The sequence below is a fragment of the Ranitomeya imitator genome, chromosome 1 (assembly GCF_032444005.1).
Source record: "Ranitomeya imitator isolate aRanImi1 chromosome 1, aRanImi1.pri, whole genome shotgun sequence".
NCBI lineage: Eukaryota > Metazoa > Chordata > Amphibia > Anura > Dendrobatidae > Ranitomeya > Ranitomeya imitator.
Genome location: NC_091282.1, coordinates 1,195,799,425 through 1,195,938,166, shown reverse-complemented (window position 1 = coordinate 1,195,938,166; position 138,742 = coordinate 1,195,799,425). Strand labels below are relative to the sequence as shown.

Genomic DNA, 138,742 nt, shown 5'->3' with positions numbered 1-138,742 from the left:
TCTATCTGGGGCCCCCACACACATTAGACTGACTAGGACTAGCAAACCTGTCTATAACGTGTTTAGCCAATGGAAATGCCACAATACACATTACTGTCTCTCGTGGAGCTAATTTTCTATGCCATCCAAAGGGTTTTTCCGTCCTGCGTTCAGGACTATTCGGGAGGTAGTTTTTTAGGAGAATTCTTCTACTTCTGTTTCTCAGACTTTGAGGACACTACAGTAGATCTGGCCCTTTCCCTCTCCAGATCCCTCAGTCATTGGAGCACTCTTCCCATTTATTTAATAAGACGTATTGATCAGATGGCCCCCTACGTACGGTGGTGTAATAACACATTTGCTTAAAGTATCAAATCCCATGGGTGAGGAGTCAGTTAGCTGGTGACTTTGGCTGGCTTTTCTGCTTGCTGTAATAGACTCGATAAGCCAGACACTAATTTCGATGCCCATAACTTTTGTGTGTGTTTGGAAAGTTTACGAAAAAGTGATATCTTTCCAATATTTTTTAAATTAAAAATGATGCCCACTTTCATATATGTATGTATAATTTTGCTAAAAAAAAACAGAGGGAACACTGGAATACCACAACCTAGATATCACTCAATTATTCCAGTTGTAAATATTCATTACATAGTGGAATGCATTGAGAATAATAAAACATAAAATTGATAAATGTGATCTAAATGAATTTTCCATGGAGGTCTGGATTGGAATGATACTCAAAAGTGTAAAATCAAAATATAAGCTGATCCAACTTCAGTGAAAATGCCTCAAGACAAGGAGATAATGCTCAGTAGTGTGTGTGGCCTTCACGTGCCTGTATGACTTCAAATGCCTGGGCATGCTCCTGATGAGGCGGCGGATGTTCTCCTGAGAGATCTCCTTCCAGACCTAAATTAAAGCATCAATCCATTCCTGGATGGTCTGTAGTGCAATGTGGCGTTGGTGCATGGAATGAGACATGATGTCCCCGATGTGCTTGATTGGGTTCAGGTTTGGGGAACAGACAGGCCAGTCCGTGGCATCAATGCCTTTATCATGCAGGAACTGCTGACACACTTTAGCCACACGAGACCTAGCATTGTCATGCATCAAAAAGAACCCAGAGCCCGCTGAACCTGCAAATGGTCCCACAATGGCTCTGAGGATCTTATCCCGGTACCTCTGGCTAGCACATGTAGGGCTGAGTGGCCCTAAAAAGAAGTGCCTCACCACACCATTACAGACCCACAGCCAAACTAGAATGCTAGAAGATATTGCAGGTAGCAAAACGTTCTCCATGGCATTTCCAAACATATGCTCAGTGTAAACCTGCTTTCATCCATGAAGAGCACAGGTCACCAATGTTGAATGTGCCAGTCTTGGTGTTCTCTGGCAAATACCAATCACCCTGCACGCTGTCTGGGTGTAAGCACAACACGCTTGTGGACGTCGGGCCCTCATACCACCCTCATGGAGTTTGCTTCTGTCCGTTTGAGCAGACACATGGATGTTCGTGGCCTGCTGGAGGTTATTTTGCAGGTCTCTGGCACTGCTCCTCCTTGCACAAAGGAGGAGGTAGTGGTCATATTGTTGGGTTGCCCTCCTATGGCCCCCTCCATGTCTCCTGGTGTACTGGTCTGTCTCCTGGTATCTGCTCCATGCTCTGGACACTTTGCTGACAGACACATCTACCCTTCTTGCCACAGCTCGCATTGATGTGCCATCCTGGATGAGCTGCACTAACTGAGCAAACTTCTGTGGGTTCTAGACACCGATTCATGCTACTGTACAGTATCTCTAGGTGTGAGAGCAGTGGCAAAATGCAAAAGTAACCAAAACAGCCAGAAAAGTTGAGAACAGAGAAATAGTCTGTGGTCACCCCCTGCAGAACCACTCCGTTATAGGGGTTGTCTGTTCCATTTGCACAACAGCAGGAGAAATTGATTCGCAATCGGTGTTGCTTCATAACTGGACAGGTTGATTTCACAGACGTTTGATTGAATTTGAGTTACATTGCGTTGTTTACATGTTCCCTTTATTTTTTGAACAGTGTGTGTGTATATAACATAATATTTTCACATCACTCCTTGCTGCTACTACAAGTTAACATTGCTGGTAAGGGTAATTGCACATGTATAACCCATTAATGACTGCCGATAAGCATTAAAATTGCGGATGTTAAGGGTACTTATTCCATCATTGCCATTTTAAAACGGTGATTTGGAATAAGGGAATAGCTCTGCCCAGCGGCTGCGTTTCCCACTGGCGTCGGCAGTACATGACAGCTGACACCCTGCAGTATCGGCCCCAGATGGTTCTTGCACCCAAGACCTATTACGGTAATTAACCCCTTAATAAAGTTGTTACCCCTTTAGTAACAATCGGACCCCTGCAGAGAGAATCATGGGTCCCGATGGTTACCATGGTACCCTGAAGTCGTGATGACCTCAGGGTACGGTGGCCTGTGAGATCCAGCTGTAAGTGGAGTTTCACAGGCACAGTCAGTGAGACACTGACAGTCTCATACACTGCTTTACATGAATACAGCACTGTATGAGACAAGTGATCAAAGTAAAAATTGGACATGTCCCACAGTCAAAAGTGAAAAAAAGGAAAAAAAGAAATGCACACAAATCACAAAAATCAGTTTCGCCATTCAAAACGTAGCATTTCTGAGAAGAGAAAAATAAACAGAAAACGTACACATAATTGGTATAGCTGTGTCCGGAATGACCCGCTCTATAACACTGGCATGCTATTTCTTCCATTTGATGTATGTCGTAAAAAAAGAAAAAAAAATCCCAAAATGTCGTTTTTTTTTTATCATGCTGACAAAGTGAATACAAAGTGAGCAAAAAATCATGTAAAAAAAAAAAAAGATATACATGAAAACGCCAATTCGTCTCGCAAAAAAAATTATGCTTATTCGGCAAAAAAATAACCGAGTTACAGCTCTCAGAATATGATGATGCAAAAACATTCATTTTGATAAAATATTGTTTTTAGTGTGTAAAACTAGCAAAGCCTAAAAAATATAAATCTGGCATCACTGTAATTGTACCGACCTGGTGAACAAATTGGTCTGATCAATTTTTTCCGCACAGTGAACAGTGCAAAAAAAAAAACAACTGAATTGCTGGGTTTTGTTCATTCTGTGCTTGACAAATCTGAGTAAAAAGCAAGCCTAAAATATTATGTTCCCCAAAATGGTACCAAAGAAAGTCAGCAACTTGTCTCGCAAAAAACAAGCCCTCATACAGCTCTGCTCGCTAAAAAAAAAGTTACAGCTCTCAGAATATGGCGACTAGTGATAAGCGAGTGTACCTGTTGTTCGGGTGGTCTCCCGAGTATTTATGACTGCTCGGAGATTTTTTCCTTTCCGCAGCTGGATGATTTACAGCTACGAGCCTGCTTGATTACATGTGGGGATTTCCTAGCAACCAGGCAACCCCCACATGTACTTAGCCTGGCTAGTAGCTGTGAATCATTCAGCTGCAGCGATGAAAACTAAATCTCCGAACACTAACAAATACTCGGAGACCACCCGAGCGTCAAAAAACCCTACTTTTTATTAAAAAAAAAAGCATTTTTACTGTGTGATAGCAAAAACCTTAAAAAAAATATAAATCTGGTATTGCTGTATTTACACCGACCCTAAGGATAAATCCACCTTATCAGTTATACCGTGCAGTCAACTGTGCAAAAAAAAAACTATTCTTGTACTGCTGCCTATTTGTTCATTCCATCTCCCAAAAATCTGAGTAAGGCTTAGTTCAAATTTATCCTGCACTCTCCGGTGAGCGCTTATGTTGGAGTTTCCATGTAAATTCCCCAAAACCACAGACAAAGCCGTGGATGGAACCACTCGCTTATGAGGCATATAGAGTCACTTTGGACTGGTCTCTGTTACGGGGATGTCACTTTTTTTTAGGCATCCTTTTAGCACACAAGTGTGGGTGACCACAGATCTGTACACGCCTGAACTGATGGAGAGCACTGCAGCAGATGCCAAACGGAGTATGAAGGGTCTCCATGTGCCTCATGGTGGGTGCTTCCATTGGGGGTTTTGTCTAAATCTAATTTTTGTGAGATTTACACAAACCCCCACGTAAGTGCTCAACATTGAACACAAGAATGTATTCCAGCCTTATTCTGGAAGCGATCGGAAAATATTATGTGCCCCAAAATGTTACCAGTAAAAACCTCAATTTATCCTGCACAAAACCAGCCCCTACTCGGGTCCATCATCTGTCATTGTAACTAAAGGGGGTTCCCACGTTACTGGTACAGCAAAGACTCTGGAAAAGTGGCATGTCTCCCACCCCCTCAAATAAAATTTGGTGAATTCTGTGCTCCCAAATACAAGTGCCATTTCCTTCTGTGCCCCACTAAGTGGCCACATGTTTGGCATTATTGTAGTGGGGAGAGAGCACTTAACAATTTGCAGGGCACAATTTTAGAAGCACAAGCAGGGCACAATGTATAGGGGCTCTACACTGGCAGATTTGCAATTCTCTAGAAAAAAATCATGGCCTGGATGCTGCAAAATAGTCACTGCAGCCTTAGATGAATTCATTGAGAGGTGCTGTTTCTACAATGAGGTCACTTTCTGCTGTTCTGGCACTTTAGGGGCTTCACAAATGTCACCTGCAAACTATACTAGCAAAATCTGTCCTCCAAAATCCAATTAGCACTCCTTCCTTCTCAGCTCTGACTTGTGGTCAGTAATATCTGATTACATATGAGGCAGCAACGCATTCTGGAGAAATTGAGCTCTCCTGTTAGCCTTGTGAAAATAAAAACAAAATTGATGTTAAAAGTACATTTTTGTGGGTAAAGGGTAAATGTGATTTTGTATTTTCATAGCTCTACTTTACAAACTTCTGTGAAACACCTGGGGATTCAAGGTGCTGATGACACATCTAGATAAGTTCGTTGAAGGGTCTAGTTTGCAAAATAGGGTCACTTATGGGGCGTTTACACTGTTTAGGTACATTAGGGGCTCTCCAAACACGACATTGCATCCACTCTTGATTCCAGATGTTTTTGCGTTCAAAAAGTCAAACTGTACTCCTTTCCTTTCGAGCCCTGCCATGCTCAGAAATAGTAGTATTTCCCCACATATGGGGTATTTGCGTACTCAGTAGAAAGACGTTATAACACATTTTGGGGTCCATTTTCTGCTGTTACCCTTGTGAAAATAAAAAATTGGGGAAAAAAGTACATTTTTTTGTGGCTAAAATGTGACTGTATTTTCACAGCTCTACGTTATAAGTTTATGTGAAGCACCTTGGGAGTTCATGGAGCTCACCACACATCTAGATACATTGCTTACAGGGTCTAGTTTCCAAAATTGGGTCATTTGTGGGGGGTTTCCATAGTTTAGTCACATCATGGGCTCTCCAAACGCATCACGATGTCCACTCTCAATTACAGACATTTTTGTTTTCAAAAAGTAAAACAAAAGTGCTACTTCCCTTCCGAGACCTGCCTTGCCCCCAAACATTGGTTTCCCCCCACATATGGAGTATCAGCATAGAGAAATTGCAAAACAAATTTTAGGGTCCATTTCCTCCTGTTACCCTTATGAAAATAACAAATTTGGAGCTAAATAACATTTTTGTGAAGAAAAAAAAAAAAAGTAAAATGTTCATTTTTTTTTCTTCCACATTGCTTTAGTTTCTGTGAAGCAACTGAAGGGTTAATAAACTTTTTGAATGTGGTTTTGAGGACTATTAAGGGAACGTTTTTTAGAATGGTGTCACTTTTGGGTATTTTCTGTCATGTAGGCCCCCAAAGTCACTTCAAATGTGATGTGGTTCCTAAAAAACATGGTTTTGTAAATTTTGTTGAAAAAATGAGAAATTGATGATCAATTTTTAACCCTTATAACTTCATAACAAAAAATATGATTGAAAATTATGCAGATATTAAGTATGGGAATTGTTATTTATTAACTATTTTGTGTAACATAACTTTCTGATTTAAGGGTATAAGAATTAAAAGTTTGAAAATTGCGAAATATTATTTTTTTTTCTAAATTTCCAATATTTTCACAAATAAACGCAAGTCATATCAGACAAATGGTACCACTACTGTATTATGAAGTACAATATGTTAAGAAAAAACTATCTCAGAATCAGTGGGGTCCATTGAAATGTTTCCGAGTTATTACCACATAAAGTGATACTGGTCAGATTTAAAAAATTTGCCCTGGTCATTAAGGTAAAAATTGGCTCGGTCAATAAGGGCTTCGTAAAATGTGTTTCACTATTACTTCATTGGGAGACTCAGGAAACCATGGGAGTATGCTGCAAAAAACTGGGAGGCTGGCACTATACACAAAAAAAAATTAGCTCCTCCCAAGCAGTGTACACACACCAATTGGCACTAAGTTAATAAGTTTTATCTTGGTGTCAATAGGAGGTGGACATGGATCTTTCACTAGAGACTAGACTCATATCTACCTCAGCTTTCAGCATTATTCATTAATCTTTTCCCTTTTTTTCTTTTCTGAATGGTTCATCTTCTACCCCTGGAAGAAAACAGTGTGCACAGTCACACTGTGATCCAACTTAGAGTATGGTGTGAACTACCACCCCATATCCTGATTTATCTATTTGTCAGGACCCAAGCCCCAAACACATCAAGAGTGTTCAGGTGAACCGAAGAATGGTCCTGTCCCCCCACTCTTTCCCTCTTGCCCACGGTCTCAGGAGGTACAGACGTCTTACAGTCAGAGCTCCCCCTTTGACAGCGAGGACTGGACTTGTGATCCTATTTCTGAATCATCTCCAGGACAAAGATGTAACCCCTTCTTCCTCACAGATTTTTCCCCCAGACCTGACAAGATCTGCAATCAACACCTAGCTGGAATCATCTAAGGGGCATATTTGCAAGTTGTGTGTGTGCTTTGTGTAACTAGTCCGGGCCTTAAAGCCTCGTTCTTCACCTCCATTTTAGTACTCTGCGCTGCACCCCCCTCTTGCGCCAGCCTCTCAAATTACTCTGCCCCAGCTTTTGTGTAAATCAAGTTTATTAAATGAAATCACTTATACAGATACCATCAAAGTGAAATAGATTGATACAACTTAGGATGACATTTGGATTGTTAACACTGTAACCAACCCTACAATCCCATACAATGACTCCATTGTCTTCTTTTGGAAAAAAGGGCTATTCTAGTAACACTTTAAAGAGAACCATAAATCAGTGGGTTAATTCTAGAGTGGGCACCCAAGGACACCCACCCTTTAACTGTGTATTAAGTTATTACCAATGGCGATGAAATACATTTATAGTATGGATCCATATCTCCGGAACCCATATTAGTGACTAGATTCGGGTATATTGCCGGAGTAGGTTATCCGAATTGGTTCCTAATCATAGCCATAACACATTTATAACCAATACAACAATTAACGGACAAAGAGAAGAAAGTGAGGAGAAACAGAGAGAGAAGAAGAAACAAGTTGGGGGGGGGGGAATCCAGTTTCCGCTATCCTGTCCAACTCAACCTGGAATTAATTTTAATGCATATATTAGTTCACAGACCATATCCGAAGAAATTAATGGTTTGGGCCAGAGACTCCACTGAGCCATATGGTCAGCCCTGCAGACTCTCTAAACATTAACCAAGGGGCCCATATGCTTAGGACCTTCTCCAAAGTCCCGGTGTCCTGACCAACTAGTTGCTCCATTCTAAAGAGGTGGTTCAATTCTGCCACAAGCTCGGATCTTGAAGGGAAATTAATCTGCATCCAGTAACGGGGTATTAAATTGCGTGCAGCTGTCAAAAAATGTCTAAGGAGGCATTTCTTAAATTTGGCTATGGAAAGATCACAAATAGATAGCAGGGCCACCTCTATTGTGGGTCGAGCTTTGTGCATAGATAACTTATTATGAAGGTCAAAAACATCCTCCCAGAAACTTTTAAAGGGACACTGTCACCTGGATTTGGAGGGAACAATCTTCAGCCATGGAGGCGGGGTTTTGGGGTGTTTGATTCACCCTTTCCTTACCCGCTGGCTGCATGCTGGCTGCAATATTGGATTGAAGTTCATTCTCTGTCCTCCGTAGTACATGCCTGCACATTGCAATCTTGCCTTGCGCAGGCGTGTACTATGGAGGACAGAGAATGAACTTCAATCCAATATTGCAGCCAGCATGCAGCCATCGGGTAAGGAAAGGGTGAATCAAAAACCCCAAAACCCCGCCTCCATGGCTGAAGATTGTTCCCTCCAAATCCAGGTGACAGTGTCCCTTTAATGGATGGGCAAGACCACCAAATGTGTGTGTATGATCCCCTCTCCTTCCAACATCTCCAGCATGTATCTGGAGTATTTGGGAACATAGTATGAATGTTGTCTGGGCATCTGTACCACCGAGCCAAAAGTCTATAACCTCTCTCTTGATAGTCCGCACATAATGAGGATCTGAGTGTATAGAGAAGACTCTTATTCCTGTCATTTGGCACTAACGATTTATTCAAGTCGATTTCCCATTTCTGAAAGAAAGCTGGAGGATCTAGTGTGGATATCTGGTACCCCTGGAACATTTTATATAAGAGTGATACTGTGTGTGATGGAGGGTCCCCACCCAGGCAAGCTGACTCGAAAGAAGTAAGCGGTCGGAATAGATCAACCTGTTTGGATATCTTGAGAACATAGCTTTTGATTTGTTCATAAAGTAGCCATACCCCAGGCGGAGTTTCTGATCCCTCGAAAAGGGAGTGCAGAGGTTTACTGATGAAGGGGTAATGTAATCATAGACTATTGGATGGCTATCCTTATGTTTATGAAGGAATATGATTTTATCTAGGCCCACAGGGAAGTCCGGATTGTCAGAGATTGGGGTCAAGTGACCTGGTATAGATGACATATTAAGCTTTAGATTATTGCGTTTAACAAAGAGAGTCAGATTTCTAGTAAGAAAGGGAAGGCTCCCCCCCTGAGCCCCTGCACACCCACCCTGCCAGATGTTAACTCTGGGATTGGCCACTGAAATCTTTGTCTCCAAGTCCACCCACTTTTTTTCAAGTTTATTATGATATAGATCTAGTAAGCAGGTTCCGATGGAGGCATGATTATAGAGCAGGAAATTAGGCAGGCTCAGACCTCCCTCTTGTTTAGTATGCCCCAGCTTTTGTGCGGCTTTTGTGCCGCAGTGCTTGGCTCTGTCCACTCTTTTTCTTCTTATCGCGTGGGCTTTTCTCTGCTTGGTGTGTACATGCCCCATCTTCTCAGAGCCGCTGGAATCTGCTCACCCTTTTATCACTCAAGAGTTCCACCTCCTCCCGCGATCGCCATTTGCCAGCATCCATACATCCTGCAAGACAGGAACCTTTCCTGCTATCCTTCCTGAGCCCTCGGCACCACAAACTCTGGATCAGCCTGCGGTTCTTTAACTCTCCTGTGGGTAAGCTCTGCTCTGAAGACTCCTCAGCAAAACTCCTTTTTCTGCACCCTAATCTCTGGCATTAGTTAGTGAGTCTGCCTTCTGTCCTGTCTAATTCTAAAGGAGAGAGCTTGAGCTCTCTGACCCCTACTACTGTTATCAAGCACTTTGTTTGCTCTTCTTGTAAGTGCAAACTCTCTTCAGGTTAGTCCTCTTCCCTCTGTCAAGACTGCAGCAATCCCATGTCCTCCCAGGAGTCCTCCACCACTTTCGAAGAGAATGTCCCTCTTATCCCAGTGTGGGCGACTTCTCTGTCCCAATCCATTGCTGATCTTATCAAGGTGTGTCAGACCCATATATTCATGCATGACAGGCTACCTATCCCTCCCACTGCTGCTGGCATATCCCATGATCCATCTTTACCTCCTTCCACAGTTATCAGCAATAGCCTCAAGAGAGCTAGGCAGGAGAGTCACTCCAGGTTCCATTCTCGCTCCCTGTTCCCTCCCACCCCCTCTTGGCGGGCGGCTTCCTCCTTTTCATCCTCCCCAGACTCGCAAGTTGAACCGGATCTGGGTTCCGAGGCTGATTCTCATCTTGACTCTTATCAGGCATCCAGCATGAGAGATAAGGTTGAGAATCTTATTGTGGCAGTCAACCAAATCTTTAATATTAAGGATACACCTACGGAGCCCGCGGAACATGCGGTGACATTCAGACGGTAAAGATGAACTCCTAAAGTTTTTGCCCGTCCATAAGGAATTTCAGGAGGTCCTCACCAGAGAGCAGGAAAACCCTACCAGTTGCTTCCTGAGAGTGAAACAGCTTGATATTTTTTATCCCTTTACCTCAGATCTCAGCAAAAGTTGAACTACTCCTCTGGCCATAGAGTCTCCAGGCTGTCCACCAATACGGTCCTTCCTCTTACAGACTAGGCATCTCTCAAGGACCCTAATGGCAGGCTCATGGAATCCTTTGCCAAGTCTGTCTTTGAAGCAGCAGTTTCGTCCTGATGCCCTTCCTTTGTCACCACATGGGTGTCAAAGTTTATCTACATGTAACTGTCAGAGCATCCTTACGGGAGCTACAGAAAACAAGTTAGCTGACTTAGCGGACCAGATCTCACAAGCAGGAAAATATTTAGTGACTGCCTCCCTGGACGCTGCCTCCTGTGCAGCTAAAGTGTCCAGTAATATAGTGGCCATGCACCGAATCATCTGACTAAAGGCATGGCAGGCGCAATCCTCCTCCAAGGGGTCCCTATCCAGTTTGCCCTTCCAGGGATCAAGTCTGTTTAAAACCAGACTGGTCCAGATCATAGTGGAAGCCAATGGGGGAAAAGTTTTCTTCTTCCTCAGGCCAAGTCTCGGCGTCCCTCCCCCCCCAAGCAAAGATTTTGGGCCTTTCGTCACTTTTGATGCTTCTCGTCTGTGGAGAACTTCGCGCCAAGAGAGACCGCAGCCACAACAAGAAAGGAGATGGCTCTCCTTCAAACCAACTCCCTCCTGGCGCCCTCGCAATACGCAAGGCTAATCCTCCAGGACCAAACCTAGCAGATTCTCCACTGCATGGCTCCTTTCCGCCACCCAGGAAATTCCCCAGGGTGGGCGGCGATCCCCTGTCCTTCAGGGAAGCTTGGCTTACCTCTGTCAACAACGCCTAGGTAAGGGATTCAGTATTTTCAGATTTCAAACTAGAGTTCACTTGTCGACCCCGAGACCATTTTTTTAAATTTTTCTTGGTCCTGGGTTTCTTCACAGCCATTGCTTCTTTCCTCCAAACAGTCATCATCGTTCCCGTCCCACCTCAGAAACACTTCACAGGTTTCTATTCAAACCTCATTGTTGTTCCAAAGAAGGACGGGTCAGTTTGACTCATCCTGGATCTCAAGTTGCAAAACAAGAGAGTCCATCTACAGGTCCTTCTCAAAAAATTAGCATATAGTGTTAAATTTCATTATTTACCATAATGTAATGATTACAATTAAACTTTCATATATTATAGATTCATTATCCACCAACTGAAATTTGTCAGGTCTTTTATTGTTTTAATACTGATGATTTTGGCATACAACTCCTGATAACCCAAAAAACCTGTCTCAATAAATTAGCATATTTCACCCATCCAATCAAATAAAAGTGTTTTTTAATAACAAACAAAAAAACAATCAAATAATAATGTTCAGTTATGCACTCAATACTTTGGTCGGGAATCCTTTGGCAGAAATGACTGCTTCAATGCGGCGTGGCATGGAGGCAATCAGCCTGTGACACTGCTGAGATGTTATGGAGGCCCAGGATGCTTCAATAGCGGCCTTAAGCTCATCCAGAGTGTTGGGTCTTGCGTCTCTCAACTTTCTCTTCACAATATCCCACAGATTCTCTATGGGGATCAGGTCAGGAGAGTTGGCAGGCCAATTGAGCACAGTAATACCATGGTCAGTAAACCATTTACCAGTGGTTTTGGCACTGTGAGCAGGTGCCAGGTCGTGCTGAAAAATGAAATCTTCATCTCCATAAAGCATTTCAGCCGATGGAAGCATGAAGTGCTCCAAAATCTCCTGATAGCTAGCTGCATTGACCCTGCCCTTGATGAAACACAGTGGACCAACACCAGCAGCTGACATGGCACCCCACACCATCACTGACTGTGGGTACTTGACACTGGACTTCAGGCATTTTGGCATTTCCTTCTCCCCAGTCTTCCTCCAGACTCTGGCACCTTGATTTCCGAATGACATGCAAAATTTGCTTTCATCAGAAAAAAGTACTTGGGACCACTTAGCAACAGTCCAGTGCTGCTTCTCTGTAGCCCAGGTCAGGCGCCTCTGCTGCTGTTTATGGTTCAAAAGTGGCTTTACCTGGGGAATGCGGCACCTGTAGCCCATTTCCTGCACACGCCTGTGCACGGTGGCTCTGGATGTTTCCACACCAGACTCAGTCCACTGCTTCCTCAGGTTCCCCAAGGTCTGGAATCGGTCCTTCTCCACAATCTTCCTCAGGGTCCGGTCTCCTCTTCTCGTTGTACAGCGTTTTCTGCCACATTGTTTCCTTCCAACAGACTTACCATTGAGGTGCCTTGATACAGCACTCTGGGAACAGCCTATTTGTTGAGAAATTTCTTTCTGGGTCTTACCCTCTTGCTTGAGGGTGTCAATGATGGCCTTCTTGACATCTGTCAGGTCGCTAGTCTTACCCATGATGGGGGTTTTGAGTAATGAACCAGGCAGGGAGTTTATAAAAGCCTCAGGTATCTTTTGCATGTGTTTAGAGTTAATTAGTTGATTCAGAAGATTAGGGTAATAGGTCGTTTAGAGAACCTTTTCTTGATATGCTAATTTATTGAGACAGGTTTTTTGGGTTATCAGGAGTTGTATGCCAAAATCATCAGTATTAAAACAATAAAAGACCTGACAAATTTCAGTTGGTGGATAATGAATCTATAATATATGAAAGTTTAATTGTAATCATTACATTATGGTAAATAATGAAATTTAACACTATATGCTAATTTTTTGAGAAGGACCTGTATGTCTCTTCAGGATGGAATCTCTTTGTTCAGTAACAGCTTCCATGGAATCACAGGAGTTCCTGTGATCAGTGGATATGAAAGACGCCCATCTTAATGTCCAGCTCTTCCAGGGTTACCAGAGATTCCAACAGTTCTCGGTATGACAGAACCACTTTCAGTTCATAGCTCTTTTCGGCCTGGCTACCTTGCCCAGAGTCTTTATGAAGATAATGACAGCAGTGATGGCCATCTTACGGACCAGGGGCCTAATGGTCATTCCTTACCTGGAAGACATTCTCATCAAGGCTCCATCCTTCTCCTTAGCTCACGAAAGCCTGTCTAACACTATCAACTCCGTCTTGTCTTGGTTTGGTTGCCAACAGGTCAAAATTTTGTCTAGTTCCAACACAGCACCTGATTTTCCTGGGCATGCTTTTCAACACTCTACACACGAGGGTCTTTCTCCCAGTGGGACAAGAGAACACTCTCCAACACGGAGTTCACTCGCGGTCTCCATCCCTTTGCTCGTCCATGGCGTTTCTTGGCAAGATTGTAGCGGCCGCAGAGGCAATTCCCTTGGCCAGTTTCATACCAGGCCGCTTCAACAGACCTTTCTGTCTCAATTGATCAGGTCTATTCTCTCTCGGGGTCATCCAAAGAGACTTCTCTTCCAATAAACGTCTTCGAGATCAGAGCTATTCTTAATAATAATAATAATAATAATTTTATTTATATAGCGTCAACATATTCCGCAGCACTTTACAAATTATAGAGGGGATTTGTGCAGACAATAGACATTACAGCATAACAGAAATCACAGTTCAAAATAGATACCAAGAGGAGTGAGGGCCCTGCTCGCAAGCTTACAAACTATTCTTCTGTTCCTTCTCAACTGGTGGGATCTTCTTAGGTGCCTTCCAGGTCGAGTCCATGGCGGACACAGCACCAATCCAAGCTTAACAGCAGTTGGTGTTTGCTATTGTTACATTTTTCTTTATTTTGTGTACTCTCTTCTATGTTATGCTTTATATGTAGCTTGTCCTACTGCTTAAATGATGAGCTTTGTGCCAGTCGGGTGTACACTGCTGGGGAGGAGCTAATTTTTTGTGCATAGTGTCAGTCCCCTAGTAGCAGCAACATACGCCCATGGTTTCCTGTGTCCCCCAATAAAAGCTACAAGAAACAGATTTCATGGTGAGTAACCAAAAATCCTGTTTTTGCCTTTTTTATGCTTTTTTGGTGCATTTTTCCCTGAAAGAATTGACACATTGTAAACGTGAAACTGCTTAAAATCTGCAAAGAAAAAACAATCAACGTGCGCATGAGACTTCAGAAATACTGTGCACTGATGGTACTGTAAAATGCTGCACTTTTTTAGTGGGTGTGAAGAAACCAGATTGTATCTTAATTACCCAGACAGCTACCTTTTTGCAAACTAACTTTTCATTTGTATATTGGCTTGTGCATTTAAAGGTACCGTCACACTGAACGATATCGTTAACGATATCGTTGCTTTTTGTGACGTAGCAACGATATCGTTAACTAAATCGTTATGTGTGACAGCGACCAACGATCAGGCCCCTTCTGGGAGATCGTTGGTCGCTGGGGAAAGTCCAGCACTTTATTTCGTCGCTGGATCTCCCGCTAACATCGCTGAATCGGCGTGTGTGACGCCGATTCAGCGATGTCTTCACTGGTAACCAGGGTAAACATCGGGTTACTAAGCGCAGGGCCCGCTTAGTAACCCGATGTTTACCCTGGTTACCGTTGTAAATGTAAAAAAACAAACACTACATACTCACATTCCCGGTGTCTGGTCAGGTCCCTCGCCTTCAGCTTCCCGCACTGACTGGTGAGCGCCGGCCAGCCGTAAAGCAAAGAACAGCGGTGACGTCACCGCTGTACTTTACGGCCGGCGCTCAGTCAGTGCTGGAAGCTGAAGGCGAGGGACCTGACCAGACACCGGGAATGTAAGTATGTAGTGTTTGTTTTTTTACATTTAGGACGGTAACCAGGGTAAACATCGGGTTACTAAGCGCGGCCCTGCGCTTAGTAACCCGATGTTTACCCTGGTTACCCGGGGACTTCGGGATCGTTGGTCGCTGGAGAGCTGTCTGTGTGACAGCTCTCCAGCGACCAAATAGCGACGCTGCAGCGATCGACATCGTTGTCGGTATCGCTGCAGCGTCGCTTAGTGTGACGGTACCTTAAAGGACACTGGGTAATTCTAAAAATATCTTACATGCCTTGGGTATAAAAAGACTCAGAGATCACATCCTGGGGGAGACTGAAGTACACAGAGCTACCAGCCAGACATTCTACAAACCACCCAACAGACAAGAGAAAGGACTGCAGCCAATTCATCATGGCACCATCACGAGGGACACTGGTCTAGGATTCTACAGGAAACCACCTAGGGGTTTTCGGCTCCGGTTGAAAGGACACAGATCTGATCCAGTGACCATCTCTGAACCATGGATATGTTTGGAGAAAGCCAGGTTTGGGACCCGCTGGTCGCCTGGTTCCATGGAGATGGTCAGACAAGCCAGGTGGTGACTCTCGTGTCAACTGGCTTTGGACCTTGTATGGACTCTGGACAGTTCTTGGTCATCTCCCTATGCTTGTCGTTACCTCTTCTCTGTGCGTTCATCCACAGATGGAGTAGCGACCCTTGGAGCTCTGACATCATTTCATACTGGAAATACGTGGAGACGCAGTGATATTTTATAAGAGCCCATGTAATCAAGCAATTGCAGCCATGTTGGGATTGTTCTGTTTACTATTGTGTGCTGTGGTTCAATAAAGTATTGCCACACTGTTTTACCTTAACCCTGTGTTGTCTGTGTAGTGTATTGCCCACTGGGAGATAGAGCGGGCGTTCAGTGGTATGAGCCGTGGTCCATGCAGTCTTGCTAAAGACAGCCGGGCCAGCGGACGAGAGCACCCACTGACCCCGTTTCTCCGTTACAGTGGGAAACCACAACATGTGCACATACCCTAAGTCTCAGTAGACACATGGCATTTCTCATATGTGTTGGATATGGTGGCCATTTGGATCCCGGATACTACCTTTAACTTATCTGAATTACTTGATCCACACTTATGTTATATGTTTATGTTCCAAATAATATGAACCCACATGTTAAAGGAGTTGTCAAGGATTACAAAAACATGGATTGCTTTCCTCCTCCCCTGACCACAGGTTATGTCCGGTATTGCAACTTGGCCCCTTTGAAGTAAATGTAGTTGTACTCAAAGTTTGTAAATGGATAAAAAAGATATCCTATAGACAGGGCCGGCGTCAGCACCCGGCGCACCTGGGCAAGTGCCGGGGCCCTGGCGAGACGGGGGGCCCACTCACGCTGTCATAGATACATCTGGCCGCTTGTCCGCTGATTTTCCTGCCGCCGACCCTTTAAATCTGCGGGCACTGCGGTTTTACAGGTGCGGACAGCAGGAGCTGGCACAAGCATCTTCTCACTCAGTCAGTGCAGGCAGGCAGACACATAGGGGTTAAGAACGCAGCCGGCGTGACTGTTTGTGGGTGGAGAGAGCATGTTCTCCTGCTCTGCTCTCCCACCCCTGGCTGCACTGCTGAACTTATCAAGCAGATTCTGGAGGAGCGCCTACCCCATCCTGAGTGATTGCAATGATATCGCTGTATTTTGGGGTTCTGGGTTAGCTGGGCGGCTGCAGGTTGCAGCTGAGCTGCTGAAGTATATACACTGTACCGTACCTCTCCCCCTGTATATATACACTGTACAGTACCTCTCCCCCTGTATATATACACTGTACAGTACCTCTCCCCCTGTATATATACACTGCGCAGCACCTCTCCCCCTGTATATACAGTTAGGTCCATATATATTTGGACAGAGACAACATTTTTTCTAATTTTGGTTATAGACATCACCACAATGAATTTTAAACAAAACAATTCAGATGCAGTTGAAGTTCAGACTTTCAGCTTTCATTTGAGAGTATCCACATTAAAATTGGATGCAGGGTTTAGGAGTTTTAGCTCCTTAACATGTGCAACCCTGTTAGTAAAGGGACCAAAAGTAATTGGACAGATTCAATAATTGTAAATAAAATGTTCATTTCTAGTACTTGGTTGAAAACCCTTTGTTGGCAATGACTGGCTGAAGTCTTGAACTCATGGACATCACCAGATGCTGTGGTTCCTCCTTTTTGATGCTCTGCCAGGCCTTCACTTCGGTAGTTTTCAGTTGCTGTTTGTTTGTGGGCCTTTCTGTCTGAAGTTTAGTCTTTAACAAGTGAAATGCATGCTCAATTGGGTTGAGATCAGGTGATTGACTTGGCCATTCAAGAATATTCCACTTCTTTGCTTTAATAAACTCCTGGGTTGCTTTGTCTTTATGTTTTGGGTCATTGTCCATCTGTAGTAGGAAACGACGACCAATCAGTTTGGCTGCATTTGGCTGGATCTGAGCACACAGTATGTCTCTGAATACCTCAGAATTCATTTGGCTGCTTCTGTCATGTGTCACAACATCAATAAACACTAGTGACCCAGTGCCACCAGCAGCCATGCATGCCCAAGCCATCACACTGCCTCCGCCGGGTATTACAGATGATGTGGTATGCTTTGGATCATGAGCTGTACCACGCCTTCGCCATACTTTTCTCTTTCCATCATTCTGGTAGAGGTTGATCTTGGTTACATCTGTCCAAAGAATGTTATTCCAGAACTGTGCTGGCTTTTTTATATGTTTTTTAGCAAAGTCCAGTCTAGCCTTCTTATTCTTGATGGTTATGAGTTGCTTGCACCGTGCAGTGAACCCTCTGTATTTACTTTCATGCAGTCTTCTCGATATGGTAGATTTGGGTATTGATACGCCGACCTCCTGGAGAGTTTTGGTCACTTGGTTGGCTGTTATGAAGGGGTTTCTCTTCACCATGGAGATTATTCTGCGATCATCCACCACTGTTGTCTTCCATGGGCGCCCAGGTCTTTTTGCATTGATGAGTTCACCAGTGCTTTCTTTCTTTCTCAGGATGTACCAAACTGTAGATTTTGCCACTCCTAGTATTGCAGCAATTTCTCGGATGGGTTTTTTCTGTTTTCGCAGCTTAAGGATGGCTTGTTTCACCTGCATGGAGAGCTCCTTTGACTGCATGTTTACTTCACAGCAAAACCTTCCAAATGCAAACACCACACCTCAAATCAACTCCAGGCCTTTTATCTGCTTAATTGAGAATGAAATAAGGGAGGGATTGCCCACACCTGTCCATGAAAAGCCTTGGAGTCAATTGTCCAATTACTTTTGGTCCCTTTAAAAACAGGATGGCACATGTTAAGGAGCTGAAACTCTTAAACCTTTCATCCAATTTTAATGTGGATCCCCTCAAATGAAAAGTGAAAGTCTGAACTTCAACTGCATCTGAATTGTTTTGTTTAAAATTCATTTTGGTAATTTCTATAACCAAAATTAGAAAAATGTTGTCTCTGTCCAAATATATATGGACCTAACTGTATACACTGCACAGTACCTCTCCCCCTGTAAATATACACTGTACAGTACCACTCCCCCTGTATATATACACTGTACAGTACCTCTCCCCCTGTATATATACACAGCACAATACCACTCCCCCTGTATATATACACTGCACTGTACCACTCCTCCTGTCCTGTATATATACACTGCACTGTACCACTCCTCCTGTCCTGTATATATACACTGCACTATAAACATAAGGATGAATGACCTCGGGGAGATCAAAACATCCAACACCGCGAAGACACCATCACGTGTTTCTCAACGCAAGCAATAAATAGCCAGGTCTTTCACCGGGAAGGAACAACCACGGGAAGGGCAGCATCCAAAAAGAAAACTGCCTATGCCAAAACATGGTATCCATCCACAGACAGCTGTTTTGGGGTATTTGCCCCTCATCAGTGTGGAGTAGGAAACTGGCTATTAGGAGCAGTGCCTAGTAAAAGGACTATAAACATAAGGATGAATGACCTCGGGGAGATCAAAACATCCAACACCGCAGAGACACCATCACGTGTTTCTCAACGCAGTGATCCAGAACACTGCCCCCATCCCTTATCCATCCACAGACAGCTGTTTCGGGGTATTTGCCCCTCATAGCCAGTTTCCTACTCCACACTGATGAGGGGCAAATAGCCCGGTGGCTATTTATTGCTTGCGTTGAGAAACACATGATGATGTCTCCGCGGCTTTTCTACATGTATATACACTGCACAGTACACTGAACAGTACCACTCCTTCTGTATATATACTCTGCACAGTACCACTCCTCCTGTCCTATATATATATATATATATATATATATGCTGCACAGTACCACTCCTCCTGTCCTGCATATATACACTGCACTGTACCACTCCTCCTGTCCTGTATATATACACTGCACAGTACCACTCCTTCTGTCCTGTATATATACACTGCACAGTACCATCACTCCCCTGTATATATACACTGCACAGTACCACTCCTTCTGTCCTGTATATATACACTGCACAGTACCACTCCTCCTGTTCTGTATATATACACTGCACAGTACCACTCCTCCTGTTCTGTATATATACACTGCACAGCACCACTCCTCCTGTCCTGTATATATACACTGCACAGCACCACTCCTCCTGTCCTGTATATATACACTGCACAGCACCACTCCTCCTGTCCTGTATATATACACTGCACAGCACCATTCCTCCTGTCCTGTATATATACTCTGCACAGTACCACTCCTCCTGTCCTGTATATATACACTGCACAGTACCACTCCTCCTGTCCTGTATATACACACTGCACAGTACCACTCCTCCTGTTCTGTATATATACACTGCACAGTACCACTCTTCCTGTTCTGTATATATACACTGCACAGCACCACTCCTCCTGTCCTTTATATATACACTGCACAGCACCACTCCTCCTGTCCTGTATATATACACTGCACAGCACCACTCCTCCTGTCCTGTATATATACACTGCACAGCACCATTCCTCCTGTCCTGTATATATACACTGCACAGCGCCGCTCCTCCTGTCCTGTATATATACACTGCACAGCACCGCTCCTCCTGTCCTGTATATATACACTGCACAGCAACGCTCCTCCTGTCCTGTATATATACACTACACAGTACCACTTCCCCTGTATATATATACTGCACAGTACCGGTCCTCCTTACCTGTATATATACACTGCAGAATTTACAATAGCTGTCACTCATGTAAGAAGTGAAATCTTTGGCATTGTACTATACCTATATTTCTCTGCCATATCTGTGCATCATAAATCGTGGTATGTGTTAAAGGGACCCACTGAGACTCTTTCGCCCGGGGCCCTCAAAAACCTGGAGCCGCCCTTGCCTATTGATATATGTCTACAGCTCCCACACAAACCTATGTGTCACCATGGTTACAGACCACAAACAAACCTGTGCAGTCTGATCCTGCAGACATATTCTCTTGCTACTGCCACATTTAATGGGTAAGCAAGAAGTAGGGGACAGATGGCAGATTATACAGGGGTTGTTTGTAACCATGAGAAAATATACGTCTGCCTATGTACAAAATAGGATATTTTTAAAGAGTTGTCCATTACAGATAAAGGTCAAGATCCTGAGACCTCTAACAATGTTTTAAGCCATGACCATCAAAAAAAACCCGCTAAAGCGATTTTCTTTTTAGTTTACGAGGTGCACCTCTGTGACTCCTGTATGCCTTAGTAGGATTGGTATCTGGCAGCCCCTTTAATGTATTTCTGTCCCTTTTGCACAGAACAACTCTGCCTAGGATCTTGCCGAATATATAAAAGCATAAAGAATTACAATATAATTCATTTATTATAAATATATACTGTACATTTTACATGGTAAATACATAAATTTATACAAAGTATACATAAAACATTTGGGTGGTACTATCTTCTTAAAATACTGGGACTGTACAGTACTTTCACATTTTAGGGAAACAGACGTGTGCATATACAAGCCCTGAGATATTACAAATATATGAAATAGGAATATGATCTCGGATCTTAAGTAGAGACATGAGTTTGCCCTGTCTATATTCTGATCGTAACCCTTATAACTAGAAATGTGCAGACAAATTGTAAGCATGGTAAATTTGTTACACCAGTTTTCCCCAAAATTTGGATTCAAACAAATTGAAATTTTTGAGAACTCGATTGATGTTAATCCAGCAAAATTGCAGCCAGCTGCTCGCTCACCGGTCCTCTTCTTCAGGTGTCTCCTCCCTCTCTTCTGGTGGGTGCCGCCAATGGCCAGGTTTTGCATGTGCACATATTTCCTATCCCCTCACCACTTTCCCCCAGGATTGAGCATATCTGCCTAAAATCACATTTTAGGAGAATCCATCAATTCTACCCTCCTCCCCAAGGTTGGAAACTACATAATGATCAAGAAATACCATGTACTACATGTACATGTAAGTTTGACTTATGTGGCTCCATCAGGTACATAAGTGCCAAAAAATGTCTTTGTTTACGCAAAGTAAGCCAAAACTTCATGTGAAATAACAGGGATTCATCAGACGGTGGTGTAGATTGAAAAAGTTGGAAACCTGGCCGACTAACATCGACCTATGAATATAGAGGAACTTCTGATCCCCAGAGGTGGCCACACTGATGGCGAAACCTGTAAGTATAGAAAGTTATTGCAGAAGTTAGTGTAAGCTATAAAAGAGCTGCTTTTTTTTTAAACAGCACCAATCTTATCAGTATGCAGTGTAGGATAAAATATCAATTTATTTTAATAGAGCTCAGCTGCAGTACCAGACACGGTATATGGACAAGAGTGGCGCTGTTTAGAGTCTGTTGTGGAAAAAAAGCAACTTTTGTGTCTAATTTTTATACTGTATTAGTTTAGTTACAGATGCTAAATGTAAAAGTTAAAACTGCTTTATGATTTGCATGACATAATTTTTTTCAGTGGTTAGCACAGCAGCCTTGCAGCGCTGGAGTCCTGGGTTCAAACCCCACCAAGGACAACATCTGCAAAGAGTTTGGAAGTTCTCTCCGTGTTTGCGTGGGTTTCCTCCGGGTTCTCCGGTTTCCTCCCACATTCCAAAGACATACTGATAGGGAATTTAGATTGTGAGCCCCATCGGGGACAGTGATGATAATGTGCGCAAAATGTAAAGCGCTGTGGAATATGTTAGCGCTATATAAAAATAAAGATTAAACTTATAGAAAATCAGTTGTATCACATATGTAAATGAGGGGGGCTTTGGTGCATCCTTCTGCCCCTTCAATACTACGCCCCTCCCCTCATGGTGATTGGCAGCGTTTGCTTTAGAGCATTGTACTGAACAAATTTCTCTGCCCCACACATTCTGACATGGAGAGGCCAGGGGCCTGCATACAGTGTCAGTGTGCGCGTGGGCAGAGTTATCAACCCCCATCCTATCTGTGTAGCAAACAATACAATGGCGGCTAAGGGTGACTGGAGAGGGATGAGAAGGAGCACCGTCTCATCTCCTTTTCTGTTTGTAATGGCTGCACGAGAACATGCGCACACTGACATGCCGGGGGGGGGGGGGGGGGGGGGGCGGATGAGTGCACACAGGGTTGGTGGGTGCACATAGTTATACCTGTCTTGTGTACAGTGGCCGCTCATCACACGCCGGATTTTTAAGCAGCAGCCAATGCTGACAGGAGAGAGATGAACTCGGCACACACCAATTTGCTTGCAGTGAACAAGGGGGGGTGTTTATCAAATGAGGTCAAGTACATACAGTAGACGTTTCGGTCTAATCAATAGACCTTCATCAATGTACTGTTATGAACAGGTGATTCAGAACCACAATGGACCTTGTAGTTCAGAGCACACAAAGTGACCTGACAATTACCAAAAACATAGGACGAGCTCTGAGACGTGGGAACTTTGCTGACCGCAATCCCTAATCCTATCCAACCACACTAAAGGTAGCCGTGGAGCGCTCCTGACCAGTCCTATGCGCCTCGAGCACAGCCTGAGAAACTAGCTAGCCCTAAGAAAGAAAAATAAGCCTACCTTGCCTCAGAGAAATACCCCAAAGGAAAAGGCAGCCCCCCACATATAATGACTGTGAGTTGAGATGAAAATACAAACGCAGAGATGAAATAGATTTAGCAACGTGAGGCCCAACTTACTGAACAGACCGAAGATAGGAAAGATTGCTTTGCGGTCAACACAAAACCCTACAAACAACCACGCAGAGGGGGCAAAAAGATCCTCCGCACCGACTAACGGTACGGAGGTGCTCCCTCTGCATCCCAGAGCTTCCAGCAAGCAAGAAAAACCAATATAGCAAGCTGGACAGAAAAAATAGCAAAGAAAAATAACACAAGCAAAACTTAGCTTATGCAGGATAGACAGGCCACAGGAACGATCCAGGAGAAAGCAAGACCAATACTGGAACATTGACTGGAGGCCAGGATCAAAGCACTAGGTGGAGTTAAATAGAGCAGCACCTAACGACTTAACCTCATCACCTGAGGAAGGAAACTCAGAAGCCGCAGTACCACTCTCATCCACCAAAGGAAGCTCATAGACAGAACCAGCCGAAGTACCACTCACGACCACAGGAGGGAGCTTGGCCACAGAATTCACAACAGTACCCCCACCCCCTTGAGGAGGGCTCACCGAACCCTCACCAGAGCTCCCAGGCCGACCAGGATGAGCCACATGAAAGGCACGAACCAGATCGGCAGCATGGACATCAGAGGCAAAGACCCAGGAATTATCTTCCTGACCATAACCTTTCCACTTAACCAGATACTGGAGTTTCCGTCTCGAAACAAGAGAATCCAAAATCTTCTCCACTATATACTCCAACTCCCCTTCAACCAAAACCGGAGCAGGAGGATCAATAGATGGAACCACAGGTGCCACGTATCTCCGCAACAAGGACCTATGGAACACGTTATGGATGGAAAAAGAAGCTGGAAGAGTCAAACGAAAAGACACAGGATTAAGAACCTCAGAAATCCTATACGGACCAATGAAACGAGGCTTAAACTTAGGAGAGGAAACCTTCATAGTAATATAACGAGATGACAACCAAACCAAATCCCCAACACGAAGTCGGGGACCCACACAGCGCCTGCGATTAGCGAAACGTTGAGCCTTCTCCTGGGACAAGGTCAAATTGTCCACTACATGAGTCCAAATCTGCTGCAACCTATCCACCACAGTATCCACACCAGGACAGTCCGAAGACTCAACCTGCCCTGAAGAGAAACGAGGGTGGAACCCAGAATTGCAGAAAAACGGTGAAACCAAAGTAGCCGAGCTGGCCTGATTATTAAGGGCGAACTCAGCCAAAGGCAAAAAGGACACCCAATCATCCTGATCAGCAGAAACAAAACATCTCAGATATGTTTCCAAGGTCTGATTGGTTCGTTCAGTCTGGCCATTTGTCTGAGGATGGAAAGCTGAGGAAAAAGACAAATCAATGCCCATCCTAGCACAAAAGGCTCGCCAAAACCTCGAAACAAACTGGGAACCTCTGTCAGAAACGATGTTCTCTGGAATGCCATGTAAACGAACCACATGCTGGAAAAACAATGGCACCAAATCAGAGGAGGAAGACAATTTAGACAAGGGCACCAAATGGACCATCTTAGAGAAGCGATCACAAACCACCCAAATGACCGACATTCTTTGAGAGACGGGGAGATCCGAAATAAAATCCATAGAGATATGTGTCCAAGGCCTCTTCGGGACCGGCAAGGGCAAAAGCAACCCACTGGCACGAGAACAGCAGGGCTTAGCCCGAGCACAAATCCCACAGGACTGCACAAAAGAACACACATCCCGCGACAGAGACGGCCACCAAAAGGATCTAGCCACCAAATCTCTGGTACCAAAGATTCCAGGATGACCAGCCAACACCGAACAATGAACCTCAGAGATAACTTTATTCGTCCACCTATCAGGGACAAACAGTTTCTCCGCTGGGCAACGGTCAGGTCTATTAGCCTGAAATTTTTGCAGCAGCCGCCGCAAATCAGGGGAGATGGCAGACAAAATTACCCCCTCTTTGAGAATACCCGCCTGCTCAGGCAAACCCGGAGAATCGGGCACAAAACTCCTAGACAGGGCATCCGCCTTCACATTTTTAGAGCCCGGAAGGTACGAAACCACAAAGTCAAAACGGGAGAAAAACAGCAACCAACGAGCCTGTCTAGGATTCAACCGTTTGGCAGACTCGAGATAAGTCAAGTTCTTGTGATCAGTCAAGACCACCACGCGATGCTTAGCTCCTTCAAGCCAATGACGCCACTCCTCGAATGCCCACTTCATGGCTAGCAACTCTCGATTGCCAACATCATAATTTCGCTCAGCAGGCGAAAATTTCCTGGAAAAGAAGGCGCATGGTTTCATCACCGAGCAATCAGAACTTCTCTGCGACAAAACAGCCCCTGCTCCAATTTCAGAAGCATCAACCTCGACCTGGAACGGAAGCGAAACATCTGGTTGGCACAACACAGGGGCAGAAGAAAAATGACGCTTCAACTCCTGAAAACCTTCCACAGCAGCAGAAGAGCAATTGACCACATCAGCACCCTTCTTGGTTAAATCAGTCAACGGTTTAGCAATACTAGAAAAATTATTGATGAAGCGACGATAAAAATTAGCAAAGCCCAGGAACTTCTGCAGACTCTTCAGAGATGTTGGCTGAGTCCAATCATAAATGGCCTGAACTTTAACAGGGTCCATCTCGATAGTAGAAGGAGAAGAAATGAACCACAAAAATGAAACCTTCTGAACACCAAAGAGACACTTTGACCCCTTCACAAACAAAGAATTCGCACGCAGGACCTGGAACACCATTCTGACCTGCTTCACATGAGACTCCCAATCATCCGAGAAGACCAAAATATCATCCAAGTATACAATCAGGAATTTATCCAGGTACTCTCGGAAGATGTCATGCATAAAGGACTGAAACACCGATGGAGCATTAGAAAGCCCGAATGGCATAACCAGGTACTCAAAATGGCCTTCGGGCATATTAAATGCTGTTTTCCATTCATCGCCCCGTTTAATACGCACAAGATTATATGCACCACGAAGATCTATCTTGGTGAACCAACTAGCCCCCTTAATCCGAGCAAACAAATCAGACAGCAGCGGCAAGGGGTACTGAAATTTGACCGTAATTTTATTTAGAAGGCGGTAATCAATACAAGGTCTGTTATGTCTGCTAATGAAAGGTGTAATGAAGGCAATCCAGAGACACAGTGTGCCTAGCGATCAGAGCGCACACAGTGATCTGACAAATACCCAAAAACAAAAGAACGAGCTCTGAGACGTGGAAACTCTGTAGACTGCACACCTGATCCTATCCTAAACACAACTAAAAGTGGCTGTGGATTGCGCCTAACCACTACCTATGCAACTCGGCACAGCCTAAGAAACTAGCTAGCCTGAAGATAGAAAAATAGGCCTGACTTGCCCCCAGAGAAATACCCCAAAGGAAAAGGCAGCCCCCCACATATAATGACTGTGAGTAAGATGAAAAGACAAAACGTAGGGATGAAATAGATTCAGCAAAGTGGGGCCCGATAATCTTAGACAGAGCGAGGACAGTAAAGCGAACTTTGCAGTCTACAAAAAACCCTAAAGCAAAACCCACGCAAAGGGGGCAAAAAAGACCCACCGTGCCGGACTAACGGCACGGCGGTACACCCTTTGCGTCTCAGAGCTTCCAGCAAAACAAAAGACAAGCTGGACAGAAAAAAGGCAACAAAATAGCAAAAAAGCACTTAGCTATACAGAGCAGCAGGTCACAGGAACAATCAGGAGAAGCTCAGATCCAACACTGGAACATTGACTAGGAGCAAGGATAGCAGCATCAGGTGGAGTTAAGTAACGAAGCAGCTAATGAGCTCACCAGAACACCTGAGGAAGGAAGCTCAGAAGCTGCAGTACCACTTGTGACCACAGGAGTGAATTCAGCCACAGAATTCACAACAGTACCCCCCCCTTGAGGAGGGGTCACCGAACCCTCACCAGAGCCCCCAGGCCTACCAGGATGAGCCGCATGAAAGGCACGAACAAGATCGGGAGCATGAACATCAGAGGCAAAAACCCAGGAATTATCTTCCTGAGCATAACCCTTCCATTTAACCAGATACTGGAGTTTCCGTCTAGAAACACGAGAATCCAAAATCTTCTCCACAATATACTCCAATTCCCCCTCCACCAAAACCGGGGCAGGAGGCTCAACAGATGGAACCATAGGTGCCACGTATCTCCGCAACAACGACCTATGGAATACATTATGTATGGAAAAGGAGTCTGGGAGGGTCAGACGAAAAGACACAGGATTGAGAACCTCAGAAATCCTATACGGACCAATAAAACGAGGTTTAAATTTAGGAGAGGAAACCTTCATAGGAATATGACGAGAAGATAACCAAACCAGATCCCCAACACGAAGTCGGGGACCCACACGGCGTCTGCGATTAGCGAAAAGTTGAGCCTTCTCCTGGGACAAGGTCAAATTGTCCACTACCTGAGTCCAGATCTGCTGCAACCTGTCCACCACAGAATCCACACCAGGACAGTCCGAAGACTCAACCTGTCCTGAAGAGAAACGAGGATGGAACCCAGAATTGCAGAAAAATGGAGAAACCAAGGTAGCCGAGCTGGCCCGATTATTAAGGGCGAACTCAGTCAACGGCAAAAAGGACACCCAATCATCCTGGTCTGCAGAAACAAAACATCTCAGATATGTTTCCAAGGTAAACAATCAGGAATTTATCCAGGTACTCACAGAAGATGTCATGCATAAAGGATTGAAACACTGATGGAGCATTGGCAAGTCCGAACGGCATCACTAGATACTCAAAATGACCCTCGGGCGTATTGAATGCAGTTTTCCATTCATCTCCTTGCCTGATTCTCACCAGATTATACGCACCACGAAGATCTATCTTAGTGAACCAACTAGCCCCCTTAATCCGAGCAAACAAGTCAGATAACAATGGCAAGGGATACTGAAATTTAACAGTGATCTTATTAAGAAGGCGGTAATCAATACACGGTCTCAGCGAACCATCCTTCTTAGCTACAAAGAAGAACCCTGCTCCCAGTGGTGATGACGATGGGCGAATATGTCCCTTCTCTAGGGATTCCTTCACATAACTGCGCATAGCGGCGTGTTCGGGCACGGATAAATTAAATAATCGACCTTTAGGGAATTTACTACCAGGAATCAAATTGATAGCACAATCACAATCCCTATGCGGAGGTAGGGCATCGGACTTGGGCTCTTCAAATACATCCTGATAATCAGACAAGAACTCTGGGACCTCAGAAGGGGTGGATGACGAAATCGACAAAAATGGAACATCACCATGTACCCCCTGACAACCCCAGCTGGATACCGACATGGAATTCCAATCCAATACTGGATTATGGGTTTGTAGCCATGGCAACCCCAACACGACCACATCATTCAGATTATGCAACACCAGAAAGCGAATAACTTCCTGATGTGCAGGAGCCATGCACATGGTCAGCTGGGCCCAGTACTGAGGTTTATTCTTGGCCAAAGGTGTAGCATCAATTCCTCTCAATGGAATAGGACACCGCAAAGGCTCCAAGAAAAACCCACAACGTTTAGCATAATCCAAATCCATCAGATTCAGGGCAGCGCCTGAATCCACAAACGCCATGACAGAAAACGACGACAAAGAGCATATCAAGGTAATGGACAGAAGGAATTTGGACTGTACAGTACCAATGACGGCAGACCTAGCGGACCGCTTAGTGCACTTAGGACAATCGGAAATAGCATGAGTGGAATCACCACAGTAGAAACATAGCCCATTCAGACGTCTGTATTCCTGCCGTTCAACTCTGGTCATAGTCCTATCGCACTGCATAGGCTCAGGTTTAACCTCAGGCAATACCGCCAAATGGTGCACAGATTTACGCTCGCGCAAGCGTCTACCGATCTGAATGGCTAAAGACAAAGACTCATTCAAACCAGCAGGCATAGGAAATCCCACCATGACATCCTTAAGAGCCTCAGAGAGACCCTTTCTGAACAAAGCTGCCAGCGCAGATTCATTCCACTGAGTGAGTACTGACCATTTCCTAAATTTCTGACAATATACTTCTATATCATCCTGACCCTGGCACAAAGCCAGCAAATTTTTCTCAGCCTGATCCACTGAATTAGGCTCATCGTACAGTAATCCGAGTGCCAGGAAAAACGCATCGACACTACTCAATGCAGGGTCTCCTGGCGCAAGAGAAAATGCCCAGTCTTGAGGGTCGCCGCGCAAAAAAGAAATAATAATCAAAACCTGTTGAATAGGATTACCAGAAGAATGAGGTTTCAAGGCCAGAAATAGCTTACAATTATTTTTGAAACTTAGAAACTTAGTTCTATCTCCAAAAAACAAATCAGGAATAGGAATTCTTGGTTCTAACATAGATTTCTGATCAATAGTATCTTGAATCCTTTGTACATTTGTAACGAGATTATCCATTGAAGAGCACAGACTCTGAAAATCCATGTCCACACCTGTGTCCAGAAACACCCAAATGTCTAGGGGAAAAAAAAAAGTGAACACAGAGCAGAGAAAAAAAAAATGATGTCAGAACTTTTTCTTTCCCTCTATTGAGAATCATTAGAGGGCTCCTAGTACTGTTATGTCTGCTAATGAAAGGTGTAATGAAGGCAATCCAGAGACACAGTGTGCCTAGCGATCAGAGCGCACACAGTGATCTGACAAATACCCAAAAACAAAAGAACGAGCTCTGAGACGTGGAAACTCTGTAGACTGCACACCTGATCCTATCCTAAACACAACTAAAAGTGGCTGTGGATTGCGCCTAACCACTACCTATGCAACTCGGCACAGCCTAAGAAACTAGCTAGCCTGAAGATAGAAAAATAGGCCTGACTTGCCCCCAGAGAAATACCCCAAAGGAAAAGGCAGCCCCCCACATATAATGACTGTGAGTAAGATGAAAAGACAAAACGTAGGGATGAAATATATTCAGCAAAGTGGGGCCCGATAATCATAGACAGAGCGAGGACAGTAAAGCGAACTTTGCAGTCTACAAAAAACCCTAAAGCAAAACCCACGCAAAGGGGGCAAAAAAGACCCACCGTGCCGGACTAACGGCACGGTGGTACACCCTTTGCGTCTCAGAGCTTCCAACAAAACAAAAGACAAGCTGGACAGAAAAAAGGCAACAAAATAGCAAAAAAGCACTTAGCTATACAGAGCAGCAGGTCACAGGAACAATCAGGAGAAGCTCAGATCCAACACTGGAACATTGACAAGGAGCAAGGATAGCAGCATCAGGTGGAGTTAAGTAACGAAGCAGCTAATGAGCTCACCAGAACACCTGAGGAAGGAAGCTCAGAAGCTGCAGTACCACTTGTGACCACAGGAGTGAATTCAGCCACAGAATTCACAACAAAGGTCTCAGCGAACCATCCTTCTTGGCCACAAAAAAGAACCCTGCTCCCAATGGCGACGATGACGGGCGAATATGACCCTTCTCCAAGGACTCCTTCACGTAACTCCGCATAGCGGCGTGCTCAGGTACAGACAAATTAAACAGTCGACCCTTAGGAAACTTACTACCAGGAATCAAATCGATAGCACAATCACAATCCCTATAAGGAGGTAGGGCATTGGACTTGGGCTCATCGAATAAATCCCGGTAATCAGACAAGAACTCTGGGACCTCAGAAGGGGTGGATGATGAGATAGACAGAAATGGAACATCACCATGTACCCCCTGACAATCCCAGCTGGACACAGACATTGATTTCCAATCTAATACTGGGTTATGGACTTGTAGCCATGGCAACCCCAACACGACCACATCATGCAGATTATGCAACACCAGAAAGCGAATATCCTCCTGGTGCGCAAGAGCCATGCACATGGTCAGCTGGGTCCAATACTGAGGCTTATTCTTGGCCAAAGGCGTAGCATCAATTCCTCTCAATGGAATAGGACACTGCAAGGGCTCCAAGACAAACCCACAGCGCCTAGCAAACTCCAAGTCCATCAAATTCAGGGCAGCGCCTGAATCCACAAATGCCATGACAGAATAGGAAGACAAAGAGCAGATCAAAGTAACGGACAAAAGAAATTTCGACTGTACCGTACTGTTGTGAATTCTGTGGCAGAGTTCACTCCTGTGGTCACAAGTGGTACTTCGGCTGATTCTCTCTGGGAGCTTTCGTTTGTGGAGGAAAGTGGTACTGCAGCTTCTGAGTTTCCTCCCTCAGGTGATCTGGTGAGGTCGTTAGCTGCTTCTCTACTTAACTCCACCTAATGCTTTGATCCATGCTTCCTGTCAATGTTCCAGTGTTGGACTTGTGTTTCTCTGGATCATTCCTGTGGCCTGCTGCTCTGCATAGCTAAGTGCTTCTTTGCTATTTGTTGCTATTTTTTCTGTCCAGCTTGTCTATTTGTTTTGCTGGAAGCTCTGGGACGCAAAGGGTGTACCTCCGTGCCGTTAGTTCGGTACGGAGGGTCTTTTTGCCCCCTTTGCGTGATTTTCTTTAGGGTTTTGTGTAGACCGCAAAGTTATCTTTTCTATCCTCGTTCTGTCTAGAATATCGGACCTCACTTTGCTGAATCTATTTCATCCCTACGTTTGTCTTTTCATCTTACTCACAGTCATTATATGTGGGGGGCTGCCTTTTCCTTTTGGGTATTTCTCTGAGGCAAGGTAGGCTTATTTTTCTATCTTCAGGCTAGTTAGTTTCTCAGGCTGTGCCGAGTTGCATAGGGAGCGTTAGGCGCAATCCACGGCTGCCTCTAGTTGTGTTTGGAGAGGATTAGGGATTGCGGTCTACAGAGTTCCCACGTCTCAGAGCTCGTTCTATTATTTTGCGTTATTGTCAGATCACTGTATGTGCTCTGATCGCTATGTACATTGTGTTACTGAATTGCCTATCATAACACCGTACCAATGGTGGCAGACCTAGCGAACCGCTTAGTGCGCTTAGGACAATCGGAGATAGCATGAGTGGAATCACCACAGTAGAAACACAGCCCATTCTGACGTCTGTGTTCTTGCCTTTCAGCTCTGGTCAAAGTCCACTGCATAGGCTCAGGTTTATGCTCAGATAATACCGCCAAATGGTGCACAGATTTACGCTCACGCAAGCATCGATGGATCTGAATGGCCAAAGACATAGACTCATTCAGACCAGCAGGCATAGGAAATCCCACCATGACATCCTTAAGGGCTTCAGAGAGACCCTTTCTGAAAATAGCTGCCAGCGCACATTCATTCCATTGAGTGAGCACGGACCACTTTCTAAACTTCTGACAATAAATCTCTATCTCATCCTGACCCTGACACAGAGCCAGCAAATTTTTCTCTGCCTGATCCACTGAATTAGGTTCATCATACAGCAATCCGAGCGCCAGAAAAAATGCATCAATATTACATAATGCAGGATCTCCTGGCGCAAGGGAAAATGCCCAGTCTTGAGGGTCGCCACGTAACAAAGAAATAATGATCTTAACTTGTTGAACTGGGTCACCAGAGGAGCGGGGTTTCAAAGCCAGAAATAGTTTACAATTATTTTTAAAATTCAAAAACTTAGCTCTATCTCCAGAAAATAACTCAGGAAAAGGAATTTTAGGTTCTAACATAGGATTCTGAACCACTAAATCTTGAATGTTCTGTACATTTATAGCGAGATTATCCATCAAAGAGAACAGACCCTGAATGTCCATGTCCACACCTGTGTTCTGAACCACCCTGATGTAAAGGGGAAAAGAAAGACAAAACACAGTGCAAAGAAAAAAAAATGGTCTCAGAACTTCTCTTTTCCATCTATTGAGAAGCATTAGTACTTTGGGCCTCCAGTACTGTTATGAACAGGTGATTCAGAACCACAATGGACCTTGTAGTTCAGAGCACACAAAGTGACCTGACAATTACCAAAAACATAGGACGAGCTCTGAGACGTGGGAACTTTGCTGACCGCAATCCCTAATCCTATCCAACCACACTAAAGGTAGCCGTGGAGCGCTCCTGACCAGTCCTATGCGCCTCGAGCACAGCCTGAGAAACTAGCTAGCCCTAAGAAAGAAAAATAAGCCTACCTTGCCTCAGAGAAATACCCCAAAGGAAAAGGCAGCCCCCACATATAATGACTGTGAGTTGAGATGAAAATACAAACGCAGAGATGAAATAGATTTAGCAAAGTGAGGCCCAACTTACTGAACAGACCGAAGATAGGAAAGATTGCCTTGCGGTCAACACAAAACCCTACAAACAACCACGCAGAGGGGGCAAAAAGACCCTCCGCACTGACTAACGGTACGGAGGTGCTCCCTCTGCGTCCCAGAGCTTCCAGCAAGCAAGAAAAACCAATATAGCAAGCTGGACAGAAAAAATAGCAAACAAAAATAACACAAGCAAAACTTAGCTTATGCAGGATAGACAGGCCACAGGAATGATCCAGGAGAAAGCAAGACCAATACTGGAACATTGACTGGAGGCCAGGATCAAAGCACTAGGTGGAGTTAAATAGAGCAGCACCTAACGACTTAACCTCATCACCTGAGGAAGGAAACACAGAAGCCGCAGTACCACTCTCATCCACCAAAGGAAGCTCATAGACAGAACCAGCCGAAGTACCACTCACGACCACAGGAGGGAGCTTGGCAACAGAATTCACAACAATGTACCTCACTTAGTTAAATACTAGGGTGCCCCAATGTATGTGGTGGACAAACAGTCCCTGTTACAGAGGAATGGCTCCTATGAGTAGAGGAGGAGCAGACCGCACAGTGGGAGAAGGCCAGTGCGCGCACACCGTGGACGCAGTATCCACCGCTTGTCCCGTGTCACACTGGACAAGCGGTGGGTACTGCGTCCACGGTGTGCGCGCACCCCCCTTTGTTCACTGCAAGCAAATTGGTGTGTGCCGAGTTTATCACTATATTCAATACGGCTTGGGCCCCTACTTGTGCACCACCCCTTCTAGTAGTGCCTACGTTTACACTTAGGAGAGAGATGAAAACATGCACACACGGACACTATGTGCATGTGCCGTCATGTATAGCATGTGTGTGCATGTGCCGTGTGCATGTGCCGTTCCTTTGTATAGCAGCCACTCGCACAAAAGATCACACAGCAGCGTGCGGCCTCTACACACAGGAGGAGATGACAGCGTGCCTACACTGATATTGTACTTGTTCTCCCTTTCCTTTCAACATGGAGTCACTGCTGCTTTGTAATCCTGTGTTTTGTGAATTCTGCTTTTGGGTTCCCTCCAGTGGTTGCAGGTGGTAATGCAGTTGTCCCTGAGTTGCAGTCCTAGTCAGGTGTTTCTGCTGATTGCAGTTCTGACTGGGGTATTTAGGTGTGCAGGATTCATTAGTCCTTGCCAGTTGTCCATGGTTCTGGGAGGTTTTAGATCTTTGTCTGGTTCCTCCTGCCTTGCTGCCATTTCAGCAAAGATAAGGGTCTGGTTTTTGTTTCTGTGGCACACATGCTGTGTGCTTAATAATTCTGTGCTATTCATTTGTTTTCTCTTGTCCAGCTTAGACTGTGTCAGTGTTTTCTCAGTCTTGTTGGATTCTCTGGAGTTGCAGATATACGCTCCACATCTTTAGTTAGATGGTGGAATTTTTTGTATTTTCTGCTGTGGATATTTTTGGAAGGATTTTAATACTGACCGCTTAGTATTCTGTCCTATCCTTTCCTATTTTAGCTAGAGTGGCCTATTTTGCTAAATCTTGTTTCCTGCCTGCGTGTGTCTTTTCCTCTACTACTCACAGTCAATATTTGTGGGGGGCTGCCTATCCTTTGGGGTTCTGCTCTGAGGCAAGGTAGAATTCCTATTTCCATCTATAGGGGTATTTAGTCCTCCGGCTGTGTCGAGGTGTCAAGGATTTGTTAGGCACACCCCTCGGCTACTTCTAGTTGCGGTGTTAAGTTCAGGATTTGCGGTCAGTACAGTTTACACCAACTCCAGAGAAAGTTCCATGCGGCTCCAAGGTCACCGGATCATAACACCTGTGTGCAGCGAGCGGCTGCTAAACATAGGAGGAGATAAGAAGTCTGTATTCAAGTCTTGGATCAAATTCAGCAATGCAATTCTATGGGTCCATGATAAAAAAAAACGGACCAAAGTCGAATGACATCCGAATGTGGTCCAATTTTCACGGACTATCAGGAGAATGTGGAGAAACTTTTTGTTTGTTTGTTTCCACGTACGAGAAAAAACAATGACACTCGGACCACACTCTTGATTAAAGTGTAATCAAAATAATTGGTTCGTTTTCCTTGTATGTGAGAAAATTTGACTTATGACCACCAGTGACTGTCTTTGGTGGGGGGGGCCACTTTTCACCTGCGCACATATATTACACTATCTCGTTCACAAATTTACCTATATCTCTATATAAAAATAAACTGGGTAGTTTGGCTACTGAATGATGAGATGCTGCATTTTTCTGTACAGAGGGAATCAAGTGAATTATGCCAAGTATTGCCCATACAGTGGCATCGGGAGCCCAGATCTTCACAAAGGCCCACCTGGGGATTCCCCTCTTACCCTATGGGCCAGTCCGAGCCTTTCTAAGGATGACTGCTGATGTTTTTTCATTCCCACTGTGATAAATTGATGACATGGCCTGTGTGTTCTTGCGCACACTTGTATCTAAGTGCATCAAGATATCTTTCTTGTTACCAATAGAAATATGTGTGAAATTTGGACTGGCCCACAGGAGAACTGGAGAATCCTCCGGTAGGCCACTGTGAAGGACAGCTAATGAGTAGTACTATTACGCTTGTTTCACAATTAGCAGAGAAAGGTATAATCTAGTCATTGATTAAAGGAGCTAGCCGAATTAATATTATATAGAAGCAAAAATAAATTTGTGTACCAGTGTCCGGTTATTTTTGCATGTAGCTGAACAGTGGGCCCCAAGAATCAATGTTACTGGTGGGACTTTACCATCCAAGTCTGACACTATGTGAAAATGACAATGGTAACTTCATATACTTTTTAGTTTGTACTTACTGTAGTGATCCTATTATCTTAATTGAGGAGCTGTGAAGAAAATGGAAATAAAATATAGTAAGAATTCATCACTCGCTGCATTTAAAAACTAGTTTATTTTTTATTTCTTTCAATCCATATTTTCGAATTGTCTTTCAGGAAGCCTGCATGCATCTTCACTTTTAGCTTTATAAATATAAATCAAGAGTATACTTTTTACAGTCTATGTATATATTTGCACAGATTATTTTTTTTTTATTGTTCATTTCTTTCCTAAATGCAAAGTGAAAAAAGCACTCACATTATAACTTTCTAACCTGCGTAAATCTATGTGCTGTAAGAGCAATCAAATGCTTACCGATTCCTGGTTTATAGCACCTCTCCAGTCCTCTTCTCACTAGGATCATTGTGTGAGATGGAAGATTCTTTTACAACGTAAGCCTGTGGAGCGTCAGAACAAGGGTCCGCAGAATTACATCGTAAAAGCGACTTCTGGCTCTCATATAAAACCCAGTGTCAGCCAGCAGTCCTGTGAGTGAGAAAAGGATTGGCGCAGCGCTAGAAGCTGGGCAAGGCGGCAATCAGTAAGTACCGCATTTTTCGGACTATAAGACGCACTTTATTCCTCCCAAAATGTGGAGGAAAATGGTGGGGGGGTGCGTCTTATAGTCCGGATGTACCAGCTCTGGCTGTGGTGTGGAGGTGGGGATGCAGCTAACTCCTGTGCCTACTGCTCAAGAGAAATGAATATTCACTGCATACCACGCCCATGGGCGTGGAGGGCAATGAATATTCATTTCTTTCTGGCATCCTGGTATGATTGGCCCAATCCCAGTCCTGGTATGCATGGCCCCATCCATTGCATATTAAAAGTCCAAAATGGTCATGACACCCTTCAAAAACCTATGACTGATCAAAATCCCTCATGTACAGGTCCTTCTCAAAAAATTAGCATATAGTGTTAAATTTCATTATTTACCATAATGTAATGATTACAATTAAACTTTCATATATTATAGATTCATTATCCACCAACTGAAATTTGTCAGGTCTTTTATTGTTTTAATACTGATGATTTTGGCATACAACTCCTGATAACCCAAAAAACCTGTCTCAATAAATTAGCATATCAAGAAAAGGTTCTCTAAACGACCTATTACCCTAATCTTCTGAATCAACTAATTAACTCTAAACACATGCAAAAGATACCTGAGGCTTTTATAAACTCCCTGCCTGGTTCATTACTCAAAACCCCCATCATGGGTAAGACTAGCGACCTGACAGATGTCAAGAAGGCCATCATTGACACCCTCAAGCAAGAGGGTAAGACCCAGAAAGAAATTTCTCAACAAATAGGCTGTTCCCAGAGTGCTGTATCAAGGCACCTCAATGGTAAGTCTGTTGGAAGGAAACAATGTGGCAGAAAACGCTGTACAACGAGAAGAGGAGACCGGACCCTGAGGAAGATTGTGGAGAAGGACCGATTCCAGACCTTGGGGAACCTGAGGAAGCAGTGGACTGAGTCTGGTGTGGAAACATCCAGAGCCACCGTGCACAGGCGTGTGCAGGAAATGGGCTACAGGTGCCGCATTCCCCAGGTAAAGCCACTTTTGAGCTACAGAGAAGCAGCACTGGACTGTTGCTAAGTAGTCCCAAGTACTTTTTTCTGATGAAAGCAAATTTTGCATGTCATTCGGAAATCAAGGTGCCAGAGTCTGGAGGAAGACTGGGGAGAAGGAAATGCCAAAATGCCTGAAGTCCAGTGTCAAGTACCCACAGTCAGTGATGGTGTGGGGTGCCATGTCAGCTGCTGGTGTTGGTCCACTGTGTTTCATCAAGGGCAGGGTCAATGCAGCTAGCTATCAGGAGATTTTGGAGCACTTCATGCTTCCATCGGCTGAAATGCTTTATGGAGATGAAGATTTCATTTTTCAGCACGACCTGGCACCTGCTCACAGTGCCAAAACCACTGGTAAATGGTTTACTGACCATGGTATTACTGTGCTCAATTGGCCTGCCAACTCTCCTGACCTGAACCCCATAGAGAATCTGTGGGATATTGTGAAGAGAAAGTTGAGAGACGCAAGACCCAACACTCTGGATGAGCTTAAGGCCGCTATTGAAGCATCCTGGGCCTCCATAACATCTCAGCAGTGTCACAGGCTGATTGCCTCCATGCCACGCCGCATTGAAGCAGTCATTTCTGCCAAAGGATTCCCGACCAAGTATTGAGTGCATAACTGAACATTATTATTTGATGTTTTTTTTGTTTGTTATTAAAAAACACTTTTATTTGATTGGATGGGTGAAATATGCTAATTTATTGAGACAGGTTTTTTGGGTTATCAGGAGTTGTATGCCAAAATCATCAGTATTAAAACAATAAAAGACCTGACAAATTTCAGTTGGTGGATAATGAATCTATAATATATGAAAGTTTAATTGTAATCATTACATTATGGTAAATAATGAAATTTAACACTATATGCTAATTTTTTGAGAAGGACCTGTATACATCAGAGAAAATTAGAGGAAAAATTTATTCCAATAGCATGTATTTATTTAAAATTCAATAATTTATTTCACATTAAATACTACAAAAACTAAAACAAGGGAACATCACAAAATAAAATAGATGAGGGACATGAAAACCAGTAATAATTAATACTCGGACATGCACAATATTGGTAAATACCAAAGAATCTTAATACATGTTAAATATATCACCAACAACACTTATGCTTAGTGCAAAAATCCTTGTTGCGGTGTCTAAATACTAAGAGCCCATACTATGTGCAAATGGGTGCACCTATAGCGGTTCTTGTCCATATGTAATTTATATCATGTTACTTGCATAATCTGTTGATCCTGATAATTATGCCCTCAAATACCCCAACAGCGCCGTTTCGCCATATTGGCTTCCTCAAAAAGGAATTTTCTCTGATGTATACATGAGGGATTTTGATCAGTCATGGCCCCATCCATGCCAGGACTGGGATGGGGCCAATCATACCAGGATAAGGATGGGGCCATGGATACCAGGATAAGGATGGGGCCATGGATACTTAGATGAGATGGGGACCCTGCATCCCAGTATAGGGATGAGGGTGATCATTCCTGCCAGGATGGGGATGAGGGAGTCATGCAGAGCAGGATAGGGATGAGGGTGCCAAGCATACCAGGATGGGGATGAGGGAGCCATGCATAGCAAGATTGGGGTGAGGGACCATGCATACCAGGATATGGATGAAGGGCCATGTGTATCAGGATGGGGATGAGGGGACCATATTTACCAGGATAGGGGACATTAAGTACAAAATTGACCACATTTTTTGCTTCATTTTTCCCCCCTAATTTCCTCCTCTAAAACCTAGGCGCGTCTTATGGTCCGGTGCATCTTATAGTCCGAAAAATACGGTAATTAATGGCACTTACAGCACACAACACACATATTTACACAGCTTTAGGAAATTAAAAAAAATAACGACTGCTTTTCAAAGCAACTTTCTAAAATGTCTTCATTACCATTTTTCACCATTTTGTTGCTGTAGAATATCTTTGTATGTCTTTTATGTAGTTCTGTGCTTTTGCAAAAATGTTTCTGTTGCTGTTTCTGTTAACAGCAGGGAGAGCGTCCGTGTGAGTCTGAATAAAATGTGGGTCTGAATAAAATCCACATTTTTTCACTTTAAAAGTCTATGGAGTGCTGCCTTTCTTTTTCTCTTTATCTGGATTGGGGAAAGTATTGGATGCTTTGCTGAGAAGGCCTGTGCACTCGCTTAGTGATATTGTGCTGTTCCATTTTTTTGTTATATATTTTAATATAGCGATAACAGGACATTTGACAAACACAATGCTCAGGAAAGTGAGTGCCCTCATTAGGAGACCTGCACTGAAAGCTGACTATGCTGAGCTGGTGATTTTGCAAGATCTGTAACAGCAGCTTGTCAGGAGCTGACAGGGAGGGAGATAAGTTGAGCAGCTAACTGCTGTATAAAAACGAATGGGCTGGAGAGAGAAGATTGAGATGTTTGGAGTTAAGTTCTCTCCTAAGTTCTCTCCTGTAAAGTAACTACTGCGTACACTTGGCCAGGGTCTGGGTAGGCACTAGTCTTCGAGCTCCATGGAAACCATATGAACACTATGTAAGACAAAGGTCTTACAGGAAAATGATAACAGCTAGAAACAGTAAGGCATTTCTAAACTTGTTCATTTTCAAGGTTTCTATATAGGCTTTGATATAACTGTACCAGGATTATCGCTATGATACTGGTTGGGGTTTATTTGCAATATCCTCTGCAATGTATGTAATATATGAGATGACAGAAAAAGTGAAAAAGTCAACAAAGTTATCCCCATTTTTTTTTATTACACGCATCTAACATCACCCCAAATCAGAAAATCACTCCGTTGTAACAATAAGAGTCAATAGATAAGTTGCAGAGAGTTATTTTTTCTTACCGGATCTGATAGACCCATTCTTAAACATTGAAGCAAGGTATTCATATCCGATGACCATTAATACATCTACCAGCTGTTCTCTATGGGTCTTCATTCCTTCTTGAGGCCTATTTAGCCAGATCTGTAGCATTTGGTATTTTTGCTCTAGTCTATTACTATAGAGAGTACAACATGTCTTCATATGTTCTTCAATGCCGAGTGGCCTCATTAGATGAATCCAGTCATCATCTTTGATTTGAGACATCAAAAAGTAGATGTCGTATTCAGAAAATGCTAGAAAAAAAAATTCATTATTAATTTCTGTCAATGAGCTGCAATACCAGACATGACCTATAGACCGATGTGGCACTGTTTCTGGGGAGAAGAACAAAATGTGCAGGAGGTATTAAGGAGGAGCAGTAAAATAGGATTTTTGATTACTTACGGTTTGAGGGTCTCGTGGACGAAAGGGCTAAAAAAGATAAAAGCAAAAAATAAATAATAAAAATGAATAGAAGAGTTTAGAGTGTACATTATAGGAAGACATTTATGACAGACTAGATGGAGGCCCAATGCTATTGCATCAGGAGGGCGGTAATGTCTCGATGGGGGCAGGCTTTGCAGCATTGAGAATCTCTCCCCCATGTGCACACCCATCTATCCACTCTATCTTTCCCCATGTGCTGACTTCTCCCCTCTGTGCTCTCTTCTTTGACCTGTCTGCCCCATGTGCTATCCCCTTGTCAGCTGTCTCTCTCCTTTCTGTGCTGTGTTCTTCCCTCACGTGCGGTCGCGTTTGAGCTGTCTCCCTCCTGTGCTCTGTCTCTTGTTAAGACTGCAGATTTCTGTTTGCGGCGCTGTTGTTGCCTTATGGCATCCTGTGATAATCTAATGACTTTTGCATCAGGGGACTCATGTGCTTGACGCCTACGCTTATATGCATTGTTTTTGTCCCAGCAATGCTGTTGCTGATCAAGAGTCTCATTTGCCCTTTGTTGTCTTCGACGTTGTGCCTTTGCTTCTTTTCTTTCATTGTCATTAGCGTACTTTTTAGGAGGAGCCATGTTGGCATTGATATCTGCTTTTTAAAGGGGTTTTCCCACAAATGAAAGTTCATTTTAAAAATTGTCTGTGTCTGACTGTGTACCGAACATATCACAGCTCCTGGGCAGGGGAGGAAGCAAAAGACAATACTGACATTACAGTAGGAGATCGCAGAGGATACATTTTGTGAGGTAAAATATTGTTTAAAAACAGTCAGTGAAATATTTTACCTGACAAAAGAAATACTCTGGGATCCCCTGCTGTAACGTCAGTATTGTCTTTTGCTTCCTCCCCTGCCCAGGAGATGTGGTATGCTCCGTACACGGTCACACACAGACAATTTTTAAAATGAACTTTAATTTGTGGGAAAACCCCTTAAATGTGTCCGGCTTCCTCTGCCTGTAGACACGTCGCGCATCTACTGCCATGATCAGCCGAATGATTCACTGCGCCTGCGTGGAATTCACGCAAACGCAGTAAATCAGACTGCTGCCATTTTTGTGCAGACATAGCGGCGGTCACAAAAAACTGGGCATGCGCTCCTCCTGTACAAAGGTGTTCCGCTGGTGGTACCGCGCAAGAGGCTGCGTACGGCGTAATGCCCCTTTGTAGGGGGCATTCAGAGTAGAATTTCAATATTTGCAGATGACACTAAACTCTGCAGGGTAATCAATACAGAGGAGGACAATTTTATATTACAGGATGATTTATGTAAACTAGAAGCTTGGGCTGATAAATGGCAAATGAGCTTTAATGGGGATAAATGTAAGGTCATGCACTTGGGTAGGAGTAATAAGATGTATAACTATGTGCTTAATTCTAAAACTCTGGGCAACACCGTCAATGAAAAAGACCTGGGTGTATGGGTGGATGACAAACTCATATTCAGTGGCCAGTGTCAGGCAGCTGCTACAAAGGCAAATAAAATAATGGGATGCATTAAAAGAGGCATAGATGCTCATGAGGAGAACATAATTTTACCTCTATACAAGTCACTAGTTCGACCACACTTAGAATACTGTGCACAGTTCTGGTCTCCGGTGTATAAGAAAGACATAGCTGAACTGGAGCGGGTGCAGAGAAGAGCGACCAAGGTTATTAGAGGACTGGGGGGTCTGCAATACCAAGATAGGTTATTACACTTGGGGCTATTTAGTTTGGAAAAACGAAGACTAAGGGGTGATCTTATTTTAATGTATAAATATATGAGGGGACAGTACAAAGACCTTTCTGATGATCTTTTTAATCATAGACCTGAGACAGGGACAAGGGGGCATCCTCTACGTCTGGAGGAAAGAAGGTTTAAGCATAATAACAGACGCGGATTCTTTACTGTAAGAGCAGTGAGACTATGGAACTCTCTGCCGTATGATGTTGTAATGAGTGATTCATTACTTAAATTTAAGAGGGGACTGGATACCTTTCTGGAAAAGTATAATGTTACAGGGTATATACACTAGATTCCTTGAGAGGGCGTTGATCCAGGGAACTAGTCTGATTGCCGTATGTGGAGTCGGGAAGGAATTTTTTTCCCCAAGGTGAAGCTTACTCTATGCCACAGGGTTTTTTTTTGCCTTCCTCTGGATCAACATGTTAGGTTAGGCTATGGGTTGAACTAGATGGACTTAAAGTCTTCCTTCAACCTTAATAACTATCTAACTATGTAACTATGTATACAGTGTCTGTGTGGTGCGAATGTCGCATACAGTGTGTGTGTGGTGCGACGGTGTTCCGCTGGTGGTTCCATGCAAGAGGCTGGTACCACCAGCAGTTTCCATATTGAGACGTCCATCACTTGAGTGTCCAAATATGGAGGTCGGTGATCTTCCTCCGCTTGGAATTCTGGGATCCGGACACATCTGGATGGAACAGGATGTGAAGACATTACAAGGTAAGTATATATTAAGATACCTCCCACTGCTTTCTCAAGTTGGTCCATTTTAGACCGGAAATCAGCTTGAAGTGCTATAAAACTTCTATTCCTTCTTGCAGGACATGAAGCTGAAAAAGTAGACAAAAAACAAAAAAGTATATGCATAAAATACACTTTCATACAATCATAGCTTGATGGCTCAAACATGAACCATGACACTCTGGGTATGCAAACATTGAGTGCATGAATGTTGGAATGCATTACTGCTATATAGACTTTACTTGAGGTCGTTGATCAAATCATGTGTGCCCATCTGCCACTGACCTCTTCAGATGGGAACCTACACTTTTCTGGGCCTAGCCTACAAATTTAAATAGTGAGTCGGATCCAGCTTTAGTTAAAATCAGACTTTAACAAATGGAAGGAATGTTCTGCCAATATGGAGGCAGTTACTTACCCCACTGTAAAAAGCTAAATTGACAAGCTTCTCCTAGCAAAATGAAATAAACAGGTGCAGAAAGTAATTTCTCCATCTCCTACATTGCCAGCATCTGTAGTAATCGCACTGCAGTCGGATGACATCCGAGTGCAGCCCGATGTTTCATACACACCCATAGACTTGTATGGGTGAGTTCGATTTGATTCTCGGATGCACTCGCAGCATGCTGTGATTGTTCTCTCATGCTGAAGTGGCATGAGAAAATAATCACAGATCTGAACAGCCTCATAGAATAACACACAAAGAAAAAAAAATCCAACGTGATGGCTGGTAAGTGCATATAAAATCCAATGTTCATTGAAGAATCAAGTGGATAAAAATCATGGTGTTATGCGACTCTGGCCAATGTGAATGCAACCGATGCGTTTCAGCTCTGAGGAGCCTTATTCATGGTTGTTAGTCAGTGTGAATTGGCATTGCTCGTGTATAAATAACTGTCAAGCCACACTGCCACCTCATTCAATCCTGTGGCTTGGTTAATTCCACATTCAGGCTGCTGTCACACTATCAGTATTTGGTCAGTATTTTACATCAGTATTTGTAAGCCAAAACCAGGAGTGGGTGATAAATGCAGAAGTGGTGCATATGTTTCTATTATACTTTTCCTCTGATTGTTCCACTCCTGGTTTTAGCTTACAAATACTGATGTAAAATACTGACCAAATACTGAGCGTGTGACGTCAGCCCCAAAGTGAATTCACCCGTTGTAATATTAACCCTTTACACACATGGAAAGCTTCATAAAAAAACAACAGATGTGTGTTACTTCTTACTTATTATACTAACCTATACACCTAATCCATTGAAGCCCATGTCCCCTGTAAAAAAAACCCCTAAAATAATAAACAACCTTATCCCTCACCTGTCCGACGTCGTCATTTTCTCACAGAGCTCTAGAGGTGATCTCTTTGAGGTTACTGCAGTTCATCGGGTCACTTACAGTGAACTGCCGGTGGGAACCACACCTTCAGTAGCTTTATAGAATCCCAATTTATAATACTGGTGTCTTATGTGGCAGAAGAGGTCATCAGAGACCCGATGCCACCATTACCCCTGCACCTCCGATAGCTTCACCCCTGTGTACATTCCAGATCATTCAGTAATATAGTTATGATACCAAGGACTTTGTAGATAACAAATAAGAAATCCATTGAAGCCCATGTCCCCTGTAAAAAAAAACCTAAAATAATAAACAACCGTATCCTTCACCTGTCCGACGTTGTCATTTTCTCACAGAGCTCTAGAGGTGATCTCTTTGAGGTCACCGCAGTTCATCGGGTCACTTACAGTGAACTGCTGGTGAGAACCATACCTTCAGTAACTTTATAGAATCCCAATTTATAATACTGGTGTCTTATGTGGCAGAAGAGGTCGTCAGAGACCCTATGCCACCATTACCCCTGCACCTACGATAGCTTCACCCTTGTGTACATTCCAGATCATTCAGTAATATATTTATGATACAAAGGACTTTGTAGATAACAAATAAGAAGCAAATTATTTTTTTCATCACTACAGTTGAAACCAGAAGTTTCCATCCACAGTATAAAAAGAAACATACTGTATGCATGTTTTTCTCAATATTGGACTTGAAACCAGAATAAACCTTTCCCATTTTAGGCCAATTAGGATTACCATAATTATTAATATTTGCTAAATGCCAGAATAATGAGAGAGAATCTTTTAAGGCATTTTTATTACTTACTGCAAAGTCAAAAGTTACATCCATTTCAATAGTATTTGGTACTATTGCCCTTCAACTGAATGACTTGGGTCAAACATTATAGATATCCTTCCACAAGCTTCTCACAATAGTTAGTCGAAATTTGGGCCCATTCCTCCTGACATTGGTGTGATCCAGGTTTGTAGGTCGCCATGCTGGCACCAGCCTTTTCAGCTTTGCCCATACATTTTCAATAGGATTGAGCTCAGGGCTTTGTGATGGCCGCTCCAAAAATTGACTTTGTTATCCTTAAGCCACTTTATTACCATTTTGGCAGTATGCTTCGGGTCATTGTCCATTTGGAAGACCCATTTCCGCCCAAATACTAAATATCACCAAATACTAATGAAATGTATGTTGCTATTACTGTAGTATTTTGCCGTCACCCGGACAGATGAGCTGATTGCTCATTTTCCACATTTCATTACCATGTATGTAGACAATGGATGAATTAATAATGTGATTTACCATCTTGCACCGGCCGGTTGGAGAACTGAAGCACCTTCACTATAAGGCGTCCGAGTTCCTCAATGTTGGTGTCCATGAGGTTTTTCATTATATCTACTGTAAAGGAAGCAAAACCAACAATTAATAGTACATACCTATATAATTTAACATTCACACAATTAGGCATTATGAAACCATAAGATGAAAAATAATCATTTGTGAAATTCAGAAAAAAACATTTAGACATTGTGGAGCAGGATACAGAGGCGGACATATAATATGTGTAACCGATACAGCTGCACGAGAAGAGCATGGACAAAATCACAAAATAAATCACAGATGTCTAATCTCGTCCAATCTTTTTAAAGGAAATATGTCTGCAGAAGACGATGTATTATTTAGACCTTTAATAACGGGAACAATTTAAATTTTTAAATTTTTGGTTTTCCATCCTCTTCTTCCAAGATCCATAGCTATTTTTTTCCAGCCTTATAATCATATGAGGGACGGCGTGTTTTGCAAAAGGATTTGTAACTTTGAAAGACACTATGATAATCAGTGATAATAGAAACATGTTAGTATGTTGATAACTTACTCTTTTAAGCTCATTTACGTCAAATTGAATTTATCTACTAGATGACCCCTTTAATTTATAATTTGAAATTAAATTACTTTTCTTGAAAGTAACATTCAATACTTACTTTCTTCTTCTGGATTTCTTAAGGAACCTAAAAATGCAATAAACACAATAGATAAAATAATACAAAAAAACAGTGATAATAAAAATAGTGAAATACAATGTATACTTTTTTTTTAGTCCTCCTTATTAACTTGAACTTGCAGTTGTTTGATCGCAGTGTACTGAAATATTTATCCATTGCAGTGCTAAAACTCAAGGTCTTCTATGAAGCTCAGCATGTAGCTGGGCTTCATGGGAAGACAACGATGACGGTGATAGGGGCTTTTAGCAGATCCTCAATTGCCATTAAAACCCTTTGACACATCAAAGTAAGGGAGGTAATGAGTTTCCAGCTGCATAGTTGAGTGTTTTCACAAACATTAAAGGATTTGTACCTAGATTGGATCACCTGATCGCTTAGGGTCCACCAGTCCCAAGAACTAAATTGAGTGGAGGTCGAGAATGTGCTCTCCGCCACACAGGTATGGACTGGGACTGAAATTCAGCCCTGGCATTTGAAATTACACAGGCCCTTTGCTGTCCCCATCCCCAAGCACCAGATGGGATATATTACTAATATTACCATTCATGGAGGAAAGCAGGATTTACTACAAGACCAATATTTCTAATGATTCCTCCGTCACAACTCTTGACAGTATGGGTGTCTTGAGAACATCGATTCTGTTAACAACGTAGCAGACAAAGTGGCCCATGACCAGACAGGCCCTTCTGGCATTTGCCAGAATTGCCAGATGACCAGTCCCGCCCTGCCGACACGTAAATTGATAATGAATGGAGCAGAGGTGTGCATGCTCCAGCTATGCTCCATTCATAGAGGCTTGGGATCAGCGATAAGCGGGTTATCCTCTGTTCTATGGATATGCGATACATTCCATTCTTCGTATAAACTCTTTAAATGACATGATTTTGACTTCTTTAAGGTTCGATTTGCTCTGCAGCTAATAATATTACTGTATACATCTTGTATTGTTTAAGATTACTTTACTCGTTTTTATTATGTATACCCCTTTTCACATTTAAAGCGCCATGGAATAAATGGCGCTATAATAATAAATAATAATACATCAAAGAGGCAGACGGTCCTCGGAGTCTATTAAATTTCATCGTTGTTCTCTGATATCTTACCTGGTGGAGTCTGTGATCGGTGATCGCCATTGTGGATGTTCTGCTCTTCTTCATATCTGCAGTTCACCTCTGTGAGAGTTGACCTCAGTGTGCTCACTGCCACAATATAGAGTAGATTCCATTAATACTCAGTTTACAGATGTTTTGTTGGCATCACATCAATATATACAGGGTATCTGCTGCTGCCCACCATAAAAAGTAGAGTTGTGGGGATTGTGTAGAGAAGTAATTAAAAATGTACAGTACATGACAAATCTTGAATATTGGTGTTTTCACAGTTTTTCTTCCTCTATTATTTGCACATGTTTGGCTGCTAGGGTCTACCAGTCTTGGGAAACCCATGTCAATCTAGGTGAATGTTCCTTGTAAGCCCAGATTGAGATAGACAAACAGCCCACGGGATTATTGCTGTCACTAGGTTCACATATTTCTTAATACAGGCATTACCATGAATAACATTAGTGTCTCTATAAGTTGTCGTTGTGCCTTTGGGTTCGCCACAGGATCCAGGACATGGAAGCAACGAGCATTTTGGTAGCCCTTATAGTCACACTCACCAAGTTTTAGGGTATGTTCACATGTTGTGTTTTTGCAGCTTTTTTTTTCTTCTGCACCAACAATCAGAACGGTGGTAGGAAAAACGTGAGCTGGGAGTGCCGACACTGGTGGAATGGCTCAGGCGCCAGAGTAAGTATAATTGTTTTTATTTTAACGGGGGCAAACATTCAGAATGAGAAGGGGTTGTCCTAGTAGGGGACAACCTCTTTAAGGTCCACATTCCTTACCCGCCTCTGTTATCCATCCGTAAATGAGCACTTAGACACCAAAGTGCCAGCTGATGACAGAGTCTAATCGAGGAGGTCTCCTCTTTTTCCAGGATCCTCCTGGGAGAGTTAGCAAGTATGCATACCTATGCCCCAGCTAATTACATTTAATTACAAGCTTGTGTTTAAGATTCTGCTCTTAGAAGAGTTGTCCATTACTTGAGTAACCATTAATTAAATACTGTATTCCCCAGTTCAAAATAAAAATAACAGATACTCACCTCCTGCACCATCCTAACAATGTTGGTGTTGGGTATCTCGGTGCTGGTGTAACACTGTTATGACACTCAATCAGCGGCTTCGGCATTCTCACTTCTCTTAGGATGTCCAAGTTTCATCCAAGGGAAGTTGAATGAAGCAACCCATTTGTGGCCAGTGATTGGCTGCTGTTCTCATGTGGCATAACAATTGTAGTGTAGCGGTAGCACCCTGTGCAGTGATGAGGCAGTGAACCAGCAAAGTTCAAACACAAAATCTCTTTAATCTTCTATTCACATCAATACACAGTACACGATATCCTCTGGATCGCAGCCGGGAACCATATCCTCCAGTTTCCAGCCAATAAACACTCCAGTCCACCTCCTGAGCACAGTTGCTGTTGCTGCCAGGCCTTCCAGCTGCCTTGGCTGTTTGGCTCCACTTGCCTGTGCTGCCTCACCAAACTAACATTGATTTTGACCCTGACTTACCCAAACTATCATGCCGTTAACGGCGATAAAGAGGCAGGACGGCGTACTAGGACCCGCACCTATCCCTGCCACTATAATGGGGTCCTGGCTTTCCCTTATCTCAGGGATTCCTATAATGGTTAGGAGGCCTGAGCCGCCAGCATATCCCTGTCTCCTGTGCAGACCCTATCAGTGGCCCCCTCTCCACCCAAGGGAGGTGGACTGCACCAGTGTATGAATATGACAATTAAACAAGGTATACAGACAAGGTAACTAAAAGTCTCAAACTCACCAAATGCTCACACAACCACAGAGGAAACACAGAGAAGGGAAGAGAAGGAAAAAACTAGGAAGGAAAACAGGTTTAACATGCAACCAAAACAGCAGACACCAATCTCTGTAAATTTATCTCCAAGCTCCTAATGCCACGCTCCTTCTCACTTCAAGCCAGGCAGCAGAACTGATCACTGACAACAGTTGTAGACAAAGCTGAGTCTATATAGGAGCGGAGATTACCAAAACCAAATCAGCTGAGAGACATAGCTCTCAGCAACTTCAGTAACAAGGTTTAACTCATGCCCTGCTGGCACAAGACAGCCAGGTCAGAATTCAGGAGAAGAGCTTCTGTTCATCGTGTGTGAATGAGGCCCAGAGCGCTGCGTGTTGTGAATTCTGTCGCTGAATTCACTCCTGTGGTCACAAGTGGTACTGCAGCTTCTGAGCTTCCTCCCTCAGGTGTTCTGGTGAGCTCGTTGACTGCTTCGTTACTTAACTCCGCCTGATGCTGCTATCCTTGCTCCTTGTCAATGTTTCAGTGTTGGATCTGAGCTTCTCCTGATTGTTCCTGTGACCTGCTGCTCTGTATAGCTAAGTGCCTTTTGCTATTTTGTAGCTTTTTTTCTGTCCAGCTTGTCTTTTGTTTTGCTGGAAGCTCTGAGACGCAAAGGGTGTACCGCCGTGCCGTTAGTTCGGCACGGTGGGTCTTTTTTGCCCCCTTTGCGTGGTTTTTGCTTTAGGGTTTTTTGTAGACTGCAAAGTTCGCTTTACTGTCCTCGCTCTGTCCTAGAATATCGGGCCCCACTTTGCTGAATCTATTTCATCCCTACGTTTTGTCTTTTCATCTTACTCACAGTCATTATATGTGGGGGGCTGCCTTTTCCTTTGGGGAATTTCTCTGGGGCAAGTCAGGCCTATTTTTCTATCTTCAGGCTAGCTAGTTTCTTAGGCTGTGCCGAGTTGCCTAGGTAGTTGTTAGGCGCAATCCACAGCCGCTTTTAGTTGTGTTTAGGATAGGATCAGGTGTGCAGTCTACAGAGTTTCCACGTCTCAGAGCTCGTTCTTGTGTTTTTGGGTATTTGTCAGATCACTGTGTGCGCTCTGATCGCTAAGCACACTGTGTCTCTGGATTGCCTTCATAACACCTGTCATTAGCAAACATAACAGCTGCGGTTCTCTGGAACCTCTCTGTCGCGGAAGCCCCGTGACACAAACCCTTTACCGCAGGATTTTTAACTAGAATCTGTGGCCTTAGACCACATGGAAAACCCGGCCAGGAATGAAATGGACTACAACACTACCATCTTGTAGTCCGTTTGAAAACGCAAAAGCCCAGAGCAGATTTTCTTAAATCTGCCTTGGACAAATAATTTACCCAGGACTAACACTTATTTTTATTCCACATTGCAATCACAGCTACACCTGTGACTGCAATGCACTCCCATGGCCTCAATATGCCTCTGTGCGCATCCTGGGGGGAACACACAGCGACCCTCACATATAACACCAGTCACTGCCTCACACAATGTAATGAGAGTGCCAAGAAACCCAGCACCAACATCACCGGAACGGTGCCGGAGCGGCAGTGAGTATCTTATCTCTATTTTGCACTGTGGAATACAATATTTAAGAAGGGGTTGTCCAAGTAATGGACAACCCCTTTTAACAAGATCAGTCTATTATACAAAAGAAAATCAATTTTATCAGTAATGTCTATTGTAGCAAAACCACCACCGTACTTACAGTTCTCTAGTTCATGGGTATCTGAAAGAGACACAGATTACTATAGATGAGGGCATTACTATAATTATCGAAAAATCAGTGAACAATTTTTACAGATTAAATGTATTTAGTCTGTTATATAAAGGTATTCCATACTGTATTAGTGGGAAATAATTTATTAGTGGTGATTCCTTTCCAGGTTAACATGTCAAAAAAAGATCAAAAACACAGCGCCTTACAAAATGGTGAAAGATCAATCTTACATTTTATTCTGCCCCTTGTGGCGACGTTTTTTTCTGCTTGAAAAAGGTTTCCTGACCGAAACGTCGCCACAAGGGCAGAATAAAATAAGATTGATCTTTCACCATTTTGTGAGGCGGTGTCTTTTTTATCTTCTTTTGATATGGAATACGCTCTGGGATGGACTCCCTGGTTTTGACGTGCGCTTTTTGTCCTTAAAGGATATGGCTTTATTGTGGGGTTTAACTGTTTTTGTTTGGACATTCCTTTCCAGTAGAAGTCAAACCTTGCTCCACACTAATGAGTGGCAAGTACCCTGAAACAGCCGTCTATAGAGGGGTCAGGAAAATAATGATCGACATTCATTAACATCCTTTGTAATAAGATTATTTTTTGCCAAAAGTGTACTAGGATCTTGGACGCTTGTTATAAAGATTTACATTTGTTTTCCCTGTTGCAAATGCTGCTGTTCTTCTGAATCTGGGGTTGATTTTATTGTGCTCCTGAACCTCTCCATTCCTGGAGATATGGACCCCTCTCCTCTATCTGTAAATCTAATATTATTGTCAAGAGGGCGGGATACATTAGAAGACTCATATTAAAAAAGTGGAACACGCCCCTTGCCTAACAAGGCAAGATTCATGTGCAGGGAACAGGGGGAGCATATTTCAGGCATAGAGAGGCGAAAGAACAAAAAAACAACCAGATTCTGGAGAACATCTGTATTTAAACAAGGAGAAAAAAATTATTGTTTAAGAAAATAATGAATTGACTATATCTAAGGGTGGTCATGTGATCTCACCTGGAGCATTTTGAGATGAATTGTTCCATTCAGCCATTTAGAGTGATCCACCTGAAGTAGACATCATAATGCATAAGACAAACGACCTCATCATTTCATGAAGAAGACAGTCAATATACAGTTACGTCCATATATACAGTTAGGGCCAGAAATATTTGGACAGTGACACAAGTTTTGTTATTTTAGCTGTTTACAAAAACATGTTCAGAAATACAATTATATATATAATATGGGCTGAAAGTGCACACTCCCAGCTGCAATATGATAGTTTCCACATCCAAATCGGAGAAAGGGTTTAGGAATCATAGCTCTGTAATGCATAGCGTCCTCTTTTTCAAGGGACCAAAAGTAATTGGACAATGGACTCTAAGGGCTGCAATTAACTCTGAAGGCGTCTCCCTCGTTAACCTGTAATCAATGAAGTAGTTAAAAGGTCAGGGGTGGATTCCAGATGTGTGGTTTTGCATTTGGAAGCTGTTGCTGTGAGCAGACAACATGCGGTCAAAGGAACTCTCAATTGAGGCGAAGCAGAACATCCTGAGGCTGAAAAAAAAGAAAAAATCCATCAGAGAGATAGCAGACATGCTTGGAGTAGCAAAATCAACAGTTGGGTACATTCTGAGAAAAAAGGAATTGACTGGTGAGCTTGGGAACTCAAAAAGACCTGGGCATCCACGGATGACAACAGTGGTGGATGATCGCCGCATACTTAATTTGGTGAAGAAGAACCCGTTCACAACATCAACTGAAGTCCAGAACACTCTCAGGGAAGTAGGTGTATCTGTCTCTAAGTCAACAGTAAAGAGAAGACTCCATGACAGTAAATACAAAGGGTTCACATCTAGATGCAAACCATTCATCAATGCCAAAAATAGACAGGCCAGAGTTAAATTTGCAGAAAAACACCTCAAGAAGCCAGCTCAGTTCTGGAAAAGTATTCTATGGACAGATGAGACAAAGATCAACCTGTACCAGAATGATGGGAACAAAAAAGTTTGGAGAAGAAAGGAAACGGCACATGATCCAAGGCACACCACATCCTCTGTAAAACATGGTGGAGGCAACGTGATGGCATGGGCATGCATGGCTTTCAATGGCACTGGGTCACTTGTGTTTATTGATGACATAAGAGCAGACAAGAGTAGCCGGATGAATTCTGAAGTGTACCGGGATATACTTTCAGCCCAGATTCAGCCAAATGCTGCAAAGTTGATTGGACGGCGCTTCATAGTACAGATGGACAATGACCCCAAGCATACAGCCAAAGCTACCCAGGAGTTCATGAGTGCCAAAAAGTGGAACATTCTGCAATGGCCAAGTCAATCTCCAGATCTAAACCCAATTGAGCATGCATTTCACTTGCTGAAATCCAGACTTAAGACGGAAAGACCCACAAACAAGCAAGACCTGAAGGCTGCGGCTGTAAAGGCCTGGCAAAGCATTAAGAATGAGGAAACCCAGCGTTTGGTGATGTCCATGGGTTCCAGACTTAAGGCAGTGATTGCCTCCAAAGGATTTGCAACAAAATATTGAAAATAAAAATATTTTGTTTGGGTTATGTTTATTTGTCCAATTACTTTTGACCTCCTAAAATGTGGAGTGTTTGTAAAGAAATGTGTACAATTCCTACATTTTCTATCAGATATTTTTGTTCAACCCTTCATATTAAACGTTACAATCTGCACTTGAATTCTGTTGTAGAGGTTTCATTTCAAATCCAATGTGGTGGCATGCAGAGCCCAACTCGCGAAAATTGTGTCACTGTCCAAATATTTCTGGCCCTAACTGTATTTGGACAGAGACAACATTTTTCTAATTTTGGTTATAGACATTACCACAATTAATAAAAAAAAAAACAATTCAGATCCAGTTGAAGTTCAGACTTTCAGCTTTCATTTGAGGGTATCCACATTAATATTGGATGAAGGGTTTAGGAGTTTCAGCTCCTTAACATGTGCCACCCTGTTTTTAAAGGGACCAAAAGTAATTGGACAATTGACTCCAAGGCTATTTCATGGACAGGTGTGGGCAATCCCTTCATTATGTCATTCTCAATTAAGCAGATAAAAGGCCTGGAGTTGATTTGAGGAGTGGTGCTTGCATTTGGAAGGTTTTGTGTTGTGAATTCCGCTCTTGGGCTCCCTCCGGTGGTTGTAAGTGGCACTTTTGTGAGTTCTGCTCTTGGGCTCCCTCTTGTGGTTTCTAGTGGTATGGCTGCTCCTTAGAGCAGAGTTAGCTGTCTTCAGCTGCTTCCACCTGATCGTCGTTTCTGCTCGGCTATTTAAGCCTGGCTTTTCCTTCAGCTTGTGCCACTTGTAAATGGTTTCTGGTTGGATTCACATCTCTTTGGATTTCCCTGTTATCTTGACCAGTTCAGCTAAGCTAAGTTCTTGCTTGCGCTTTTCTGTCCACAGATTGTGGACTTATCCGTTCTGTGTTTTCTATGTTTGTCCAGCTTATCAGTATGAATTAATTCTGTCTTGCTGGAAGCTCTGGGAAGCAGATTTACCCTCCACACCTTTAGTCAGGTGTGGAGTTTTTAGTAAACTCTGCGTGGATTTTTGTAGTGTTTTATACTGACCGCACAGTATTCCATCCTGTCCTATCTATTTAGCTAGACTGGCCTCCTGTGCTCATTCTGGTTTCATTCTGTGTATGTCTTTTCCCTCTCCACCCACAGTTATTATTTGTGGGGGGCTAATCTATCCTTTGGGGATTTTCTCTGAGGCAAGATAGTTTTCCTGCTTCTATCTTTAGGGGTAGTTAGCTCTTAGGCTGTGTCGAGATGTCTAGGGAGTGACAGGTACATCCCACGGATACTTCTAGTGTGGTGTTGAGCTTAGGGACTGCGGTCAGTATAGATACCACTTCCTTCAGAGCTCGTTCCATGTTGCTCCTAAACCACCGCATCATAACAGTTTTGCTGTGAAGTAAACATGCAGTCAAATGAGCTCTCCATGCAGGTGAAACAAGCCACCCTTAAGCTGCGAAAACAGAAAAAACCCATCCGAGAAGTTTCTACAATATTAGGAGTGGCAAAATCTACAGTTTGGTACATCCTGACAAAGAAAGAAAGCACTGGTGAACTCATCAATGCAAAAAGACCTGGGCGCCCACAGAAGGCAACAGTGGTGGATGATCGCAGAATAATCTCCATGGTGAAGAGAAAGCCCTTCACAACAGCCGACCAAGTGACCAACACTCTCTAGGAGATAGGCGTATCAATATCCAAATCTACCATAAAGAGAAGACTGCATGAAAGTAAATACAGAGGGTTCACTGCACGGTGCAAGCCACTCATAAGCATCAAGAATAAAAAGGCTAGACTGGACTTTGCTAAAAAACATCTAAAAAAGCCAACACAGTTCTGGAAGAACATTCTTTGGACAGATGAAACCAAGATCAACCTCTACCAGAATGATGGAAAGAGAAAAGTATGGCGAAGGCGTGATACAGCTCCTGATCCAAAGCATACCACATCATCTGTAAAACATGGCGGAGGCAGTGTGATGGCGCGGGCATGCATGGCTGCCAGTGGCACTGGGTCACTAGTGTTTATTGATGATGTGACACAGGACAGAAGCAGCCGAATGAATTCTGAGGTATTCAGAGCCGCCATACTGTGTGCTCAGATCCAGCCAAATGCAGCCAAACTGATTGGTCGTCGTTTCATGCTACAGATGGACAATGAACCAAAACATAAAGCCAAAGCAATTCAGGGTTTTATTAAAGCAAAGAAGTGGAATATTCTTGAATGGCCAAGTCAGTCACCTGATCTCAACCCAATTGAGCAGCATTTCACTTGTTAAAGACTAAACTTCAGACAGAAAGGCCCACAAACAAACAGCAACTGAAATCCACTGCAGTGAAGGCCTGGCAGAGCATCAAAAATGAGGAATTACAGCGTCTGGTGATGTCAATGAGTTCAAGACTTCAGGCAGTCATTGCCAACAAAGGGTTTTCAACCAAGTACTAAAAATGAACATTTTATTTAAAATTATTTAATCTGCCCAATTACTTTTGGTCTCTTTAAAAACAAGGTGGCACATGTTAAGGAGCTGAAACTCCTAAACCCTTCATCCAATTTTAATGTAGATACCCTCAAATGAAAGCTGAAAGTCTGAACTTCAACTGCAACTGAATTGTTTTGTTTACAATTCATTGTGGCAATGCCTATAGCCAAAATTAGAAAAATGTTGTCTCTGTCCAAATATATATGGACGTAACTGTAAGTTGGTTTCACAGTCAGTTGATCTCCATGGGTTTGGGTTTTACCAACCATTGGAGATCAGTGTTATTACTAGAGTCTGACCTGGACAAAGCATTTCATTTAGAAACACGCGTCGGGTGTGGCGGGTCCCTGGTTTCATACACTGGATGTAATGTTACCTTTGCTATCTACTATATAAAGCTGAATGTGTGTGTGTGTGTGTGTGTGTGTGTATGTATGTATGTATGTCCAGGATTGGCATCTGCACCGTCGCAGCTACAGCCACAAAATTTTGCACAGTCACACGTCTGGACCCCGAGAGCGTCATAGGCTATGTTGTGAGGCGAAATTTTAACCCCACGCGTTCCAATTCACCAAACAATTTTGCCCCTATCTGCATAATGGGGAAAAAAGTGAAAGGAAAAGTGTTGGAGGCGTCGCAGCTACAGCAACAAAATTTTGCACAGTCACACGTCTGGACCCTGAGAGCGTCATACGCTACGTTGTGAGGTGAAATTTTAACCCCGCGCTTTCCAATTCACCAAACAATTTTGCCTCTATCTACATAATGGGGAAAAAGTGAAATGAAAAGTGTTGGAGGCGTCGCAGATACAGCCACAAAATTTTGCACAGTCACACGTCTGGACCCTGAGAGCGTCATAGGCTATGTTGTGAGGTGAAATTTTAACTCCGCGCTTTCCAATTCACCAAACTATTTTTCCCCTATCTACATAATGGGGAAAAGTGAAAGAAAAAGTGTTGGAGGCAAATTGACAGCTGCCAGATGTGAACAAGGGGGACTTAAAGAATGAGAGCGATGGCGCAAAAGAGTATATACCGTACAGTTGCTAAGGTGGGGCCCCGACATGAGATACTCACCACACACGGGGATATGAACACACACACAAAATGCGCCACACACTACCACGTGCTTGAACACATATACCACCCTCAGCACACATTTCACCACACATACACCAACCTCGCCACATAAAAGTCGAAACCCAAAAGTCGCCGCTCAAAACTCGCCACATGCAAAAACTAGGCTCACGCAAAACTCGACACAAGTGCAAAACTCACCCCATGGAAAACTCGCCACACGCAAAACTTGCACACGCGGAAAAATTGCCACATGCACAAAATTTGCAACACATGCAAAAGTTGCCTCACACAAAACTTGCACATACTCAAAAGGCACCACACATAAAACTCGCCACGCGCAAAACTCGCCATGCGCAAAACTTGCTGCACACAACTTGCTACACTAACCTGTCACATGCAACTCGACACACAAAAAGTTGCTACACGCATGTTGCCACACAAATCTCATCTCACAAAAGTCGCTACATGCATGTCGCCACACACAACTCAACACACACAACTTGACAAACGAAACTCGCCCTAAAACACACACAAGTCTGGTATTAGCCTTCAAAAAAAAAAATCTGATTAATAAGCAGACAAACTACAAGAGCAACAAATGTACCATATAGGAAATACAGCAGCTGTCAGTCACATGACCTGTCTATTATGTGTATGTGTGAGCTAATATATACTGCCAGGGGGAGGGCTTCCTGTTGGCTGGGGATTTATCAGGCTGCCAATTTATCTTATAAATACTGAGTTAAAAATACTGAGCAAATAACGTGTGAACAAGGTCTAATACAGGAGATCACACAGGCATATACTATATACAGGGGAGATGACACACATATATATACTATATACAGGAGAGATGACACACAGGTATATACTATATAGAGGAGGAGATGACATACAGGTACATACTATATACAGGAGGAGATTACATACAGGTATATACTATATACAGGAGGAGATGACACACAGGTATATACTATATACAGGAGCAGATTACCTACAGGTATATACTATATACAGGAGGAGATGACATACAGGTATATGCTATATATAGAAGATGACACACAGATATATACTATATACAGGGGAGATGACACACAGGTATATACTATATATAGAAGGAGATGACATACAGGTATATACTATATTTAGGAGGAGATGACATACAGGTATATACTATGTATAGGAGGAGATGACATACAGGTATATACTATATACAGGGGAGATGACACACAACAGGTAAATACTATATACAGGGGAGATGACATACAGGTATATACTATATACAGGAGATGACATACAGGTGTATACTATATATAAGGGAGATGACAAACATGTATATACTGAGGTGAAAATGAGAGGTGTGAGGTGAAAATGAAAAGGTGTGAGTGCAAAATGAGAGGAGTGAGGGAAAATAGTGGAGTGATCGGAAAATGACAGATGTGAGGTCGAAATGACAAGTGTTAGGGGGGAATGAGAGGAGTGAGGGAGAAAATGAGAGGTGTGAGGGAGAAAATGAGAGATGTGAGGGGGAAAATTAAAGATGTGATTGGGAAAATGAGATGCGTGATGGGAAAATAAGAGAAGTGACGTGCTATAACTAACCACAGATATTTACTATGCCCAGGCAACGCCGGGCTCTTCAGCTAGTTAGTCTTATATGTGTAGTCTATAGGATGTTTGCTGTAGAATTGTCACTGTGACTTATACATGTGGTCAAAATTGTTGGTACTCCTCGTTTAATGACAGAAAAAAACCCAATAGTCACTGAAATAACTTGAATCTGACAAAAGAAATAATAGATAAAAGATCTATGAAAATGATCAAATGAAAATCAGACATTGCTTTTTAACCATGCTTCCACAGAATTAAAAAAAACAACAATTCATAAAATAGGCCTGGACAGAAATGATGGTACCCCTGAAAATAATGTGACAAAAGGGACATGCTAAATCACGGTGTGTCCACTAACTAGCATCACAGGTGTCTACAATCTTGGAATCAGTGAGTGGCCTATATACTGGCTGTACTGTTTGGTGACATCATGGTGTGTATCACACTCAACATGGACCAGAGGAAGCGAAGGAAAGTTGTCTCAGGAGGTTAGAAAGAAAGTTATAGACAAACATGTTAAAGGTAAAAGTTATAAGATCATCTCCAAGCAGCTTGATGTTCCTGTAACTACAGTTGCACATATTATTCAGAAATGTAAGATCCATAGAACTGTAGCCAACCTCCCTGGACATGGCCGCAGGAGGAAAATTGATGACAAATCAAAAAGACAGATAATACGAATGGTAACAAAAGAGCCCAGAAAAACTTCTAAACAGATTAAAGGTGAACTTCAAGCTCAAGGAACAACAGTGTCCGATCGCACCATCCGTCATTGTATGAGCCAAAGTGGACTTCATGGGAGACGACCAAGGAGGAAACCATTGTTGAAAATAAATCATAAAAAAGCCAGACTGGAATTTGCCAAACTATATGTTGACAAGCCACAAAGCTTCTGGGAGAATGTCCTATGGACAGATGGGACAAAATGGAACTTTTTGGCAAGTCACATCAGCTCTATGTTCACAGATGGAAAAATGAAGCATATCAAGAAAAGAACACTGTCCCTACAGTGAAACATGGAGGAGGCTCTGTTATGTTCTGGGGCTGCTTTGCTGCATTTGGCACAGGGTGTCTAGGATCTGTGCATGGTACAATTACATCTCAAGACTATCAAGGGTTTCTAGAGAGAAATGTGCTGCCCAGTGTCAGAAAGCTTGGTTTCAGTCGCAGGTCATGGGTCTTGCAACAGGATAATGACCCAAAATACACAGCTAAAAACACCCAAGAATGGCTAAGAAGAAAACATTGGCCTATTCTGAGGTGACCTTCTATGAGCCCTGACCTAAATCCTATTGAGCATATTTGGAAAGAGCTGAAACATGCCGTCTGGAAATGGCAAGTATAACGGTCAGAGCAGGGAGAAGAGAGTGGACCCTCTGGACCATGGAAAGACCAGCCCCTGGGCGAGCGGACCTAGTGATGAACCGACCCCTATACAGGGACCGTCAGGGGCAGGCCCAGAGGTCACTTACCCACGGTAGAAGTACCAAGAGGGACGACTCCAAGAAGGAAGGAAGGAGAGACAGAAGGCTTTGAGAGTAGGCTCCAACGAGGGACCCGGGTAGACTGAGGACTGACCGGAGAGCAGGAAAGCCGGAACGGAGTGAGGCTGTGGAAAACAAATAGTGACATTAGCAACAAGAAAAAGGGAATAACAGGAAACTAGAGAGGGATCCTAAAGGGAACAAAAACGGAGGAAGCAAAGCCAAGCACAGAACCAGATAGAACTGAGTACAAAGCACTAGCACAGGAAGGAATGGCCAGAAGCACTAGCAAAGCTATGACAATCAGGCAACTAGATGCAGGGGAGACTGCCTCTTATAGTAGAGGCAGAAGCGGGATTGGCTGCTGGAATTACTGACCTTGGTGACCCCAGGAAGAAGAAACAGGAAATATGCACCTGCGTCTTCTGAAGAATCCAGAGCGCCTGCGCAGACACAGCATTCCCCCAGGGGAGCAAGGCACCGGAAGTGAAGAGGAGGCATTGGCGCACCCGGACCCGGAAGTAAAAGCCGGGAGCATGCCGCTGCAGGGAAGGAGAGAGCGGCACACAGAGACCCAGCAACAAAGCGGCTGGAGCCCGCAGCAGTGGCAGCAGACACCACAGCAGGGAAGGAAGAGCTGACGCGCCCGGGCCCAGCAGCAGGAAAGCAGCGACAAGCAGCAGCGGTAACAGCAACCTTCAAACACGAGAAAACTGGAGTGTTACCTGTAGTTGATTTAGAAAATCTAACTCTGGTAACTCTGCTTTTTGCCACCAGCAATCATCCCAGGCATATTATTGATAACATCCCAACTGGGGAATACATTAGGGCAAAGCGTTGTTGTTCATCAGAGGAACTTTATGACATGGAATGTAAGAAAATTCAAAAAAGTTTTTTTTAACAGGGGTTATAAAAACTCCACCCTGATTTCAGCAAAGAAAAAAGCTGATAAAAAAAGCAGAGAGGAATACTTTTTACAAAGCAATAGATCTAGTGTAGAGTCCTTTAGTTCCCAGATTGTTTTCTCTACTGCTTCTAAGAATCAATATGGTCAAATTATTTCTATCGTAAAAAAGTACTTTTAAACACTGACCCTGTAGTGAAAAAAATATTGGAAAATGGGGTAAAATTTGTTTTAAAAAGGGGTCTGACTATTGGGAATGTACTGTCTCCAAGTGACCACATGAATAGGGTTAATTTTAGTGCAGAAGATCAAAAAGTTGGTTGGCAACAAAAGGCTCCTGTCGGTGTAGCCACAAAACATGTGGAACTTGCAGGCATATGAGCAATTCCAAACAGTTTGTTTCTTATCAGACAGGAGAAACTTTCAATATAAAATGGATGATGAATTGTGGGAGCACATACAGGTCCTTCTCAAAAAATTAGCATATAGTGTTAAATTTCATTATTTACCATAATGTAATGATTACAATTAAACTTTCATATATTATAGATTCATTATCCACCAACTGAAATTTGTCAGGTCTTTTATTGTTTTAATACTGATGATTTTGGCATACAACTCCTGATAACCCAAAAAACCTGTCTCAATAAATTAGCATATTTCACCCATCCAATCAAATAAAAGTGTTTTTTAATAACAAACAAAAAAACCATCAAATAATAATGTTCAGTTATGCACTCAATACTTGGTCGGGAATCCTTTGGCAGAAATGACTGCTTCAATGCGGCGTGGCATGGAGGCAATCAGCCTGTGACACTGCTGAGATGTTATGGAGGCCCAGGATGCTTCAATAGCGGCCTTAAGCTCATCCAGAGTGTTGGGTCTTGCGTCTCTCAACTTTCTCTTCACAATATCCCACAGATTCTCTATGGGGTTCAGGTCAGGAGAGTTGGCAGGCCAATTGAGCACAGTAATACCATGGTCAGTAAACCATTTACCAGTGGTTTTGGCACTGTGAGCAGGTGCCAGGTCATGCTGAAAAAATGAAATCTTCATCACCATAAAACATTGACCCTGTCCTTGATGAAACACAGTGGACCAACACCAGCAACTGACATGGCACCCCACACCATCACTGACTGTGGGTACTTGACACTGGACTTCAGGCATTTTGGCATTTCCTTCTCCCAAGTCTTCCTCCAGACTCTGGCACCTTGATTTCCGAATGACATGCAAAATTTGCTTTCATCAGAAAAAAGTACTTGGGACCACTTAGCAACAGTCCAGTGCTGCTTCTCTGTAGCCCAGGTCAGGCGCCTCTGCCGCTGTTTATGGTTCAAAAGTGGCTTTACCTGGGGAATGCGGCACCTGTAGCCCATTTCCTGCACACGCCTGTGCACGGTGGCTCTGGATGTTTCCACACCAGACTCAGTCCACTGCTTCCTCAGGTTCCCCAAGGTCTGGAATCGGTCCTTCTCCACAATCTTCCTCAGGGTCCGGTCTCCTCTTCTCGTTGTACAGCTTTTTCTGCCAAATTGTTTCCTTCCAACAGACTTACCATTGAGGTGCCTTGATACAGCACTCTGGGAACAGCCTATTTGTTGAGAAATTTCTTTCTGGGTCTTACCCTCTTGCTTGAGGGTGTCAATGATGGCCTTCTTGACATCTGTCAGGTCGCTAGTCTTACCCATGATGGGGGTTTTGAGTAATGAACCCGGCAGGGAGTTTATATAAGCCTCAGGTATCTTTTGCATGTGTTTAGAGTTAATTAGTTGATTCAGAAGATTAGGGTAATAGGTCGTTTAGAGAACCTTTTCTTGATATGCTAATTTATTGAGACAGGTTTTTTGGGTTATCAGGAGTTGTATGCCAAAATCATCAGTATTAAAACAATAAAAGACCTGACAAATTTCAGTTGGTGGATAATGAATCTATAATATATGAAAGTTTAATTGTAATCATTACATTATGGTAAATAATGAAATTTAACACTATATGCTAATTTTTTGAGAAGGACCTGTACTTAGTGTACCTTATCTCATGTGAGAAACGCAGAGTGCAATATGTTGGGTGCACCACGAGAACACTGCGCAAACGGTCATCAGAACATATGTATGATGCACAAAACCTTACAACGCTCAGTTTGTCTGGCGTTTCAAAGCATTTTCTGCATGTTCACTCCAGCAATGTGTCTGATTTAAAAATCACTGCAATCGAAAAAATAAATATGAGACACTGTGGAGGGGACATAGGGCATGAAATGCATAAAAAAGAAGCGCTCCCTTAGGTTTGAAACAGAAAACAGATTTGTTATTTTTATTTAAAAAAAAATAGATTTAACTTTTTTTTTTTTAATACAGTAATACATCTTTGGGATGTTGCTCCATAGCTTTTGATTTACATGTGATATGTGGTTTCTTATGTGTGGAGTGTACCTTATTGATTGGTATGTGTTCTAACATTGATTACTCATCAGTAGTGTTGAGCATTCTGATACTGCAAATATCGGATATCGGCCGATATTCGCTTTTAGCGGAATTCCCATGCAATGATGCACTATAATGGAGTGTGGGCTGTGCGTGGGCGGAGACTGCGTTTGTGTGTGTGTGCGGGCGGGGTCTGTGCGTGACCGTGGGGGGTATGTGCGGGCCTGACCGGGGTCTGTGCGTGCCTGCCGGGGCTCTGTTCAGGCTGCTGGGGGTCTGTGAGTGCCTGCCGGGGGTCTGTGCGGGCCTGCCGGGACACTGTGCGGGCTGCCGGGGCTCTGTGCGGGCTGCCTGGGCTCTGTGCAGGCCTGCCGGGGCTCTGTGCGGCCTGCCGGGGGTCTGTGCAGGCCTGCCGGGGGTCTGTACGGGCCTGCCGGGGGTCTGTACGGGCCTGCCGGGGGTCTGTGCGGGCTGCCGGGGCTCTGTGCGGGCTGCCTGGGCTCTGTGCAGGCCTGCCGGGGCTCTGTGCAGGCTGCCAGGGGTCTGTACGGGCCTGCCGGAGGTCTGTGCGGGCTGCCGGGGGTCTGGCACGAGCCCCAGCAGGCCCGCACAGACCCCCGGCAACCCGCACAGACCCCCAGCAGCCCGCACAGAGCCTTGGCAGGTCCGCCCACGCACCGCCCACACTCTTCCCCCCTCCAGAGCAGGGTGTAGAAGGACAGAAAGGGCTTATTTACATTCCGATATTTGTGTCCCATTGACTTGCATGGGCGATATCCGATATTTTTTGGATATCGGCCGATCCAATCGATACCAATACTTCTGGATATCGGAAGGTATCGCTCAACACTACTCATCAGCTGTTTCACAAATGTAATTTCCTCTCTTGAGCAGGATATCAAGTCAGGAGTTTTGTTTTTTTACTCATTATGATTAAGACCCACACATGGTTCGAAACGCGTAAAGTTTTATTCTCATGTGGGACTAGCTATCCCTTTCTAGTGATAAAGTAACAGCGCTCCATCCAGGTGTATAGTTCAAAAGGATAAGTTTATTTTGCCATATAGTAGCGACGTTTCGACCATATAGGTCTTTATCAAGCATACAATAAAGTGCACAGGTCCAGCTTTAAATAGTGTATGTGCCACACAGGGCACCAATCACCATCCAGCCGCCCACCACCCATCAATAAATACAATCTAATACAAAAAACAGACATCTAACATAACATGAAGTTCCTGAGGATGGTACGGGTCAGTTTATAGGGTAAACGGGGATTTCTTTATGTTTGGGAGGCATGGATTGGCGGTAGGAAGAGTCTTGGCGCCGTCCGAAGATTGAAATCCATTGGCTCCGCTTTGTTTACATATTCCACATGGATCTACACGGATTGGTGATGTTTCCATGACAACCCCTATGCTTGAAACCGATTGCTTGAGATGCCGATAATGTATTATGCGAATTATCAAATTGTGAGGATTATCTATTGGGGATATATAGTGATATATTGGCGGTTGGGGATTTTTTATTATAGATACAGTTAAGTCCATATATATTTGGACAGAGACAACATTTTTCTAATTTTGGTTATAGACATTACCACAATGAATTTTAAACAAAACAATTCAGATGTAGTTGAAGTTCAGGCTTTCCGCTTTCATTGGAGGGTATCCACATTCAAATTGGATGAAGGGTTTAGGAGTTTCAGCTCCTTAACATGTGCCACCCTGTTTTTAAAGGGGCCAAAAGTAATTGGACAGATTAAATAATTTTAACCCCTTTACCCCCAAGGGTGGTTTGCACGTCAATGACCAGGCCAATTTTTACAATTCTGACCACTGTCCCTTTATGAGGTTATAACTCTGGAACGCTTCAACGGATCCTGGTGATTCTGACATTGTTTTCTCGTGACATATTGTACTTCATGATAGTGGTAAAATTTCTTTGATAGTACCTGCGTTTATTTGTGAAAAAAATGAAAATTTGGCGAAAATTTTGAAAATTTCGCAATTTTCAAACTTTGAATTTTTATGCAATTAAATCACAGAGATATGTCACACAAAATACTTAATAAGTAAAATTTCCCACATGTCTACTTTACATCAGCATAATTTTGGAACCAAAATTTTTTTTTGTTAGGGAGTTATAAGGGTTAAAAGTTGACCAGCAATTTCTCATTTTTACAACACCATTTTTTTTTTAGGGACCACGTCTCATTTGAAGTCATTTTGAGGGGTCTATATGATAGAAAATACCCAAGTGTGACACCATTCTAAAAACTACACCCCTCACGGTGCTCAAAACCACATTCAAGAAGTTTATTAACCCTTCAGGTGTTTCATAGGAATTTTTGGAATGTTTAAATAAAAATGAACATTTAACTTTTTTTCACAAAAAATTTACTTTAGCTCCAATTTGTTTTATTTTACCAAGGGTAACAGGAGAAAATGGACCACAAAAGTTGTTGTACAATTTGTCCTGAGTACGCCGATACCCCGTATGTGGGGGTAAACCACTGTTTGGGCGCATGACAGAGCTTGGAAGCGAAGGAGGGCAATTTGACTTTTCAATGCAAAATTGACAGGAATTGAGATGGGACGCCATGTTGCGTTTGGAGAGCCACTGATGTGCCTAAACATTGAAACCCCCCAAAAGTGACACCATTTTGGAAAGTAGACCCCCTAAGGAACTTATCTAGAGGTGTGGTGAGCACTTTGACCCACGAAGTGCTTCACAGAAGTTTATAATGCAGAACCGTAAAAATAAAAAATCATATTTTTTCACAAAAATTATCTTTTCGCCCCCAATTTTTTATTTTCCGAAGGATAAGATAAGAAATTGGACCCCATAAGTTGTTGTCCAATTTGTCCTGAGTACGCTGATACCCCATATGTGGAAGTAAACCACTGTTTGGGCGCATGGGAGAGCTCGGAAGGGAAGGAGCGCCGTTTGACTTTTCAATGCAAAATTGACAGGAATTGAGATGGGACGCCATGTTGCGTTTGGAGAGCCACTGATGTGCCTAAACATTGAAACCCCCCTCAAGTGACACCATTTTGGAAAGTAGACCCCCTAAGGAACTTATCTGGATGTGTGGTGAGCACTTTGACCCACCAAGGGCTTCACAGAAGTTTATAATGCAGAGCCATAAAAATAAAACAAAATTTTTTTTCCCACAAAAATTATTTTTTAGCCCCCAGTTTTGTATTTTCTCTAGGGTAACAGGAGAAATTGGACCCAAAAAGTTGTTGTCCAATTTGTCCTGAGTACGCTGATATGTGGGGGGGGAACCACCGTTTGGGCGCATGGGAGGGCTCGGAAGGGAAGGAGCGCCATTTGGAATGCAGACTTAGATGGAATGGTCTGCAGGCGTCACATTGCGTTTGCAGAGCCCCTAATGTACCTAAACAGTAGAAACCCCCCACAAGTGACACCATTTTGGAAAGTAGACCCCCTAAGGAACTCATCTAGATGTGTTGTGAGAGCTTTGAACCCCCAAGTATTTCACTACAGTTTATAACGCAGAGCCGTGCAAATAAAAAATATTTTTTTCCACAAAAATTATATTTTAGCCCCCAGTTTTGTATTTTTCCAAGGGTAGCAGGAGAAATTGGACCCTAAATATTGTTGTCCAATTTGTCCTGAGTACGATGATACCCGATATGTGGGGGGGAACCACCGTTTGGGCGCATGGGAGGGCTCGGAAGGGAAGGAGCATCATTTGGAATGCAGACTTGGATGGATTGGTCTGCAGGCGTCACATTGCGTTTGCAGAGCCCCTAATGTACCTAAACAGTAGAAACCCCCCACAAGTGACCCCATATTGGAAACTAGACCCCTCAATGAACTTATCTAGATGTGTTGTGAGAACTTTGAACCCCTAAGTGTTTCACTACAGTTTATAACGCAGAGCCGTGAAAATAAAAAATCTTTTTGTTTTCCCACAAAAATTATTTTTTAGCCCCCTGTTTTGTATTTTCCCAAGGGCAACAGGAGAAATTGGACCCCAAAAGTTGTTGTCCTATTTGTCCTGAGTACGCTGATACCCCATATGTTGGGGTAAACCCCTGTTTGGGCACACGGAAGAGTGTTGTGAATTCTGTGGTCAGGCTCCCTCCTGTGGTCATGAGTGGTACTGCGGCTTCTGGGTTTCCTTCCTCAGGTGTTGAGGTGATGTCGTTAGGTGCGGCTCTATTTAACTCCACCTAGTGCCTTGCTTGTTGCCTCCAGTCAATGTTCCTGTGTTGGTCTTGTTCCCTCCTGGATCGTTCCTGTGCCTGTATTACCTGCATGAGCTAAGTTTGCTGGTTTCACTTTGGTTTCTATATTTTCTGTCCAGCTAGCGTTTTGTTTATTTTTTGCTTGCTGGAAGCTCTGGGACGCAGAGGGGGTACCTCCGTACCGTTAGTCGGTACGGAGGGTCTTTTTCCTCCCTCTGCGTGGTTGTTTGTAGGGTTTTGTGTTGACCGCAAAGCTACCTTTCCTATATTCGGTCTGTCCAGTCAGTCGGGCCTCACTTTGCTAAAATCTATTTCATCTCTGTGTTTGTTGTTTCATCTTAACTAACAGTCATTATATGTGGGGGGCTGCCTTTTCCTTTGGGGAATTTCTCTGAGGCAAGGTAGGCTTATTTTCCTCTCCTAAGACTAGCTAGTTTCTCAGGCCGTGCTCGAGGCGCCTAGGCCTTGGATAGGAGAGCTCCACGGCTGCCTCTAGTGTGGTATGATAGGATTAGGGATTGCGGTCAGCAGAGTTCCCACGTCTCAGAGCTCGTCCTATGTCTTTGCTAACTGTCAGGTCACTTAGTGTGCTCTTAACCACTAGACCCATTGTGGTTCTGAATTACCAGATTATAACAGTACTGGAGGCCCAAAGTACTAATGCTTCTCAATAGAGGGAAAAAAGAAGTTCTGAGACCATTTTTTTTTCTTTGCACTTTGTTCTGCCTTTTTTTCCCCCTAGACATTTGGGTGGTTCAGGACACAGGTGTGGTGATGGACATTCAGGGTCTGTCCTCTTTGATGGATAATCTCGCTATAAATGTACAAGACATTCAAGATTTAGTGGTTCAGAAACCTATGTTAGAACCTACAATTCCTATTCCTGATTTGTTTTCTGGAGATAGAACTAAGTTTCTAAGTTTCAAAAATAATTGTAAACTGTTTCTGGCTTTGAAACCTCGCTCCTCTGGTGACCCAGCTCAACAAGTTAAGATCATTATTTCTTATTTACGTGGCGACCCTCAGGACTGGGCATTCTCTCTTGCGCCAGGAGATCCTGCATTATGTAATATTGATGCGTTTTTTCTGGCTCTCGGTTTGCTCTATGATGAACCTAATTCAATTGATCAGGCAGAGAAAAATTTGCTGGCTCTGTGTCAGGGTCAGGATGAGGTAGAGGTATATTGTCAGAGGTTTAGAAAGTGGTCTGTGCTCACTCAGTGGAATGAATGTGCGCTGGCAGCGATTTTCAGGAAGGGTCTCTCTGAAGCCCTTAAAGATGTCATGGTGGGATTTCTTATGCCTGCTGGTTTGAATGAGTCTATGTCTTTGGCCATTCAGATCGGTCGACGCTTGCGTGAGCGTAAAACGGTGCACCATTTGGCGGTATCATCTGAGTATAAACCTGAGCCTATGCAGTGCGATAGGACGTCAGAATGGGCTGTGTTTCTACTGTGGTGATTCCACTCATGCTATCTCTGATTGTCCTAAACGCACTAAGCGGTTCGCTAGGTCTGCCACCATTGGTATGGTACAGTCGAAATTTCTTTTGTCCGTTACTTTGATCTGCTCTTTGTCATCTTATTCTGTCATGGCATTTGTGGATTCTGGCGCTGCCCTGAATTTGATGGACTTGGAGTATGCTAAGCGTTGTGGGTTTTTCTTGGAGCCCTTGCAGTGTCCTATTCCGTTGAGAGGAATTGATGCCACGCCTTTGGCCAAGAATAAGCCTCAGTATTGGACCCAGCTGACCATGTGCATGGCTCCTGCACATCAGGAGGATATTCGCTTTCTGGTGTTGCATAATCTGCATGATGTGGTCGTGTTGGGGTTGCCATGGCTACAAGTCCATAACCCAGTATTGGATTGGAAATCTATGTCTGTGTCCAGCTGGGGTTGTCTGGGGGTACATAGTGATGTTCCATTTCTGTCTATTACGTCATCCACCTCTTCTGAGGTTCCAGAATTCTTGTCAGATTACCAGGATGTATTTGATGAGCCCAAGTCCAATGCCCTACCTCCGCATAGGGATTGTGATTGTGCTATCGATTTGATTCCGGGTAGTAAGTTTCCTAAGGGCCGTCTGTTTAATTTGTCTGTACCTGAGCACGCCGCTATGCGGAGTTACGTTAAGGAATCCTTGGAGAGGGGTCATATTCGGCCGTCATCATCGCCATTGGGAGCAGTGTTCTTTTTTGTGGCCAAGAAGGATGGTTCACTGAGACCTTGTATTGATTACCGCCTTCTAAATAAAATCACGGTCAAATTTCAGTACCCCTTGCCGCTGTTATCTGATTTGTTTGCTTGGATTAAGGGGGCTAGTTGGTTCACCAAGATAGATCTTCGTGGTGCGTATAATCTTGTGTGTATTAAACGGGGCGATGAATGGAAAACAGCATTTAATACGCCCGAGGGCCATTTTGAGTACCTGGTTATGCTATTTGGGCTTGCCAATGCTCCATCAGAATTTCAGTCATTTATGCATGACATCTTCCGAGAGTACCTGGATAAATTCCTGATTGTATACTTGGATGATATTTTGGTCTTCTCGGATGATTGGGAGTCTCATGTGAAGCAGGTCAGAATGGTGTTCCAGGTTCTGCGTGCTTAATCTCTGTTTGTGAAAGGGTCAAAGTGTCTCTTTGGTGTTCAGAAGGTTTCATTTTTGGGGTTTATTTTTTCCCCTTCTACTATCGAGATGGACCCTATTAAGGTCCAGGCCATTTATGATTGGACTCATTCGACATCTTTGAAGAGTCTGCAAAAGTTCCTGGGCTTTGCTAATTTTTATCGTCGCTTCATCAGTAATTTTTCTAGTATTGCTAAACCATTGACTGATTTGACTAAGAAGGGTGCTGATGTGGTCAATTGGTCTTCTGCTGCTGTGGAAGCTTTTCAAGAGTTAAAGCGTCGTTTTTCTTCTGCCCCTGTGTTGTGCCAACCAGATGTTTCGCTTCCGTTCCAGGTCGAGGTAGATGCTTCTGAAATTGGAGCAGGGGCTGTTTTGTCGCAAAGAAGTTCTGATAGCTCAGTGATGAAACCATGCGCCTTCTTTTCCAGGAAGTTTTCGCCTGCTGAGCGAAATTATGATGTGGGCAACCGAGAGTTGCTGGCCATGAAGTGGGCATTCGAGGAGTGGCGTCATTGGCTTGAAGGAGCTAAGCATCGCGTGGTGGTCTTGACTGATCACAAGAACTTGACCTATCTCGAGTCTGCCAAGCGGTTGAATCCTAGACAGGCTCGTTGGTCGCTGTTTTTCTCCCGTTTTGACTTTGTGGTTTCGTACCTTCCGGGCTCTAAAAATGTGAAGGCGGATGCCCTGTCTAGGAGTTTTGTGGCCGACTCTCCGGGTTTGCCTGAGCCGGAGGGTATTCTCAAAGAGGGGGTAATTTTATCTGCCATCTCCCCTGATTTGCAGCGGGTGCTGCAAAAATTTCAGGCTAATAGACCTGACTGTTGCCCAGCGGAGAGACTGTTTGTCCCTGATAGGTGGACGAATAGAGTTATCTCTGAGGTTCATGGGTCGGTCTTGGCTGGTCATCCTGGAATCTTTGGTACCAGAGATTTGGTGGCTAGATCCTTTTGGTGGCCGTCTCTGTCGCGGGATGTGCGTTCTTTTGTGCAGTCCTGTGGGATTTGTGCTCGGGCTAAGCCCTGCTGTTCTCGTGCCAGTGGGTTGCTTTTGCCCTTGCCAGTCCCGAAGAGGCCTTGGACACATATCTCTATGGATTTTATTTCGGATCTCCCCGTCTCTCAAAAGATGTCGGTCATTTGGGTAGTTTGTGATCGCTTCTCTAAGATGGTCCATTTGGTACCCTTGTCTAAATTGCCTTCCTCCTCTGATTTGGTGCCATTGTTCGTCCAGCATTTGGTTCGTTTGCATGGCATTCCAGAGAACATCGTTTCTGACAGAGGTTCCCAGTTTGTTTCGAGGTTTTGGCGAGCCTTTTGTGCTAGGATGGGCATTGATTTGTCTTTTTCCTCGGCTTTCCATCCTCAGACAAATGGCCAGACTGAACGGACCAATCAGACCCTGGAAACATATCTGAGATGTTTTGTTTCTGCAGATCAGGATGATTGGGTGTCCTTTTTGCCTTTGGCTGAGTTCGCCCTTAATAATAGGGCCAGCTCGGCTACTTTAGTTTCGCCATTTTTCTGCAATTCCGGGTTCCATCCTCGTTTCTCTTCAGGGCAGGTTGAATCTTCGGACTGTCCTGGTGTGGATACTGTGGTGGACAGGTTGCAGCAAATTTGGACCCATGTAGTGGACAATTTGACATTGTCCCAGGAGAAGGCTCAACGTTTCGCTAACCGCAGGCGCTGTGTGGGTCCCCGACTTCGTGTTGGGGATTTGGTTTGGTTGTCATCTCGTTATATTCCTATGAAGGTCTCCTCTCCTAAGTTTAAACCCCGTTTCATTGGTCCGTATAGGATTTCTGAGGTTCTTAATCCTGTGTCTTTTCGTTTAACCCTTCCAGATTCTTTTTCCTTCCATAACGTATTCCATAGGTCATTGTTGCGGAGATACGTAGCACCTATGGTTCCTTCTGTTGATCCTCCTGCCCCGGTTTTGGTTGAGGGGGAGTTGGAGTATATTGTGGAGAAGATTTTGGATTCTCGTGTTTCGAGACGGAAACTCCAGTATCTGGTTAAGTGGAAGGGTTATGGTCAAGAAGATAATTCCTGGGTCTTTGCCTCTGATGTCCATGCGGCCGATCTGGTTCGTGCCTTTCATGTGGCTCATCCTGGTCGGCCTGGGGGCTCTGGTGAGGGTTCGGTGACCCCTCCTCAAGGGGGGGTACTGTTGTGAATTCTGTGGTCAGGCTCCCTCCTGTGGTCATGAGTGGTACTGCGGCTTCTGGGTTTCCTTCCTCAGGTGTTGAGGTGATGTCGTTAGGTGCGGCCCTATTTAACTCCACCTAGTGCCTTGCTTGTTGCCTCCAGTCAATGTTCCTGTGTTGGTCTTGTTCCCTCCTGGATCGTTCCTGTGCCTGTATTATCTGCATGAGCTAAGTTTGCTGGTTTCACTTTTGTTTCTATATTTTCTGTCCAGCTAGCGTTTTGTTTATTTTTTGCTTGCTGGAAGCTCTGGGACGCAGAGGGGGTACCTCCGTACCGTTAGTCGGTACGGAGGGTCTTTTTCCTCCCTCTGCGTGGTTGTTTGTAGGGTTTTGTGTTGACCGCAAAGCTACCTTTCCTATATTCGGTCTGTCCAGTCAGTCGGGCCTCACTTTGCTAAAATCTATTTCATCTCTGTGTTTGTTGTTTCATCTTAACTCACAGTCATTATATGTGGGGGGCTGCCTTTTCCTTTGGGGAATTTCTCTGAGGCAAGGTAGGCTTATTTTCCTCTCCTAAGACTAGCTAGTTTCTCAGGCCGTGCTCGAGGCGCCTAGGCCTTGGATAGGAGCGCTCCACGGCTGCCTCTAGTGTGGTACGATAGGATTAGGGATTGCGGTCAGCAGAGTTCCCACGTCTCAGAGCTCGTCCTATGTCTTTGCTAACTGTCAGGTCACTTAGTGTGCTCTTAACCACTAGACCCATTGTGGTTCTGAATCACCAGATCATAACAGGAGAGCTCGGAAGGGAAGGAGCACTGTTTTACTTTTTCAACGCAGAATTGGCTGGAATTGAGATCGGACGCCATGTCGTGTTTGGAGAGCCCCTGATGTGCCTAAACAGTGGAAACCCCCCAATTATAACTGAAACCCTAATCTAAACACACCCCTAACCCTAATTCCAACGGTAACCCTAACCACACCTCTAACCCTGACACACCCCTAACCCTAATCCCAACCCTATTCCCAACTGTAAATGTAATCTAAACCCTAACCCTAACTTTAGCCCCAACCCTAACTGTAGCCCCAACCCTATCCCTAACCCTAGCCCTAACCCTAGCCCTAACCCTAGCCCTAACCCTAACCCTAACCCTAGCCCTAACCCTAGCCCTAATCCTAGCCCTAGCCCTAACCCTAGCCCTAACCCTAGCCCTAATGGGAAAATGGAAATAAATACATTTTTTTTTATTTTTCCCTAACTAAGGGGGTGATGAAGGGGGGTTTGATTTACTTTTATAGCGAGTTTTTTAGCGGGTTTTTATGATTGGCAGCCGTCACACACTGAAAGACGCTTTTTATTGCAAAAAATATTTTTTGCGTTACCACATTTTGAGAGCTATAATTTTTCCATATTTTGGTCCACAGAGTCATGTGAGGTCTTGTTTTTTGCGGGACGAGTTGAAGTTTTTATTGGTAACATTTTCGGGCATGTGACATTTTTTGATCGCTTTTTATTCCGATTTTTGTGAGGAAGAATGACCAAAAACCAGCTATTCATGAATTTCTTTTGGGGGAGGCGTTTATACCGTTCCGCGTTTGGTAAAATTGATAAAGCGGTTTTATTCTTCGGTTCAGTACGATTACAGCGACACCTCATTTATATCATTTTTTTATGTTTTGGCGCTTTTATACGATAAAAACTATTTTACAGAAAAAATAATTATTTTTGCATCGCTTTATTCTCAGGACTATAACTTTTTTATTTTTTTGCTGATGATGCTATATCGTGCTTCGCTTTTTGCGGGACAAGATGACGTTTTCAGCGGTACCATGGTTATTTATATCCGTCTTTTTGATCGCGTGTTATTCCACTTTTTGTTCGGCGGTATGATAATAAAGGGTTGTTTTTTGCCTCGTTTTTTTTTTTTTTTTTCTTACGGTGTTTACTGAAGGGGTTACCTAGTGGGCCAGTTTTATAGGTCGGGTCGTTACGGACGCAGCGATACTAAATATGTGCACTTTTATTGTTTGTTTTTTTTATTTAGATGAAGAAATGTATTTATGGGAATAATATTTATTTATTTTTTTCATTATTTAGGAATATTTTTTTTTATTTTTTTTTACACATTTAGAAATTTTTTTTTTTACTTTTTTACTTTGTCCCAGGGGGGGACATCATAGATCAGTGATCTGACAGTTTGCATAGCACTCTGTCAGATCACTGATCTGACTTGCAGCACTGCAGGCTTCACAGTGCCTGCTCTGAGCAGGCTCTGAGAAGCCACCTCCCTCCCTGCAGGACCTGGATCCGCGGCCATCTTGGATCCGGGGCTGGAGCAGGCAGGGAGGGAGGTAAGACCCTCGCAGCAACGCGATCACATCGCGTTGCTGCGGGGGGCTCAGGGAAGCCCGCAGGGAGCCCCCTCCCTGCGCGGTGCTTCCCTGTGCCGCCGGGGGTTAATGTGTCGGGAGCGGTCCGTGACCGCTCCTGGCACATAGTGCCGGATGTCAGCTGCGATAAGCAGCTGACACCCGGCCGCGATCGGCGGCGCTCCCCCCGTGAGCGCTGCCGATCGCTATGACGTACTATCCCGTCCAGGGTCAGATAGGCCCAGGGCACCTCGACGGGATAGTACGTCTAAGGTCACAGAGGGGTTAAATAAAATGTTAATTTCTAATACTTGGTTGAAAACCCTTTGTTGGCAATGACTGCCTGAAGTCTTGAACTCATGGACATCACCAGACGCTGTGTTTCCTCCTTTTTGATGCTCTGCCAGGCCTTCACTGCGGTGGTTTTCAGTTGCTGGTTGTTTGTGGGCCTTTCTGTCTGAAGTTTAGTCTTTAACAAGTGAAATGCTGCTCAATTGGGTTGAGATCAGGTGACTGACTTGGCCATTCAAGAATATTCCACTTCTTTGCTTTAATAAACTCCTGGGTTGCTTTGGCTTTATGTTTTGGGTCATTGTCCATCTGTAGTATGAAACAACGACCAATCAGTTTGGCTGCATTTGGCTGGATCTGAGCACACAGTATGGCGGCTCTGAAGACCTCAGAATTAATTCGGCTGCTTTTGTCCTGTGTCACATCATCAATAAACACTAGTGACCCAGTGCTACTGGCAGCCATGCATGCCCAAGCTATCACACTGCCTCCGCCATGTTTTACAGATGATGTGGTATGCTTTGGATCATGAGCTGTACCACGCCTTCGCCATACTTTTTCCTTTCCATCATTCTGGTACAGGTTGATCTTGGTTTCATCTGTCCAAAGAATGTTCATCCAGAACTGTGCTGGCTTTTTTAGATGTTTTTTTTAGCAAAGTCCAGTCTAGCCTTTTTATTCTTGATGCATGTGAGTGGCTGCACCATGCAGTGAACCCTCTGTATTTACTTTCATGTAGTCTTCTCTTTATGGTAGATTTGGATATTGATACGCCGACCTCCTGGAGAATGTTTGGTCACTTGGTTGGCTGTTGTGAAGGGGTTTCTCTTCACCATGGAGATTATTCTGCGATCATCCACCACTGTTGTCTTCTGTGGGCGCCCAGGTCTTTTTGCATTGATGAGTTCACCAGTGCTTTCTTTCTTTCTCAGGATGTACCAAACTGTAGATTTTGCCACTCCTAATATTGTAGCATTTTCTCGGATGGGTTTTTTCTGTTTTCGCAGCTTAAGGACGGCTTGTTTCACATGCATGGAGAGCTTCTTTGACCGCATGTTTACTTCACAGCAAAACCTTCCAAATGCAAGCACCACACCTCAAATCAACTCCAGGCCTTTTTTCTGCTTAATTGAGAATGACATAATGAAGGGATTGCCCACACCTGTCCACGAAATAGCCTTGGAGTCAATTGTCCAATTACTTTTGGTCCCTTTAAAAACAGGGTGGCACATGTTAAGGAGCTGAAACTCCTAAACCCTTCATCCAATTTTAATGTGGATACCCTCAAATGAAAGCGGAAAGTCTGAACTTCAACTGCAACTGAATTGTCTTGTTTAAAATTCATTGTGGTAAAGTCTATAACCAAAATTAGAAAAATGTTGTCTATGTCCAAATATATATGGACTTAACTGTATGTTAGATGTCTGTTTTTTGTATTAGATTGTATTTATTGATGGGTGGTGGGCGGCTGGATGGTGATTGGTGCCCTGTGTGGCACATACACTATTTAAAGCTGGACCTGTGCACTTTATTGTATGCTTGATGAAGACCTATATGGTCGAAACGTCGCTACTATATGGCAAAATAAACTTATCCTTTTGAACTATACACCTGGATGGAGCGCTGTTACTTTATCACTTGCATCTCCGATGGTCCTGGACGGTTCCCTGGACTTGGACGGGCGCCCCAGTTGGTGAGTGCTGTCAGCCTTCTGTTTTCTTCTTAGCTATCCCTTTCTGTCTTGATCTCTAACAATGTTTTCAAGGGTCTGCTATAACTGATCCTTCAGACGGAACCTGAAAACCCATCTCTTCAGGAAAGCCTACAGCCTGCAATAATCATTCTGCCTCCTCACCACCTTCCGAGCTGCCGCCTCACCACCACCAGAGCTGCCGCACCCCCGACCTTCTGTCTTTTCCCCATTATCCCATAGAATGTAAGTCGGCAAGGACAAGGGTCCTCTCCCCTCTGTACCAGTCTGTCATTGTAAATTTGTTTACTGTAAACGATATCTATAACTCTGTACTTAACCCTTTCTCATGTACAGCACCATGGAATTAATGGTGCTATATAAATAAATAATAATAATAATAATAATAAAAAGGGGATTTGAATAAAGATAAAGTTTTTATAATCAAGAACATGTGCTGGATTATCATGGATTAACAAGACAACTGGAGCAGTTTTCTCTTGAGAAGTGGCCAAAATACCTGTGGAGAGGTGCAGAATTCTCATTGACAGTTACAGGAATCGTTTGATTGCAGTGATTGCCTCAAAAGGTTGTGCCACAAAATATTAAGTTAAGGGTATCATCATTTCTGTCCAGGCCTAGAACATGAGGTTTATGTTTTTTAAATTCTGTGGAAGCATGGTTGAAAAGCAATGTCTGACTTTCATTTGTTCATTTTCATAGATTTTTTATTTATTATTATTTTTGTCAGATTCAAGTTATTTCTGTGACCATTGTGGGTTTTTCTGTCATTAAAAGAGGAGTACCAATAATTTTGACCACCTGTGTATTTACGCTTCACTTAGCACCTCTTTTTCATTTCCATATGGACACTATGTTGTTTCTGGCATAATACTTTTTAATATTTTACTGTTTTAATATGGACTGCACAATTTGTTATACGCAATATCTGCTTATATACTTTTGGCGCCCGGCACGCAGAGGCCATGATTGACGGCTGTGAAGCGTCTGGATTAGGGGGGAAAGACCTGCCCCTGTGGCGATTTCGAGGTATGAGGGGCAAATTTCAAAAACGATTATTGCAGCAGTGCCAGGAACAAGAACTAAAAGAGCCACCTTGTCAGAATGCAGCATTAGTGCAGCACAAGGTGGCTCCTTTACTTACAAACGCCTGGGGAGGGGTGACAGGTTCCCTTTAAGTGTTTTTGGTGGGTTCATGCTTCTTTTTGGCTGTACTTTTAGTTTATTGAGAAATTTTGGTGTAGTTATTACTAGAGTCTGGTGAATATGTCTTTAAGACAAGAACTGCTGCAAAAATGAATAATTATTAGTGATGAGTGAGTGTACTCATTGCTCGGGTTTTCCCGAGCACGCTCGGGTGTCCTCCGAGTATTTATGACTGCTCGGAGATTTAGTTTTTGGCTCCTGGAACTTTTCAACCTTTTCCCACATATCATGCTTGAAACATAAAGATACCAAATGTAAATTTTTGTTGAAGAATCAACAACAAGTAGAACACAATTGTGAAGTTGAGCGAAATTTATTGGTTACCGTATATACTCGAGTATAAGCCGACCCGAGGATAAGCCGACCCCCCTGATTTTGCCACAAAAAACTGGGAAAACTTAATGACTTGAGTATAAGCCTAGGGTGGGAAATGCAGCAGCTACCGGTAAATGTCAAAAGTAAAAATAGATACCAATAAAAGTAAAATTAATTGAGACATCAGTAGGTTAAGTGTTTTTGAATATCCATATTGAATGAGGAGCCCCATATAATCCTGCATAAAGGTTAATAATGGCCCCATAAGATGCTCCATAGACACATTTGCCCAATATAATGCTGCACAAATGCTGACTATGGCCCCATAAGATGCTCCATAAAGATATTTGCCCCATATAGTGCTGCACAAACCTTGATTATTACCCTATAAGATGCTCCATAAAAGCACTTGCCCCATATACCGTAATGCTCCACAAACGTTAATTATGGCCCCATACAGACACTTGCCCCATATAGTGCTGCACAAACGTTATGGCCCCATAGATGCTCCATACAAACACTTGCCCCATATAGTGCTGCACAAACATATGGCCCTATACAGTGCTGCACAAACGTTATGGCCCCATATAGTGCTGCACAAACGTTATGGCTCCATAAAATGCTCCATACAGACACTTGCCCCATTTGCTGTTGCTGCAATAAAAATAAATAAATCACATACTCACCTCTCCGTCGCTCAGGCCCCCGGCACTTTCAATAGTCACCTGCTCCTCGTTCCGGCGCCACTCCATCTTCAGCGTCTTCTGCACTAACGTTCAGGCAGAGGGCGCGCACTAACATCGTCACCGCGCCCTCTGACCTGAGCGTCACTGCTGAAGACGGAGCGGCGCCCGGAACGATGAGCAGGTGAATATAGCGCAGCGCTGCGCTTCCCTCCCCGTTATACTCACCTGCTCCTGGTGCGGTGCAGTTCCTGCTTCCCCGACGCCGCAGCTTCATCCTGTACTGAGCGGTCACCGTTACCGCTCATTACAGTAATGAATATGCGGCTCCACCTCTTTGGGAGGTGGAGCCGCATATTCATTACTGTAATGAGCGGTACCATGTGACCGCTCAGTACAGGAAGAAGCTGCCGGCGCCAGGGAAGCCAGGGACCTGCAGGGACCGCACCAGGAGTAGGTGAGTATAATTAGACAGCCCCTGCTCCCCCTCCCCTGCCGACCTGTCATGAAATGGTAATTCAGAACCACAATGGATGTTGAAGTTCAGAGCACAAATAGTGACCTGACAATAACCCAAAAACATAGGACGAGCTCTGAGACGTGGGAAACTCTGCTGACCGCAAACCTTATACTATCGTACCACAACTAAAGGCAGCCGTGGATTGCGCCTAACGCTACCTATGCAACTCGGCACAGCCTGAGAAACTAGCTAGGCCTAAGAGGAAAACAAGCCTAACTTGCCTCAGAGAAATTCCCCAAAGGAAAAGGCAGCCCCCCACATATAATGACTGTGAGTGAGATGAAAAGACAAACGTAGAGATGAAACAGATTTAGCAAAGTGAGGCCCGCCTTTCTGAATAGACCGAGGATAGAAAAGGTAACTTTGTGGTCAACACAAAACCCTGCAAACAACCACGCAGAGGGGGCAAAAAGACCCTCCGTACCGAACTAACGGCACGGAGGTACACCCTCTGCGTCCCAGAGCTTCCAGCAAGCAACAAAAACAAATAGAGCACGCTGGACAGAAAAAACAGCAAACAAAAAATAACACAAGCACAACTTAGCTTATGCAGAGCAGCAGGCCACAGGAACGATCCAGGAGGAAACTAGACCCACACTAGAACATTGACTGGAAGCCAGGATCAAAGCACTAGGTGGAGTTAAATAGCAAACGTCTAACGACCTCCCCACATCACCTGAGGAAGGAGACTCAGAAGCCGCAGTACCACTTTCCTCCACCAACGGAAGCTCACAGAGAGAACCAGCCGAAGTACCACTTGAAGCCACAGGAGGGAGCTCTGCCACAGAATTCACAACACCGACCCCTGGGTATGACTCGAGTATAAGCCAAGAGGGGGACTTTCAGCCCAAAAAAGTGGGCTGAAAATCTCGGCTTATACTTGAGTATATACGGTATTTAAAATTATTGTGGAAATTCAGAAACAGAAAAGTGGGGCGTGCAAAATTACTCGACCCCTTTACTTTCAGTGCAGCAAACTCACTCCAGGAGTTCATTGTGGATCTCTGAATGATCCAATGTTGCCCAAAATGCCTAATGATGATAAATATAATCCACCTGTGTGTAATCAAGTCTCCGTATAAATGCACCTGCTTTGTGATAGTCTCAGGGTTCTGTTTGAAGCACAGAGAGCATCATGAAAACAAAGGAACACAACAGGCAGGTCCGTGATACTGTTGTGGAGAAGTTTAAAGCCGGATTTGGATGCAAAATGATTTCCAAAACTTTAAACATCCCAAGGAGCACTGTGCAAGCGATCATATTGAAATGGAAGGAGTATCATACCACTGCAAATCTACCAAGACCCGGCCGTCCCTCTAAACTTTCATCTCAAACAAGGAGGAGACTGATCAGAGATGCAGCCAAGAGGCCCATGATCACTCTGGATGAACTGCAGAGATCTACAGCTGAGGTGGGACAGTCTGTCCATAGAACAACAATCAGTCATACACTGCACAAATCTGGCCTTTATGGAAAAGTGGCAAGAAGAAAGCCATTTCTCAAAGATATCCATAAAAATTGTCGTTTAAAGTTTCCAACAAGCCACCTGGGAGACACACCAAACATGTGGAAGAAGGTGCTCTGTTCAGATGAAACCAAAATCGAACTTTTTGGCAGCAATGCCAAACGATATGTTTGGCGTAAAGGCAACACAGCTCATCACCCTGAATGCACCATCCCCACTTTCAAACATGGTGGTGGCAGCATCATGGTTTGGGCCTGCTTTTCTTCAGCAGGGACAGGAAAGATGGTTAAAATTGATGGTAAGATGGATGGAGCCAAATACATGACCATTCTTGATGAAAACCTGTTGGCGTCTGCAAAAGACTTGAGACTGGGACGGAGATTTGTCATCCAACAAGACAATGGTCCCATCCATAAAGCAAAATCTACAATGGAATGGTTCCCAAATAAACATATCCAGGTGTTAGAATGGCCAAGTCAAAGTCCAGACCTCAATCCAATTGAGAATCTGTGGAAAGAGCTGAAAACTGCAGTTCACAAACGATCTCCATCAAACCTCACTGAGCTCAAGCTGTTTGCCAAGGAAGAATGGGCAAGAATTTCAGTCTCTCGATGTACAAAACTGATAGAGACAAACCCCAAGCGACTTGCAGATGTAATCGCAGCAAAAGGTGATGCAACAAAGTATTAAGTTAAAGGGGCCGAATAATATTGCACGCCCCACTTTTCAGTTTTTGAATTTCCACAAAAATTTAAAATAACCAATAAATTTCGTTTAACTTCACAATTGTGTTCCACTTGTTGTTGATTCTTCACCAAAAATTTACATTTGGTATCTATTGGTATTTATGTTTCAAGCATGATATTTGGGAAAAGGTTGAAAAGTTTCAGGGGGCCGAATACTATCGCAAGGCACTGTACATTATATGGGAGGCTAGGATCAATATATGGGGGGGCCAGGATGAATGTATTTGAGGGGGGCAGGACAAGGTTATAGGATGCATATATATGTGGGGGCAGGATGCAGATATATGGGGGAGCCAGTATGCATATAAATGGGGAGGCAGTATGCATATACAGTATATGGGTGTCCAGGGTGGATTTATGGGGGGGTAGGACAAGAGAACAGGATGAATATATATGGGGCCAGAAAGGATATATATGGGGGGCCAGAAAGGATATATATGGGGGGGGAGGGAATACAAGGATGGATATATATGGTGGAGCAAGGATGGATATATGGTAGAGCCAAGATGCATATACAGTGGGGCAAAAAAGTATTTAGTCAGTCAGCAATAGTGCAAGTTCCACCACTTAAAAAGATGAGAGGCGTCTGTAATTTACATCATAGGTAGACCTCAACTATGGGAGACAAACTGAGAAAAAAAAATCCAGAAAATCACATTGTCTGTTTTTTTTAATCATTTTATTTGCATATTATGGTGGAAAATAAGTATTTGGTCAGAAACAAACAATCAAGATTTCTGGCTCTCACAGACCTGTAACTTCTTCTTCCTCCACTCATTACCTGTAGTAATGGCACCTGCTTAAACTTGTTACCAGTATAAAAAGACACCTGTGCACACCCTCAAACAGTCTGACTCCAAACTCCACTATGGTGAAGACCAAAGAGCTATCAAAGGACACCAGAATCAAAATTGTAGCCCTGCACCAGGCTGGGAAGACTGAATCTGCAATAGCCAACCAGCTTGGAGTGAAGAAATCAACAGTGGGAGCAATAATTAGAAATGGAAGACATACAAGACCACTGATAATCTCCCTCGATCTGGGGCTCCACGCAAAATCCCACCCCGTGGGGTCAGAATGATGACAAGAACGGTGAGCAAAAATCCCAGAACCATGCGGGGGGACCTAGTGAATGAACTGCAGAGAGCTGGGACCAATGTAACAAGGCCTACCATAAGTAACACACTACGCCACCATGGACTCAGATCCTGCAGTGCCAGACGTGTCCCACTGCTTAAGCCAGTACATGTCCGGGCCCGTCTGAAGTTTGCTAGAGAGCATTTGGATGATCCAGAGGAGTTTTGGGAGAATGTCCTATGGTCTGATGAAACCAAACTGGAACTGTTTGGTAGAAACACAACTTGTCGTGTTTGGAGGAAAAAGAATACTGAGTTGCATCCATCAAACACCATACCTACTGTAAAGCATGGTGGTGGAAACATCATGCTTTGGGGCTGTTTTTCTGCAAAGGGGCCAGGACGACTGATCCGGGTACATGAAAGAATGAATGGGGCCATGTATCGTGAGATTTTGAGTGCAAACCTCCTTCCATCAGCAAGGGCATTGAAGATGAAACGTGGCTGGGTCTTTGAACATGACAATGATCCAAAGCACACCGCCAGGGCAACGAAGGAGTGGCTTCGTAAGAAGCATTTCAAGGTCCTGGAGTGGCCTAGCCAGTCTCCAGATCTCAACCCTATAGAAAACCTTTGGAGGGAGTTGAAAGTCCGTGTTGCCAAGCGAAAAGCCAAAAACATCACTGCTCTAGAGGAGATCTGCATGGAGGAATGGGCCAACATACCAACAACAGATTGTCTCCCATAGTGAGGTCTACCTATGATGTAAATTACAGACGCCTCTCATCTTTTTAAGTGGTGGAACTTGCACTATTGCTGACTGACTAAATACTTTTTTGCCCCACTGTATATGGGGGGAATGATGGATTTATGGAGGGGGCAGGACAAGGGGCCACGGTAGATGAACATAAACCATACAGGGTAACATTAGTATAAAGGTGCCAAAGAGACCCAAGCCCTTTGTGGCTATTTCCAAGGTACACCTTATAGGACACTCCTGAACATGATATCAATCATAAGAAAAAAGGGGGGCAAAATGTACAATCATATAAAAATGTATACATTTATTAATTACAAAAATACCAAATTGCAATCAGTATATGACAATAACAGACTAGGATCAGGTAATAAGGCTAAGTAATGTCCTGACTTTTACAGCAGTCATTTTATATGCGTAAAGGGCTCAAGTGCCAGAAAAACCACCCAGATAAGGGGAATTGAGGGGAATAAGGATCAGTATAAACCAACGATTATCATAAGTGCGCGCTATATCGTTGGAACCCGAGTCCCCACACTGCTATACGTGCTTAGCCATGACGTACAGAGTTAGGACATGTGCCTCATCGCCTCCGATGCACATTTCGCTTCTTTCTCAAGGTGCGGTAAGGGACCAGGGTGCATAAATATGGGGGGCCAGGATGCATATACATGGGGGGGGGGGTCCAGGATGCATATATGGGGGGCCAGGATGGATATATATGGGGAGCTAGCATGGATATATATGGGGAGCCAGGATGGATATATATTTGGGAGCCAGGATGGATATATATGGGGGGCCAGGATGGATATATAATGGGGAGCCAGGATGGATATATATTGGGGAGCCTGGATGGATATATATGGCAGGCCAGGATGCATATGCATATGGATGCATGTGTGTATTATTATTATTATTATTTATTATTATATTATTATAGCGCCATTTATTCCATGGCGCTTTACATGTGAGGAGGGGTATACATAATAAAACAAGTACAATAATCTTGAACAATACAAGTCACAACTGGTACAGGAGGAGAGAGGACCCTGCCCGCGAGGGCTCACAATCTACAAGGGATGGGTGAGGATACAGTAGGTGAGGGTAGAGCTGGCCGTGCAGCGGTTTGGTCAATCGGTGGTTACTGCAGGTTGTAGGCTTGTCGGAAGAGGTGGGTCTTCAGGTTCTTTTTGAAGGTTTCGATGGTAGGCGAGAGTCTGATATGTTGTGGTAGAGCATTCCAGAGTAGGGGGGATGCACGAGAGAAATCTTGTATGCGATTGTGGGAAGAGGAGATAATAGGGGAGTAGAGTAGGAGATCTTGTGAGGATCGGAGGTTGCGTGCAGGAAAGTACCGGGAGACGAGGTCACAGATGTATGGAGGAGACAGGTTGTGGATGGCTTTGTATGTCATGGTTAGGCTTTTGTACTGGAGTCTCTGGGTGATGGGGAGCCAGTGCAGGGATTGACAGAGGGGAGAGGCCACGGAATAGCGGGGGGACAGGTGGATTAGTCGGGCAGCACAGTTTAGAATAGATTGGAGGGGTGCAAGAGTGTTAGAGGGGAGGCCACAGAGCAGGAGGTTACAGTAGTCAAGGCGGGAGATGATGAGGGCATGGACTAGGGTCTTTGCAGATTCTTGGTTTAGGAATGTGCGGATCCGTGAAATATTTTTGAGTGTATATATGTATATATATATATGTATATAGGGGAGCCAGGATGCATAGATATATGGGGCAGCCAGGATGGTTATATATGTGGGAGCCAGGATAGTTATATATGGGGGGCCAGGATGGCTATATGGGGGGAGACAGGATGCATATATAAGTGGGATCAGGATGGATATATGGGGGAGCCAGGATGGATTAATTGGGGGGAGGCCCAGACAATGGACCAGGATGGATATATGGGGGTCAAGGAGAGATATATGGGGGGGCAGAACGAGGGACATATTGGGGCCAGTATGGATAGCTGGGGAACAGAATGGATATCTGGGGGCCAGGCTGCACAAGGAACATAGGGGACCAGGCTGGGGCATATTATAAAATAAAGGGGACCTGACTGGGTGAGATTATTAAATAAAGGGTGCCAGGATGAGAGACTTAATTACTGTTTGGGGGCCAGAATGAGGAACATGCTATATTAGTTTATGGCGACAAGTGGGGAGCATAATTTATTTAGGGTCCAATTAGGGACATTATTACTACTGTAATATAATTTACATTTTAGGAAACTGTTTTTCATGGAGGAAACAAAATAGGGGTTCTGTTACTGTGCAGGGCGGCACTACGTCGCTTTTTTTTCTTCATCTGGTGTAGTGTAAAAGTCAGGGAAAAAGTGGGGAAAGTGCTCTGGAAGCGATTAGCAATTGATGACTGTGTGTTATTTTTTGCAGAGATGATTTCTGGCTGGAAGAAGTGATGGCGATCTGTGCTGGATGAATAAGTAAATCGAAGAAGAAGGACTTCAACTAGAGAAGTCACCTGTGAGTTATTGTATTAAATGTACACACACACTATACACTATATACTGTGTACAGAGTTCATGTGTATAATGTCACTGCTGATCATTATATTACCTGTACACTGACACTATATACAGAGCTCCTGTGTATAATGTCACCAGTGATCACTGTATTACCTGTACACCATATACAAAGCTCCTGTGTATAATGTCACTGGTGATCACTGTATTACCTGTACACTATATACTGAGCTCCTGTGTATAATGTCACTGGTGATCACTGTATTACCTGTACACTATATACAAAGCTCCTGTGTATAATGTCACTGGTGATCACTTTATTACCTGTACACTATATACTGAGCTCCTGTGTATAATGTCACTGGTGGTCACTGTATTATCTGTACACTGAAACTATATACAGAGCTCCTGTGTATAATGTCACTGGTGATCACTGTATTACCTGTACACTGACACTATATACAGAATACCTATGTAAAATGTCACTGGTGATCACTGTATTACCTGTACACTGACACTATATACAGAATACCTATGTAAAATGTCACTGGTGATCACTGTATTACCAGTACACTGACACTATATACAGAGCTCCTGTGTATAATGTCATCTGTGATCACTGTATTACATGTACACTGACAGTATATACAGAGATCTTGTGTATAATGTCACTGGTGGTAATAACAGTGTTGTTAGTATTGTGGTTTGTATTCATGATCAGTATTGTTGTATTCAGTCTCTATGTGATGGTAATATGTGGTTTGGTCACAGTGTGGTGGTATTTATTCCCTATATGTGGTATTATTCAGGTACTATGTGATGGTAATTTGTGGTCTGGTCACGGTATGGCGGTACTTATCCCCTGTATGTGGTATTATTCAGACACTATGGTGGATGTTGTGAGTTCTGTTTTTGGGCTCCCTCTGGTGGTTACTGATGGTACTGGGTGACTTGTGTTTTCTGCGGTCTCTGGGTTCCACCTGTTCCATCAGGATATTGGAGTTTCCTATTTAACCTGGCTTTCTTGTCATTTCCTGGCCGGCTATCAATGTTATCAGTGTGTCTTGTTGCCTCTGCTACTGGCTTCAGTAATCTTCAGGACAAGCTAAGTTTTTGTTTTTTCTGTTCCACGTTTTGCTTAATTTTGGTCTTAGTCCAGTTTGCAGATATGTGATTCTTTGCTGCTGGTTGCTCTAGTGGGCTGTAATTACTCCTCATGTTCCATGAGTTGGAACATGAGTTCAAGTAATTTCAGGATGGTTTTTTGAAGGGTTTTTTGCTGACCGCACAGTTTACTTTTGTATCCTCTGCTATCTAGCTTTAGCGGGCCTCATTTTGCTGAATCTGTTTTCATACTACGTATGTGCTTTCCTCTCATTTCACCATCATTATATGTGGGGGGCTGCTATTTCTGTGGGGTATTTCTCTGGAGGCAAGAGAGGTCTGTGTTTCTTCTAATAGGGGAAGTTAGATCTTCGGCTGGTGCGAGACGTCTAGGATCATCGTAGGCACGTTCCCTGGCTATTGCTATTTGTGTGTTTAGGTTCAGGGTCGCGGTCAGCTCAGGTTCCATCACCCTAGAGCTCGTTTGTGTTTGTCCTTTTGTGATTCCCTGCCATTGGGATCATGACAGGTGGAATATGTAGTCTAGTTATGGTGTGACGGTATTTCTCCTTGGATGTGGTATTATTTGGTGACTATATGCTGATAATATGTAGTATTATTCAGTCACTTTGTGGTCTGGTCATGGTGTGGAGGTATTTCTTCCCTGTATGGGTATTGGTCTTGGTATAGTGGATTGTCCTGTATATGGCAGTCATCTGTTCTCTCTGATATTAATTAGGAGAAGATTCTTTATTTCCATTAGAGATTAGATACTTGGATCACAGTGTCAGAGATGCACTTACAGGGATTCTCCTGTGAAAAATGTAATAATTTCTCCACAGGATTACTGATAATGTATTAATTGGTGGTGGTGGGGGGTCTGACTGCTGAGACGTACATGGCATAAGGTGGAACTTTTAACCCCATTAGACTTGAGCGGTATGTCCGACTTGACCATCCATTTATTCACTCTGTGTCTGTGAGCGCTCCTCTTGTTTTTTTCTGTAAGCCCCAAAGAGTGACTGGAGCTGCCGTCAGACATCTGAACTGCTGCTGCCTTTTAAAATGGGGATAAGTGTCCTGTCATGGATAAAACTTCCCCATTTTTCCGATCGGTGCAGTTTCTTATAATCGGACCTAAGCAATCACCTATCCTGTGGAGCCCATGGATCAGTGATAACTTGTTTTAACCATAGAACTTTAGATGTCAAAATACCGTAATTGTACATCCCAGTTATGGGGGCACACAGTAGGTGTGCAGGAGCCCCCTGTGTTTTACAGTCGATGGTCCACTATAATGGGGATAAAGATTGACAGATATTTGCATACAGCTATAGGGTGGGCCCCCCGAGTCCATTCCCCTGGTGGGCCCTAGACACTCCAGTCCGACCCTGAATCCAGCTCTGGTAAAAATTAAGAGACCACTGCATAGTTTTATAAAAATCAGCTTCTCTACATGTGGAGCGCCCGCCACTGCTGTGGGGATTCTTAGTACCGGGCCGCTTCTTAAAGGGATGTGTCACGGCAGCAGTGACCCAGTCCGTGGCCCTGGACGTCCAATAAAAGAATCAATGAAATGGGAATAAAGTCTATGGGGAGATTGTTTGTGATGCCATCTGTGGTACTCGGTTAAGGATGGCCGACGCTGCTTAAAGAGACCGCTGGGGCTGATGGTGATGCAACAGAGTTGGTACAGCTCTCCACAGGTAGATCTTAGTCCCAGGGCAGTTAAGGTGTTAAAGTCTATGATGATTAGGGTTGAGCGACTTTTGTTTTTATAGGATCGGGTTGGATTTCACGAAACCCGACTTTTTCAAAAGTCGGGTCGAGTGAAATCGGCCGATCCTATAGAAAAGTCGGGGTCGGGGGTCGGCCGAAACACGAAACCCAATGCAGTGCATTGGGTTTCTAATGGTTCTCAGGGTCTGAAGGAGAGGAAACTCTCCTTCAGGCCCTGCGATCCAAATTAATGTGTAAAATAAAGAATAAAAAAAAAAATATTGCTATACTCACCCTCGGACGCGCCCTGGTTCTCACCGGGAGCCTTCCTTCCTAAGAATCAGCGCTTGTAGGACCTTTCGATGACGTCGCGGCTTGTGATTGGTCACGTGAGCGGTCACATGGGCATCACGCGACCAATCAGAAGCCGTGACGTTATCGGAAGGTCCTACAAGCGCTGATTCTTAGGAAGGAAGGCTCCGGGTTACAACCAGGGCGCGTCCGAGGGTGAGTATATACATATTAGGAATATACTCACCCTCGGACGCGCCCTGGTTGTAACCCGGAGCCTTCCTTCCTAAGAATCAGCGCTTGTAGGACTTTCCGATGATGTCACGGCTCCTGATTGGTCGCGTGACGCCCATGTGACCGCTCACGCGACCAATCACAAGCCGCGACGTCATCGAAAGGTCCTTCAAGCGCTGATTCTTAGGAAGGAAGGCTCCCGGTGAGAACCAGGGCGCGTCCGAGGGTGAGTATAGCAATATTTTTTATTTTTATTCTTTATTTTACACTTAAATCTAAATTCCGATACTAATTCCCGATATCTTAAACATATCGGGAATCGGTATCGGAATTCCGATTCCAGTTCAGAAGATCGCCGACTTCATGGCCGACCCCACACAGGGGTCGGGTTGGATTTCATGAAACCCGACTTTGCCAAAAGTCGGCGACTTCTGAAAATGGCCGACCCGTTTCGCTCAACCCTAATGATGATGAATGTAGTGATGCAGGGCAAGTGACGCAGTAATAATTCAGAGGACACAGCAGGGTGCAGTTTCCACACTTTTACTCACAGTCCTTAGATTGAGTCCCCAGCCGGGGTGCTGTGTCCTCCAGGTCTGTTTTCCAGCCAGCTCTCAGGTAATTCGGTATACAATTTGCCAGAACCCCCTTCTTATGTTCCTTTCCTGGCCGTCTCGCTGCGTTGGCTCTCACCTCTCCTGCCCTGCGCCTTCACACACAGTGTCCCAATCAGCAGCCTCAGATCTTGTCGGGCGACGTCCTCTTGATCATATATGGCTGCCTTTTCAGCGAATATGTGGATGTGGCTTTGACACATACAGATACCATAGCCCCCAGCTGGCTAGCTGAGCTTTTTAGTTCTCCAATAGTCTTGGGGGCCGGTTCCCCATTGCAACCTGGTCCCTCCACTCGACTATGGTCGGCGTGGATGCGGGCCCTAGATTGCTCACTACCGGTACCCCTAGGACCCCTTCTCTCTCTTCTTTCTGTCAGGAGCTTCACTTTCTGTCCTCTGGTGCTATCTCTCTGTCCTCTGGTGCTGGGACAAGCTCCTCTCTGCTCAAGTCCCAAGCTCCAACTGTCTCTCACGTCTCCTCTCTTCTCCTCCTTCCCACATACTCCCTAACTTTTAGACCTTTCCTGACTCCCCCTACTGTTTCCATGACAACTCAGCTCAACTCTCTCCACCCACACCCTCTACCTAGTTTCCTCCAGGCCTATAGAGGTCTAGTGTTGGGTGCTAGTGTGTGGGTCCTGGGTAGCATCCCCTCCTTACCCGAGAGCAGAGTACAACAGCTTATCCGAGGTGCAGTACCTCTGTGGCGACTGAACCTCAGGGGCGGCACACATGTCTGACAGCCATTCCATTCCCTTGTCAGTTGAATTCCAACCACAGTACACCTCATTCTACTTAATGTGCTTCTGATTAGGTGATCACCTCAACCAAATCTTATTTAACGAAGGAAAGTATAAAAAACACTGCTGTAGTGTTCACAATCCTCTTGCAATAAGACAACCTGGATGGCAAAACAAGGCTAGTAATATCCCAAAAGTAATAGGAATAAAAACATAACTTTTAACCATGCCAAAGGAGTTGAAAAGAAAAGTCTTGAGTGAGGAAAAGAAGGGCTCAATTATGGCTTTATTGGCAGAGGGACACAGTGAGCATCATGTTGCCTCCATCCTTAAAATGTCTAAGACGCAGTCCATTACAACAAGGTCAAGCAGCAAACATTGGGGACAACGAAGCTACAGACCTTCAGAGGGCAAAAACGACTATCCACTGACCAGGATGACCGTGATCTTATTCGAATGTCACTCAGCAACCGCAGGATCACATCAAGTGACCTACAAAAGGAATGGCAAATCGCAGCTGGGGTGAAGTGCATGGCAAGAACAGTTTGTAACACGCTCCTAGAGGCAGGACTCAAGTCATGTAAAGCTAGAAAACAGCCTTTCATCAATGAGAAGCAAAGGAGAGCCAGGCTGAGGATTGCCAAAGACCATAAGGATTGGACTATAGAGGACTGGAGTAAGGTTATCTTCTCTGATTAGTCTAATTTTCAGCTTTGCCCAACACCTGTTCGTCTAATGGTTAGACGGAGACCTGGAGAGGCGTACAAGCCACAGTGTCTTGCACCCACTGTGAAATTTGGTGGAGGATTGGTGATGATCTGGGGATGCTTCTGCAAGGCTGAAATTGGGCAGGTTAATCTTTGTGAAGGATGTATGAATCAAGCCACATACAAGGTTAGGCTGCCGTCACATCAGTATTTGTAATCCAAAACCAGGAGTGGAACAAATAGAGAAAAAGTATAATAGAAACATATGCACCACTTCTGCATTTATCACCCACTCCTGGTTTTGGCTTACAAATACTGATGTAGGGGGGCGTGGTTTGCAGAGGACAGGAGCAGACGTGCTTCTGCATAGCTCCTGATAATCCCCTATTTTCAGCTACTTTAGCTATTTTCAGCCGAGACTGGGAGGTACTGGAGGGAAACCTAATGGAGGCCTGCGTTCCCCTGAGGTAAAAGTGACTGGACATTTACCTCATAAATTGGATCACTGCCGAAACCCAAAGGTATCAAAGCCTTATAGATCTAAGAAGACCTGTCGGACATCTGTAATAAAAACTCCTGCTATAAAGGGGGAAGGAAGTGCTGCAAAGCAGCAAAGCCTGTCAAAGGAATTCCATTCTGACAGGATAATGAGAGAATCCTCAGAGGCTCATCATATACAGCAGGTCCCAGAGGGGAAGGTTATTTTATTTACACAAAATGAAGGAAAACAGAGAAAGGTTCTCAGGAATGACACTTCTCGCCGACGACCATCTAATAAGATAAGCAGAATACCAATACTTAAATCAAAAAATTCCTCATCAACCACCTAATATATTGAGCTATAACACTACTAAAGGACACACGACTAAACTACAGTTAAACGGGGCCAAAAGTCTACCTTATGGGAATGATGTAAGTTTGCAACTTGGTTATTTACCAGGAGAAGATACCCTTTCTATTTCCATACATATTACCAGAGACTACAATTTGGAGAAAATTAAAGGGATGTTTCTCAATGTAGCTTCCTGCTCTCCTGAATATGCTAAAGAAACAATAAATACATGCTCCAAAGATGAATATATTTTATCCCATAAAGACTTAGAAAATAATTTGGATCAATCAAATGGGACTTATTGGGACATTTGGAGAGTATTCACTCTGAGGAATTTTTTGAAAAGATTGATTCTTTTGGTTATATAGGTGGTTTTTCATCCGACGACATGGATCCCGATGATATCTCATCCTTATATTCATATTCATTGCCTTCCTCAGAAGATTCAAAAAGTTGTGAAAATTCCGAAACCATAGGAGAATTTCCACAAAAAAATTATTCTGGAAAATTGGTACAAATAGAACTAGAAGGGCAATGCGCTTCTCATAATTCATTAATTGACAATATACGAGCCATTGAGGATCATCCATCAGAAAATTTCATGATCAACATGTGCAAGGCCCTTTTATTATCGGTGAATATTCTAAGAAAACATTCTATTAAAGATGCCATCTGAAAAATATCTTCTGAAAGCAAAACAATGCAGGATCTCCCTACAATCTCAGATTAATTGGAAAACATCCAGAAGGATATTACGGTACTTCCTTCAGAAACAGTCTAGCTAATTTGGAAGACTTCAAAAGGAAAAACAATGTGAAGATCAGAGGGATTCCGAAGTCGGTCCAAAACTTTCGGTTAAGGGATTACATTTCTTCGCTAATTTCTCATCTAATTCCTTACGCCAAAGGGATAAACTTAATTGAAAAGGCCTTTATAGTACGCACGCCATCTGCTCTTCCATCTGATGTTGCTACAGATGTTATTGTCTCATCTTACCCCAACTGGGTAAGAAACTCACTACTGGGTATATCAAAAGAGCCAAGATTCCTTTCTTCTCCGTATAGTCATTTAACCTTTTTTAAAGACCTCTCTAAAGAAACTCTGCAAAAGCGGATATTATTTTAATCCACCACACGTGAGCTCTAAAAGCCAGAATACCCAACAATTTCTTCTCCAACAGAAGGAGTTGACTTCCTGAAATGTGCCGGCATAGTTTCCTCCGTGGGCTCTCCTGGTCTCCTTTCTATGTACAAATCTAACCTACGTCCCAAGTGAAAAATACTACAATCAACATTTATTGAAGTCGGTAACTTTATTATTCAAGTTCCTAGAAAAGCGGTTTTCCATTTATTCCTCAATTGTGGCTTGTAAATGAACCGTACTTTGCCCCCACAAAGTCCTAGGATCACCTTTAGTTGATTCCAGACAGGACAGGCCCTTATATACATCATACGACGTACTTACATTTTTTATTGAGAAGCAACAGTTATAATAGGTTTGATACTGAGCTACGTTTAATCTGTTTGAGTAAGCTACAGTCGTTTTCTGTTTGTGTAAGCTACAGTATATATATGTATGCCTGTCTTTTCTTCTCCTTTCACCCTTTTTTCCCTTATCCTTTACCCTTCACCTCTATTAAATTTATAAAATCAATAAAATTTGTTGGAAAAATAAATACTGATGTAAATTACTCACCAAATACTGCTAGTGTGACGGCAGCCTTATCCTGGAAAAACAGTTAATTCTTTCTGCTCAGGCAATGTTCCCCAAATCTGAGGACTGGTTTTTCCAGCAGGACAATGCACCATGCCACACAGCTAGGTCAATCAATGAGTGGATGAAGGACCACCATATCAAACCCCTGTCATAGGCAGCCCAATCTCCAGACCTCAACCCCATTGAAAACCTCTGGAATGTAATCAAGAGGAAGATGGATAGTAATAAGCCATCAAACAAAGAAGAACTGCTTACATTTTTGTACCAGGAGTAGCATAAGGACACCCAAAAGCAGTGTGAAAGACTGGTGGAAAGCATGCCAAGACGCATGAAAGCTGTGATTAAAGAATCATGGTTATTCCACAAAATATTGATTTCTGAACTCTTCCTGAGTTAAAACGTTAGTATTGTTGTTTCTCAATTATTATCAACTTGTTTTTTTGCATTATTTGAGATCTGCAAGCAATGCATTTTTTTGTTATTTTGCCCATTTCTCATTTTCAGAAAATAAATACAAAAATGACAAGTTGTCAGTAGTTTATAGAATAAAAGAACAATTTACATTTTACTCAAAAATATACATATAAAGAGAAAAATCAGACAAACTGAACATTTTGCAGTGGTCTCTTAATTTTTTCCAGAGCTGCATATGTTAACGGACATCATTCAATGGATTCAAATTCACTGTTTATTAGTGTTTCTCGGCTATTGCTCATAGGGAGAAGCCCTCAGTGGCTTTCGCTATTGCTTACATATGGGCGCAACTGTTATGAACTGATGGTTTAGAACAACAATGGACCTGGTGGTTAAGAGCACACAAAATGACCTGATAGTTACTAATAACACAGGACAAGCTCTGAGACGTGGGAACTCTTCTGACCGCAATCCCTAATCCTATCACACCACAACTAGAAATAGCCGTGGAGCGCTCCTGACCAGTCCTAGGCGCCTCGGCACAGCCTAAGAAACTAGCTAGCCCTGAAGATAGAAAAATAAGCCTACCTTGCCTCAGAGAAATTCCCCAGAGGAAAAGGCAGCCCCCACATATAATGACTGTGAGTAAAGATGAAAATACAAACACAGAGATGAAATAGATTTTAGCAAAGTGAGGCCCGACTTACTGAATAGACCGAGGATAGGAAAGATAGCTTTGCGGTCAGCACAAAAACCTACAAAAGACCACGCAGAGGGCGCAAAAAGACCCTCCGTACCGGCTAACGGTACGGAGGTGCTCCCTCTGCGTCCCAGAGCTTCCAGCAAGCAGGACAAACCAAAATAGCAAGCTGGACAGAACAAATAGCAAACAAAAGAAACACAAGCAGAACTTAGCTTATGCAGGGGAGACAGGTCACAAGAACGATCCAGGAGAGAGGCAAGGAGCAAAGAACTAGGTGGAGTTAAATAGAGCAGCACCTAACGACTTAACCTCGTCACCTGTGGAAGGAAACTCAGAAGCCGCAGCCCCACTCACATCCACCAGAGGAAGCCTTTGGACAGAACCAGCCGAAGTACCACTCATGACCACAGGAGGGAGCTCGACCACAGAATTCACAACAGTACCCCCCCCTTGAGGAGGGGTCACCGAACCCTCACCAGAGCCCCCAGGCCGACCAGGATGAGCCAAATGAAAGGCACGAACCAGATCGGCAGCATGAACATCAGAGGGAAAGACCCAGGAATTATCTTCCTGACCATAACCCTTCCACTTAACCAGGTACTGGAGTTTCCGTCTCGAAATACGAGAATCCAAAATCTTCTCCACCACATACTCCAACTCCCCCTCAATCAAAACCGGGGCAGGAGGATCAACGGATGGAACCACAGGTGCCACGTATCTCCGCAACAATGACCTATGGAATACATTATGGATGGAAAAAGAAGCTGGAAGGGTCAAACGAAACGGCACAGGATTAAGAACCTCAGAAATCCTATACGGACCAATGAAACGAGGCTTAAACTTAGGAGAGGAAACTTTCATAGGAATATAACGAGATGACAACCAAACCAAATCCCCAACACGAAGTCGGGGACCCACACAGCGCCTGCGGTTAGCGAAACGTTGAGCCTTCTCCTGGGACAATGTCAAATTGTCCACTACATGAGTCCAAATCTGCTGCAACCTATCCACCACAGTATCCACACCAGGACAGTCCGAAGACTCAACCTGCCCTGAAGAGAAATGAGGATGGAAACCAGAATTGCAGAAAAACGGCGAAACCAAGGTAGCCGAGCTGGCCCGATTATTAAGGGCGAACTCAGCCAAAGGCAAAAAGGACACCCAATCATCCTGATCAGCAGAAACAAAGCATCTCAGATATGTTTCCAAAGTCTGATTGGTTCGTTCAGTTTGGCCATTTGTCTGAGGATGGAAAGCCGAGGAAAAAGACAAATCAATGCCCATCCTAGCACAAAAGACTCGCCAAAACCTCGAAACAAACTGGGAACCTCTGTCCGAAACGATGTCCTCCGGAATGCCATGTAAACGAACCACATGCTGGAAAAACAATGGCATCAAATCAGAGGAGGAAGGCAATTTAGACAAGGGTACCAAATGGACCATCTTAGAGAAGCGATCACAAACCACCCAAATGACCGACATCTTTTGAGAGACAGGGAGATCCGAAATTAAATCCATAGAGATATGCGTCCAGGGCCTTTTCGGGACCGGCAAGGGCAAAAGCAACCCACTGGCACGAGAACAGCAGGGCTTAGCCCGAGCACAAGTCCCACAGGACTGCACAAACGAACGCACATCCCGCGACAGAGACAGCCACCGAAAGGATCTAGCCACCAAATCTCTGGTACCAAAGATTCCAGGATGACCAGCCAACACCGAACAATGAACCTCAGAGATAACTCTACTCGTACATTTATCAGGGACAAACAGTTTCTCCGCTGGGCAACGGTCAGGTCTATTAGCCTGAAATTTTTGCAGCACCCGCCGCAAATCAGGGGAGATGGCAGACAAAATTACTCCCTCTTTGAGAAAACCCGCCGGCTCAGGCAAACCCGGAGAGTCGGGCACAAAACTCCTAGACAGGGCATCCGCCTTCACATTCTTAGAGCCCGGAAGGTACGAAACCACAAAGTCAAAATGGGAGAAAAACAGCGACCAACGAGCCTGTCTAGGATTCAACCGTTTGGCAGACTCGAGATAAGTCAAATTCTTGTGATCAGTCAAGACCACCACGCGATGCTTAGCTCCTTAAAGCCAATGACGCCACTCCTCGAATGCCCACTTCATGGCCAGCAACTCTCGATTGCCAACATCATAATTATGCTCAGCAGGCGAAAACTTCCTGGAAAAGAAGGCACATGGTTTCATCACCGAGCCATCAGAACTTCTTTGCGACAAAACAGCCCCTGCTCCAATCTCAGAAGCATCAACCTCGACCTGAAACGGGAGCGAAACATCTGGCTGGCACAACACAGGGGCAGAAGAGAAACGACGCTTCAACTCCTGAAAAGCTTCCACAGCAGCAGAAGACCAATTGACCACATCAGCACCCTTCTTTTTTAAATCAGTCAACGGTTTAACAATACTAGAAAAATTATTGATGAAGCGACGATAAAAATTAGCAAAGCCCAGGAACTTTTGCAGACTCTTCAGAGATGTCGGCTGAGTCCAATCATAAATGGCCTGAACTTTAACAGGGTCCATCTCGATAGTAGAAGGGGAAAAAATGAAACCCAAAAATGAAACCTTCTGAACACCAAAGAGACACTTTGACCCCTTCACAAACAAAGAATTCGCACGCAGGACCTGGAACACCATTCTAACCTGCTTCACGTGAGACTCCCAATCATCCGAGAAGACCAAAATATCATCCAAGTATACAATCAGGAATTTATCCAGGTACTCTCGGAAGATGTCATGCATAAAGGACTGAAATACTGATGGAGCATTGGAAAGCCCGAATGGCATAACCAGGTACTCAAAATGGCCCTCGGGCGTATTAAATGCTGTTTTCCATTCATCGCCCTGTTTAATACGCACAAGATTATACGCACCACGAAGATCTATCTTGGTGAACCAACTAGCCCCCTTAATCCGAGCAAACAAATCAGACAGCAGCGGCAAGGGGTACTGAAATTTGACTGTGATTTTATTAAGAAGGCGGTAATCAATACAAGGTCTCAACAAACCATCCTTCTTGGCCACAAAAAAGAACCCCGCTCCCAATGGCGACGACGACGGGCGAATATGACCCTTCTCCAAGGATTCCTTTACATAACTCCGCATAGTGGCGTGCTCAGGCACAGACAAATTGAACAGTCGACCTTTAGGAAACTTACTACCAGGAATCAAATCGATAGCACAATCACAATCCCTATGCAGAGGTAGGGCACTGGATTTGGGCTCATCAAATACATCCCGGTAATCCGACAAGAACTCTGTGACTTCAGAAGGGGTGGATGATGTAATAGACAGAAATGGAACATCACCATGTACCCCCTGACAGCCCCAGCTGGACACAGACATAGATTTCCAATCCAATACTGGGTTATGGGCTTGTAGCCATGGCAACCCCAACACGACCACATCATGCAGATTATGCAACACCAAAAAGCGAATATCCTCCTGATGTGCAGGAGCCATGCACATGGTCAGTTGGGTCCAGTACTGAGGCTTATTCTTGGCCAAAGGCGTAGCATCAATTCCTCTCAATGGAATAGGATAATGCAAGGGCTCCAAGAAAAACCCACAGCGCCTAGCAAACTCCAAGTCCATCAAATTCAGGGCAGCGCCTGAATCCACAAATGCCATGACAGAATAGGATGACAAAGAGCAGATCAAAGTAACGGACAAAATAAATTTCGACTGTACCGTACCAATGGTGGCAGACCTAGCGAAACGCTTGGTGCGCTTAGGACAATCGGAGATAGCATGAGTGGAATCACCACAGTAAAAACACAGCCCATTCCGACGTCTGTGTTCTTGCCGTTCAGCTCTGGTCAAAGTCCTATCGCATTGCATAGGCTCAGGTTTATGCTCAGATAATACCGCCAAATGGTGCACAGTTTTACGCTCACGTAAGCGTCGATCGATCTGAATGGCCAAAGACATAGACTCATTCAGACCAGCAGGCATAGGAAATCCCACCATGACATCCTTAAGGGCTTCAGAGAGACCCTTTCTGAAAATTGCTGCCAGAGCACATTCATTCCATTGAGTGAGCACAGACCACTTCATAAACTTCTGACAATATATCTCTACCTCATCCTGACCCTGACACAGAGCCAGCAAGATTTTCTCTGCCTGATCCACTGAATTTGGTACATCATTAAGTAATCCGAGCGCCAGAAAAAACGCATCAATATCACGCAATGCAGGATCTCCTGGCGCAAGGGAAAATGCCCAGTCTTGAGGGTCACCACGCAACAAGGAAATAATGATCTTTACTTGTTGAACTGGGTCACCAGAGGAGCGGGGTTTCAAAGCCAGAAACAGTTTACAATTATTTTTGAAATTCAGAAACTTAGCTCTATCTCCAGAAAATAAATCAGGAATAGGAATTCTAGGTTCTAACATAGGATTCTGAACCACAAAGTCTTGAATATTTTGTACTCTTGCAGTGAGATGATCCACACAAGAAGACAGACCTTTAATGTCCATCACTACACCTGTGTCCTGAACCACCCAAATGTCTAGGGGAAAAGAAAGACAAAACACAGTGCAAAGAAAAAAAAATGGTCTCAGAACTTCTCCTTTCCCTCTATTGAGAAGCATTAGTACTTTGGGCCTCCAGTACTGTTATGAACTGGTGGTTTAGAACAACAATGGACCTGGTGGTTAAGAGCACACAAAATGACCTGATAGTTACTAATAACACAGGACGAGCTCTGAGGCGTGGGAACTCTGCTGACCGCAATCCCTAATCCTATCACACCACAACTAGAAATAGCCGTGGAGCGCTCCTGACCAGTCCTAGGCGCCTCGGCACAGCCTAAGAAACTAGCTAGCCCTGAAGATAGAAAAATAAGCCTACCTTGCCTCAGAGAAGTTCCCCAAAGGAAAAGGCAGCCCCCACATATAATGACTGTGAGTAAAGATGAAAATACAAACACAGAGATGAAATAGATTTTAGCAAAGTGAGGCCCGACTTACTGAATAGACCGATGATAGGAAAGATAGCTTTGCGGTCAGCACAAAAACCTACAAAAGACCACGCAGAGGGCGCAAAAAGACCCTCCGTACCGGCTAACGGTACGGAGGTGCTTCCTCTGCGTCCCAGAGCTTCCAGCAAGCAGGACAAACCAAAATAGCAAGCTGGACAGAACAAATAGCAAACAAAAGAAACACAAGCAGAACTTAGCTTATGCAGGGAAGACAGGTCACAAGAACGATCCAGGAGAGAGCAAGACCAATACTGGAACATTGACTGGAGGCAAGGAGCAAAGAACTAGGTGGAGTTAAATAGAGCGGCACCTAACGACTTAGCCTCGTCACCTGTGGAAGAAAACTCAGAAGCCGCAGCCCCACTCACATCCACCAGAGGAAGCCCATGGACAGAACCAGCCGAAGTACCACTCATGACCACAGGAGGGAGCTCGACCACAGAATTCACAACACGCAACACCTTTAAAAAACCCTTTTAAACCCACCTAGCCAATAATTTGGAGTCAAAATTACTTAAAAGTTACGTAAAAAAAGACAAAAGTGGTATAAACCTTAATGATCGATCCCAATCTGAGGCTTTTTGGGTCAACTCTGCTTTCTACTTGCCGGTCCGCCTTGACACACAAGAATGACCACTCACTGATGAGACATGTCAACTTCAGGCAGGGATTGGCTTACTGATTAGTGGCCCAATATTTGCTCTGCAGGAGTAGGTTTGGGGTGAATATAGTGGATGGGGCAATGGGCATGTAAGCCCCCCATAGAGCACACCTCTTCACTGATTGACAAACATCTAAGTGGTAACACAGCAGTGATTGGTGCTACCTCAGATCACTGCTTTTAGAGTCTGCTGTGTAACACAGCCAGCACCAGCCATGTATCCATATATGCATCCAACGCACAGGATATGGTGAAATGGACCTTCCCTTCCTTGACCTGTGACCATGGGTGAAGTCACTGGTGACCTGTACGCTATGTTATGCTCTGCATATAATGCTCAGTCTAATTTTATTGTGAGTTCTGCACTGTTATGTTTTTTGTCGAAACATTCGGAAAGCTGCTTGTATAAAACATTTAAAGAAGCACAAGGAAAAAAGCTGAAAGATGATTGTTATGTGCTTTTATGCAGTATTCATCACCGATGTCTATTACATTTTATTTACTGCAATGTAGATATCCCCTATAAAAAGGCAGATGAAGAGTTATACTGCTGAAAGTGATCCTGGAAGACATATAATGCACCAAAATCTTCCATGTTCCGGCAAAAGTTTAGGGGTTTTAAAAAATCTTTAGGAAAATATTTGCACATGCAGTAAAAGGAATGTATGTAAATAGGTCATGGCATAAATGCTTTATGTAATGCCACGCGATCCGATGATGGCCAGGCCAGACTGAACTGGAATTACTGCATTCCGCTGTACTGTTTGTTTAGATTGTAGCTGTAGCAATTGTACTTTTCCGACAAGGAAATAATCTGTGTGTCTTCACAAAAAGAAGGTTGGTTTGTAAATAAACACTTGTTTGGAAGGAAAATTAATATTACAAAATTAAGTAGGACAGGACAGTAGAGCAGTGTTCTCTCCATGCACATGATTCTCAAGAGCTTCCAAGTCACCACTGCTCCCACCGTCCTCTCCACAGTCCAGTCTAGTCCAGGACTAAACTACCCGGCCTCTTTTCAGGCTTGTAAGGTGACTGGATCTCAAATAATTATTTTCAGGCCCACAAAAATAGGGATCTTGTGTAACTCCAAGTAGGTTTTATCTACTGTCTCCCCAGCACCACCCAAAACTGATTCTCTCACCAGGCTGACTATTCGCAAAGTGCCATTAGATTTAATGACTCCAGGCTGACAGTATCTCCCCTTCCAGGATCATCTCACGACCCATAACTGTCATTGTCTGCTCCATGACATCCAATTGGTAAAGCATTCATACTGCTCCACTCTCCATTCAGTTCTCTCCGGATAGGAACATGTCATTACTGCCAACGTCCATTTTACCACTGTCAAAGTCTCTCCATGCAGGATGAAAAACTTCCTTCCATTGCTGATTAGGGCCCACGTCATGCAAAAAGTCTCAGCCATCAGGTCTCGCACCTCATGCAAGTAATCTGTACTCACTATGGCTTCCAAGCTTCTCTGTCTTTATTGGCCTCTGCACCACCAGCTCCTGATAGCATTGCAGCCAGTTACAAAAAAAATGTATTAACCATAAACTTCATAAAACAACAAGTACCCACATTTCACAATGAGAGGCCATTTCTAACAAAATCCTCTTATTTGTAAGAAAATCCTACTTATTTATACAAAATATCCACAAACTTTGCATTATTTATTCATAAAGTGAGCAAAATAAACAATTGTACTGAACCACCCCCCTAGAAAGTACGAACCTTCAAAAGTGAGAACCTTCAGGCGCAATGAGCCCGAGAGGCCCCGAGGCCACACCTGCTCTCCGCAAGGATGGTGGTGAAACTGAGTGGGGGTTTCAAGCAGAACCTAAAGCAAGAAGGTATTGCGAGGGACGGGATCCCCTGAGAGGGGTGGGTTCCCCTGCTGCCTTGGAGAGGAGGGGGAAACAATAAAGTCCACCTCAAATTGTTTGCTGGGAGGCCTGTGCAGTGCACCCACCTGTTTGGAAAGTGTGCTATTCCATTTTTCAAATATCTATTATCTATCTTGATACAGGAAAGATATATATATTTGTACCGTGTTAACCAGTAGATAGAAAAATATTTAGAACTGAGAGTCCTCAGTGGTTGATACCTTTTAATGGCCAACTGAAAAGATTATTTATGTCTTTTTACATCAATTAAGAAATTTGCTCCTCAGACCTTGTAAGGGCATCACAACACAGAACGAGACCCCAATCAGAGGACAATAAAACATTCACTCCTTATCTATGAACTGTTCCAATATTTATGGACACAACTGTTTATCACTCTCCTATAATGGTAGTTCTGTTTCAAGTCACCTATCTTATCTATTGCATTATGTCTGTGCTGTGTTATGCATAAATATGTGACTTTTCATGTTTTGTATTAGTCTGTGCCTGATGAAGAGACCTGAGTAGTCTCGAAAGCTGCAATCTGTTACCATCTTTTCAGTTCGCCATTAAAAAGTATCAACCACTGAGGACTCTCAATTCTAAATATTTTTATTATCTTTCTATCATCTATCTATTATTTATCTATCTACACAAACATATCTCTCTTTCCTATATTTGAGCACCTAATTCATCCTATTGTATCCATATTTTGAGAGGTTTTCTGTTATGAAAGGCAATTCAGTAACACAATGTACATAGCGATCAGAGCACATACAGTGATCTGACAATAACCCAAAATAATAGAACGAGCTCTGAGACGTGGGAACTCTGTAGACCGCAATTCCTGATCCTCTCCAAGCACAACTAGAGGCAGCCGTGGATTGCGCCTAACGCTCCCTATACAACTCGGCACAGCCTGAGAAACTAACTAGCCTGAAGATAGAAAAATAAGCCTACCTTGCCTCAGAGAAATACCCCAAAGGAAAAGGCAGCCCCCCACATATAATGACTGTGAGTAAGATGAAAAGACAAACGTAGGAATGAAATAGATTCAGCAAAGTGAGGCCCGATATTCTAGACAGAGCGAGGATAGGAAAGATAACTTTGCGGTCTACACAAAACCATAAAGAAAACCACGCAAAGGGGGCAAAAAGACCCTCTGTACCGAACTAACGGCACGGAGGTACACCCTTTGCGTCCCAGAGCTTCCAGCAAAACAAATAGACAATCTGGACAGAAAAAATAGCAACAAATAGCAAAGAAGCACTTAGCTATGCAGAGCAGCAGGCCACAGGAATGATCCAGAGAAACACAAGTCCAACACTGGAACATTGACAGGAAACATGGATCAAAGCATTAGGTGGAGTTAAGTAGAGAAGCAGCTAATGACCTCACCAGATCACCTGAGGGAGGAAACTCAGAAGCTGCAGTACCACTTTCCTCCACAAACGGAAGCTCCCAGAGAGAATCAGCCGAAGACTGGGCTTAAGCTGAGGCTTGAAAATGATCCAGGAACAATGGACAAGGCTAATGAGATGAATGAGTATTTCAACAGGTTCAGCAGTACATGTGTAATGCAAACTGATAGTGGATGGGAACTGGGTGCAAATTCTGCAACATCGATATTGGAGGATGAGCAGACCTATTTTAGAGTATCCGAAAATGATGTGAGGAGGCAGTTTAAGTCACTTAACATTGGTAAAGCTACAGGACCAGATGGACTCAGCTCACGTGTCCTTAAAGTGTGTGCAGACCAGCTGTGTACTGTCTTTACGTGCCTATTAAAATGGAAGTCTACAAACACAGAGGGTACCAGTGTTATGGAAAACTTCCTGTCTGGTGCCGGTACCCAAGACGACTTCTCCTGCAACCCTAAATGACTATCGTCCTGTAGCCTTAACATCTCACGCTATGAAGGCCTTGGAAAGATTAGTGCTTGCTCACTTAAGACCGAGGGTCAATGCTTTTATTGATCCCCTTCAGTTTGCTTACCGACATAGATTGGGGGTGGATGATGCTATCCTTTCTCTGCTACATAGGGTACATTCATTTCTGGAGAATGACGGAGCCACGGTGCGAGCGATGTTCTTCGATTTCTCGAGTGCATTTAACTCCCTGCAGCCACTTTTACTACACAAAAAGATGACTGATATGAAGGTTGAGGAGGGGATGAGAAATTGGATAACTGACTACCTATCAGATCGGCCACAGTTTGTACAAATGGGAGCAGTGGTGTCAAGTAGATTATTGAGCAGTGTAGCTGCCCCCCAGGGAACGGTGCTTGCGCCCTTTCTATTCACACTGTATACTTCAGACTTTCAGTATAAATCTGAACTTTGCCACCTTCAAAAATTTTCGGATGACTCTGTGGTTGTGGGATGCATTAGGGGAGATCAGGGGGATGAGGAATATAGAAGGGTGGTGTCGAATTTCGTGGATTGGTGCAATGGTAACTATCTGCAGCTAAATGTTAAGAAAACCAAGGAGTTGGTGGCCAACTATAGCAGGATAAAGTTGGAATGCTTACCGATCACTATTGCTGGTCAGGAGGTAGAGCAGGTGGAGAGTTACAAATATTTGGGGGTCCATTTGGATAGCAAACTGGACTGGAGATGCCACTCAGAGTTTGTCTACAAGAAGGGGATGAGCAGACTGTATTTCCTAAGGAAACTGAGGTCTTTTAATGTGTGTAGCAAAATGTTAGAAATGTTCTACCAATCTGTGGTGGCAAGTGCCATCTTTTTTGCAATCACGTGCTGGGGTAGTAGTGTGCGGGCCTCTGATGCTAATAAGCTGAATAAGATTATTAAGAAGGCAAGTTCTGCTGTGGGCTGCAATCTGGACTCTTTTGGGGAGGTAGTGGAGAAAAGAACTCTGAGAAAGTGTATGGCAATTATGAACAATAATGCACATCCATTATACGAGCTATTCATGAGACAGAAGAGCACCTTCAGCAACCGGCTAATACTTCTGAGGTGTAAGAAGGAAAAATATAGGAAATCGTTTGTGCCAACTGCCATGGGAATGTACAACAATAACATTAGGGTTAAACCACCAAGGTGAATGTCTACTATTTCTCTACATTTCAGTTCACTCGTTGTGTATGTCCTATTCTAATGTATAATGTTCTTCTGTCAACAAACTGTCATGTCAACTATGGAATTCCTTTATGATTTTTATGATTTAAGTTGTGCTGCTGTGATACCATAATTTCCCACGGGATCAATAAAGTGTATCGTATCGTATCGTATCGTATCGTAAGTACCACTTGTGACCACAGGAGTGAACTCTGCCACAGAATTCACAACAGTTTTCTGTACATTGCACTTTTATACTATTTGCCATCAGTTGTATTTTGAAACTAGCTGAAGAGCCCGGCGTTGCCTGGGCATAGTAAATATCTGTGGGTAGTTATAGCACCTCACTTCTCTTATTTTCCCATTACGCCTCTCATTTTCCCAATCACATCTTTCATTTTCCCCCTCATATCTCTCATTTTCTCCCTTACACCTCTCATTTTCTCCCTCACTCCTCTCATTCCCCCCTAACACTTGTCATTTCGACCTCACATCTGTCATTTTCCGATCACTCCACTATTTTCCCTCACTCCTCTTTCGACCCCACATCTGTCATTTTCCAATCACTCCACTATTTTCCCTCACTCCTCTCATTTTGCACTCACACCTTTTCATTTTCACCTCAGTATATACATGTTTGTCATCTCCCTTATATATAGTATACACCTGTATGTCATCTCCTGTATATAGTATATACCTGTATGTCATCTCCCCTGTATATATAATATACCTGCTGTGTGTCATCTCCCCTGTATATAGTATATACCTGTATGTCATCTCCTCCTATATATAGTATATACCTGTATGTCATCTCCTTCTATATATAGTATATACCTGTATGTCATCTCCTCATGTATATAGTATATACCTGTGTGTCATCTCCCCTGTATATAGTATATATCTGTGTCATCTCCTCCTGTATATAGTATATACCTGTATGTCATCTTCTATATATAGCATATACCTGTATGTCATCTCCTCCTGTATATAGTATATACCTGTAGGTCATCTGCTCCTGTATATAGTATATACCTGTGTGTCATCTCCTCCTGTATATAGTATGTACCTGTATGTCATCTCCTCTATATAGTATATACCTGTGTCATCTCTCCTGTATATAGTATATATCTGTGTGTCATCTCCCCTGTATATAGTATATACCTGTGTGTCATCTCCTCCTGTATTAGACCTCGTTCACACATTATTTGCTCAGTATTTTTACCTCAGTATTTGTAAGCTAAATTGGCAGCCTGATAAATCCCCAGCCAACAGGAAGCCCTCCCCCTGGCAGTATATATTAGCTAACACATACACATAATAGACAGGTCATGTGACTGACAGCTGCCGTATTTCCTATATGGTACATTTGTTGCTCTTGTAGTTTGTCTGCTTATTAATCTAATTTTTATTTTTGAAGGATAATACCAGACTTGTGTGTGTTTTAGGGCGAGTTTCGTTTGTCAAGTTGTGTGTGTTGAGTTGCATGTGGCGACATGCATGTAGCGACTTTTGTGAGATGAGTTTTGTGTGGCAACATGCATGTAGCAACTTTTTGTGTGTTGAGTTGCATGTGACAGGTTAGTGTAGCAAGTTGTGTGCAGCAAGTTTTGCGCATGGCGAGTTTTGCGCATGGCGAGTTTTATGTGTGGTGCCTTTTGAGTATGTGCAAGTTGTGTGTGAGGCAACTTTTGCATGTGCTGCAACTTTTGTACATGTGGCAATTTTTCCGCGTGTGCAAGTTTTGCGTGTGGCGAGTTTTCTATGAGGTGAGTTTTGCACTTGTGGCGAGTTTTGCGTGAGCCTAGTTTTTGCATGTGGTGAGTTTTGCGTGTGGCGAGTTTTGAGCGGCGATTTTTGTGTTTCGACTTTTATGTGGTGAGGTTGGTGTATGTGTGGTGAAATGTGTGCTGAGGGTGGTATATGTGTTCAAGCACGTGGTAGTGTGTGGCGCATTTTGTGTGTGTGTTCATATCCCCGTGTGTGGTGAGTATCCCATGTCGGGGCCCCACCTTAGCAACTGTACGGTATATACTCTTTCGCGCCATTGCTCTCACTCTTTAAGTCCCCCTTGTTCACATCTGGCAGCTGTCAATTTGCCTCTAACACTTTTCCTTTCACTTTTTCCCCATTATGTAGATAGGGGCAAAATTGTTTGGTGAATTGGAAAGCGCGGGGTTAAAATTTCGCCTCACAACATAGCCTATGATGCTCTCAGGGACCAGACGTGTGACTGTGCAAAATTTTGTTTCTGTAGCTGCGACGCCTCCATCACTTTTCCTTTCACTTTTTTCCCCATTATGTAGATAGGGGCAAAATTGTTTGGTGAATTGGAACGCGCGGGGTTAAAATTTCACCTCACAACATAGCCTATGATGCTCTCGGGGTCCAGACGTGTGACTGTGCAAAATTTTGTGGCTGTAGCTACGACGCCTCCAACACTTTTCCTTTCACTTTTTTTCCCCATTATGTAGATAGGGGCAAAATTGTTTGGTGAATTGGAACGCGCGGGGTTAAAATTTCGCCTCACAACATAGCCTATGACGCTCTCGGGGTCCAGACGTGTGACTGTGCAAAATTTTGTGGCTGTAGCTGCGACGGTGCAGATGCCAATCCCGGACATACATACACACACACACACATTCAGCTTTATATAGTAGATGTTTTAGAGGAAAACTGCAAAGTAAATTGACTTACAATTATTTGGGTTCCTACGTCCAGTAAAATCCTTCTCTGAGATTTAGTGGCTGATGATGAGCCTCCCGGACCCCCACCCAATGTACTGTACATCCACCACCAGGACTACAAGTGCTTTACCAGTCTGCTTATATGCAAGTACAGTATAAGGAAGCAGAATCACATGCAGAGAAGTCTCCACCTAATTTGCATAGGGCTGCCAGAAACAGGTATTCAGGTAAAGGTCACACTTCTGTAAGGTTTTGAGACTTATGCTGCAGTCATACAATTCTGCAGCAGAATGCTGAATATTATATACTTTCGGACCCTGATAAAAAATTACCTACCGTATATACTCGAGTATAAGCCGACCCGAGTATAAGCCGACCCCCCTAATTTTGCCACAAAAAACTGGGAAAACTTATTGACTCGAGTATAAGCCTAGGGTGGAAATGCAGCATTTACCGGTGAATTTCAAAAATAAAAATAGATAATTATTTCTCCATAGCTGTGCCATATAGTGCTCTGCACCGTTCATATTTCCCCATAGCTGTGCCCCATATAGTGCTCTGCACCGTTCATATTTCCCCATAGCTGTGCCATATAGTGCTATAGTCTGCACCGTTCATATTTCCCCATAGCTGTGCCATATAGTGCCTCTGCACCGTTCATGTTTCCCCATAGCTGTGCCATATAGTGCTCTGCACCGTTCATATTTCCCCATAGCTGTGCCATATAGTGCTCTGCACCATTCATATTTCCCCATAGCTGTGCCATATAGTGCTCTGCACCGTTCATATTTCCCCATAGCTGTGCCATATAGTGCCTCTGCACCGTTCATATTTCCCCATAGCTGTGCCATATAGTGCTCTGCACCGTTCATATTTCCCCATAGATGCTCCACATAAATCTGTGCCATTGCTGCTGCTGCTGCTGCAGTAAAAAAAAAAAAAGCCATACTCACCTCTCTTGATTGCAGCTCCCAGCGTCTCGTTCTGGCGTCTGGTCTCGGCGTCTCTCTGCACTGACTGATCAGGCAGAGGCCGCCGCGCACACTATATACGTCATCGCGCCCTCTGACCTGCACAGTCAGAGCGCAGATAGACGCCGGGAAGATGGAGCGGCGCCCGGCGGCTGGAACCGGGATAGATAAATATGCTATACTTACCTGGTCCCGGCGTCCGGCTCCTTCTCCTGGACAGCTGTCTTCGGTGCCTCAGCTTCTTCCTCTATCAGCGGTCACCGGCACCGCTGATTAGAGAAATGAATATGTGGCTCCACCCCTATGGGAGGTGGAGCCACCTGTTCATTTCTCTAATGAGCGGTCCCACGTCACCGCTGAAAAGGGGAAGAGCTGCAGCACCGAAGACCGTGGGACAGGCGGGGAGCACCAGGATCGCTGGAAGCAGGTAAGTATGCCTCAGTGCCCTCACCCCCTCACCCGCCGACCCTGCCACCCACCTTGACTCGAGTATAAGCCGAGAGGGGCACTTTCAGCTCAAAAATTTGGGCTGAAAATCTCAGCTTATACTCGAGTATATACGGTAACTGTATTCAGATGGCAGACCTTTATAATAGATTCATATGCCAGATCTTCCTAACTGAGTTCAGTCCCCAGATCAGAGAAGTGTCATAATGAAGTGCAGAAGCGGATGGAACTGAACAAGACCTAAGATTGTGCAAGGCAAAGAAATGTGGAGACAATGGTGGATTCCTAAAAGGTGCTAAAAAGCATAAAATAGAATGAGCATCATGGGCGGACATACCGCCTGTTCAACCTGTGCAACCGCACAGGGGCCCAGAGCGGGAGGGGGCCCCTGACGGGCATACAAAGCAATGATTGTGAATGACAGCCGGCGGAAGTATTACTGCTAACAGGAGAAGCAGGGGGGCCCGCTCTGCTGCACGCATGTGATATGACAGTTAAACGGGCCCCCCACCACACCTGCTAGCATATATTATGCTGCTGTCCAGCCGGCTGTCACTGCTGCGGTCTGCGGTGAGGTGACGGGTAGCAGACGCTGGACCAGGAAGAGAGGAGGGAGGGGGAGGGGGAGTCACTGAAGCTTGCTCAGGACCTGTGATGAGGTCACAGGAGGGGAGGAGTCAGGAGTCACATAATCAGGGGCCTCCATGTTTTGCAGGACTCTGCTGTGCTGTCATGGTGCTAGACGGTAAGCTTGTGTGTCGTCAGGAGTTGTTTAGCGTGGATGTAGCAGAGCCGTGTGTGTACGAGGTGTACAGAGCTGAGCCGTGTGTGTCTATGAGTTGTACGGAGCGGAGCCGTGTGTGTATGAGGTGTATAGAGCGGAGCCGTGTGTGTATGAGGTGTACGGAGTGGAGCCATGTGTGTGTATGAGTTGTACGGAGTGGAGCTGTGTGTGTATGAGGTGTACGGAGCAGAGCCGTGTGTGTATATGCAAGGTGTACGGAGCGGAGCTGCGTGTGTAGGAGTAACTGTGTGGCCATTATACAGTATGCAGCATCGAGTGTGGCCATTATATAGTAAGGAGCATCGAGTGTGGCCATTATACAGTATGGAGCATCGAGTGTGGCCATTATACAGTATGGAGCATCGAGTGTGGCCATTATACAGTATGGAGCATCGAGTGTGACCATTATACAGTATGGAGCATCGAGTGTGGCCATTATACAGTATGGAGCATCGAGTGTGGCCGTATTATTTTGTTTATAATTATTGTTTATGAAACGGTGTGATCAGCAATGCTAAATGGGTGTGGTTGGGATGTGGATATGGGTGTGACTAGTTGTGAAATGGGTGTGGTCAGAGGCGTGGCTTAAAATTTGCCGCTGCACGCACCGCAAACCTTATCCCTCTTTCCCCTCTTCAAAAGTTGGGAGGTATGGTTTAACTGCGCCCCTACTTGTATATGTTTGAGGAAAAGGTGTGTGTAAATGGGTGTGGCTTATAAAATGGGTGTGGTTTTCCTACACACAAACACTGAACTTGGTAAACATTTGAATCCCACCCCTGCCTATAGGTTTACATAACTTTGTTGCGCTCTAGGGGGAAGGGCCTAGAAGATTTCTTGCACAGGGGCCCTCTGCAGTCTGTGTCCGCCCCTGATGAGCATACAGTATGTACAGCAATGCCAAAGCGACATTTCTTTGCATATGTTACATTTTTTGTTTACTCTTTCAACCCCTTCAAGCTTTAAAAGCTGTAAAGCAGCTAAAGTAGGTGATTGGCTTGTTCTTCAGGTGGCTTCTGCTTGGAAACCTTCACTATGTTGTATATGAAATGAAAAAAAGTGCTACATCAGATGTGCAGAGCTTGGGCTATTTTTTTTTTATAACTTAACCCTGCTTTATTTACTCTTCTCCACAACTTTATCCCTGACCTGTCTGGTGTGCTCCTCGGTTTTCCTGATGCTGTTTGAACCTTAATATTCTCAAACAAGCTTCTAAGGCCTTCACAGAACAGCTGTAGTTATACCGAGAACAAATTGCACATGGGTGGACTCAATGTACTAATTTTGTGACTTCTGGTGGCAATTAGGGGTATCAGACTTCACGGGGTGACTACAAATGAACATGACATTTTTCAGATTTATATTTTTCAAATATTTAGAAAGCCATGTATTATTTCCTTTACATTTCACAAATATTTACTATTTCGTGTTGGAATATCATATAAAATCCCATTTAAAAAAACCTTTAAGTTTCTGGGTGTAACATAAAAAATGTGGAAAAGTTCACAGGGTGTGAACATTTTTAAAGTCACTGTATATATCTAAAAATAATAATAACAAATAATGGTAAAAACTGACAGTCTGATGTTATACGTCTTTATCCTTGTTTTTCTTTTTCTGTACGGCAGGAGCACGTATATCTCTAGTCTGACATATCTAGAGCGTTATTCATTTTTTTATGGTTGATATACACTGTCATTAGTATTCTAAGACTCGGATGTAAAGGGGTAAATAGTCTTTTTACCTGAAAGTGGAATGTATATTTGTTTCCTTGTATATGCCTCCCTAAAAGACTGTCCAATTGCCAGACAGACTGCTCTGCTGTTGAAGAAAATGTACTAAAACTGCGTTGCCGTAGCGTGGGCTACTAGTGTCCGGAGCAAAGGAAATATTTTGCCCCTTCTAATCTGTGGGCTACTAGCACTTTCCGAGTCCTTCTCACCAGTATGTAGCATTGTATTTTAAGAAACTACTGATGCAAAATAATTATAAAATAGAATGCAATAAACATTTTTAATGATAGATTTCATACTGTATTGTAATCTTCATCCCCCAGTGCTGTATTTTATGGCTTTTAGTATGAGAAGATGCCGTTCCAATTAATCATCAAGGCTTCCTCCAAGAGTGAATTATTATTGTCCTTCCGACACTGTCTTTTATTTACAGAGTCCAGGAGGCAAGTTGACTTTGTCATCAGCTGCTATCATGGATCAGTTTCGGACAGTCCTCACCGCTTAGAGGGGACACATTGGAGAGGGGTTAATATTAAGTGGGGATAGTGTGTAACGTTCATGAGGCAGAAACAGTGTAAGAGGGAGGATGGCGTTGAGGCCATTGTTAGGCCGGCGTCACACTAGCGTATTGCATCCGATGTGAGAGCATCGGATGCGATATGCTAATGACACTTGGCTCCTGCTCGCAGCAGAGCAGGAGCCGAGTGTCATGCGTCTGTGCTCCGATTCTCTCGCACAGGGAGGATCGGAGCACAGCTGCGGAGGAGGCGGAGAAATGAATTTCTCCATCTCCTCCATTGCTGTGGTCCGCTTATAGCGCACATCACTCGGATGCTATCCGAGTGGTGTGCGCTGTCTCACTTGCACCCATAGGCTTATATGGGTGCGAGTGAGCCGAGAGTTTTCCTCGGTCCGAGACAAACGCAGCATGCTGCGATTGTCTCGGACCGAGGAAAATGGCCGACAAAAAGTCGGCTGCTGGGAGCTGGCCCATATGTTAACATTGGTCCGAGTGCAATGCGATTTTTTTATCGCATTGCACTCGGCCGTTTAAAACGCCAGTGTGACGCCGGCCTTAATAACAAAAACAGGATTAGGTTAAAGTTCATAAAAGGGTTGTGACAAAGTACTGGAGGGGAACTATGTTTCACTGCTTATGTTTTCAGCAGCTTATGAGATTCAGCAGCACTAGCAGCAGCAGATTTAGTTGCTCGCAGAGTTGATTTGTGGGAGACCGCAGCTCCTCTCCCAAGTCCAGATGACGATACATACATCGGGAAGGCAATAAGACAAGCATTTTATCCAAAGCGGGTAGATCCCTACAGGCGTATGAACTGTGCTTTACTTTATCTTTTGTTTTCCTATTATTCCAGGAAGGCCATTTTTATTTTGTTGAGCCTGCAGTGGTTTATGCTGTGTTTTAAATAAACCATCAGAGGAAACATGCCTGTGAGACAATCCTCTACAGTTGGTGCTAGAAGTGCGAGCAATTTCTCCAGGAAGCACATGTGACAGCGGTGGACAAACCAAATGTTCTGGGTGAAGTTGGCAGTGAGCCAGGAAGCAAAGTCAAACAACATAGAGGACCTGATTAAATACCCTGTGAAAGCCCAGTAGGAGACAAGTCAGCTGCTTATGCAACAGATTCAGCAGCACTAGCAGCAGCAGATTGAGTTGCTCGCAGAGGTGGTTTGTGGGAGACCGGCAGCCCCTCTCCCAAGTCCAGGTGATGACACATATGTCCGGAAACCAGTAAGACGTGTGATGCAAAAAATAACCCTGGGCGATGATGTGGAAGCTTTTTTGACTGTGTTTGAAAAGGTGGCAGAGTGGGAGAAGCTGCCACCGGAGCAGTGTGTGGAGGTGCTGGCCCCCTATCTAACTGGCAAGCCTCAGAAAGCTTATTATGACTTGACCTTACAGGACGCCTGAAAATATTCCAAATTAAAAACTGAAATACTGGCATGCCCAGAGGTGACTATGTCTGTCCGTGCTCAAAGTGTCCACCACTGGGCGTACTGCGGTTATAAACCCCCTCGTTCCCAAATGTTCGATCTGCTGCATCTTGTACAGTTGGTTACAGCCAGATAGCAAAGGTAATGAAGGAGAGCCTCCTTCAAGCACTAGAGGCGCAGGCAAAGGTCTACAATCAGGCATGCAGGTGTGACGCCCACGAGACCGGGATACCCAGCACCGGACCAATGGAGTCTGTCTCTTGAGGGGGATGTCACGGGTGGCTTGACCCGGTGCTGTGGCCTCAGGCAATGCACAGTGTAAGGGGTATCATGAGGGGATAGGCACTTACTTGATCAGCAGCAGGTTCTCCCAGCGGTGACGATCCCGATCCTGGATAGATGGCTATTGTCCAAATGAAAGACTGAGGCACTGAAACGTTTAACCAGTTTACTTTAACATAAAAGGATTTACAACCAGTCCTGTCACCGGAGTCTGTATGGGAACTCTGAGTTACTTTGACCCTGCCGGGGTCTTCGCCTCTTATTGTGCGCAATTTCTGTGTGGCCCTGCTGCTGTATGTGAACTGGCTGCCGGCCCAATCTGTCCCCTCCGGGTCCTGGTTCGACGGGCAACCCGAGTCCTTTTATCGGTTTACCCCCTCTGGGAGTACCGCTGAACTCTGTGTCTGTTGCTGCGTCCGGCCCTAGTGAAGCTGATATCACCTCACGTTTTTCCGGTTGCTGTATTATATATAATGAATACAGCCACGGATCCGGTATCCGTCTTTGCGCCTGTTCTGGGTAGTGATTAATGCTACCCGGTTCTCACAATGTCCTTTTTCTCTATCCCTCTTCTCCTCAGGCCGGTGATTTAGGCCTGGTAACAGTCACAGGGCTGTTAGAGATTCAACTGTATGACCTCTCACTTTCAGCTCCTTAGCCCAACTGCCATTTCTTCTCTCAGACCAGAATGGATCAAGGGAAGTCTCTGGAGCTCCCCCTTCTGGCCGGAGGTGGTAGTGCAGTTTTGCTATCTTAATATTTGTATTTAGTGTCAGTAACTATTTTTGTGGCAAATACCCCTAGGGGTGCCACATTCCCCCTTAGTTAAGAACAGTACTCCGGGACTGTGGGACGATAACATTTTGAAATAACAATTAATATGTACAGAGTCTTAAAAATGAAAAGTTACAAAAACCACTCAAGGAAACAAAAATAGAGTTCTGTAAAAAGTCACTTCAAATAGCGTCCATTAATACAGTTCTACCCTTGAAGGTACTCAATATAAAGTCTAAAGAAAGTTCAAAAAGAGCAAAAAGCAAAGTTCAAAAAGCAGTCTTTCCGGAGCTTTGATTTAGTGCCTCCGGGCTGATAACAAGTTCAAGAATATGCAAGAAGTTCATACAGACAAGTCTCTGTAGGCACTGGGCTTAAACGTTGCAGACTGATAACAATGACTATACTACATTTTCTGTTTAACTATATACGGCATAACATATATACAATTCACATTATGAGCTTTATAGTTGGTAATCTGCATACCTGGCCGGTAATTGACCCTGGGTACTACGCTGTGATCTACGTAATAGCGGTGTCTCTTCATGTGGTGTACTACTGTCTACTACGGATGTAGTATCTGCCCGCTCTGCTAAAGATAATTCCATGACTATGGAGTTGGCAAGTCCACCGTGAATGGGATTACTCTTTTCAGGAATCTACCTCCTGTAGTACGGGGTCAGCCTCTTCCTGTCTTGGCCACCATGGGAACCACTACTGCACCATGGTATGTTAGTAGGGTTTTGGGAAAGTCTCCTATACAGGTGTGATACACTTCCTCTTCTTTTTCCTTTACTGGTTGAACCTGTATGGGTTGAATAACTTCTGGTTCTGGCTGGACAACGTCTGGCTCTTTCAATGCTTCCGGACATAATTTAAGATTGTCTCTTGACACTAGTACAGATGTTAAGCCTCCGTTTTTGCTAATGAGACACATTTTAGGATTATCCACTCTTGTTGGTAAAACTGTGTAGGGTACGGCTTCCCACTGATTGTCCAGTTTATTGGTTCGACGATTTCTCTTGAGCACTTGGTCACCCGGTCTTAATGGGGTCGCTAGAGCATTCTGGTTGAAAGTTCGCTCTTGTCTTTCTCTAGTTTGCTGAAGGCTTCTTTCCACACTCTCTTGCACTTGGCGATACTGCTTTTGCCGTATGATATCCCAATTGGAGTCTTGAACTTCTGCGTCTGGTTTCAGAATTCCCATTTCTAGATCGATTGGTAATTGGCCGGGTCTTGCACGCATAAGGTAAGCTGGGGTGCAGTTGGTGGAGCTCACCGGGACATGATTATACAGATCCACCAAGTCAGGCAATTTCTCTGGCCATTGATTCTTTTCTGTCTCAGGTAAAGTCTTTAGTAGGTCTATTACAATATGGTTCATCTTCTCGCATAAGCCGTTTGTTTGTGGATGATAGGCCGTCGTCCGGATCTTTTTGCAACCATACATATTACAGAATTCTCTGAAGATCTCTGATTCAAAGGCTGTACCTTGGTCGGTGAGAACCTGTTCCGGATATCCATGGGGTCTACAAAAGTACGTTTGGAACGCTTTGGCTGCTGTTTTTGCTGTCAGATCTTTTACGGGTACTACTACCAAGAAGCGTGAATAATGGTCCACGATGGTCAAGGCATAGACATAGCCGGACCGGCTTGGTGTCAACTTCACGTGGTCCATGGCTACAAGTTCAAGTGGTTGTTTGGTGATTATGGGCTGCAGTGGTGCTCTTTGGTTCTTTTGATCGTTTCTTCTGAGGTTGCACGGGCCACAATTTCTGCACCACTGTTCGATTGATTTTCTCATCCCGACCCAATAAAATCTTTCTCTTAGAAGTACTTCTAACTTTTTCCAACCGAAGTGACCAGCACCATTATGGTAAGCTTCGAGGACCATCTTCACATCTTGTTTAGGCACGATAATCTGCCAAACCAATTCATGTGTTTTCGGATTGGTGTACCTTCTACAGAGCTTCCCTTGATACAGGAACATTTTGCCTCTCTCTTTCCAGAGTTGATGCGTCTCTTCTGGGGCATCCTCATCGGGATATGCACTTTGCTCAGTCAGCAGTTCCTTCACCAACTTCACAGCCGGATTGCTGTCTTGGGTGTCAGCCCATCTATGGTGTGCTAACGGATTAAAATTCACCTCTTGTTGTTTCTGATAGGTACTTGACTGATGATGTTTTGCCTTGGGATGATGGAAGGCTGGTAGTTCAATTTCTTCAAGCTCCCCCGTTTCTTCTTCTACATCTCTCAAGTGTGGCATCCGGGATAGGGCATCGGCATTTCCATTCTTGCGACCTGCTCGATACTTGATTATGAAGTTGTAATTAGATAACCGGGCTATCCATCGCTGTTCTAACGCACCTAATTTGGCTGTGTCCAGATGGGTCAACGGATTGTTGTCAGTATAGACAATAAATTCTGCAGCGGCCAGATAGTGTTTGAAACGTTCAGTCACAGCCCAAACTACTGCCAGTAGTTCCAATTTGAAGGAGCTGTAATTTTCTGAATTTCTTTCAGTAGGCCGGAGCTTTCTACTTGCAAAGGCGATGACTTTCTCCCGACCTTCTTGCTTTTGTGACAGCACCGCTCCTAGTCCCACATTACTGGCATCGGTGTAGAGGATGAAAGGTTGATGGTAATCTGGGTATGCCAGAACCTCTTCTCCGGTTAGTGCCTTCTTTAGTTGTTCAAAGGAGTCTTCCCTTTCGTCGTTCCACTGAAAAGGAGGGTTTCGGTTTGAAGGTTTCTTCGTCTGCCCTACCAAGGTGTCTTGCAAGGGTGCTGCCAACTTGGTAAATCCTTTTATAAATCTGCGATAGTAACCTACCAATCCCAGGAATTGTCTCACTTCTTTTGCGCTGGTAGGTCTTGGCCAATCCCTTATGGCGCTTATTTTCTCGGGATCTGGTGCTACTCCCTCCGAACTCACGATGTGTCCCAGGTACTGTACCTTTGGCTTGAGAAGCTGACATTTGGATGGCTTGACTTTCATGCCATACCTGGATAAGGCTTCGAACACTTCTGCCAGGTCTATTAAGTGTTGTTCGTAAGTCTTTGAGTAGACGATCACATCATCTAGGTACAGGAGGACGGTCTCGAAGTTCTTGTGTCCGAGGCAGCGTTCCATCAGCCACTGGAAGGTACCGGATGCGTTGCAGAGTCCGAACGGCATGCGATTAAATTCACATAGACCCATTGGTGTGGTGAATGCCGTCTTTTCCTTATCTCTCTCAGCCACAGGGACTTGCCAATACCCGCTTGTTAAGTCTAAGGTGGAAAAATAATTAGCAGATTTCAAAGCAGTTAAGGACTCTTCTATCCTAGGCAAGGGGTAGGCGTCTTTATGGGTGATGTTATTAATCTTCCGGTAGTCTACGCACATTCTCATGGTTCCGTCCTTTTTTTTGACAATCACTAGAGGGGCCGCCCAGGGGCTACAGCTGTCTCTTATTACCCCGGCCTGTTTCATTTTCCCTCAGCATATCTTTTGCACATTGATAGTGAGCGGGCGGTATGGGTCTATATCTTTCTTTTATTGGGGGATGGTCACCTGTGGGGATTGTGTGTTCTACCCCTTCTATCCGTCCGAAGTCCAGTGGGTGTTTACTGAAGACTTGTTCATATTCCGTCACTAGCCTATACACCCCTTGTTTTTGATGGGTAGGTGTTGAATTTATGCCCACGTGTAGCTGTTGGCACCAATCCTCTATTTCTCCATCTGAGCCATTGCCTTCCACCTGACAGGTTGGTTCTAAGGGCTCAATGGTTGTGATGGCATTGTTGTCAACAGTATATAGCTTTGCCATTGTAGCATACCTTGGCAAAGTGACCTCTTCCTCTCCACAGTTCAAAAGTCGTACCGGCACTCGTCCCCGGTGTACCTCGACTATCCCTCGTGCTGTGAGTATAGTGGGCCTGCTGTCGGTGTACACTGGTTCTATTAAGGCTTGATAATCTCGTCCCTTAGTACCAATGGCTGCTCTACACCATACCAGCATTTCTGTTTTTGGTGGGATTACAATAGACGTTGGATCACTTACCCTCACACTGCCGATTTCTCCACCTGCAACTTCTACCTGTTGCCTTAACATCAATACTTTTATTTCCCTCCGGAGAACTCTCTGCTGGCAGGATTGGGCAGTTTCAGCAATTTGCTGTAAGACAGAAATGACTTCGGAAAAGCAGTTCTCTAACACATTCATTCCTATCAATACAGTTGGTTCACAGTTCCGCCGGTCAACATCAACAACAATTATACCCTGTTTCTTCAGTTCTACTTTACCAATCTTTATGGTCATCTCCCTGAATCCTAGTTTCGGTACCAACTTACCATTACTGGCCCATATATCTAGTTCAACATCAGAGGGCCCTTTATCAATATCTGCATCAGCCCAGTACCTCTTATAAAGGATATACGGTATAGATGAAATCTGGGAACCTGTGTCCAGCAAAGCGTTGAGGGGAATTCCGTCCAGCACGATAGGGATAATGGGTCGTCCTCCGATGTACCTGTCGTGCCAGGGTGTTGGGCCTTGAAAGTTCATTCCTGCGAAGCAGCCCGCATTCCCAGGGGATTCCCGTTTAAATCACAATCTCGTGCAAAGTGGCCCGGCTGCTGGCAACGGCGGCAAATGGGCTGTCCATCTGGTTGGTAGCGGTCGCGGGGTCGTCCTCTCCATGTCGGGTATCTCCGGGGTCTCATCCATGGAACATCCTCTCTACAGTTTGCCAACTCCATCTTGTGTCCTCTCATCTCCTGCATGGTTTTAGCCATTGAAGCAACAATATCAGCTAAAGAGTCAAGCTTTTGTTGAAGAGCCTCATTAGTACTGGGCCCCAGGGGCTTAGCAATGGCCCCAGACATAGCTGACGTCACTGGCACTCCCTGTTGTTGAGGTGCCTCTGCCATGGGTTGCGCAGGATCCTGATCCCGAGGTGCCTCTGCCAGCTGGAGACGTATAGCGCTCTCCTTTAATTGGGCAAATGTCAATTCAGGGTTCTTAAAAACAAGCATGCTCACATGCCCCCGATGAGAAGGGGTGTAGAGTCCCTCAATAAATTGATCTCTTAGCAGTTTATCCGCTCCGGTGTTAAAAATGGGTTCAGCCAGTGTAAGTGATTTAAGGGCTTCCTGCAGGTTTAAGGCAAAGTCTCTCACGCCCTCATTAGCTTTTTGTTTGCAATTAAAGAATCGTATTTTAGCTTTGCTGCTGGCCGTGGTTTCAAATGTAGCTTTTAATCCAGCAAATATGCGTTCAACAGTGTCTTTTAGATCAGCTGCCCATGCTGTGACTTCTCGCTTAGCATGGCCACTTAACTGCATCATCAGGAGACTAACACGCTGAACTTCACCCACAGGGAACATGTCAAAATGGGCCAGCATCTTTTCTCTGAAATCGTCAAGGGTATTAGGCTCACCTTCATACATTGGAAGCCATGGGCCACCCGGGGTATTTGGCATCAGCACCGGCATGATGGGCGCCACTCCTTGCACCGCTGCGCTGCCGGACTCTCTATTGACACTCTGTCTTTCAGCTGCATTAGCGTTGCCGGGTGCTGCGGCATCTCCGTGCTGCGACATACTGTGCCCCCTTAGTTAATCCGGACCCTTCCGGTCCTCCGCTTCCGTCGGGATAGTGTAGATTCGTTCCGCTGTGCAGCAGGATCGATTTTCCCCTTGCTCTGATGTCAGAGCGCTCAGCTTGGTGCCGCCCACAATGACACGCCCCCTGCTGCTCCCACCCACCGCGCTCTGTAATGGCGGATTCTGAAGTTTTTCAGTTAGACTGGGGCTCAGGTGATGGCGTAGCTCAATTAACAGTCTCGTGCCTAACGGTTATGAAGTGATTTGGACAATAGCCATCTATCCTGTTCGTGACGCCAATTGTGACGCCCAGGAGACCAGGATACCCAGCACCGGACCAATGGAGTCTGTCTCTTGAGGGGGATGTCACGGGTGGCTTGACCCGGTGCTGTGGCCTCAGGCAATGCACAGTGTAAGGGGTATCATGAGGGGATAGGCACTTACTTGATCAGCAGCAGGTTCTCCCAGCGGTGACGATCCCGATCCTGGATAGATGGCTATTGTCCAAATGAAAGACTGAGGCACTGAAACGTTTAACCAGTTTACTTTAACATAAAAGGATTTACAACCAGTCCTGTCACCGGAGTCTGTATGGGAACTCTGAGTTACTTTGACCCTGCCGGGGTCTTCGCCTCTTATTGTGCGCAATTTCTGTGTGGCCCTGCTGCTGTATGTGAACTGGCTGCCGGCCCAATCTGTCCCCTCCGGGTCCTGGTTCGACGGGCAACCCGAGTCCTTTTATCGGTTTACCCCCTCTGGGAGTACCGCTGAACTCTGTGTCTGTTGCTGCGTCCGGCCCTAGTGAAGCTGATATCACCTCACGTTTTTCCGGTTGCTGTATTATATATAATGAATACAGCCACGGATCCGGTATCCGTCTTTGCGCCTGTTCTGGGTAGTGATTAATGCTACCCGGTTCTCACAATGTCCTTTTTCTCTATCCCTCTTCTCCTCAGACCGGTGATTTAGGCCTGGAAACCGTCACAGGGCTGTTAGAGATTCAACTGTATGACCTCTCACTTTCAGCTCCTTAGCCCAACTGCCATTTCTTCTCTCAGACCAGAATGGATCAAGGGAAGTCTCTGGAGCTCCCCCTTCTGGCCGGAGGTGGTAGTGCAGTTTTGCTATCTTAATATTTGTATTTAGTGTCAGTAACTATTTTTGTGGCAAATACCCCTAGGGGTGCCACACAGGCTCATGATCGAAAGTAAATTTTTGGCCAAATGGCAAGGGCCTTATGAGGTGGGCAAAAAATTGAGTGAACTAAACTACAAGGTCCACCAGCCAGGGAGAAGAAAGCTGTACCAAGTGTACAACATCAGCCTAATCAAAGCGTGGCGAGATAAAGAACAAGTGTAATCTACAAGCCTGGGGGCCAATCTTGAAGCCAGGGCTGAGGATGTCAGGGTAGCAGAGACACTGTCACCACACCCAGAAACAACAGTGCCGAGAACTGCTTCAGTGGAATCGGGACATGTTTTCAGAGTTGCCAGCTGACAGAACAGCAACTGTGGGTGAACCGAAAGCTATATCAGATTTCCAAAAGGGGTCCTGAAGAAGGTGAGGAGAATGTTGAGCCTGGGCATCATTGAGGAATCAAATAGTGGCTTGTCCAGCCCCATTGTTCTGGTGCCAAAGCCTGATGCAGAATGGTGCTTTTGTAACAATTACAGGAAGCTAAATAAGTTATCCAAATTCATCACGTATCAGATGACCTGTGTTGATGAACTCATTGAGAGGTTAGGGTCAACAAGATACATTACCGCCCTGGAACTAACAAAAGGGTACTGGCAAATCCTCCTGTCCCCAAGTTCCAAGGAGAAGACGGCTGTCTCTACACCTGACAGATGCTTTCAGTATGCCAGAATGCCGTTTGGTCGGTCTGGAAGGAGCCCCAGCTACCTTCCAGTGGGATATGGACTGGATCCTAGTCTCTCACAAAAACTATGCTGCAGATTACCTGGACAACATTGTGATCTTCAGCTCAGATTAGGGAAGCCTCATGCAGAAGGTCCAGGCAGTACTGGATGCGTTGAGTAAGGCAGGATTTACCATAAACCCCAAAAAGTGTGCTATGGGGAAAGAAGAGGCAAAATACTTGGGCTACATCATAAGAAATGGCGAAATAAAGCCGCAAGTTAAGAAGGTGGAGTCAATCCTGAATTGTCCCCAACCAGTCTCCAAGAAGCAGGTTAGGGCGTTTCTGGGAATTGTAGCATACTATAGGCCAGGGGTGGGCAATTAATTTTGCCGAGGGGCCACATGAGAGACCGTGACTGTTGTGGAGGGTCGAACCAATAGGCTGAAATGAATTAAGCTCAATATTAGTATCAACATATAATTATTAATATAATAATTATAATTAATATTTATTATCACTCAATATTGAGCCAAATTAAGTATGTCGACATTACTCTATATACCGTGTGAACCCAAATACAGCCTCTTCTATATATTGTATGAGGCCCACACAGCCTCCCCATGTCCACAGTAAGACACCCATAGCCTCATGTCCCCGGTAAGACACCTATAGCCTCCTCATGTCTAAAGTAAGACGCCCATAGCCTCCCCATGACCACAGTAAGACCCCCACAGCCTACCCATGCTCACAGTAAGACCCCATAGTCTCCCTATGTCCACAGTAAGACCCCCATAGCTTTCCGATGTCCACAGTAAGACCCCATAGACTCCCCATGTGCAGCCAAACATACCATGTACATAAATAAAAAAACACATACCTCAGTCCCATTCCCCAGCACTCTGCTTCTGCTCCTGTCTCAGTGTCTCCAGTGCGCTGACTCTCTGCAGTACACAGCTGATGCAATGAAATGACATCACCGCATCAGCTGTTTTACACGCTAATTGGTCGAAGAAGGGTTCTGAGGCCCCTTTTCCACCAATGCAGTTAGTGTGGATATAGACAGCTGAGACAGCGAACGGGCAATGTGCGGACTGTGGGACACTGTTTTCAGCACCTCAGCTGTCTCTGTCCAAGGGCCAGACTGAGACAGCAGGCCGCACTTTGCCCTGGTCTGTTATAGGCAATTTATCCCATACTTAGACATATTAGCTGCCACCCTCACTGATCTTCTTAAGGGCACAAAAATGTTGATAGCCAATTGGTGTCCTCTGAAGCAGAAATGGCGTTCCAGGAGTTGAAGCTTGCCCTATGCAAATATCCGGTCTTGGTCGCATCTGACTTCACTAAGGAGTTTGTGGTCCAGACAGACACCTCCAATGTCGGTTTGGGAGCTGTGTTGTCCTAGGAAAAAAATGAGGATGAACATCCAGTCCTATTCCTGAGTAGGAAACTCTCCTCCTGTAAAAAGAACTATACCATCATAGAGAAAGTGTGCTTGGCTATCAAATGGGCAATAGACACATTGAGCTACTACCTGTTAGGTCGGAAGTTCAGGCTAGTGTCAGAACATGCGCCCCTGAGATGGATGAAGGAAAGGAAGGGGAAGAATGCTAGGTTGACTTGGTGGTTTCCTGCAGTCTAGAACTTCATTTTAAATTGGAGCACAGGCCTGGGAAGCTACACAAAAATGCGGAAGAAGCCAGCGGTGAAAAGTGTGTTGGGGTGGGAAGATGCCACTCTTGACTCTCCAAGGTGAATTTGTTTCCCTACCTACCTCCTGGGCACTGTATGCTTAAATAGTCTATTGCTATGTTTCCCCTCCTCACTGTTGGGTATTAGCTTACATGCTATACGGTTACTGAGACCTGCTTTTCTATATGCTCTGCGAGATTCGGATTTACTTGTCATATGTACCTTCTCTAATAACAGGATATTAAGAGCGAGTGTGAGGAACACATTGTTTCAGGGCATTGCGATTCCCCAGCTCTAGGCACTTTATTTATTTCTATTTTATTTATTTCTATTTCTATTGACAGCTCAACTTTTTAACCTGCCTTGAAGTCATTCCCACTGAATTGACCATTACCATATTCTCTACCCTCCCCCCCTTTTTTCCTTTTACCCCACTTGTTCTGAGAATGGTATAGACTTTACCTTGGTTACATATACTCCTACAATTACGGATCTTAATCTATTGGATAACGGTATAGCAAAGTGCAGAAGCTTATGGAACTGACCAAGACCTAAGATTGCGTAAGGTAATGAAATGTGCACACAATGGTGGATTCCTAAAAAAGTGCTAAAAAACAGAAAAAAGAATGAGCATATGTACAGCAATGCCAAAACGATATTTCTTTGCACATGTTCCATTTTTTGTTTACTCTTTCAACGCCTTCAAGCTTTAAAAGCTGTAAAGCAGCTAAAGTAAGTGATTGGCTCATTTATCAGGTGGCTCCCACTTGGAAAGAAAATCAACCCCTCAAAAAATTGTATAGGGTATAATTCTGTGTAAACCAAAGAGAAAAAAAACCTATAAAATGTAACTTTTAATTATATATATTTAAAATTCACTTTCCGTACCCACTGTATTTATGAAGTGTAAAGGAAATAATACATGGCTTTCTAAATATTTAAAAAATATAAATCTGAAAATTGTTACATTTATTTGCATTCAGCCCCCTGTAGTCTGATATCCCCGATTGCCTACAGAAGTCACATAATAGGTAAATTAAGTGCATCCATGTGTAATTCGTTCAAATATTTAGAAAGCCATGTATCATTTCCTTTACACTTCAGAAATACAGTGGGTACGGAAAGTATTCATTTTTCATTCTTTGTTTCATTGCAGCCATTTGGTAAATTCAAAAAGGTTCATTTTTTCACATTAATGTACACTCTGCACCCCATCTTGACTGAAAAAACCAAATGTAGTAATTTGTGCAAATTTATTAAAAAAGAAAAACCGAAATATCACATGGTCATAAATATTCAGATCCTTTGCTCAGTATTGAGTAGAAGCCCCTTTTGGGCTAGTGCAGCCATGAGTCTTCTTGGGAATGATGCAACAAGTGTTTCACCCCTGGATTTGGGGATCCTCTGCCATTCTTCCTTGCAGATCCTCTCCAGTTCTGTCAGGTTGGATGGTGAACGTGGTTGACAGTCATTTTCAGGTCTCTCTATAGAAGGTCAATTGGGTTTAGGTCAGGGCTCTGGCTGGGCCAGTCAAGAATGGTCACAGAGTTGTTCTGAAGCCAAGCCTTTGTTATTTTAGCTGTGTGCTTAGGGTCATTGTCTTGTTGGAAGGTGAACCTTCTGCCAAGCCTGAGGTCCAGAGCGCTCTGAAAGAGGTTTTCATCCAGTATATCTCTGTACCAAGTAGACGCATTCATGTTTCCTTCAATGACAACCAGTCGTCCTGTCCCTGCAGCTGAAAAACACTCCCATAGCATGATGCTGCCACCACCATGTTTGACTGTTGGGATTGCATTGGGCAGGTGATGAGCAGTGCCTGGTTTTCTCCACACATACTGCTTAGAATTATCACTAAAAAGTGATTCTTATTTCTCATAATCTGGGAGTCTTTCATCTGTTTTTGTAGCAGACAAACTGTGCAGGCTTTCATATGTCTTTCACCGAGGAGAGGCTTCTGTCAGGCCACTCTGCCATAAAGGCCTGACTGGTGGAGGGCTGCAGTGATAGTTGACTTTATGGAACTTTCTCCCATCTCCCTACTGCATCTCTGAAGCTCAGCCACAGTGATGTTGGGGTTCTTCTTTACCTCTCTCACCAAGGCTCTTCTCCCACTATTGCTCAGTTTGGCTGGATGGCCAGGTCTAGGAAGCCTTCTGGTGGACCCAAACTTCTTCCATTTAAGGATTATGGAGGCCACTGTGCTCTTAGTACTCAGTACTGCAGAAATTCTGTTGTAACCTTGGCCAGATCTGTGCCTTGCCACAATTCTGTCTCTGAGCTCCTTGGCCAGTTCCTTTGACCTCATGATTCTCATTTGGTCTGTCATGCGCAGTGAGCTGTGAGGTCTTATATAGACAGGTGTGCGCCTTTCCCAATCAAGTCCTATCAGTTTAATTAAACACAGCTGGACTCCAATGAAGGAGTAGAACCATCTCAAAGAGGATCACAAAGGAAATGGCAGCATGTGACTTAAATATTAGTGTCTGAGCAAAAGGTCTGAATACTTATGACCATGTGATATTTCAGTTTTTCTTTTCTAATAAATTTGCAAAAATTACTAAATTTCAGTTTTTTTTTCAGTCAAGATGGGGTGTAGAGTGTACATTAATGTGAAAAAAATGAACTTTTTTGAATTTACCAAGTAGCTGCAATTAAACAAAGAGTGAAAAATTTAAAGGGGTCTGAATACTTTCCTTACCCACTGTAATTGCTACTTCGTATTGGAATATCATATAAAATTCCGTTAAAAAAAACATTTGTTTGTGGTTGTAATGTGAAAAATGTGGAAAAGTTCACAGGGTATGAACATTTTTGAAGTCACTGTATATACTGTATGTAAAAATAATAACAAATAATAGTAAAAACTGTCAGTCTGATGTTACAAGTCTTTTTCCTTGTTATTCCTTTTCTGTAAGGCAGGAGCACGTATATCTCTAGTCTGACATATCTAGAGAGCTATTCATTTTTTTATGGTTGATATACACTGTCATTAGTATTCTAAGACTCGGATGTAAAGGGGTAAATAGCCTTTTACCTGAAAGGGGAATGTATATTTGTTTCCTTGTATACGGCTCCGTAAAAGACTGTCCAATTGCCAGACAGACTGCTCTGCTGTTGAAGAAAATGTACTAAAAATGCATTGCCGTAGCGTGGGCTACTAGTGTCCGGAGCAAAGGAAATATTTTGCCCCTTCTAACCCGTGGGCCACTAGCACTCTCCGAGTCCTTCTCACCAGTATGTAGCATTGTATTTTATGTAAATACTGATGCAAAATAAAAATAAAATAGAATGCAATAAACACTTTTAATGGTAGATTTCATACGTATTGTAATCTTCATCCCCCAGTGCTGTATGTTATGGCTCTTAGTATGAGTGGACCCGTTCCAATTACTCATCAAGGCTTCCTCCCAGAGTGAATTATTATTGTCCTTCCGACACTGTCTTTTATTTGCATTGGTTCTTAAAATGTTAGCCAGTTCAGAGAACTGGTAGAGTGTAGGACACCATCCCAATTTCCTGCTCCCTGGATTTAATTGTTTTCACATCTGTAAGCTTCATGCCATGACATGTGTCGGTGTGGTGAGGTCGCTTTTTCACATTGATAACATTATACTGCAGTTCTGCAAAAGCAATAAAGGCAGCGGCGTAGGTAAAGCGCTCCATATTAGAGCTGAATATTCGAGTGACTTACTGTAAAAAGGGGTGAGGTGCAGTTTGAGGGAAAATAGTAAATGGAGGGCAGAGTAAAGAGAAGGGGCAGCATAGTGGGGACAGTGTGAGGATGGATACAATGGGGGAGGGAAGGAAGCGTGGGGACGACTATGGAGATGAAAACAGCTGGAGGGGAATTAGTGAAGAGGGGTTAACCTTAAGTAGGGATAGTGTGGAACGTTCATAAGGCAGAAATAGTGTAAAAGGGAGGACGGCGTTGAGGCCATAGTTAATAAGAAAAAAGTATTATGTTAAAGTTCATAAAAGGGTTGTGACTAGGGTTGAGCGACTTTTGTTTTTATAGGATCGGGTCGGATTTCACGAAACCCGACTTTTTCAAAAGTCGGGTCGAGTGAAATCGGCCGATCCTATAGAAAAGTCGGGGTCGGAGTTGGCCGAAACTCGAAACCCAATGTAGTGCATTGGGTTTCTAATGGTTCCCAGGGTCTGAAGGAGAGGAAACTCTCCTTCAGGCCCTGCGATCCATATTAATGTGTAAAATAAAGAATAAAAATAAAAAATATTGCTATACTCACCCTCGGACGCACCCTGGTTCTCACCGGGAGCCTTCCTTCCTAAGAATCAGCGCTTGTAGGACCTTTCGATGACTCGCGGCTTGTGATTGGTCACGTGAGCGGTCACATGGGCGTCACGCTACCAATCAGAAGCCGTGACGTCATCGAAAGGTCCTTCAAGCGCTGATTCTTAGGAAGGAAGGCTGCGGGTTTCATGAAACCCGACTTTGCCAAAAGTCGGCGACTTCTGAAAATGGCCGACCCGTTTCGCTCAACCCTAGTTGTGACAAAGTCACTGGCAAAGTACTGGAGGAGAGATATGTTTCACTAAGGCTATTAGCTTCAGTGATTTGAAACCTGGAAGTTTGCTCCGGCACACTAAATGCTTACAGGGGTTAATTGACCATTTTAAGGCATAGGCTTTTAGGTGAACTGCTGAAGAGATGGTGGGAGGCTGTTCTCTATATCTCCTCCACAGGGTGGATTTTAGAAGGTAAATAGTCAGCCTTCTGAGTAATTTGGTGTTTGGTGTGTTTGGAGGTGGCATTGGTGTTTTATCCAAAGCGGGTGGATCCCTACAGGCGTATGAAGTGTGCTTTACTTTATCTTTTGTTTTCCTGTTATTCCAGGAAGGCCATTTTTATTTTGTTGAGCCTGCAGTGGTTTATGCTGTGTTTTAAATAAACCATCAGAGGAAACATGCCTGTGAGACAATCCTCTACAGTTGGTGCTAGAAGTGCGAGCAATTTCTCCAGGAAGCACATGTGACAGCGGTGGACAAACCAAATGTTCTGGGTGAAGTTGGCAGTGAGCCAGGAAGCAAAGTCAAACAACATGGAGGACCTGATTAAATACCCTGTGAAAGCCCAGTAGGAGACAAGTCAGCTGCTTATGCAACAGATTCAGCAGCACTAGCAGCAGCAGATTGAGTTGCTCGCAGAGGTGGTTTGTGGGAGACCGGCAGCCCCTTTCCCAAGTCCAGGTGATGACACATATGTCCGGAAACCAGTAAGACGTGTGATGCAAAAAATAACCCCGGGCGAAGATGTGGAAGCTTTTTTGACTGTGTTTGAAAGGGTGGCAAAGTGGGAGAATCTATCGCCGGAGCAGTGTGTGGAGGTGCTGGCCCTCTATCTAACTGGAAGCCCCAGAAGGCTTATTATGACCTGGTCTTACTGAAGCGATGGCCGGGGGACCACCACAGTGCAGGAAGACTACTGTACACAAGATGAGGTGCAAACAACAAAGGATAGATTTATTGGGAGACAGGGAATGGAAGGGACCAGGAAGGTGCAAACAGGGGTTTACAATAACAAAAGATAATGCACATGAGTTATCCTGTCTGTAAAATAGCACCGTGCTTCAACAATTACAAACTCAGAGTCTGTCTAACAAGCAACTTTACACAACAAAACAAATATCAATGCTACTCTGCATATATCCTCCCTGGCCTTTACTACGCAGGCCACACGGCTACCATGCTCTAACTACTGAAGCCTGCACTAGGCCCTCACTGGTGCACCATACAGGAGCGAACTCACGGTGATGTTGGGGACACAGGTCCAGTCCCAGGGGGCCCCCGAAGTCCAAAACAGTGGTGCGCACGGATTCCTGTCAGCTCTGGAAAGCATGCCAAAAGGCAGAGCAATAATTTATAAAACAAACTTTAATTGCCATAAATAATACAAAAACATATATCAAAATATTACATTATCTAATGACTAGAGCACAGGATGAATGTCCCAGGAATGCTGGAAAAGCGCCCATCCCCCCACTCCCCCAGATGTAAATACCCTTGTAATGGTATGCATAAGAAAAAGCACCTACACTATCCAACCAAGGTCACCCCAAAGTAGTGGGATTCTATAGTAATGCCATTAAGTATGGTGGTGGAAAAAGGGTGCTAGCACTTACCACTACACAGAGGTAGGGGGGGGCGGTCGGGCGATGGTCCCCAACGCACGTTTCGTGGCCACCAGTGCCACTTCCTCAGTGGCTCTGCAAAGCGTGGTTTTCTCCTTGCTCCTGGAAACTGTAAGTCCCCTTCTCAGTATATTCGTGGCTTTATAAACTAGCACAGAACAGCCACCCTTTGCTGTAACCGGGAAAGTCTATTTAGCAAACGCAGTTCGTCTCAAGCTGTGTAATCTTTCTTGCAGCCAAAGTTCCTTCTTGTGGCCAGAACAGCACAAAGTTCTCCCCGTCCTCTCTAGAAACTTCCTCTCACCACGCTGCTTCAGCTCCACCCCCTGCACACAGCACCGACCAGCTCATAACACCCATAAGAGTAGGGGAGAAAAGCAGAACATACCATCACACCAGACAAGGGGATGCAGCCTCTTAAAGTGATAGCGTGTTTTTTATTGTCCATAACAGCACCACCCTCTTACAGCCTCCCTTCTTAATGATGGTCGTTCTCGGCCATCACAGCATCGGGGTAAAAGTGTAATGGAGGAGGCAACAAAGGTGTAAAAACAGACAGAGCACACTGTTCTACATATCGGACTGGTGGAACCCCTGCATTAGACCTCTGGGATCTCCGAAGCTCTTGGCTGTCAGGCAAGGCTTGACTATCTTCCAGAGGAACACTTGTTGCAGGGGACGTTGTGAGCTCTGGTCTGGTGTCATCCTCGCATGGCGGTACTGGTACATCCATGGGATTACCATCTCTGGGCGGCTGAGGATCCCCTACTGTGTCAGGGATGGTCCACCACCCATCATCGATTTGGTCATCAGGCATGACAGATTCCGGAAGTGGAGTGGCGCCTTCAGGCGACAATGGCATAGAACAGACCTCAGACCGGCAAGGCCGCAGCATATTTCTGTGAAGTGCTCTAGGGGCAGATGCCCCATCTTCAATCTGTACCTTGTAGACAGGGCCGTTAGCATACACTCGCTCAATAACCTTGTACGGTTGCACTTCCCATCTCTCACTTAGTTTTCCCTTAGGGCATTTCTCTCTGACAAATACTCGGTCTCCAGGTTGGAGCGGTAACTCTTGAGTCAGTTTGCGGGCCGTATGTTCTTTTTCTTGCAGTTGCTGACCCGCCAACCGCCGTATCGTTTGCAAACGTTGCCGATGCTCTTTTACCCATGAGGTGACAGTTCGCTCCATCAGCTCCTCTGGCTATTCCAAATTCAGCTCAATGATCTCTCGTCCAGCTCTTCCAAACAACAGTAGATAGGGGGTATAACCCGTGGTGGAGTGGACCCGATTGTTGTAGGTCCAGACCAATTCTGGCAGATAGTCTGGCCAACACACCTTCTTATCCTCCTCCAATGTTCTCAGCATCTGAAGCAAGGTTCTGTTGAAGCGTTCGCAAGCTCCATTGCCTTGAGGATGGTAAGGGGTGGTCCGGGACCGCTCGATGCCATACATGCGATACAATTCTTCCATCACCTTGCCTTGGAAACATGCCCCTTGGTCGGAGTGGATGCGCTTTGGACACCCATACACCCGGATGAAGTCTTGACAGATGGCTCGCGCCGCCAATTCCGCAGTCTGGTCTCTAGTCGGAGTGACTACTGCGAACTTAGAGAAATGATCGGTCATCACCAAACAGTATTGCAGCCCCCGGGCCGAGTGTCCCACGAGGAGATAGTCGATCATCAAGACTTCCAACGGTTCCTTAGTTTGTATGGTCTGGATGGGTGCCCTCTGTTCAGTACTCTTAATGAGGTCACATACTCGACACTGCCGGCAAACCTCTTCCACCACAAGCTCCAACCGGGGGCAATACACATACCGCTGCAACCATTGGTAGGTCTTTGTAGGGCCGAAGTGCGCTCCGAATTCGTGGGCTTCTTTAGCTATTTCTTGAGCCATTCTTCCTGGGATGACCACTTGCCACCTTACTTCCATTTCTTTTGGCTGTTGCCTCTTACGATATAGTACTGACTCTCGCACTTCCAGTCTATCCCACTGGTGCAACACACTCCTCATTTCAGAGTCCAGATTATCTCTCTCTTGTTTGCCAGGCTTCCGCTTTTGCGTTACCCACCATTTAATCTGTCTCAGCCCTTCGTCTTCATCCTGAACGTGTCCCCATTCCTCATTGGTTCTCCCCAGGGACCGGGGTAATGCGCAGGCCTCCCTTCTTGACTGGGCCACAACCATTGGGGGCTTGAACTTATTGAAGTCTGGGGTTTCCTCTTCAAGTTGCTCATCAAGATCCCCCACTGGAGTCTCCACATTCACTCTTGACAGTCCATCTGCATTTGCGTTTTCGGTAGCAGAGCGATAACGGATGGTAAAGTCGAACTTGGCCAGGCGAGCCATCCACCGTTGTTCTAAGGCCCCAAGTTTAGCATTCTCAAGGTGGGCCAGAGGATTATTGTCTGTTCGAACTTGAATTTTGGTACCTGTCAGGAAGCCTGCAAACTTTTCTGTCATGGCCCACACCAGGGCCAGGAGCTCTAACCGGAAGGAGCTGTAATTGTGAGGGTTTCTTTCGCTGTCTCGCAGGGACCTGCTAGCATACCCGATAACTCTCTCATGTCCATCCTGTATCTGAGAAAGTGCTGCACCGAGTCCATGAAGGCTACCATCGGTGTACAACAGGAACGGTTGATCGAAGTCTGCGTAGGCCAAAATCGGGGCCGATGTAAGGGAATTCTTTATAGCCTGGAAGGCCTCGTGTTGTCCCTGTGCCCAGGGGATGCGCTGGGTCTTCGGCACTCCAGCGGTCCCACTCAGCAACTCATTGAGAGGACCTGCCACCTTCGCGAAGTCTTTAACAAACCGGCGGTAGTACCCCGCGAGTCCCAGGAAGGCCTGGAGTTCTCTCACTGTTTGAGGGACTGGCCACTTCTGGATAGCAGCCACTTTTTCTGGCGAGGGTAGAACTCCATCTTGTGAAACTATGTGGCCTAGGTCCTCGTTCTCCCTCTTGAAGAGGTGACTTTTTTTGGCTTTAACTTCAGGTTATGAGCCCGCAGTCTTCCGAGTACCTGTCCAAGCCGGGCAAGGTGGTCTTCGAATGAGGATGAAAACACAATGATGTCATCCAGATAGATCAGGGTAGCCTCAAAATTTAAATCTCCCAAACACTTTTCCATCAGCCGTTGAAAGGTGCCTGGAGCATTGGAGAGCCCGAAGGGCATCCGGTTAAACTCGAACAGTCCCATAGGGGGGATGAAGGCGGTTTTCTCTCTGTCTTTCTCTGCCACGGCTACTTGCCAGTATCCGCTTGCTAGGTCCAGGGTGGATAAGTACTTGGCTTTCCCCAATGCTGTCAAGGATTCCTCGATGCGGGGCAACGGATACGAGTCTCGAACAGTGCAGGCATTGAGTTTCCTGTAATCTACACAGAACCGGATGGTCCCATCCTTTGTCTTGACGAGCACTACCGGGGCTGCCCAAGGGCTCTGACTACTCTGCACCACTCCTGAATCCAGCATCTGCCTCAGTAATGTTTTCACCTCTTGGTACATCTTGGGCGGGATCTGCCGGTATCGTTCTAGAATTGGACGAGCTTCCCCAGTCGGGATCTCATGTGTGATGGCTTCAGTGCAGCCGAAATCTTCGGAGTGACGGGCGAATGCGGCCTGATTTTCCCACAGCATAGTTTCTATTGCTTGCACACGCTCAGGGCCCATAGCCTTCACATCCACTTCCATTTGATCAAGGATGACCCATCCACTCCACCCCGGGGATGGTGTCTCTTCGTCTCCCGCAGCAACTGCTAGGGTCCACCCCACGCCTTCTTTCGGTGATAAAGACATCTCCTTCTGACTCACCACTTCACCCTTATGTAGGTACACCAGGGCCAGATCTGTCCCTCGTGGCAAGGTGACCTCCCTGGGGCTCACATTCAAAGCTCTTATGGGGACATGTCCTCGCTGGACCACAGCTATCGTACGAGCTATCATGACTTCTTGATCCACTCCTCCGCCTACCACAGGCTGAACAACCACTTCCAACCCATCAAGGTTGCGGTGAGTCCCCACTGGAAGGTATACTATAGTTTCTCGCTCGGGAGGTAGGATTGGGCATTTAGGAAATAGCGACCACAATATTGTGCAGTTTCACCTGTCTTTCACTAGGGGGACTTGTCAGGGAGTCACAAAAACATTGAACTTTAGGAAGGCAAAGTTTGAACAGCTTAGAGATGCCCTTAATCTGGTAGACTGGGACAATATCCTCAGAAATGAGAATACAGATAATAAATGGGAAATGTTTAAGAACATCCTAAATAGGCAGTGTAAGCGGTTTATACCTTGTGGGAATAAAAGGACTAGAAATAGGAAAAACCCAATGTGGCTAAACAAAGAAGTAAGACAGGCAATTAACAGTAAAAAGAAAGCATTTGCACTACTAAAGCAGGATGGCACCATTGAAGCTCAAAAAAACTATAGGGAGAAAAATACTTTATCTAAAAAACTAATTAAAGCTGCCAAAAAGGAAACAGAGAAGCACATTGCTAAGGAGAGTAAAACTAATCCCAAACTGTTCTTCAACTATATCAATAGTAAAAGAATAAAAACTGAAAATGTAGGCCCCTTAAAAAATAGTGAGGAAAGAATGGTTGTAGATGACGAGGAAAAAGCTAACATATTAAACACCTTCTTCTCCACGGTATTCACGGTGGAAAATGAAATGCTAGGTGAAATCCCAAGAAACAATGAAAACCCTATATTAAGGGTCACCAATCTAACCCAAGAAGAGGTGCGAAACCGGCTAAATAAGATTAAAATAGATAAATCTCCGGGTCCGGATGGCATACACCCACGAGTACTAAGAGAACTAAGTAATGTAATAGATAAACCATTATTTCTTATTTTTACGGACTCTATAGCGACAGGGTCTGTTCCGCAGGACTGGCGCATAGCAAATGTGGTGCCAATATTCAAAAAGGGCTCTAAAAGTGAACCTGGAAATTATAGGCCAGTAAGTCTAACCTCTATTGTTGGTAAAATATTTGAAGGGTTTCTGAGGGATGTTATTCTGGATTATCTCAATGAGAATAACTGTTTAACTCCATATCAGCATGGGTTTATGAGAAATCGCTCCTGTCAAACCAATCTAATCAGTTTTTATGAAGAGGTAAGCTATAGACTGGACCACGGTGAGTCATTGGACGTGGTATATCTCGATTTTTCCAAAGCGTTTGATACCGTGCCGCACAAGAGGTTGGTACACAAAATGAGAATGCTTGGTCTGGGGGAAAATGTGTGTAAATGGGTTAGTAACTGGCTTAGTGATAGAAAGCAGAGGGTGGTTATAAATGGTATAGTCTCTAACTGGGTCGCTGTGACCAGTGGGGTACCGCAGGGGTCAGTATTGGGACCTGTTCTCTTCAACATATTCATTAATGATCTGGTAGAAGGTTTACACAGTAAAATATCGATATTTGCAGATGATACAAAACTATGTAAAGCAGTTAATACAAGAGAAGATAGTATTCTGCTACAGATGGATCTGGATAAGTTGGAAACTTGGGCTGAAAGGTGGCAGATGAGGTTTAACAATGATAAATGTAAGGTTATACACATGGGAAGAGGGAATCAATATCACCATTACACACTGAACGGGAAACCACTGGGTAAATCTGACAGGGAGAAGGACTTGGGGATCCTAGTTAATGATAAACTTACCTGGAGCAGCCAGTGCCAGGCAGCAGCTGCCAAGGCAAACAGGATCATGGGGTGCATTAAAAGAGGTCTGGATACACATGATGAGAGCATTATACTGCCTCTGTACAAATCCCTAGTTAGACCGCACATGGAGTACTGTGTCCAGTTTTGGGCACCGGTGCTCAGGAAGGATATAATGGAACTAGAGAGAGTACAAAGGAGGGCAACAAAATTAATAAAGGGGATGGGAGAACTACAATACCCAGATAGATTAGCGAAATTAGGATTATTTAGTCTAGAAAAAAGACGACTGAGGGGCGATCTAATAACCATGTATAAGTATATAAGGGGACAATACAAATATCTCGCTGAGGATCTGTTTATACCAAGGAAGGTGACGGGCACAAGGGGGCATTCTTTGCGTCTGGAGGAGAGAAGGTTTTTCCACCAACATAGAAGAGGATTCTTTACTGTTAGGGCAGTGAGAATCTGGAATTGCTTGCCTGAGGAGGTGGTGATGGCGAACTCAGTCGAGGGGTTCAAGAGAGGCCTGGATGTCTTCCTGGAGCAGAACAATATTGTATCATACAATTATTAGGTTCTGTAAAAGGATGTAGATCTGGGGATTTATTATGATGGAATATAGGCTGAACTGGATGGACAAATGTCTTTTTTCGGCCTTACTAACTATGTTACTATGTTACTATGTTACAGGTCCTTTACCAGGAGCCCGGATGAACCCTACCGTCTGATAAGATGGCACACTCTTCTGCGTCCCTCAGATGCGGATCAATCGTTGAAGGGCTTCTTGAGTAGGCTTATGCGGAGTAGCCTCCTTCCAATATCCAGGTCCCCGTTTGGTAAACATAATCTGATCGAGTTCACGTAGGATATTCATTCCTAGTACTACAGGATGGGGCTCCCGGCGATCAAGTGTTCGTTATGATATGGAGCGGCCTCTCTTCTCGCCTCCCCCGCAGAGTGCCGCACTACTGCGGGGGTTGGTAGTTTAACGGCGGCTTCCACTGGCCTTGAGTATAGTTCCGACAGTCTCTGGCAAGGTGCCCCCGTCCTCCACACTCCCAGCATTGAATGCCTCCTCCTCGCCGAGGAGTACTTCGAGCCTGTCCTCGTGCCGCCGATGCCTGACGGGAGGGGGCTTGTTCCCACTGATCCCTTGTCGATCGGGCTGAAGAATGGTTGCATGAGTATGGTGGGTCAGTCTCTTGTAGTTCCCCCACTCTTCGCTCCATCTGGGTCAGTTTCTCTTGCACGCTAACAAGGGACCGCTGCAAGTCTTGCACTACCTGGACCAGCACCTCTTGATGGTTTGGGTCCCCTCTGGAATTGGCACCCTGGACACGCATCAATCCAGACGGGCCTTCTTTACTTCGGGCCACTGTTTCCGCCAGAACTTGACGAAACGTAAGGGCTGGATCTGCCCGGACCCGTTCTGAGAGTGCTCGCCTCAAGGATGTGCTGTGTAGTCCCAGAATGAATTGCTCCTGGAATATCCGGTCTTTAGAGCCCATGCCGCCAAATCCATCTGCCTCCTTTCTCTGCACCTCTTCGAACACTTCTTGCAGTGCTGTTGCATACTGAGAAATTCCTTCTTCTTCCCGCTGCAGCCTAGAGAAAAATTTGGCGCGAAGATGTCCCGCGCTAGCAGTCTCGCCGTAGATCTTTTGCAGGAACTTCACTAGCTCCTTCAGGGTACTGCGGGTGAGTTCGGGTTGTAGGCAGACATTTCTGCGGGCTTCCCCCTCTAGGGCAGTTAAAGCAATGTCCGCTTCAAGGTCTGGGCTGATGTTATAAATCTTCAGGGTGCATTGCAGCCGGGACACCCAGTCGGACAGTGGCATATTCTTGCCGTCAAACTTTGGGAGCACACTAAATATGGTGCCCATAGGGAGTGTCCTTGCAGGGGTTCCACCAATGCCCACAGCATCCCCATTAATGTTAGCATTCCCGCCATTGCTGTCTGCTGCCTCCATCTTGGTGACAGTACCCTGCTCGCAG

The 138,742-nt window shown here is 44.3% G+C and overlaps 1 protein-coding gene across 2 annotated transcripts; it reads right to left on the bottom strand.

The window, feature by feature from the left end:
* Positions 1-20,721: 20,721 nt before the first annotated feature.
* Positions 20,722-108,990, bottom strand: LOC138657215 (uncharacterized). Of its 2 annotated transcripts, none has more exons than XM_069744860.1 (11): positions 108,844-108,990; positions 52,305-52,355; positions 51,284-51,304; positions 47,773-47,868; positions 46,649-46,675; positions 45,969-46,064; positions 43,317-43,406; positions 40,807-40,833; positions 40,383-40,655; positions 35,943-35,972; positions 20,722-21,553 (listed from the first exon to the last, which is right to left on the bottom strand). In XM_069744860.1, the coding sequence occupies exons 2-10, from the start codon at positions 52,339-52,341 to the stop codon at positions 35,956-35,958; spliced, it is 684 nt and encodes a 227-aa protein (XP_069600961.1). In that variant the 5' UTR covers positions 52,342-52,355; positions 108,844-108,990; the 3' UTR covers positions 20,722-21,553; positions 35,943-35,955. The 2 variants fall into 2 exon arrangements, with proteins under 2 accessions (XP_069600961.1, XP_069600960.1); XM_069744859.1 differs by lacking the exon at positions 108,844-108,990 and adding an exon at positions 60,480-60,583 and having other exon boundaries at positions 21,415-21,553.
* Positions 108,991-138,742: the final 29,752 nt, after the last annotated feature.

Excerpts from the sequence above, each read along its gene's own strand:
- LOC138657215 (XM_069744860.1), bottom strand. The coding sequence starts at position 52,341 with ATGGCTGAATGGAACAATTCATCTCAAAATGCTCCAG. Across the intron at positions 46,065-46,648 it reads AAGAAATCCAGAAGAAGAAA|TAGATATAATGAAAAACCTC; the intron begins GTAAGTATTGAA and ends CTTCCTTTACAG. Across the intron at positions 43,407-45,968 it reads CAACCGGCCGGTGCAAGATG|CTTCATGTCCTGCAAGAAGG; the intron begins GTAAATCACATT and ends CTACTTTTTCAG.